General features: G+C 44.9%; 43 non-coding genes and 1 pseudogene across 43 annotated transcripts; 26 read left to right on the plus strand and 18 right to left on the minus strand.

The window, feature by feature from the left end:
• Window positions 1-4153: 4153 nt before the first annotated feature.
• On the plus strand, window positions 4154-4295 carry LOC138230211 (U4 spliceosomal RNA). Its single transcript, XR_011186246.1, has one exon. It is a non-coding gene; the product is annotated as a U4 spliceosomal RNA (small nuclear RNA).
• A 2957-nt stretch (window positions 4296-7252) lies between these two features.
• On the plus strand, window positions 7253-7325 carry trnar-ccu (transfer RNA arginine (anticodon CCU)). The gene has a single exon. It is a non-coding gene; the product is annotated as a tRNA-Arg (tRNA).
• Window positions 7326-12437: 5112 nt separating this feature from the next.
• On the plus strand, window positions 12438-12510 carry trnaq-uug (transfer RNA glutamine (anticodon UUG)). Its single transcript has one exon. It is a non-coding gene; the product is annotated as a tRNA-Gln (tRNA).
• Window positions 12511-24400: 11890 nt separating this feature from the next.
• On the plus strand, window positions 24401-24564 carry LOC138230108 (U1 spliceosomal RNA). The gene has a single exon (XR_011186153.1). It is a non-coding gene; the product is annotated as a U1 spliceosomal RNA (small nuclear RNA).
• Window positions 24565-25201: 637 nt separating this feature from the next.
• On the minus strand, window positions 25202-25320 carry LOC138230179 (5S ribosomal RNA). Its single transcript, XR_011186215.1, has one exon. It is a non-coding gene; the product is annotated as a 5S ribosomal RNA (ribosomal RNA).
• Window positions 25321-26593: 1273 nt separating this feature from the next.
• Window positions 26594-26735, plus strand: LOC138230203 (U4 spliceosomal RNA). The gene has a single exon (XR_011186238.1). It is a non-coding gene; the product is annotated as a U4 spliceosomal RNA (small nuclear RNA).
• A 5444-nt stretch (window positions 26736-32179) lies between these two features.
• trnag-gcc (transfer RNA glycine (anticodon GCC)) lies at window positions 32180-32250 on the minus strand. The gene has a single exon. It is a non-coding gene; the product is annotated as a tRNA-Gly (tRNA).
• A 3120-nt stretch (window positions 32251-35370) lies between these two features.
• On the minus strand, window positions 35371-35452 carry trnas-gcu (transfer RNA serine (anticodon GCU)). Its single transcript has one exon. It is a non-coding gene; the product is annotated as a tRNA-Ser (tRNA).
• A 1624-nt stretch (window positions 35453-37076) lies between these two features.
• trnar-acg (transfer RNA arginine (anticodon ACG)) lies at window positions 37077-37149 on the plus strand. Its single transcript has one exon. It is a non-coding gene; the product is annotated as a tRNA-Arg (tRNA).
• Window positions 37150-43404: 6255 nt separating this feature from the next.
• On the plus strand, window positions 43405-43477 carry trnar-ccu (transfer RNA arginine (anticodon CCU)). Its single transcript has one exon. It is a non-coding gene; the product is annotated as a tRNA-Arg (tRNA).
• Window positions 43478-48231: 4754 nt separating this feature from the next.
• trnar-ucg (transfer RNA arginine (anticodon UCG)) lies at window positions 48232-48304 on the plus strand. The gene has a single exon. It is a non-coding gene; the product is annotated as a tRNA-Arg (tRNA).
• Window positions 48305-49850: 1546 nt separating this feature from the next.
• On the minus strand, window positions 49851-49932 carry trnas-uga (transfer RNA serine (anticodon UGA)). Its single transcript has one exon. It is a non-coding gene; the product is annotated as a tRNA-Ser (tRNA).
• Window positions 49933-51467: 1535 nt separating this feature from the next.
• On the minus strand, window positions 51468-51541 carry trnan-guu (transfer RNA asparagine (anticodon GUU)). The gene has a single exon. It is a non-coding gene; the product is annotated as a tRNA-Asn (tRNA).
• Window positions 51542-52715: 1174 nt separating this feature from the next.
• On the plus strand, window positions 52716-52788 carry trnar-ucg (transfer RNA arginine (anticodon UCG)). The gene has a single exon. It is a non-coding gene; the product is annotated as a tRNA-Arg (tRNA).
• Window positions 52789-60882: 8094 nt separating this feature from the next.
• trnas-cga (transfer RNA serine (anticodon CGA)) lies at window positions 60883-60964 on the minus strand. Its single transcript has one exon. It is a non-coding gene; the product is annotated as a tRNA-Ser (tRNA).
• Window positions 60965-61939: 975 nt separating this feature from the next.
• On the minus strand, window positions 61940-62021 carry trnas-acu (transfer RNA serine (anticodon ACU)). Its single transcript has one exon. It is a non-coding gene; the product is annotated as a tRNA-Ser (tRNA).
• Window positions 62022-70860: 8839 nt separating this feature from the next.
• On the plus strand, window positions 70861-70977 carry LOC138230290 (U5 spliceosomal RNA). Its single transcript, XR_011186320.1, has one exon. It is a non-coding gene; the product is annotated as a U5 spliceosomal RNA (small nuclear RNA).
• Window positions 70978-71368: 391 nt separating this feature from the next.
• LOC138230247 (U5 spliceosomal RNA) lies at window positions 71369-71485 on the plus strand. Its single transcript, XR_011186276.1, has one exon. It is a non-coding gene; the product is annotated as a U5 spliceosomal RNA (small nuclear RNA).
• A 391-nt stretch (window positions 71486-71876) lies between these two features.
• On the plus strand, window positions 71877-71993 carry LOC138230318 (U5 spliceosomal RNA). Its single transcript, XR_011186348.1, has one exon. It is a non-coding gene; the product is annotated as a U5 spliceosomal RNA (small nuclear RNA).
• Window positions 71994-72384: 391 nt separating this feature from the next.
• LOC138230314 (U5 spliceosomal RNA) lies at window positions 72385-72499 on the plus strand. The gene has a single exon (XR_011186344.1). It is a non-coding gene; the product is annotated as a U5 spliceosomal RNA (small nuclear RNA).
• Window positions 72500-72892: 393 nt separating this feature from the next.
• On the plus strand, window positions 72893-73009 carry LOC138230329 (U5 spliceosomal RNA). The gene has a single exon (XR_011186359.1). It is a non-coding gene; the product is annotated as a U5 spliceosomal RNA (small nuclear RNA).
• A 390-nt stretch (window positions 73010-73399) lies between these two features.
• LOC138230281 (U5 spliceosomal RNA) lies at window positions 73400-73514 on the plus strand. The gene has a single exon (XR_011186311.1). It is a non-coding gene; the product is annotated as a U5 spliceosomal RNA (small nuclear RNA).
• Window positions 73515-74273: 759 nt separating this feature from the next.
• Window positions 74274-74415, minus strand: LOC138230226 (U4 spliceosomal RNA). The gene has a single exon (XR_011186261.1). It is a non-coding gene; the product is annotated as a U4 spliceosomal RNA (small nuclear RNA).
• Window positions 74416-74648: 233 nt separating this feature from the next.
• On the minus strand, window positions 74649-74762 carry LOC138230255 (U5 spliceosomal RNA). The gene has a single exon (XR_011186284.1). It is a non-coding gene; the product is annotated as a U5 spliceosomal RNA (small nuclear RNA).
• A 5239-nt stretch (window positions 74763-80001) lies between these two features.
• LOC138230167 (U1 spliceosomal RNA) lies at window positions 80002-80161 on the plus strand. Its single transcript, XR_011186206.1, has one exon. It is a non-coding gene; the product is annotated as a U1 spliceosomal RNA (small nuclear RNA).
• Window positions 80162-80798: 637 nt separating this feature from the next.
• LOC138230340 (5S ribosomal RNA) lies at window positions 80799-80917 on the minus strand. Its single transcript, XR_011186367.1, has one exon. It is a non-coding gene; the product is annotated as a 5S ribosomal RNA (ribosomal RNA).
• Window positions 80918-83059: 2142 nt separating this feature from the next.
• LOC138230164 (U1 spliceosomal RNA) lies at window positions 83060-83239 on the plus strand (annotated as a pseudogene).
• Window positions 83240-83875: 636 nt separating this feature from the next.
• LOC138230085 (5S ribosomal RNA) lies at window positions 83876-83994 on the minus strand. Its single transcript, XR_011186133.1, has one exon. It is a non-coding gene; the product is annotated as a 5S ribosomal RNA (ribosomal RNA).
• A 1306-nt stretch (window positions 83995-85300) lies between these two features.
• Window positions 85301-85442, plus strand: LOC138230186 (U4 spliceosomal RNA). Its single transcript, XR_011186222.1, has one exon. It is a non-coding gene; the product is annotated as a U4 spliceosomal RNA (small nuclear RNA).
• Window positions 85443-95117: 9675 nt separating this feature from the next.
• On the minus strand, window positions 95118-95259 carry LOC138230214 (U4 spliceosomal RNA). Its single transcript, XR_011186249.1, has one exon. It is a non-coding gene; the product is annotated as a U4 spliceosomal RNA (small nuclear RNA).
• A 7854-nt stretch (window positions 95260-103113) lies between these two features.
• On the plus strand, window positions 103114-103185 carry trnag-ucc (transfer RNA glycine (anticodon UCC)). Its single transcript has one exon. It is a non-coding gene; the product is annotated as a tRNA-Gly (tRNA).
• A 9198-nt stretch (window positions 103186-112383) lies between these two features.
• On the minus strand, window positions 112384-112465 carry trnas-gcu (transfer RNA serine (anticodon GCU)). Its single transcript has one exon. It is a non-coding gene; the product is annotated as a tRNA-Ser (tRNA).
• A 4067-nt stretch (window positions 112466-116532) lies between these two features.
• On the minus strand, window positions 116533-116604 carry trnad-guc (transfer RNA aspartic acid (anticodon GUC)). Its single transcript has one exon. It is a non-coding gene; the product is annotated as a tRNA-Asp (tRNA).
• A 1196-nt stretch (window positions 116605-117800) lies between these two features.
• On the plus strand, window positions 117801-117873 carry trnav-aac (transfer RNA valine (anticodon AAC)). Its single transcript has one exon. It is a non-coding gene; the product is annotated as a tRNA-Val (tRNA).
• A 574-nt stretch (window positions 117874-118447) lies between these two features.
• On the minus strand, window positions 118448-118519 carry trnah-gug (transfer RNA histidin (anticodon GUG)). The gene has a single exon. It is a non-coding gene; the product is annotated as a tRNA-His (tRNA).
• A 201-nt stretch (window positions 118520-118720) lies between these two features.
• On the plus strand, window positions 118721-118792 carry trnae-uuc (transfer RNA glutamic acid (anticodon UUC)). The gene has a single exon. It is a non-coding gene; the product is annotated as a tRNA-Glu (tRNA).
• A 442-nt stretch (window positions 118793-119234) lies between these two features.
• Window positions 119235-119307, plus strand: trnav-cac (transfer RNA valine (anticodon CAC)). The gene has a single exon. It is a non-coding gene; the product is annotated as a tRNA-Val (tRNA).
• A 1550-nt stretch (window positions 119308-120857) lies between these two features.
• Window positions 120858-120931, plus strand: trnat-agu (transfer RNA threonine (anticodon AGU)). Its single transcript has one exon. It is a non-coding gene; the product is annotated as a tRNA-Thr (tRNA).
• Window positions 120932-124125: 3194 nt separating this feature from the next.
• LOC138230201 (U4 spliceosomal RNA) lies at window positions 124126-124267 on the minus strand. Its single transcript, XR_011186236.1, has one exon. It is a non-coding gene; the product is annotated as a U4 spliceosomal RNA (small nuclear RNA).
• An 8591-nt stretch (window positions 124268-132858) lies between these two features.
• trnae-uuc (transfer RNA glutamic acid (anticodon UUC)) lies at window positions 132859-132930 on the minus strand. Its single transcript has one exon. It is a non-coding gene; the product is annotated as a tRNA-Glu (tRNA).
• A 201-nt stretch (window positions 132931-133131) lies between these two features.
• On the plus strand, window positions 133132-133203 carry trnah-gug (transfer RNA histidin (anticodon GUG)). The gene has a single exon. It is a non-coding gene; the product is annotated as a tRNA-His (tRNA).
• Window positions 133204-133777: 574 nt separating this feature from the next.
• trnav-aac (transfer RNA valine (anticodon AAC)) lies at window positions 133778-133850 on the minus strand. Its single transcript has one exon. It is a non-coding gene; the product is annotated as a tRNA-Val (tRNA).
• A 1196-nt stretch (window positions 133851-135046) lies between these two features.
• Window positions 135047-135118, plus strand: trnad-guc (transfer RNA aspartic acid (anticodon GUC)). The gene has a single exon. It is a non-coding gene; the product is annotated as a tRNA-Asp (tRNA).
• A 4068-nt stretch (window positions 135119-139186) lies between these two features.
• trnas-gcu (transfer RNA serine (anticodon GCU)) lies at window positions 139187-139268 on the plus strand. Its single transcript has one exon. It is a non-coding gene; the product is annotated as a tRNA-Ser (tRNA).
• The last annotated feature ends 1627 nt before the right edge of the window (window positions 139269-140895 follow it).

Here is a 140895-nt window from a genome sequence, read left to right on the forward strand (position 1 = left end):
CAGTGGGCATTGATTCGTCAAATATACGTATATTCACGGCGAAAATACGGCTATACGTATATATACGTCGCCTCGACGTATAATCAACGTCGAATTGCAACCGTAAAATCGACGACATTCATAAACGCATAAATAACGTCAAAAAAACATCTAACACAGTGCCTGAGGCTTTTTACTGTATGTATCGTGTGTGCCGCAACTAGGAGTATACGGCTCTCTGCACAGTGTACGAAGTAAATTATTTTCGCAGTAATTAATTTACACGTGTATAATAAATATAGTAAATATAATAAATTAATTACTGCGAAAATAATTTTCTTCGTAAATCCTGCAATCCAGATGATTGGGGCATTGGTGCATGGCTACAGTCTGTGCTAGGAACATGGAGAGGGTCTCTGGTTCAATACATATTTGTGGGTCTGGTATTATTCGTTATGATCATATCGTTAATATCCTGTTTGAAAAACATGTGGACTAAAGCTGCTGCTTCTGTGCTAATTGTACGCCCTGAAGGGATCATGAAGGTCAAAAAATGATTTCATGGGAAAGGTTCTCTTATCTAGTGGCAGAACCTGATGGGTAGAACAATATAGTTTTAAGGGGGGTTACCCTTGGGAGTGATTCCCCTAGATGCAAATGATTATTGTGGTTTATTTGTTCATAATAAGATGTTTTGCAGGAACGGAACAAAGAGAAATTTTACAACTTCAGCTAGAATTGTTCTGCAAAACGTCACAGCTGAGGCAGGGGAACAATGTGTAGATTTTTCTAAGAGTTATTACCCAGTTGTTGACCAATCTGTTGACCAATGTTGACCAAAAAAGCCTAGGATTATGCTGGGCTCCAGCCCACAGGGATTTACCTGTGCTGTAAGAACTAATGAGTGAATAAGGAGACTGGATTCTGGTGAAAGACTTCAGGAAAAAGAAATGGTGTTCACTCAGGTGGAGGGGGCTGTACCAGGTGCTGCTGACCACTGCCACTGCTGTGAAGGTCACAGAAATGGTGCCCTGGATTCATGCTTCCCACTGTAAAAAGGTCACAAACGAACTGAGCAAAGCGCAGGAGTGATGTCTCCACAAGGACAGATGGGGATAACCTGCTTGGGACTGATGTGCACAGCCTTTTTCCTTTTTATGTAGAAGCCTGTCACCACCCCAAAAGAGGAAGAATCTAAACACGAAGCCTCTTTGTATACAAACTGGCTGAATGAAACTGATAATGAGGGGGATATGAGTAATTTGTGGTATAAATTTATAAATCATACTGTAAAGTTAAAGAAATTTAATGCATCTTGTTATATATGTGCTTTAATGCCTCATTCTACAGCCTCACCCATGCGACCTTTTATGACATGTACTCTTTTATTAATATCACGTTAGAAGGCTTAGACGCTATCAAACAAGAATTAAGGGGAGTTAGATTAATGGCACTTCAGAACAGGTTCGTGCTGGACCTTCAAAATGCAGCATCTGGAGGAGTCTATGCTTTAGTAGGAGACTCCTGTTGTACATATATTCCAGCTAATGTCTATGATTACGGAAATCTTACGCTCGCTATTCAGCATTTGAAAGAACTAAAAGACAAGGTGAATAAAGAGAGAGGCATAAAAGATACACCGGCTTTTCTCTCCTGGTTAGAATCACTGTTTGGGCCAGGGGGAATGTTTTTCTTTTAAGTTACTAACACCGATTATAGGGGCTGTGATACTTGTCTTCCTGTTTTTATGTTGCTGTATGACATGTATTATTCCAATGCTTCGAAATATGGAAATATGGAAACATGGTACCTAGGGGGATAAACTGTTCATCTTTCCAGTCTGGAGAATTGGCAGCTGTCTGACGTGAGTAAGTGATCCTTAAAAAAATAATAGTTCCATGACAGTGTGCATCACCAGAAAATCAATTTCAATGCATTAAAACTCTTGTTATCCTTCTGATCATTGAAGTGTCATTGCCCCAGCACTGTATACTCTTACTTTTGACGCCTGTCTGAAGTTGGATCCATTTCTAAGAATGGTGACTCACATATCCTCATGCTCAACTTTGGCTCAACCACACAAACTATGAAGTTAATCATCTGCTTTTGCTCCAAGATTTATGTTACTAGGCTCTCTCCTGGGGATCCTCGTGGATCCATGACAGAATTCAGGGAATTCAGATTTCTGATACCTCAGCTCAGATTCTGACTGGGCAGACTGTCATTGCCTGGTGTGAATGTGTGCATATCTGTTTTTGTGCATGTTCTGTGGCCTGTTGTACAGTACATCACAAATGAAAGGGAAATGGAAAACTAAAATAAGACTCAAGTGTTTTATCTTTCATTAACAGTGTTTCATTAGTATCTGTGCTAGATCCTGTCATCCACTGCTTACCATGACAGGCTCTAGCACAGGATAGCAGCTAATACATTTAACAATCTCACTGCACAATGTTGTATATTCAAGGGCTGATCTTCTGTACTTTTTCTTTCACTTTTCATTTCCTAGAAACTCAGTCCTGCCAGGAATAATCTGAGAACAAAATCAATCTGAGTGAAAATCTAAACAGAGGAAGATTGTTTTACAGAGTCAACAAGGTCTAATTCAAGGTCATCAGCACTAACAACATTCTCTCTGGAGACAGGCGATAAGAAAATTGAAAGTGTGGGCCTCATGCTGGGCCGGGAAATGCGAACACCGGTGGACCTGGTCTTCGGCCTGTCGCCCGGAGACGGGTTGGCACCACCGGCTGGACCGGACTACGAGTGGGACCTGCGGCAGCGGATGCAGCGGGTGCACAGCTTTGCACGGACCCACCTGACACAGGCGGGGGTCCGGCAGAAGCGGCACTACGACCTGCGCTGCAGGGGGCCTGCCTTCCAGCCCGGGGACTCGGTTTGGGTGTACAACCCGCGCCGCCGCAAAGGCCTCAGCCCTAAGCTGGCACCGTCGTGGGAGGGGCCCGCTGAGGTACTCGGGGTGGTGGGCGAGGTCTGCTACCGTGTCCGGTTGCGAACACGGGGGAGAGTGGTGGTCCTGCACCGAGACCGCCTGGCCCCCTACCGGGCCCGGGAGGAGGAGCCGTGTGGGGAGGCTCCAGAGGAGCAGCCGGGGCCGGAGCCGGCCGATAGTGGGGCGTCCGTGGATCGCCAGCCGTCACCGCGGCGCTGCGGCCGCTCACGCAGGGTTCCGCAGCAGTTGGCCGAATACAAGTACAGCCTGAGGGGGGGTGTTCGACGTCGGCGAGACGCCAGACGCTTCAGGTGGGGGCAGTGTAACGCCCTCGCCTGGTGGTGAGGAGGAAGCGCCCCCAGGCGCTCGTAGTACCGCTGGGCATGCTGGGAGTGGTACCCGGGGAGAGTCTGAGGGTCAGCACGATGACCAGCGGCTGACCCTACCTGTGTAAATAATGTCCTAGTGATTCTAGTGCCCTGTGTAGTCCTGTAAAAGTGTAGTGTGTTGTTAGGTAATTACCACCCTAACTATGTGTACGTGTTCCGTCAGTCTCCTCATGTGTGTGTAGATCCTGTGTTTGGTTTAGTGTGGTTGTAAATGAATAAAGCTAATGCTTGTTTGTTAATCGCATCTCCACTCGTTCTGTAAAGAACCTGTAAACGCTACAATATTGTTAGTTGCTGTAGCTAGACGTTCAAATGAGTTTCATGAACAGATGGACTGTTTCCTCCAGCGTTATAGTATTGCAGTGAGACAGCACGATGCCTGCAAGACTATGTCACGCTAAACGCCACAGATTGTGTTTGTCCGTTCGTGTCAGTCGTCCTGCAGCCACGGGAAGTGGGACACAAACATGCTGCAATGCTTTCAAGACGTTAGGATTTGTTTGTGCAACATCCGAGAAGAGTACTTGTGGCTTGAATGTGAACTGTACGTGCCCGCCCCCTTTCCTCTGTAGTGCATGAGTTCCTCCCGGCATGCCCTTCGTCATTGTTCTCTCATCTTGTATTTAAAGGGTTGTATTTCTGCTGCTGAAAATAAGCAATGGTTTTCTCACAACGCCCTTTGTTCCCGACGGAGCCCTTGTCTGTCATGAAATTCTTCAAAACCTCAAGCTAGAAGAAGAAGACGACAAATATGAAGCGTTACAGCAATGACATGCCATGAGACGATCGATAACGATTTCCATAGGATCCCCGCGGTTGCCTGGCAACCGTCAGCTTTGCGCAGTGGCAGTATCGTAGCCTGTGAGGTTTAGTCGAGGCGCGATTATTGCTGGTTGAAAACTTTTCCCAATACCCCGCTTCCACCGGTTTGCAATACAATCGGCGAAAGCAATTTTTGACAGTCTCGTCAGAGACTGAGCAAGGTGTTTAAAGACAGATTTTGTCATGGTGACATCATGGTAGAAAGAAACGAGCTTGTTACGTCTCCACAGAAACGCTCTTTAGCTCTTTCAGCGTTATGCAGAGAACAGCGTTTGTCGAGATCACTTTTGAGTCAGCGCGAAACGCCGTGTGCTGTCAGTTTGATTTCATATTGCTCGTAGCGGCGCCCGGCTTTTGTCTGTCAAACGTTAGGTTGCGCTTCTTCATGCTGCATCGTCGGCATGAGTGGAGCATTTTAAACGTCTGTACTTACTGCGCCCCATAAGAAATCGTTTGTCCCCGTTCAAAAGAGATTGTGCGATGTCCTGCAGCGTTCGCAAAGCAAACCTTTGACAGTTTGAAAAGAGGAATTTATTCTGCTTCCTGTGCGTGCAGTAGTTACAAAGTTGAACGCCTTTACACGATCTGCTGCAGTTTTCAGTGGGCGGGCTTTGTCAAACGGCTTGGAAAAACGCACTGTTTCGGCTCGGGAAACATCCCAGTGGGCATTGATTCGTCGAATATACGTATATTTACGGCGATAATACGGCTATACGTATATATACGTCGCCTCGACGTATAATCAACGTCGAATTGCAACCGTAAAATCGACGACATGAATAAACGCATATATAACGTCGAAAACACATCTAACACAGTGCCTGAGGCTTTTTACTGTATGTATCGTGTGTGCCGCAACTAGGAGTATACGGCACTCTGCACAGTGTACGAAGTAAATTATTTTCGCAGTAATTAATTTATTATATTTACTATATTTATTATACACGTGTAAATTAATTACTGCGAAAATAATTTACTTCGTACACTGTGCAGAATCAGCGGTTTTACAGTATATATCGCCTTTAAAGGTGGCTTCTCAAAATGCTTTATGGGATAAAAACAACCAGAACAGCAGCAACAACAATATTGTATTTCGTTGCACTTTGAAAACCAAGTAATAACTTAACTATACAGTACGTGCAAACGTTTCGTATGTTGCTGTCGTGAATGCCTGCGTACCCATAAGTATCTTATTTGCCTTGAGTCTGTCTACAGTATATCTGTCCCACTACCCCCCTCTCTCCCTCAATTCAATTCAATTCAAGGTGTTTTATTTGCATGACAGATGGGTACAAGCAGTTTTGGGTATGTATATTGTAACGCTTACTGCCGACAGGCACTGTGTAAGACCCGGCGTACCAGAGCGGCGTACCAGAGCAGCGCACCGAGGAAGCGTTTGCATTTATAACTTAGTTTTTAAAATTAGTCAAGCAATATGAACTCCCGGAGTGCTGGCTGTGACGAATTAAACCGGTCTCACAGGTATTCAAAGTAGGAAGTACAGTGTTAAGTGGTAGCTGGGCTACTCCCTCAATAGAATCGCTTTAAGGAAAAGCATTTTCAGAGAGCAATCACGCTGTGTTTATGTAGAAAAAGCGATTAGGTTTATGAGCAATCTAATTACCTATTCGCTTAAAACGCTATATAAAATAAAGTTTATTTAGAGATGAATGATCAGTGTCGCAGTTTAAATAATGGGAGTCAGGAAACTAACACACAGCGCCACCGGATTTAATAACGCAATAAAAACGCTATAAAATAATGTGACTAGGCACAGAAAAAGTTTACAGCACAGTACAATAATAAATGCTGACCATGACTTTAGAAGCATAAATTACCTTACACTCAATTTAAACACAAGCTGTCTTTCTGTATGAACCTCTAAGCTGGTTCATACAGAAAATGTAGAAATGCATTAGCCTGATTATGATTAAAAAACACATAATTAAACACGCGTTTGCGATTTAAATCACAACACGATTTAATCAATTTAAATGTTTATATTGTAACGCATACTGTCCAGCCTCCATTTCTCTATAAAAATTTACTCTGTTGCACACACACACTAGAAGCAGGAACCGCTGTCAGAAGGGAAGATATGTTCAAAATATCGCAAATATCGATCATGTTGCGATATTTTGAAATATAAATGTCAATTGATTGTCCATAATATCGCTTACCTATTTTTTCGAAGAAATGTTTGTTAAAAGAAAAGTCCAACACCAGCTGGATTCAAACACACAACCTGCCAGTTGGTAGTCACGCACCTAGACCAGTCAGCTACAAGACAGCTCGCATGAACAGGCAGGCGAAACAGCCCTACACAGCCCTGTCGCAGTACACGGATATAATCATACCGTTATTAAATTCTTTAGATACGCAATTCCATATTATATTCCCTTTTAATCAAATTCTAAAAGTATGCTTGTTGACTCCGGTATCACGTTAGTTAAAGACTTCGAAGCTTACAATGTTTAGGGAGAAATGGAATACTGGTGTGTATTTTTTTCTTTAAAGTACCAAGACCAGCTATATACTGTATGTTTATGTTCCAAAATTAATATCGTTTATGGCCTTCACACGCGTTACAGTATGCTCCTATTCTTTTTATGCTCAGCTACTAAGATTTTCCTTCAGTGGTAAAATTCAATATCTACAACGGGCACAGTAAAGACGTTTACAGTAAGTCTTTCTACGACAGACCAACGGACCACGAGTGCCCCTGTCGGTCAACCAATCATGCACCGCGGTACCCCGTGTCATCTTACCTGCGGTACGTGTCTGTACCGCTCACTTTGAATGGCTGCATCTGTAGCTGATCACTGTCAGTCAGGGAGCTCAGAGGTGAAAAGCCTGTTTGAGAGACAATTCGCTGTCGATCAGTTCAATATGTTCCGTACCAGCTCGGCACACCTGAGATCATCTTGGTAGCTGTGTAGCTCAGATGAGTGAGAGCGTGCGTGTGTGTATCACCGTGATTGGATGCCGGTCCTTCTCAGGTCACAGTAAACCTTCTGCTGCCTAACTTCCCTAATTTTGGGGATCCCTTTGAAAAAGCAAAGGAAAACTAAACTGGCTCTTCATCAGCGTGATCGACCCCACCCAGTGTGCCCCAGTGGCCTAATGGCTAAGACACTGGCCTCCTAAGCCAGGGATTGTGGGTTCGAGTCCCATCTGGGGTGCTCCTGTCCCATTTTGAGTGTACAAATGTCCTTGTGATTTGCAAAGCTACAACCCCACCTTACTCAGTGAGCGTCTCTGCTTTTCTCTCACATACAGTTGGGAGAAAAAAATGTGTAAACAGCCCTTCGGAATGATGTGGATTTCTGCATGAATGGCTCCTAACATGTGATCTTATCTTTATCTAAGTCATAATAATTAATAAAGAGAGTCTGATTTAACAAACAACACACGCCCAACATTTGACATTGCTGTTTCTTTATTGACCAAATGGTTTAAACAATCAAGGTCATTGATGGAAAAAGTACGTGAACCCTTATATTAAGGAGCTAGTGGAACCTCCTTTATGACAAAAACCTCAACCCCCACTTTCTGTAGCGGCTGTTCAGACCTGAGCAGCGGTTAGGAGGTATTTTGGCCTATTCCTCTATGCAAAACTGTTTCAGTTCATGTATATTTTTGGGATGTCTTGCGCTGAACGGCCTGCTTCAGATCATGCCACAGCACTTCAATGGGATTGGGGTCAGGACTCTTACTTGGCCATCCCAAAATACGGAATTTCTTCTGTTTCAGCCACTCTGTTGTTGATGTACTCCTTTGTTTTTGTCATGCTGCATGACCCAGCGTCTTTCGAGTTTTAGATCACAGGCAGACACCCTGACATTCTGCTGTAGAATTTCCTGATACATCTTGGAATTCATCGGTCCCTCGATGATTGCAACCCGTACAGCCTCTGCCATGCTTCCCAGGTGGGATGAGGTTTTGGAGTTGGTATGCAGTGTTTTGTTATCTCCAAACATAACGCTGTGCACATTTACCAACAAGTTCAACTTTTGTCACGTCTGTCCACAGAACATTGTTCCAGGAGTTGCTGTGGAACATCCATGTGGTCTTTAGCAAACTTGAGAGGGGCAGTGGTGGTTTTTTTTGGGGGGAGAGCAGTGGTTTCCTCCATGGTGACCTCGCATGATCACCACTCCTGTTCAGATTTCTTCTTATGGTGGACTCATGGACACAGACGTAAGACAAAGTCAACCACCTGTTCGCTAGATCCCATCCCCACTCAGCTAGTCAAAGATTCCCTCGAAGGACTGGCAGGACCTATAATTAGTATGATGAATGCATCGCTTGCGTCAGGCGTTGTACCTGATCAATTTAAGGTAGCGGTTGTTAGACCGCTCCTTAAGAAGTCAAATTTGGATCCACAAGTTCTTAACAACTACAGGCCTTTCTCAAAGGTCCCATTTCAATCTAAAAGTCTTGAGAGAATAGTTGGTGCCCAACGTCAATCGTATCTGGATTCAAATAATATACTTGAGAAATTTCAGTCTGGTTTCTGAAACTGCATTAACAAGAGTCGTAAATGATATTCTCTTAGCTACTGATGCGGGGAATGCAACAGTGCTTGTGCTTCTAGATCTTAGAGCTGCCTTTGACACGGTTGACCTCTCTGTTTTGTTACACAGGCTTGAGTTTGAGGTTGGCTTATCTGGAACCGTCCTTCAGTGGTTTACTTCACATTTTACTCATCGTTTTCATTATGTTCAAATATCTAATAATTGTACTGCTTCATCAATGTCACCAGTTCAATTTGGGGTACCAGAGGGATCAGTGCTGGGACCAATATTGCTCTCTCTCTCTACATGCTGCTGCTAGGTAGGATAATCCGAAAAAATAATATGAACTTTCATTCATATGCTGATGACACTCAAATAAACATTTTGTTTACACCAAACGACAACTCTTCTATTATCACTTTAGATAAATGCATTAATGAAGGAAATACTTGGATGTGTGAAAACTTTTTGTTACTCAACTCTGAGAAAACTGAGGATCTGTTGATCGGAGGCAACAATACTGATAGGACTACTATAACTTCAGCACTTAACTCAGTGGATTTAAACATTTGTCTCAAAGAGACAGCACATTACCGAGGCGGCATATTAGACACAAGGCTCTTAACAACTTGCATTGTTAAGAACCTTGGGAAGCCCTTGTTGTGAAAGGCGCTATATAGAAATACATTGATTTGAACTGAATTGACAATGTAAAATGTTGTGTGTGTTGTTTGTTAAACAAGACTGTCTTTATTTATAAAAAAATAAAAGGAATTTGCTAGGAATGCAAACGTTAGGTTGCGCTTCTTCATGCTGCATCGTCGGCATGAGTGGAGCTTTTTAAACGTCTGTACTTACTGCGCCCCATAAGAAATCGTTTGTCCCCGTTCAAAAGCGATTGTGCGATGTCCTGCAGTGTTCGCAAAGCAAACCTTTGACAGTTTGAAAAGAGGAATTTATTCTGCTTCCTGTGCGTGCGTGCAGTAGTTACAAAGCTGAACGTCTTTACACGATCTGCTGCAGTTTTCAGTGGGCGGGCTTTGTCAGATGGCTTGGAAAAATGCACTGTGTTTCGGCTCGGGAAACATCATGAGAAGTGTCCTGCATGTTTTCTGTGTATAGCTGTCTTTTAACGCATACAGAATTCATTCGAAATCATTGGCTTCTCCAATTAACAAGGGTCCCTTAAAGGATGAGTCAAAGTAACGTCTAATCGGATTAGTTTCCTTAGAGCTTGTTCAGAGTTTGCTCAAGAGTTTACCTTTCACAGATGCGCAAAGAAGAATGTTCTGGGTGCACGCTTCAAGGTGCCTTACAGCTGTAGGGAGTGATTCGAGACGATTCGTGGCGTGTGCTCGTTCCCATATACCGTACGCCCCGGGGTGCAGTGCTAGGATGATGTACATTACCGCTTGGGCACGTAACGGCGTTATATGCAAGTGCGGGACGTGAGGGTTTTCGTTTGTTCATTTTGTTTTGCTCTGCTTTGCTTTGTTTCGTGGTCAAGAGGCGTAAGGTAAGTCGTAATCCAGGGAGAACACTGGTGGCAAACAGTCCGAGGTGAGAGGCGAGGTCCAAAGTCGAAAAGGGAGAAGGGGAGTCCAATATCCAGAATAAACGAGGTAATGGAAAAAACGCCAGGTAGAGCTCTCAAGGAGTAGACTCAATACCAGCGAGAAGCAGGTAAAGATGGTAAAAATAGCACTGCGTACCGCACGGTGGAGTGTGTGCAGGTGGGTTAACTCATGCGGCGGCGTTTGTTAATAATCACCCGCTGCTGGTGCTGTTTAGATTGCTTAAGAGTTGGTTTTAACTGCCTGGCGGTCATGACAAGCTCCTCTTTAAGCTGTGGTTTAGCTTTGCATTCATGTGTTTCTAGAGCAGTTATTTATGGGGGTGGGTGGGTCTTTCACAGAGGCTCAGGACAAATCCCCTGCATGAAAGTCTACTGTGTGCGTTCAAACAGTCACAGGTCAAGAGCCAGGCAGGAGGACAATGGACAGAAGAAGCAACGAACTAAAAATAAAAAATGAATATGAAAAAGCCACCATCTTTTTCTTTTTGACATTTTCCGACTTTCATGCAAGCCAGGACAAAGTTGCTCGTAGCTACTTGTGGATTCAAATACTCTATCGAGTGCTTTGATGAGTTTTTGCAATTTGATTGTCGTCCTCTCAGCCTGTTTCTGTTTTTTTTTTCAATCTAGTGATGGAAAGTAAGAGGGAAATGATGGAGCAATCAATAACCGCTCCGGAAAAATGGAAGAAAGAAATGGCCCGTCACTAAGGACATTTGTGAAGCAGAGGAGTGACATCACCACAAAGGCGACTTATTCTGCTGATCGTTTTGGTGAATAATGATTGAGGCGTGTTAAGAGAAAGGTAGCTGCGTCAGCATGCTTAGGCTGCAAAGGATAAAGCAAAGGTTTACTCCATGCTGAAAAGAGAAGAAAAGAAGCACAACGTTTCGGCTGTGGAGCCTTCTGCACCATCTTCTTTAGCGATGGTGATGATGTTTACATTGGAAAAACTGAGACACACATACTGGAGGGGCTTGAACCACCAACTTTTCAGCTCCACAGAGTCTGACAGTCTTTTGTGCGCCCTACATTTGCAGGTTTATGGTCAAAGAAAACAATCACTTGCGCTTCTTGCAGCCGGCAATCTTTTTCCACTGACAACCAAGAAATGGATTTCATCTTTCACAAGCTGTATGGATTTCTTCAAAAACAAGTTATTCCAGAAAGGAAATGAATTCTTGCATTAAACTGAACCAAGCTGTACATGTTTGTCTGAAATGATACATTCGGCACAACAAGACACGGAGAGAGGCACCGCTGGTATTCAGACCCAGGATCGCCTGCTTACTAGGCGGGCACTTTAAGCCACTAGGGAACAGCGCCAGCGGAGCACCGCGCTTTTACAGACACTTGGACACATCTGCGTTCGGTGTGCACTTAACCTGCTCTCTGAGCCCGTTGCCTCCGTCCCATTTAATAGCAGAACTGACGCCAAGAGAAATGATGAGAAATGGCATTTATCGGGCACTTTTCATGTCCAAGGAGCTCAATGCCCTTGACACCTCCCCAAGGCGACAGAGCTGTGCATTCTTTGGCGACACCATTTTTTCTTTTGTTTAATTTCTATACTTATTGATAGAATAAAAACGATATGTCATGTACTGTAAGGGAAATGTCTCTTTTCATGGGGAAAGCTAGCACCAGCAAATGTTGTGTTTAGAAGAAGTGATTTAACATGACACGTGACCTAATTTACCGGAGCAAAAGCTCACCCAGCAAGCCCTGCTTTACTTCTATGGGAGAGAAGTACTGTAGAGTCTGCAAGATGTTCAGCTGGGTAGCTACGTCAGCATGCCTCGGCTGCAAAGGAACAAGTAATAGGTTTATTGCATGCTGAAAAGAGAAGAACGGAACCCCGCGTTTCGACTGTGAGGTCTTCTCACACCTGAAGAAGCCTCACACCTGTAAAAGGCTCCATGGTTTTCTTTCTTCTCTTTTCAACATGGAATACACCTATTGTCTGCAAGATGTGACAATTTCATGGTGTTTTGGAAGAAAACCTTTTTTCTTTGAATTCAAAATCAATCGGAATTTCAGCACGACACATCAACACTTTTTCTGTTTTAAGGAGATGATATTTTAAACCTGATAAAAATAGTAGGAAACACAAGTTTCTTGCTGTGAAAATTTAGATGGGGAAGTGTACTACTAGTAGCAGTGTAGAGCTCTCTGTGGTGGAGTGCAAGCGCATGTTCTATGGGCCAGTGGCGTAATGGATAACGCGTCTGACTTTGCATCAGAAGATTGTAGGTTCGAGTCCTGCCTGGCTCGTGAGGCTTTTAAACCTCTCAGGTTCCTCGGTAACAGGTTGCCGTCATGTATATGAACTATAGAAAAGCATTTGCCACAACCCGTAAATTAGCACGCAAGTGCGGGCTAGTTAACACAGAACTGTATGGAGATCATCTCCAGCTCCGAGCTCAATTGCAATGAAAAAACATGCAGAACAGAACTGGAGAGCAGCTGAATTTGTGCTCAGTAGGGTGGGGAGGACTCAGCACTGCTATTGTTCTAATTGGCATGAACTGCAGGGGATCTGAATCAGAACATGTCAGTTAGTTCGATCATTGCGTCAATATGTAGGCCACGTTAATATAGAATTATTACTTTGTCTGTCTCGTCTTTGTATATAGCTGAATGTCCCTGACAATTTCATGTTAGTTTTTAAGAACGACATTGGTGCTAATATATACATATATAGCATATAAGGAACACGTAAAAGTTTAGTCCATGCTGAAAAGATAAGAAAACCGCCACAACGTTTCATCTGGGAATAAATCTTTACTTGTTGTTTTGCAGCCTACCCATTCTGACCTAACTCCTCCCTTGAAATTCCCTAACAGATAAGGGTACGTAACGGCTCATGCGATGCTCAGTTGCAATTTGTCCCAAAACAAACAAGAACAGCAGCTGAGGGTTTGAGTTCGAACATGCACTGTATTAAAGCAGCTTTTATTTCCATTGATAAATGGTAGATATTCCTACAGAGATTCTCCAGGTGAGTAAGCGATTCCTGTTTCTGTTTCTATTTCTGTTTCATATATATATACAGTATATATATATATGTTACATGTGTCTCTGCAATAGTATAAATGTGTTATACACTATCAGGGGCTGCTTTTTTGTGCACCTCATCTACAACAAGGGTTTTTTTTTCATTTATGTTTGTGGACCTTCACCATTTGAGGAAGTGAGTTAGATAAGAAAGTTACAGGTATGGTGAGCAATGACTGACAAAGGCACGTACTGCGTATTCCTTACAGAAGTGTAAGCAATTTGTTCTAAAAAACACCGGCTAAAGTCCAACATCGTTAACAATCTTATTACTTAAACAGAATTAACATCAATAAACTGTAAGGTGCTGGTACATGCGAGTAGATTTGATCTTCTATTAAACAAAAATGCAATTACAGCTCTAAAAAGGTGAACCTAGACTTCTGTAACAGATCTGTTCAGGTCATCGCTGTTCCTCTGACCTTGTGAGTCTTTGGAATTTTAAAAGTGTATTTTGCTTGCCTTTCATGTGGTCTGTGTACAAGTCACTGTGGCGTATGCGGTCCTACACAGCCTTGCTATAGACGTGACGAGCCTCCGCTATGTTGCAATGGAGAACAGGTTCAGTATGGAGCTGCCGAGAAAATTCAGCTGGAAAGCTCGTTGCAGAAAAGCATCGTTATCTGCGTCCAGCTGCAAAGCGTCACTCGTGGGTGCTGAAGAATCGATTTCCAAGGCAGTGGGTCTAGGCGATTTAGAGTGTTAAAGGTCCCAGCGAAAACAAAACAGCGCTGGTTCTTTTTCATGCACGCACGAGAGCAAATGCAAAGGACACCGTAGTCGGCAGGATTTGAATCTGCGCAGGGAGACCCAAACAGATTTCAAGTTTGTTGCCTTAACCACTCGGCCACGATTACAGTAAATACACCAGCTGTTGGCTTCTTGCTACAATCGAACAGGGAGTGCGAGGCGGCGGCGGCGGCGGCAACTTTTTTCAAGTTCGCTCTCCGTTTAAGAAACCTTTTACGCCATACGTGTAAGCAGACACACACCTCAGAGTACTTAAGGGTGGCTTCAAGTTGGAATGATAAAGTCTCCCCGTTCGGACATGAAAATAGAACTTTCTTAGACAGAAAGAAATCAACAACGGAGACATGTGGACGACGATTTCAGTCACTGCACTTTGAATAGCATTTTTACTCGAGTTACAGGAGATGCACGAATGGCCCTTGACCTACGCTCTTACGAATGCCTTGGAACATTCAAAGAGAACAGCCCTCAAGTCCTGCGGTTTATTATAATGCTGTTGCGTGTCGAGGCAGTATTTGACTCCGTCCTACCGTTGAGACACGGGGCGTACTGTAAATGAACTGCACCTGACAGCTTTAGAAAAACACCTGGGCTCAGTACGGTGCTGAGAGCTCAGCGTTGCTGTTGTTCTAATTAGCACGCACTGCATCGGCTATGACCCGAACTTTTCAATTATTCCGATCAGTAAGTCAACACGTAGTCCACATGAAAGGTAGAAATATTCTCTTGTCTGTCTCTTGTTTTTATAGAACTGAATGTCCCTGACAATGTACTGTTAGTTTTAATTGAAGAACGGCATCTGTGTTCAAATATACCAGACAAGTTTACGTAACTGCTCATGCAACACTCAGTTGTAATTAGTCAAGAAATAAAGTCGAACAACAGCTGCGAGTTTGATTCTGAACGTATGAGATTGCAGCGCCTTTTACTTCCATTGACAAATGATAGATATTCGAAGAGAGATCCTTCAGACCAGCAAGCAAACCCACGGCTATTTCGGTTTTCTACCTAGGCAACGTTGGTGTCTGCAATAGCATACATGAAAGCGTGATGCAATTTCTGTGGCTACATTTGTTGCACGTCATGCACAGTAAGAGTGTTTCTAACACCAAATACAAAGTCAACAATTAGCGATCACGCCTTCTCCTCAGTTAACCCACTGAAACCCTTGCTGTTAACAGTTCTTTACTGCGTGCTTTACCAGCACCTACATATCGTGTCGGTTCTTTCAGCTTTATTCATTAGGTTTTCAAAGGCATAAGCAGAGCACCAGAGGTGCGAAGGCAAAGTGTGTGGTTATCTGAAGAATTGATGTCCATGGCAGCGGGTCCAAGCGATTTCGCGTTGTTATAGTACCAGGAAAGGAGAAGCGGCACTTCGCCTCTGCCGCGCAGGCACAAGGCGACATGCGGCAGACGCCGGAGTCGGCAGGTTTCGAACCTGCGCGGGGAGTCCCCAACGCATTTCGAGCCCATCGCCTTAACCACTCGACCACGGCAAAAGCGAGCCCGCCGCCACCGCATTCCTCCTATAATCAAACACGGACTGCGAGGTGGCTGCGGATACCTTTTTAAAGTTGCTCTCCGTTTAAAAAAAAATACCTTTCACAAGATACGTGCCGGCAGACAGACACGCCTCAGAGGGTTTAAGGCTGGCTTCACGTTCAAATGATAAAGTCCCCCCGTCCGGATGTCAAAATGCAACTTTGGCAGACAGAACAAACATCAACAAACCACAAATGTGGACAAGGATTTTACAAGCTGCACCACACTGCACTTTCAAAAGCATTTACGTTCGTGTTAGACGCAGGACTTGCCTTTGATTTGCGCGCTTACGAACGCCATGGAAAACGAAACAAAACTAAAGCCCTCAGCTCCTGCACTTGATTATAATGCCGTTACGTGTCGAAGCAGGAATTTACGTCATCCTACCACTGCAACACGGGGAATAGAGGGAAATGAGCACACGCTACGAATCATCTCAATCACTCCCTAGAGTCGTAAGGCGCATTGAAGGGTGCACCCCCATCATTAATCGTTGCGCCTCTGTGAAAGGAAAGCTCTTGGGCAGTCTTTGAAACAGCTCGGATGAAACACTTGATTGCTTCCATGTGCATCTGGAGCCCACCCGGTGGGCAAAGACGTATAATATACGTCTATTAAACGCATACCTTATACGTCTAAATGTGGTCTACAATTCGTCTAGAATGAAATTCTAATATACGTCTAAAGTTATACGTCAATTATACGTCTATGTTTAGACGTTCATTATACATAAATGGTTGGAGTTCTATTATACGGATAAATTTAGAGGACTATTATACATATATGGTTGGAGTTCCGGACAACTTTAGAGGTCTATTATACGGATAACTTTAGAGGACTATTATACGTATATGGTTAGAGGTCTATTATACGTATAACTTTAGAGGTCTATTATACGTATATGGTTAGAGGTCTGTTATACGTATATGGTTAGAGGTCTATTATACGGATAACTTTAGAGGTCTATTATACGTATATGGTTAGAGGTCTATTATACGCATAACTTTAGAGGTCTATTATACGTATATGGGAAGAGGTCTATTATACATCAAAGATAGATTTTATAGGTGTAGAAACAAGTAAACCAAGCCAATGATTAGATTTAGAAATGTATTCTGAAAATACACATTCACACCTGAAACATATGTATTTCAAATTATACATTGTATACAATCAATCAACAATCAACATATGGGCAATAATCATAAAAAACACAACTAGTCTTAAACTTCAGCTACAAATTCTGGTAACATGGCAATATACAGTATAGTAATGACAAACACAAAACTAATTACATTAACACACTAACTCAAAACCACATTTTGATTCAAATATACATTTTAAAATGTACAACTTCTATATATCCAAGAAAAAAAAATATTACAATGGAAGTTAAGATGATTTTTTTCCACTATTTGCAAACCCTGTCTAATTGTCCTAACAGTTAGAACCAAAAACCTATTATTTTCAGTGTCCAGATCTCCTGGCCCCCTGCCTTGCATATGCATTCTTCAAGTAACACATTGCATGCTCCTTTATTTCTTTTTCTGTTGATGTAGGGTGGGACTTCAGCACCGCAGCTAGGAGAAAATTATATAATATTACTTCCCAAATAAATGATGATTAATATCTTCTTTAGTATAATCTAAAAAGTGAACGGTTTACTAAGCTCAAAACTGAAATAAATGTATAAAATTTGGCTTGCATCATAGCAGTTGAGCAATAAAGTCTGTCCTAATTAAAGAGTACCCAAAGTTTGAAAGTACAACATAGAATAAGAATAGAGAAACGGCAAAACGATTTTGTGTCATCTTCCCCATTCACACTATTTTATGTGCCATTTTTTGCTTATTCACGTACTATTTTAATCAAAATAATATTAAGAAAGATCTGTATGTATTCAGATAGTATTATTATTGTTCATACTTACTCGTCAAAAGAGGATTGCTGAGATATTTGCGGATATACTTCTACGTTTGAAAAACGTGTCCAAAATGGTGACCAACGAATACTAGCAATGCATTGTGGTATATAACCGGAAAATATGCTGGGTTCGATATTTTCTCAACGTATGCGTTTATTAATGTTGTCGATATTATGGTTGAAATATAACATTGATAATACATCGCGGCTATGTGCCCCCTGCTATGAGCTGATGTGCAATTTTAACGCATGTAGTTAGTAAGGATCGGTCACTGTTGTATGGTATTATATATAATGACATTATGGAATAGGATGGGGACAGGCCTGGCATCACGGGGGGAGGGGGGAATGTTGCCCCTTCAGTTTTGGGCAAAAAGATTTACCTAACTTAATTTGCGCCCTAAAAAAATAGTTGTACTTTGTCAAAGGTCAGACAACACTAAATGACACGAACAGTCACTCAGTCTGTTTGATGGGCAGGAGGGCTATCCGTCCAGGAACTGCACAGATCAGTGTCGTTATTGAGTGTCAACATTACGATCCTGTTTGCTCAGGTGGGCTGATTCCTTGCAGTAGTTTATCATTATACTTAAAATCGTTATATAACTAGGACTAGTTATAGCACTCTGTGCTTTCTGTTGGTTTTACAACATTTTTTCTTAACGATTCAGAACGTCCATGTAGCTGCAAAAATGAACGCTTATGGTACTTTTCGCTCCAGGCAATACTCTCCAGTGAGAGTGACGAAAAATGTGAAACTGAACTTCATCGCAAATACCAGATTGCTAGTCGATATCTTCTATCATGAAGCACTAATCAATGGCATAGCTGCGAGATTTCATTTGGGTAGCTGCACCGTACAGCTCCGTTTCAACCGAAATATCACCCCCGCTCAGAATTTCAGACGCCCCCCTACAGATTTTTCCAGGAAATGGTATCAACTTTTCTCAAGAAAATAAAAATAGAAACTCTATAGGCACTCAAACATTTTACTGTTTTTTTCAAACTGGAACGGCTCCTTCGTACACGGTGCTGATCTTTTGGAAAGCAGGAGGCAAAACTGACACGTTTCCATACCGGGAGTCGAACCAGGGCCACGTGGGTGAAAACCAGGAATCCTAACCACTAGACCATATGGCAGCGAACAACCCTGCTGTTCCCGGCATCATGCAAGCAAACTACATAAATATGAGAAAACACGCAAGAGAGTTGTCACTCAGAGTGTCGAAGGGTCGATGTATACTGGGACTCAGTTGAAATGCAACGTCAGGACTTTTCCGAATTATGTCACACGAAGAGAGCACAGCCTTTTCCGCCCTGCCACGTGTGTATCGGTAACTCGCCGTGATCTTATAGTGGTCAGTACTTTGCGTTGTGGCCGCAACAACCCTGGTTCAAATCCAGGTCACGGCAGAATAGGGGCGTCTGCTTTTACTACTTGCATGAATGAAGGCAAAAAAAAGCCAATCGATGTGAACGAACGGCGCTTTACAGAGGAGTACTGCCTGACTGGATCGTTGATGAACGACAGAGGCCACTCCGACCTCTTCTCGGGTTTCTTCAATGACTTACTAAGGATCTTCTTCACATTCGCCCATGCAGGGGAAGCCAGTTACACCAAAGAAAACGCAGGAAAGTGCATTTCATGCAGAGACCAGGAGGGACCTGTTTACACCAAGAGTGGTTGGAGTATGGAACAATGCGCCCAGCCCTGTTGCTGGAGTCGATTCTTGATTAGATCTTGGGCTCACTAAGAGGCCCCCGCTGGGTACTAATCTTTCTGTTGTTCTCGCAGGTGTTGCGCTGCTTTTGAGCCGACAGAGCTCGTCTTGGTCTGTCGGGACAGCCCAATTGCAAATGATCGGCTCCAGGTACAGAAAAAACGTGCGTTTGGTACAAGAGTGCATGAAGGCACCGGAAATACATTGGGAACAAATGACTGGTGGTTCAAGACCTCTGTGAAGTGCAGGAGCGTGCAAGAAGAGGCTGTTTGCACCCAGTCTCGAACCTGGGACCTTTCGCATGTTAGGCAAACGTGATAACCACTACACTACGGAAACCTGTATGGTTTGTTGCTGGTGTATCGCTTGCGTTTCGGGCTGAGAAAGGGACGTGTCATTTTAGGCAGGGGGCGCTGGAGAGAGGAACAAAGGGAGCGATGAAACAAAATGCCGAAACCCGGGATCGAGCCAGGGACCTTTAGAACATACTCTCACGAATCGTTAGAATATGTGCGTTTGATCATCAATTGCGTAACAACCACATTCGTTCGACTTGAGCCATCAAGCTCATAGTTTTCAAATCTTGAAAGCTGTCATTGAGCACATCATAGTCTGCTGTACGCCCCGTAACTTGCGTACTTCAACAGAAAGAAGAGCAGACAGCTCCATAAATATGCGAGGCGCAGAGAGTGCAAGGCGAGCCGCACACGTTTCGGTGGCTGAGAGAGGGCAGTTTTTGCTTCTGCATTTCCCAAGTAAGGACGCATGACAACAAGCGATCGCGGTGCTCATTTACGACATAGTGGTGATGAGTTTTCAGTACGTGTTCTTTTGAAACATGGAAATGTTTCAAAAGAAAAACAAATGGAAAGCAAAACAAAGCGATGGAAAGCAAAACAAAGCAAAGCAGAGCAAAACAAAACGAACAAATGAAAACCCTCACGTCCCGCACTTGCATAAAACGCCGTTACGTGCCCAAGCGGTATTATACGTCATCCTAGCACTGCACCCCGGGGCGTACGGTATATGGGAACGAGCACACGCCACGAATCGTCTCGAATCACTCCCTACAGCTGTAAGGCGCCTTGAAGCGTGCACCCCCAACATTCTTCTTTGCGCATCTGTGAAAGGTAAACTCTTGAGCAAACTCTGAACCAGCTCTAAGGAAACAAATCCGATTAGATGTTACTTTGACTCATCTTTTTACGCTCAGTGCTGGATTGCTCAAACTCCAGCTAGGGTTAGGGTTAGCATTCCCACGCTACTTAGACACTTTGTTTATGCTCAGTGCTGGATTTTGGGAACTTCAGGACGAGTGGGAATTTTCTCCTATCTGTCAATTCTGTTTTGTTTTGGAGACTCTTGGCTGCCTATGTTGTTCAGTGCAGCGTGAAGGAAACATTTTCCAAAACTGTGTCAGCTCAAAAGTTGTAAGAAAACCTCTCCAGCTGCTTTAACTCTCTTCATTTTTGTCATTTAATGTGACACTCGATGTATAACTGGAGCCTCACATATGCAAATGGTGAGGCTCCAGTTCGACACCCAGTTCGACACCACTTTACAGTATATGACAAAAGCATGGCAGACTGTGCCGGACCGGCAGATAATTTCCGCTTATTTTTACCATATTAAACATTGGAAATCCTCCCACTTGCATTTGTGACACTTGATTTTGGCTCCACCTAAGACACTCTTAAATCTTCAAACACTTTTCTCTTCTCCTGCAACACTCTTGTCTGTCGGCACTATGTGGCAGCGTTGCATGACAACCCATCTCACCACGGAAAGGAACCTAACAGCTTTGGTAAGAGAGGAGAAAAGGACCTTGGCGTTATTAGCGCCACGCTCTAACCAACTGAGCTAACCGGCCTCACGACAGTGCTCCTCTCTGTGCTGCAAAAAATCGAACTCAGGGAATTTCTTTTGCCCTCCTTTGAATAGAAAGCCGTGTATATCAGTGTACGGGCTTTCTCGTGCAGTTTCATGGTTCTTGTAACCCAAATCCTACACTGTTCTGAAGTGCCCCCCCATTTCACAGCATTTTTCAGCTGATTTAAAATGTACCTAAAGGAGAAGCATTATTGAAGACCATCAATTACCAAGAGCTTTTGTCAAAGGTTTTGGTGGTCATTTTTAATGACCACAGAGCGCTGTGACCTCGGTTTTACATCTCATCCAAGAGACAGCGCCCTTTTACAACAGCATCTCCGTCACTATACTGGGGCATTGGGACCCGCACAGACCTCAGGGTGAGCGCCCTCCGCCGGCACCATTAACACCGCTTCCAGCTGGAAGCTTTGTTTTTCCCTGTAGCTCACCCTCATCCGGGTACTGACCTGGCTCACACCTGCTTAGCTTCAGTGAGTTTTCAGTTGTGAGTTGCAAGGGGATGCAAGTGATGGAGCCGCTCGCTGCAGAAGCCACTGCATTGGCCGGGAATCAAACCCGAGCCTCCCGCGTGGCAGGCGAGAATTCTACCACTGAACCACCAATGCTTGTTGCCTGGGTTTTCAAAAAATACGCTTTTTTGGTGCTCTGTGCAAAACGCGTCGACATCTGCTTCCAGTTGCAAAATGCCTTCCGCGGACGCTGAAGAATTTATTTATTTAGACACCGCTCAGAATCCCCTGTAAGATTCTCCCTCAATTCCGTTGTGCAGTGCTTTACCTCTTTCAAAAGGCTTCACTCACCACTATACCACCAACACACGCCCACAGGATCCCAGCAGGACACCACCAGAGAATGCTCACGATTTCGGAAGCTGTCTCCTTGACGTGCTGATTCCACACATCCTGAATAAATCATGATATTGTTAGTTGCTGTAGCTAGATGTTCAAATGAGTTTCATGGCCAGATGGACTGTTTCCTCCAGCGGTATAGTATTGCAGTGAGACAGCACGATGCCTGCAAGACTATGTCACGCTAAACGCCACAGATTGTGTTTGTGTTGGACAGTTGGACCCTACAGTTGGACCCTCGTCGACAACCTGAATAGCTTATTCAGAAGCAGTGCTGGACCGGGAACGAACCAGCTTCTTCCCAGGCACAAGAGTGACTTGTGAGGACTCGCGGTCACACTCTGTGCATAGAGACTTTCTACCAGCCAGCCGGACTGCTGGTAGATCCCCTCGGAGCAAGGACTGCCCTGCGCGCCGCAGTCAGATTCCTCCGCCCGTCCTACTCCGACCTGCACCTCGACTGGTAGGCCGGTAGCCAGAGGACGCCGGGACAACGCCCGTTGGACAACCGCTGGAACAGAGGCTGCAACAGAGCCTGTCAGCTGGTTTATCAGCTGATACTTACCTGGCAGAGGACATACCTTGATCAGCCTGTAGGTGGAGTATTTGGATTGTTTTCTTGTTTTGTGGAAGCAGTGTTTGTTTTGCAGTTTTTGAAATGGCAACCTTTGGATCCCGCAAGAATGCTGTACGTTTTGAGCTTTTGGATGACCTCTTCATGGATCGTATGCAGTTCAGCAGAAAAGTGTTACAGAAGGAGCTTGGCTTTGAACCTCGGCACTTGGATTTCATCTTCGCTCTCCCAGGTCAGAAAGCATTTGAGGTTGTATTTGCTACCTATCCTCTGTTTGAACAATGCGTGGATGTGTTTGAGGCAAAAAGAGGGAAAGTTCCTGCACTTGAGAAGATCAACTTGCAGCCTCTGACACAGAGAGAGAGGAAAACGGTGCATGTTGTTATGTTCTCTTGCTCTGACGTTCTTGCGGCGTCAGAGCAAGAGGCTCCTTCTCGCTGCCCTTCCGCTGTGTTGCAGGGCCCCGAGAGGGAACCCGGAGCGCGCACTTTGTGGGGGGCGGGGGACCGCGTTCGCGCTCTGCCCCCGGTCTCTTGCGCGAGTACTAAATCTCACGGACAGGGGGGCCTCGTCATTGATTGTTACAGGTGAGACGGGGATTAGGAGGAGACCCCGACTGATGGGTAAAGGGGAGCACTAACACCAGAGGGACACCCCCGGCGTCTCTATTTGAGAGACGCCCTGGGGTTTCCTAATGGCCAAGGAGGGTCGGGACCTCAGTTTGACGCCTCCCCCGAAGGACGGCGCCTGTTTGTGCAGCAGAGTGTCGCCATCAGGAGGCTGGGGCGTAAGAGAGCCACACAGCCCGCAGGGTGAGCGCTCCCTACTGGTCCCAGTCACACCTCTTGCAGGAGCAGCAGCAACCGGAGCTTTTCCGGGGGGGAATCTCCCATCCGGGTGCCGGCCAGGCTCACACCTGCTGGGCTGCCCCGGGGGTGAGCCCAGTCGAGAGTCGCAGGGCCAGATCTAGTCACCGGGGAGAAACGATACAAGTGAAGGATTGCTCGGCTCTCGGCACTTGAAAAGACCGACAAAGTCTCGTTCCCGCCGGAGCTGAATGTACCCGCATGTGTGGTGTCGTCTTCTTCCCCCGCCCCGCTGTGTTTGCTGTATTGTCTCTGAAGCCGGCCCCCCCGAGACGAGACGGGCTGTTCCTGTGCCCCAATTAACACTTTACAGGTGCCATTCCCCGGCATTGTGGCCATTGTCGGTGCTCACACGCGATAAGATAAGGCGGAGGAGAGCGGGGCATGCCCAGCGGCAGACATTCAAGGAGGGGGCAGTGCGAGGTGAGGTGAGGTGCGACACGCCGGAGCCCCGACGCAGCTAATGCGGAGCACTTGTTGGACTGGCATCGAAAGGACGTGTGCGCACGGAGCGAGCCTTCCCTGCGGCGGAGCGCGGGAACTTTCTCCCCCCCTCCCGCTGCAGGAGTTGTGTGCACTGCAGCGGTGCCGAGAGAAAAGCACAGAAGGCAGCAGGCTCTGGAGAGCAGGTAAGAGACAGCCTTGTGGGCAGGCGAGCAGGCCCGTTTTTTGGAAATTGCTGAAAAGGTTTGTTCGGTGTGTGGCAGGCGCACGTCGCGAGCTTGCGTGGCGATCTGCTGGTCTGGAGTTATGCAAATGAGGCCGAATTGCATCCCGGGACATGCTGCGAATGCGCAACGGCGACTGCAGATGTGTAGGAAACGGCGCGCTCGTTTTCTCGTTTTGCCCACACTTTTGAGTGTTAGTGTGGCGTGTGAGTGTGTGAAAGAGTGGGCCCAGCAGGAGGCGGTGGCGTGCGGGGCGAGGAGGTGGCCTAGGCTGCGCGATTTGTGCTGTGGGTGCGGGCCGCTTGCAGGGGCCTGTTTAACTCATACTTACCTGGCAGGGGAGATACCTTGATCAAGAAGGAGGTTCACCCAGGGCGAGGCTCGGCCATTGCACTCCGGCTGTGCTGACCCCTGCGAATTCCCCAAATGTGGGAATCTCGACTGCATAATTTCTGGTAGTGGGGGACTGCGTTCGCGCTCTCCCCTGATGTGCTTGGTCCAAAATCAGATACGGGAGGGTTAGGACACCACGAGCTGCGTGGCTGCGGAAGGATCGCGGTTCGACAGGAGTGGACGCCGCTGCTGGTTCTCACTGGCTTTTAGTTAGGGGTCCGGAGAAGCATCTCAAGCTAGTTCCACTACTCCTTCCGGACGTTCATTCCCTTTTCAAAGTCAGTCGTTTTGCTGTAGTCTGCGTTCTTTAGGCTGATTATCGAGGTTAGCCTTTATTTGGTCATGGGGGGCCTCGGTACTGTATGCTGAGTCTAAAGACAGTTTCACCCGTTTTCTGATTGCTCGGTTCTGTACCAGTGCAGACATGTCAAACAGTGAATGGCTGTACCTCTATTGTATCCGTGCTCAATGAATGAAATCGGTAACAAATGAATATATGTCTAGTTATACGAAAAACGAGTGGTTTATCGACTCATCTTCATTTGCAGATTTAGAGGCAGCTTCGATATTCGTTTTACAGACGGTTTTTTTTTTTTTGAATATGGGTCACACACATGCCACAGCAACAAAACATCTCTAGAGATGAGGCTATAGATCACCTTTCCATCCTGCAGGTTTTCCTCCCAAAGCCTACAGCACCAACGGTGACCCCTGCTGGCCGGGAGAGCAAAAGCTTACAGCACCTGGTATTCCCAGGCAGTCTCCCATCCAAGTACTAACCAGGCCCAACCCTGCTTAGCTTCCGAGATCAGACGAGATCGGGCGTGTTCAGGGTGGTATGGCCGCAAGCAAAAGCCCCAGCCCCTGACTCGCTACTTGAAGCTGTGTGTGGCGGGGGCTCCGTGCCCCCCGAGCGGGACTGAAGGATCGTTCGTGTGCAACTCTTTGGAAAGGAGCTGCTTTCCAAATCGCATTGCGTGCCTGGATGTTGGCGAATGCGCTCCCTTGTGTTGGCTCGTCCCGCACTGGAGGAGGACAAACAATCTGCACGGAGGAGCACCAGGCAAGTCTTCAGTGCACAGCACTCTGGAAACATTTCGGGGCTGTCGCGTGTTTATTTCAGCACATAAAGCGCACCGGTCCAACACGTCGGCCGGGCGCGCGGCACCTCCGCCCTCTTGCTGCCCCTGCAGCTGCTTCACTTTTCCCTTTAGTTGCCATCGATTTTTTCGTAGTACAATACATATACGATTGAGGTATCTTAGAGTTCTCCTTCAAAGACCCAGCACTCTCTTTTCTTTTCCCAGTGTTACTCATATCGGACTTTTTAAACCTAAAAAAAAATCGTTTTTTTTTCTTTCAATTATAACTGAAGTTTTATACAACTAGTGTTAAGTCCTTATTTTTCTGTAGTCAAAAAAAGCAAAAATTAACATTCAGGTCATGAAAAACTCAAAAAAACTCCCCAACCACTAAACTTTACCTCCCACCTGAGCGCCATCTTGAACGCCCCTACCACCAGAGAATGCTCACGATTTCGGAAGCTGTCTCCGGGACGTGCTGATTCCACACATCCTGAATAAATCATGATATTGTTAGTTGCTGTAGCTAGACGTTCAAATGAGTTTCATGGCCAGATGGACTGTTTCCTCCAGCGGTATAGTATTGCAGTGAGACAGCACGATGCCTGCAAGACTATGTCACGCTAAACGCCACAGATTGTGTTTGTCCGTTCGTGTCAGTCGTCCCGCAGCCACGGGAAGTGGGACACAAACATGCTGCAATGCTTTCAAGACGTTAGGATTTGTTTGTGCAACATCCAAGACGAGTACTTGTGGCTTGAATGTGAACTGTACGTGCCCGCCCCCTTTCCTCTGTAGTGCATGAGTTCCTCCCGGCATGCCCTTCGTCATTGTTCTGTCATCTTGTATTTAAAGGGTTGTATTTCTGCTGCTGAAAATAAGCAACGGTTTTCTCACAACGCCCTTTGTTCCCAACGGAGCCCTTGTCTGTCATGAAATTCTTCAAAACCTCAAGCTAGAAGAAGAAGACGACAAATATGAAGCGTTATAGCAACGACATGCCATGAGACGATCGATAACGATTTCCATAGGATCCCCGTCAGCTTTGCGCGGTGGCAGTATCGTAGCCTGTGAGGTTTAGCCGAGGCGCGATTATTGCTAGTTGAAAACTTTTCCCAATACCCCGCTTCCGCCGGTTTGCAATACAATCGGCGAAAGCAATTTTTGACAGTCTCGTCAGAGACTGAGCAAGGTGTTTAAAGACAGATTTGGTCACGGTGATATCATGGTAGAAAGAAACGAGCTTGTTACGTGTCAACAGAAACGCTCTTTAGCTCTTTCAGCTTTATGCAGAGAACAGCGTCTGTCGAGATTACTTTTGTGTCAGCGCGAAACGCCGTGTGCTTGTCAGTATGATTTCATATTGCTCGTAGCGGCGCCTGGCTTTTGTCTGTCAAACGTTAGGTTGCGCTTCTTCATGCTGCATCGTCGGCATGAGTGGAGCATTTTAAACGTCTGTACTTACTGCGCCCCATAAGAAATCGTTTGTCCCCATTCAAAAGAGATTGTGCGATGTCCTGCAGCGTTCGCAAAGCAAACCTTTGACAGTTTGAAAAGAGGGATTTATTCTGCTTCCTGTGCGTGCAGTAGTTACAAAGTTGAACGTCTTTACACGATCTGCTGCAGTTTTCAGTGGGTGGGCTTTGTCAAATGGCTTGGAAAAACGCACTGTGTTTCTGCTCGGGAAACATCATGAGCAGTGTCCTGCATGTTTTCTGTGTATAGCTGTCTTTTAACGCATACAGAATTCATTCGAAATCATTGATTTCTCCAATTAACAAGGGTCTCTTTTTGAACCTGCCAGAAGCATTCTTTCAATGTAACAGATTTACTCCGGGGAAGGGCAGCATGACATTGAGAGTAGCTCAAGCTTTCAGCACCTTTATCTGACTGCATGTATGCAGACACTGCTCAGAATCCCCTGTAAGATTCTCCTTCAATTCCGTTTTGCAGTGCTTTAGCTCTTTCAAAAGGCTTCGCTTTGCTAGTCACAATCCAAGGCTCATGACAGCATTTGAAAACATTCGTAACTGCGTTGGCCGGGAATCGAACCTGGGTTAACTGCTTTGAAGGCAGCTATGCGCAACACTGGCTCGCTCCAGAATAAATCTCACGTCGCGGGCATATTTTTTTCCATTTTACCGTGAGTCGGGCTCAGCTGCACAGAGGAGAGAGCAGAGCAATGAGGTCACGGGGACAGGGGAGTCACACGCTGGCGGTTTGAATACGCGGAAGATCACTGAGGGATCCACAGTATATGGACTCTCCGTGCGCCATCAGTCCGCACTCCGGACTCTGAATCCTGCCATCCGAGTTAAGATCTCGGCGGAACCTGAGGCGCAGTTCCTTCTTAAAACGTAATCTGGTGAGCATTTCTAGAATCGTACTTGTATAGATGCAGCCTTTAATGTGTTGCTAGGTTAAAATTGATGACTTCTTGTATTTCAGTAGGCAACTGCCCTCTTGATTTCGGATTTAATTTCTTTATTACAGGGGCGCTTTTATGAAGACAGAGTCATGTTCAGGTACTTTGCTTGATGGAGGAAGCTCATTTCGGACTCTGTGATCTGCTCACCTGGAAAGGTCTGCTATACTACTAAAAGAGAGAAGTAGAGTCTGGAAGAAGGGACAATTTTATGATGCTTTGGAAGATAATGTTTTTTTTTTCTTATACTGAAAATGAAAGGTAGTTGTTTCTATATGGACTCAGTCTTTGGAATTTGTATATATATATTTCAGTGATCCCTCAGCCATTCCTTCTGTATTGTAATTCAATTTCTCTTTTAAAATTCCTTCCCCACTTCTAGGACCTGCAGTTGCTGAACTCCACAATGGCTTCTATTGGAAAGTCTGTGACTGAGACCAAGTGTTCACTTTTTTATGAAACCATTATTTATTTAGGAGCAATGAGCAATTCTTATATAAATGCAATAAAATCATTATGCTCAAACTATGAGAGAGAAAATTAAGGATAATTTAAGAAATCAGTCTTAGCTTGTTTCTATACACAGATGGTATTATTTATTTTCAAAGGAAACCCGCGAGGATTCCCCTGGTGTGCAAGATGTGCCTGAATACTCTTGATCAGCTTCCTGCTCACTTGAAGAGGGCGTGTATGAAGCACGCCACGGCAGAAAACATCAGGATGGCCTCTCAACAGGCGAGGGAGGACATGATGAATCACCTGAAGAACGGGGTCATCGTGGATTACCACAGAATAGAGATCGTGTCTGGTGAGGCAAACAGGATAGTGGTTGTAAGACTGCTAGAGTCCTTGGGCCTTTTTGTACATGGGAAGCCTGAAGACACATTGGCAAGGTGAGATATTTTTAATCTGTAAGGCTTCTGTAGTTTCTTTTTGAAATCATTGTTACAACATATTATGTAAAAGCATGTTGAAAAGAATCTACCTGCATTCCAGCGGCCCTGAGCAAGAGGCCGCTGTCCAGGAGGAAGAGATGCCAGAGGCTGCTCTAGAAACTGAAACAGAAGCGGATAAGGAAGGGGAAGATGTGAGCTCTGAAGAACTCTATCAGCAGTAAGACTTTTTATTTTTCAGATGTATCAATTTTTTACTAAAATTCTAATTTGTCTTATAGGTATAAAATGTTTAAACCGGTGTTTTATATCCTTACAGGCCCTGAGTAGTTAAAAAGTATCAGCAGGCCGGAAGAGAGTGGCCCAAGCTGGACTCTATAGAAAGCACTCCCTGGATGCTCCTCTCCTGATTGGATTCAAACAGTACCTTACCAAGGATCTGGGAGTGGCAAATTATTCTCAGGAGGTATTTATTTTTTAAAGGCATTTAAAATTAAGCAATGGTATCTTCATTGTAAATGTTTTTATTTCTTAGCTTAAAATTCACCCATGTGAAATGATGTCAGCCATAAACATCATGACTCTATATTTCCTACCTGAATCTATTCTACTTAAATTATTACATTATACACAATTTGAGTTCATTTTAAAAAGTAAAAGGTAATGAAAGGAATGCATTTTCATAAGAAAGATAATACCGATATGCATGTGATAATCTTCCTTATATCATGTAGTGCATCATTTGGACACTTTGTGGGCTTCAAATACAAAGAAAATCATGTTCTATGGTACAAGATAAATACAAAACTTAAGCTTTTATTTTAATTAGATTTCTTTATAAAGCATAAGCAATCATTTATTACATCGCTTCTTGAATTAAATCTTTTGACAAGAGGTAAGACTTCTGTTACATTTAAACCCATGTTTAGCTGTGTTTTTTAGATTTAACTGAACCAATTTCTGTGTGTGATAATGTCCTTGAATTCTGACAACATCACACTAAATTACATGATATAAAACAGCTAATGTTTCTAGAGATAAAGTTTCTGAGATGCTTCTAATTACTTTTTATTACCAGGGACAGTTTAATTCACCTTGTACAGTACTGTAAGACCAAGATGCTTTTTTTAAAAGTTATTTAACATTTTATAGAACTTTGTCTACTATGGCAACATGATGTGCTTGGTGAAACTTGGAAAAATACTGCTTGGCCACTTATCTTAAGATAAAGATAGGATAAAGGTTTATCTTTTGCACCTACCTGACCCCCAGGGAAGGCCAATGCTTTCTAAGTTGATGGTTCCCTACAGTAGACTGTACTTTAATTTCAAAGGTAATGTATATTGACCCAAATCAGTTTTGGAATCCAATCTACTGACGAGATGGAGCACATCCTTTTTTCAGGATTTTAGCATCATACGTTTGGTATATTTAGTCCCTAATGCTGAAAGAAATGATCATAGAACATTTGGACACTTTTAGGGCTTGAAATACAAAGCAAATCATGTTCTATGGTACAAGATAAATACAAAACTTAAGCTTTTATTTTAATTAGATTTGTTTATAAAGCATAAGCAATCATTTATTACATTAATATATGTAAAAATAACATTTTAGCATCATACGTTTAGTATATTTAGTCCCTAATGCTGAAAGAAATGATCATAGAACATGACATCTAACCTTACCTGCGGTGTTTTTAATCCCTATTGCTCAATGCACGGTGAAAGCATTCCATACATGTGTCTGACAATGAGGAATGGGCCCCTGAGACAGTCATTTGCCTGTTTCACAAATGATCGTATTTTACTAGAGATTCTGCTTGGGATTCAGATGTGCATTCGGACAGCAATCCCTTTCAAGAAATGATATGTTCTGGATGAGGTCAAAGGTGCTGGAACACTGTATCTAGGATGTGTTTGCAGAGACTGTGTGTCTCCTGCTTCAACGCAGTGATAAAGAGATGTGCTCCTTTAATTTATTGGTACATGCCCAGGGCAGTAAGCAGTCTGAGGATTTATTTCCAGATGGCATAGAGCAGTGAAGCAGTGAAGTAGTGCAAAACACTGGATCATTATATTATTAGAATCTATTCTACTTAAATTATTACATTATACTCAATTTGAGTTCATTTTAAAAAGTAAAAGGTAATGAAAGGAATGCATTTTCATAAGAAAGATAATACCGATATGCATGTGATAATCTTCCTTATATCATGTAGTGCGTCATTTGGACACTTTGTGGGCTTGAAATACAAAGAAAATCATGTTCTATGGTACAAGATAAATACAAAACTTAAGCTTTTATTTTAATTAGATTTGTTTCTAAAGCATAAGCAATCATTTATTACATTAATATATGTGAAAATAACATTTTAGCATCATATGTTTAGTATATTTAGTCCCTAATGCCGAAAGAAATGATCATTTGTTTAACATGCACGGGTCTGTCTCAAAGGATGCAGTACTCCTGAAGGGTCTCAAACCCTACATTTCGGATGCCTAGCTGTATCCCTCACATGTGGCACCTCAGAATGACTTCTAACCTTACCTGTGGTGTATTCAGTCCCTATTGCTCAATGCACGGTGTACATACTGCATACATGTGTCTTGAGAATGAGGAATGGGCCCCTGAGACAGTCATTTGCCTGTTTCACAAACAGGGACCTGGACCTAGACCTGGCCCGTACAGGGCTCAAACCCGCGACCTTGGCGTTATTAGCACCACGCTCTAACCAACTGAGCTAACCAGCCTCACGACAGTGCTCCTCTCTGTGCTGCAAAAAATCAAACTCAGGGAATTTCTTTTGTCCTCCTTTGAATAGAAAGCCGTGTAATCAGTGTACGGGCTTTCTCGTGCAGTTTCATGGTTCTTGTAACCCAAATCCTACACTGGCCTGAAGTGCCCCCCCATTTCACAGCATTTTTCAGCTGATTTAAAATGTACCTAAAGGAGAAGCATTATTGAAGACCATCAATTACCAAGAGCTTTTGTCAAAGGTTTTGGTGGTCATTTTGAATGACCACAGAGCGCTGTGACCTCGGTTTTACATCTCATCCAAAAGACAGCGCCCTTTTACAACACAGCATCTCCGTCACTATACTGGGGCATTGGGACCCGCACAGACCTCAGGGTGAGCGCCCCCCCGCCGGCACCATTAACACCGCTTCCAGCTGGAAGCTTTGTTTTTCCCTGTAGCTCATCCTCATCCAGGTACTGACCTGGCTCACACCTGCTTAGCTTCAGTGGGTTTTCAGTTGCGAGTTGCAAGGGGATGCAAGTGATGGAGCCGCTCGCTGCAAAAGCCACTGCATTGGCCGGGAATCGAACCCGAGCCTCCCGCGTGGCAGGCGAGAATTTTACCACTGAACCACCAATGCTCAGTGCCTGGGCCTTCAAAAAAGACGCTTTTTTGGTGCTCTGTGCAAAACGCGTCGACATCTGCTTCCAGCTGCAAAATGCCATTTGTGGACGCTGAAGAACTTATTTCTAAGGCAGTGGGTACAAGCGATTGGGCGTTTTAAAACCACCAGGAACAGCAAAGAGGCGCGCTTCTTTGCTTGTGCCGAAACACACCGACCGAAAGCGGACAACGTAGTCGGCGGGATTGGAACCTGTGCGGGGAGACCCCAATGGATTTCTAGTCCATTGCCTTAACCACTCAGCCACGACTACAGCAAGCCCCACTGCCGCTGCGTTCTTGCTACAATCTTACCTGGATCGCGAGGCGCCGGCGGAAGCCTATTTCAAAGTCGTTCTCCGTTTCAAAAAAACATTTCCAAAATACAAGCCTTGCAGACAGACACGCCTCAGAGGACTTCAGGGTGGCTTCATGTCGGAATGATAAAGTCTCCCCGTCCGGACATGAAAATGCCACTTTGTTACACACAAAAAAAGAATCAACAACAGAGAAATGCCCACAAGCATTTGAAAAGCCGCACCACGTCGCACTTGAAATAGCTCTTACATTAGTGGTAGACACAGGAATCGCCTTTTTATTTACGCTCTTACCAACGCGATGGAAAGCAAAACAAAGCAAAGCAGAGCAAAACAAAACGAACAAACGAAAACCCTCACGTCCTGCACTTGCATATAACGCCGTTACGTGCCCAAGCGGTATTGTACGTCATCCTAGCACTGCACCCCGGGTCGTACGGTATATGGGAACGAGCACACGCCACGAATCGTCTCGAATCACTCCCTACAGCTGTAAGGCGCCTTGAAGCGTGCACCCCCAACATTCTTCTTTGCGCATCTGTGAAAGGTAAACTCTTGAGCAAACTCTGAACCAGCTCTAAGGAAACTAATCCGATTAGACGTTACTTTGACTCATCTTCTTACGCTCAGTGCCGGATTGCTCAAACTCCAGCTAGGGTTAGGGTTAGCATTCCCACGCTACTTAGACACTTTGTTTACGCTCAGTGCTGGATTTTGGGAACTTCAGGACGAGTGGGAATTTTCTCCTATCTGTCCATTCTGTTTTGTTTTGGAGACTCTTGGCTGCCTATGTTGTTCAGTGCACCGTGAAGGAAACATTTTCCAAAACTGTGTCAGCTCAAAAGTTGTAAGAAAACCTCTCCAGGTGCTTTAACTCTCTTCATTTTTGTCAGTTAATGTGACACTCGATGTATAACTGGAGCCTCACATATGCAAATGGTGAGGCTCCAGTTCGACACCCAGTTCCACACCACTTTACAGTATATGACAAAAGCATGGCAGACTGTGCCGGACCAGCTGGTAACTTCCGCTTATTTTGACCATATTAAACATTGGAAATCTTCCCACTTGCATTTGTGACACTTGATTTTGGCTCCACCTAAGACACTCTTAAATCTTCAAACACGTTTCTCTTCTCCCGCAACACACTTGTCTGTCGGCACTATGTGGCAGCGTTGCATGACAACCCATCTCACCACGGAAAGGAACCTAACAGCTTTGGTAAGAGAGTAGAATTACCTGAAGAACTGCTTTCCATGGAAGCAGGACCAAGCGATGTAGCATTTTTATAGTACCAGGAAAGGAGAAGCGGCACTTCGCCTTTGCCGCACAGGCACAAGGTGACGTGCGGCAGACGCCGTAGTCAGCAGGATTCGAACCTGAGCGGGGAGTCCCCAATGGATTTCAAATCCATCGCCTTAACTACTCGGCCACGACTACAGCGAGCTCGCCGCCGCCGCATTCCTCCTATAATCTAACACGGAGTGCGAGGTGGCTGCGGAAACCTTTTTAAAGTCGCTCTCTGTTAAAAAAAAAACCTTTCACAAGATACATGCCGGCAGACAGACACGCCTCAGAGGGTTTAAGGCTGGCTTCACGTTCAAATGATAAAGTCTCCCCGTCCGGATGTCAAAATGCAACTTTGGCAGACAGAAAAAACATCAACAAACCACAAATGTGGACAAGGATTTTACAAGCTGCACCACACTGCACTTTCAAAAGCATTTACATTCGTGTTAGACGCAGGAATTGTCTTTGTTTTGCGCGCTTACGAACGCCATAGAAAACGAAACAAAACAAAAGCCCTCAGCTCCTGTACTTGATTATAACGCCGTTACGTGTCGAAGCAGGAATTTACGTCATCTTACCACTGCAACATGGGGAATAGAGGGAAATGAACACACGCTACGAATCGTCTCAATCACTCCCTAGAGTCGTAAGGCACATTGAAGGGTGCACCCCCATCATTAATCGTTGGGCCTCTGTAAAAGGAAAGCTGTTGAGCAGTCTTTGAAACAGCTCGGATGAAACACTTGATTGCTTCCATGTGCATCTGGAGCCCACTTCTTATTTTCACTTCACGCCGCCCAAAGCATTTCTAAAACAGGAGATTCGCGTTTGGGAATGCGCCCTGCCCTACAAATAAAACAGGTCTACGGGTCTGAAACCTGCTCCATGGAAAACAGTTCTGTTGCGCTTTTGATCAAAGGGAGATTCTCTGTTCTTACTTTTTGATTACATAACACCCAAAGGGGCTTCTTTGGAGCTGGATTCCAACCAGCATCCTAAAGTTTCTTGGCGGTATCCTTTACAGTCCTCTGTTCGGTCGACAAGGAACAGAAGGGGGCAGCTTTCCTCACACATACAGTGCAATGTACTGTAGTGTTCCCCTTCATTGAATTCGCAGTTCTGCATCAGACCTCTAACTCGTTTCCTTAGCTTGGATTTAAGCCACGAAGCAGGCTTCTACTGTATAAACGTCTAGAGGAATCACAAACTATTTGAGAGGCCATCATCCCAGGGGGAACTGACAAAGTCTATCCCTAAACACCTAGCGCAGTCTCTCGAGAGACTGTCAAAAATCGCTTTCTCCGTTTGTGCTGCAAGTAAGTGAAAACGCGGTCTCAACCCAGAGCCACTTGGCAGCAGCGGCACGTAAATACTGTTACTACCACTGCTCGATACCAACGTTAGCCTACTATACCATGTTCAGCCACCGCTAGAAAATGTAAGGCTCTAGTACTGGAGCAAACAAAAGGAGAGCCAACGTCAAACGTAGAGAGCGACGAGGATGGGATTCGAACCCATGTGTGCAGAGCACAATGGATTAGCAGTCCATCGCCTTAACCACTCGGCCACCTCGTCGATGAAACTGGGCTGTCCAGACATGGGTTGGCGCGCTCCAGATGATCTTTTTCTTTTTTTTCCCTCGTACTCAAGGGTCCTTTTCCTGTTCCACATGCGATTTCAACATTTTCCTTGGGAGATGTCAAGCCAGCAAGCCACTGCTGTGGTTCAGTGGCCATTGTGGAGTTCAGTGGCCCTGTTGTACACAGAAAGCACATTGAGCTCCTTGGACATGAAAAGTTCCAGATAAAAGCCATTTGTCATCCTTTCTCTTGGTGTCGATGTTGCTATTGTATGTAAAGGTGGCAACTTGCTCAGCGAGCAGGCGGAGCACACACCGAATGCAGATGTGTCTGAGTGGTGTGTCCAAGTGGCTGCAAAAGGACAACACTACCGGGGCGCCGTTGCTTAGTTGGTTAAAGCGCTTGTCTCTTAAACAGGAGATCCTGAGTCCGAATCCCAGTGGTGCCTTCTTTGTTCTGTCTTCTCGAACAGAACTGGTCCTTACAGACAACCGCCTACGGCTAGACTTAATGAAATGCAAGTATTCATTTCCTGTCTTTAACGCGACTTGTTTTTCTTAAAATGGATGGAACTTGCAAAACATGAAATACAAACATTGCTAATCAGCGCTAGCGGCTGGCAAAAAAAAAGAAGTCAGCAATGTTTTTTTTCTTTAACCTTAACCCTGCTAATGGAGAAGAGTTAAACGACCGAGTCTATGCAGCTTAAACGGTGCTCATGTCGGGTTCTTAGCTGAAAGGGTGGTAAATCACGCTCACCCCAGTCCTTAATCTTTTAAAAGGATACAATATTGAACCTAGTCGCCACATCACATACATCCTGTTCAACGATAAAAAAGTGACATCTATCCTCGATCCAGAGTAAATCCCACGATGAGGGCATATTTTTTTCCACTTTACCATGAGTCGGGCTCAGCTGCACAGAGGCGAGAGCAGAGCAATGAGGTCACAGGGACAGGGGAGTCACACGCTGGCGGTTTGAACACGCGGAAGATCACTGAGGGATCCACAGTATATGGACCCTCCGTGCGCCATCAGTCCACACTCCGGACTCTGAATCCTGCCATCCGAGTTAAGATCTCGGCGGAACCTGAGGCACAGTTCCTTCTTAAAACGTAATCTGGTGAGCATTTCTAGAATCGTACTTGTATAGATGCAGCCTTTAATGTGTTGCTGGGTTAAAATTGATGACTTCTTGAACTTCAGTAGGCAACTGCCCTCTTGATTTCGGATTTAATTTCTTTATTACAGGGGCGCTTTTATGAAGACAGAGTCATGTTCAGGTACTTTGCTTGATGGAGGAAGCATATTTCGGACTCTGTGATCTGCTCACCTGGAAAGGTCTGCTGTACTACTACAAGAGAGAAGTAGAGTCTGGAAGAATGGACAATTTTATGATGCTTTGGAAGATAATGTTTTTTTTTTCTTTGAAATCGAAATGAATCAGAATATCAGTGCAAAAGACAAACTCTTGGTTTGGTTTAAAGAGATATGGTTTTAAAACAGACAAAATGTAGAAAACAGGTGTTTCTCACTTTTGGAAAAGAATGGACCGGGGGTAATATTTTACTAGGTGCAGTGCTGATCTCACTGGGTTACAGTCCTGCAGTGTCACACCAGGGCCAGTGGCGCAATGGATAACGCGTCTGACTACGGATCAGGAGATTGCAGGTTCGACTCCTGCCTGGCTCGGGTCGTTTTTAAACGCATGGGGCTACTCCCTAAGTAGTCTGTGCTACTTACTGCATTGTAATCGTACCCAGTAAGAGATTTCCTTCATGTAAATGAACTGCACCTGAGAGCTTTAGAAAAACACCTGGGCTCAGTACGGTGCTGAGAGCTCAGCGTTGCTGTTCTAATTAGCACGCACTGCATCGGCTATGAGCCCGAACCTTTCAATTATTCCGATCAGTAAGTCAACACGTAGTCCACATGAACGGTAGAAATATTCTCTTGTCTGTCTCTTGTTTGTATAGAACTGAATGTCCCTGACAATGTACTGTTAGTTTTAATTGAAGAACGGCATTTGTGTTCAAATATACCAGACAAGTTTATGTAACTGCTCATGCGACACTCAGTTGTAATTAGTCAAGAAATAAAGTCGAACAATAGCTGCGGGTTTGATTCTGAACGTATGAGATTGCAGCGCCTTTTACTTCCATTGACAAATGATAGAGATTCGAAGAGAGATCCTTCAGACCAGCAAGCAAACCCACGGCTATTTCGGTTTTCTATCTAGGCAACGTTGGTGTCTGCAATAGCATACATGAAAGCGTGATGCAATTTCTGTGGCTACATTTGTTGCACATCATGCACAGTAAGAGTGTTTCTAACACCAAATAAAAAGTCAACAATTAGCGATCACGCCTTCTCCTCAGTTAACCCACTGAAACCCTTGCTGTTAACAGTTCTTTACTGCGTGCTTTACCAGCACCTACATATCGTGTCGGTTCTTTCAGCTTTATTCATTAGGTTTTCAAAGGCATAAGTAGAGCACCAGAGGTGCGAACGCAAAATGTGTAGTTATCTGAAGAATTGATTTCCATGGCAGCGGGTCCAAGCGATTTCGCGTTGTTATAGTACCAGGAAAGGAAAAGCGGCACTTCGCCTCTGCCGCGCAGGCACAAGGCGACGTGCGGCAGACGCCGGAGTCGGCAGGTTTCGAACCTACGCGGGGAAGCCCCAACGCATTTCGAGCCCATCGCCTTAACCACTCGAGCACGACAAATGCGAGCTCGCCGCCGCCGCATTCCTCCTATAATCAAACACGGACTGCGATTTGGCTGCGGAAACCTTTTTAAAGTTGCTCTCCGTTAAAAAAAATACCTTTCACAAGATTCGTGCCGGCAGACAGACACGCCTCAGAGGGTTTAAGGCTGGCTTCACGTTCAAATGATAAAGTCCCCCAGTCCGGATGTCAAAATGCAACTTTGGCAGACAGAAAAAACATCAACAAACCAAAAATGTGGACAAGGATTTTACAAGCTGCACCACACTGCACTTTCAAAAGCATTTACATTCGTGTTAGACGCAGGAATTGCCTTTGATTTGCGCGCTTACGAACGCCATGGAAAACGAAACAAAACTAAAGCCCTCAGCTCCTGCACTTGATTATAATGCCGTTACGTGTCGAAGCAGGAATTTACGTCATCCTACCACTGCAACACGGGGAATAGAGGGAAATGAGCACAAGCTACGAATTGTCTCTAATCAGTCCCTACAGTTGTAAGACGCCTGGAAGCGTGCACCCCCATCATTAATCTTTGCGCATCTGTGCAAGGTAAACTCTGGAGCAGTCTCTGAAACGGCTCAAAGGAAACACGTGATTGATTCCATATGCATCTGGGGTTCATTTCTTATTTACATTTAATTCAAGGGAAAGGCTTGGGTCAGTTTCAGACGGCCTCCAACAGCGAGATTCAAGCGCCCCACCTTCAGCCCAATCTGCGCCGCCAGAACGACAACGGCTCCTCTGGTCTTTGGGGTGCGGTTGTGACCCCGTAACCTAAAGTGTTGGTGGCAGACAAATGGAGACTAACAGGTGATGTCCTAGGACATGACTACATTGTGACACTCGGTGGGGATGGTGACCATTGCTTGGAAAAGAGTGCGAGGCCCCTTTAGAAAAACATTTTGTTAACAGGCATTCTGCCTCAGCCTAAACACCTATTGCTTGCAAAGCGCATGCTATTAGACAGGCACCTCTGCAAGACCTTAAGAGTCTCTTAAACTAGTGATAGTAAGGTGTTCCCAATGGGCGATGTTTGGCTTTCAAATCATCTCTCTGTGGAAGCGCCGAGATGCAGCTGTTTAAGGCTTAGAAGCAGCTGACTGTTTCACTACCTAGCTGATTACTGTCAGTCAGGGAGCTCAGAGGTGAAAAGCCTGTCTGAGAGACAATTCGCCGTCGATGAGTTCAATATGTTCCGTACCAGCTCGGCGCAACTGAGATCATCTTGGTAGCCGTGTAGCTCAGATGAGTGAGAGCGTGTGTGTGTGTACCACCGTGATTGGATGCCGGTCCTTCTCAGGTCACAGTAAACCTTCTGCTGCCTAACTTCCCTAATTTTGGGGATCCCTTTGAAAAAGCAAAGGAAAAAAAACTGGCTCTTCATCAGCATGATCGACCTCACCCAGTGTGGCGCAGTGGCCTAATGGCTAAGACACTGGCCTCCTAAGCCAGGGATTGTGGGTTTGAGTACCATCTGGGGTGCTCCTGTCCCATTTTGAGCGTACAAATGTCCTTTTGATTTGCAAAGCTACAACCCCACCTTACTCAGTGAGCGTCTCTTCTTTTCTCTCACATACAGTTGGGAGAAAAACTTTTGTAAACAGCCCTTCAGAATGATGTGGATTTCTGCATGAATGGCTCCTAACATGTGATCTTATCTTTATCTAAGTCATAATAATTAATAAAGAGAGTCTGATTTAACAAACAACACACGCCCAACATTTGACATTGCTGTTTCTTTATTGACCAAATGGTTTAAACAATCAAGGTCATTGATGGAAAAAGTACGTGAACCCTTATATTAAGGAGCTAGTGGAACCTCCTTTATGACAAAAACCTCAATCCCCACTTTCTGTAGCGGCTGGTCAGACCTGAGCAGCGGTTAGGAGGTATTTTGGCCTATTCCTCTATGCAAAACTGTTTCAGTTCATGTATATTTTTGGGATGTCTTGCGCTGAACGGCCTGCTTCAGATCACGCCACAGCACTTCAATGGGATTGGGGTCAGGACTCTTACTTGGCCATCCCAAAATACGGAATTTCTTCTGTTTCAGCCACTCTGTTGTTGATGTACTCCTTTGTTTTTGTCATGCTGCATGACCCAGCCTCTTTCGAGTTTTAGATCACAGGCAGACACCCTGACATTCTGCTGTAGAATTTCCTGATACATCTTGGAATTCATCGGTCCCTCGATGATTGCAAGCCGTACAACCTCCGCCATGTTTCCCAGGTGGGATGAGGTTTTGGAGTTGGTATGCAGTGTTTTGTTATCTCCAAACATAACGCTGTGCACATTTACCAACAAGTTCAACTTTTGTCATGTCTGTCCACAGAACATTGTTCCAGGAGTTGCTGTGGAACATCCATGTGGTCTTTAGCAAACTTGAGAGGGGCAGTGGTGGTTTTTTTTGGGGGGAGAGCAGTGGTTTCCTCCGTGGTGACCTCGCATGATCACCGCTCCTGTTCAGATTTCTTCTTATGGTGGACTCATGGACACAGACGTAAGACAAAGTCAACCACCTGTTCGCTAGATCCCATCCCCACTCAGCTAGTCAAAGATTCCCTCGAAGGACTGGCAGGACCTATAATTAGTATGATGAATGCATCGCTTGCGTCAGGCGTTGTACCTGATCAATTTAAGGTAGCGGTTGTTAGACCGCTCCTTAAGAAGTCAAATTTGGATCCACAAGTTCTTAACAACTACAGGCCTGTCTCAAAGGTCCCATTTCAATCTAAAAGTTTTGAGAGAATAGTTGTTGCCCAATGTCAATCGTATCTGGATTCAAATAATATACTTGAGAAATTTCAGTCTGCTTTCTGAAACTGTATTAACGAGAGTCGTAAATGATATTCTCTTAGCTACTGATGTGGGGAATGCAACAGTGCTTGTGCTTCTAGATCTTAGAGCTGCCTTTGACACGGTTGACCTCTCTGTTTTGTTACACAGGCTTGAGTTTGAGGTTGGCTTATCTGGAACCGTCCTTCAGTGGTTTACTTCACATTTTACTCATCGTTTTCATTATGTTCAAATATCTAATAATTGTACTGCTTCATCAACGTCACCAGTTCAATTTGGGGTACCAGACGGATCAGTGCCGGGGCCAATATTGCTCTCTCTCTCTACATGCTGCTGCTAGGTAGGATAATACGAAAAAATAATATGAACTTTCATTCATATGCTGATGACACTCAAATAAACATTTTGTTCACACCAAACGACAACTTTTCTATTATCACTTTAGTTAAATGCATTAATGAAGGAAAGACTTGGATGTGTGAAAACTTTTTGTTACTCAACTCTGAGAAAACTGAGGATCTGTTGATCGGAGGCAACAATACTGATAGGACTACTATAACTTCAGCACTTAACTCAGAGGATTTAAACATTTGCCTCAAAGAGACAGCACGTAACCTAAGTGGCATATTAGACACAAGGCTCTTAACAACTTGCATTGTTAAGTGCCTTGAGACAACCTTGTTGTGAAAGGTGCTATATAGAAATACATTGATTTGAACTGAATTGACAATGTAAAATGTTGTGTGTGTTGTTTGTTAAACAAGACTGTCTTTATTTATTATTATGCGTCAGATGAAGATCAGATCACATTTTAAGAGCCAATCATGTAGAAATCCAGATCATTCGCGTTTTAAAAGTTGCGGGAAAAGCAAAACAGGTGCTTTTCCTTTGTTGCGCAAACACACGACAACACCGTAGGCGGCAGGACTCGAAGCTTCGCAGGGAGACCCCCATGGCTTTCTAGTCCATCGCCCTAACCACTCGGCCGCCTCCGCCGCCACTGCCTTTTTGATGCAGTCTAACATAGAGTGCCGGGCAGCGGCGGAAACCTTTTTCAAAGTCGCTTTCCGTTTAACAACAACAAAAAAAACTTTCACAAAATGCATGCTAGCAGACAAATGCGCCTCAGAGGACTTAAGGCTGGCTTCAAGTTGGAATGATAAAGTCTCCCCGTCCGGTCAGGAAAAGGGAACTTTGTTAGACAGAAAGAAGGAAGTAACAATAACGGAGAATTGTGTGCAAGGATTTTAGAAGCTGCGCAGCCCTGCAGTTTCAATAGCCCTTTTATTCGTGTTAGATGCTGGAATTGCCTTTTTTTGACGCTCTTACGAATGCGATGTCAACGAAAACAGAACAAAGCACAAAAAACCCTCAAGTCCTGCAGTTGGATAGAATGCCGTTACGCGTCCAAGCCGTATTTGACTTCATCCTACCATTGCAACACGGGGCGTATATGGAAACGAACACACGCTACGAATTGTCTCTAATCAGTCCCTACAGTTGTAAGGCGCCTGGAAGCGTGCACCCCCATCATTAATCTTTGCGCATCTGTGCAAGGTAAACTCTGGAGCAGTCTTTGAAACGGCTCAAAGGAAACACGTGATTGATTCCATGTGCATCTGGGGTTCATTTATTTATTTACATTTAATTCAAGGGAAAGGCTTGGGTCAGTTTCAGACGGCCTCCAACAGCGAGATTCAAGCGCCCCACCTTCAGCCCAATCTGCGCCGCCAGAACGCCAACGGCTCCTCTGCTCTCCGGGGTGCGGTTGTGACCCCGTAACCTAAAGTGTTGGTGGCAGACAAATGGAGACTAACAGGTGACATCCTAGGACATGACTACGTTGTGACACTCGGTGGGGATGGTGACCATTGCTTGGAAAAGAGTGCGAGGCCCCTTTAGAAAAACATTTTGTTAACAGGCATTCTGCCTCAGCCTAAACACCTATAGCTTGCAAAGCGCATGCTATTAGACAGGCACCTCTGCAAGACCTTAAGAGTCTCTTAAACTAGTGATAGTAAGGTGTTCCCAATGGGCGATGTTCGGCTTTCAAATCATCTCTCCGTGGAAGCGCCGAGATGCAACTGTTTAAGGTTTAGAAGCAGCTGACTGTTTCACTACCTAGCTGATCACTGTTTGTCAGGGAGCTCAGAGGTGAAAAGCCTGTCTGAGAGACAATTCGCCGTCGATCAGTTCAATATGTTCCGTACCAGCTCGGCGCACCTGAGATCATCTTGGTAGCCGTGTAGCTCAGATGAGTGAGAGCGTGTGTGTGTGTACCACCGTGATTGGATGCCGGTCCTTCTCAGGTCACAGTAAACCTTCTGCTGCCTAACTTCCCTAATTTTGGGGATCCCTTTGAAAAAGCAAAGGAAAAAAAAAACTGGCTCTTCATCAGCGTGATCGACCCCACTCAGTGTGCCCCAGTGGCCTAATGGATAAGGCACTGGCTTCCTAAGCCAGGGATTGTGGGTTTGAGTCCCATCTGGGGTGCTCCTGTCCCTTTTTGAGTGTACAAATGTCCTTGTGATTTGTGAAGCTGCAACCCCACCTTACTCAGTGAGCGTCTCTGCTTTTCTCTCAGTTGGGAGAAAAACTTTTGTAAACAGCCCTTCGGAATGATGTGGATTTCTGCATGAATGGCTCCTAACATGTGATCTTATCTTTATCTAAGTCATAATAATTAATAAAGAGAGTCTGATTTCACAAACAACACACGCCCAACATTTGACATTGCTGTTTCTTTATTGACCAAATGGTTTAAACAATCAAGGTCATTGATGGAAAAAGTATGTGAACCCTTATATTAAGGAGCTAGTGGAACCTCCTTTATTGACAAAAACCTCAACATCCAACAAACCTCAGCATCCGCCATGCTTCCCAGGTGGGATGAGGTTTTGGAGTTGGTATGCAGAGTTTTGTTATCTCCAAACATAATGCTGTGCACATTTACCAACAAGTTCAACTTTTGTCACGTCTGTCCACAGAACATTGTTCCAGGAGTTGCTGTGGAACATCCATGTGGTCTTTAGCAAACTTGAGAGGGGCAGTGGTGTTTTTTTTGGGGGGGAGAGCAGTAGTTTCCTCCGTGGTGACCTCGCATGATCACCACTCCTGTTCAGATTTCTTCTTATGGTGGACTCATGAGCACAGACGTAAGACAAAGTCAACCACCTGTTCGCTAGATCCCATCCCCACTCAGCTAGTCAAAGATTCCCCTGAAGGACTGGCAGGACCTATAATTAGTATGATGAATGCATCGCTTGCGTCAGGCGTTGTACCTGATCAATTTAAGGTAGCGGTTGTTAGACCGCTCCTTAAGAAGTCAAATTTGGATCCACAAGTTCTTAACAACTACAGGCCTGTCTCAAAGGTCCCATTTCAATCTAAAAGTTTTGAGAGAATAGTTGTTGCCCAATGTCAATCGTATCTGGATTCAAATAATATACTTGAGAAATTTCAGTCTGCTTTCTGAAACTGCATTAACGAGAGTCGTAAATGATATTCTCTTAGCTACTGATGTGGGGAATGCAACAGTGCTTGTGCTTCTAGATCTTAGAGCTGCCTTTGACACGGTTGACCTCTCTGTTTTGTTACACAGGCTTGAGTTTGAGGTTGGCTTATCTGGAACCGTCCTTCAGTGGTTTACTTCACATTTTACTCATCGTTTTCATTATGTTCAAATATCTAATAATTGTACTGCTTCATCAACGTCACCAGTTCAATTTGGGGTACCAGACGGATCAGTGCCGGGGCCAATATTGCTCTCTCTCTACATGCTGCTGCTAGGTAGGATAATACGAAAAAATAATATGAACTTTCATTCATATGCTGATGACACTCAAATAAACATTTTGTTCACACCAAACGACAACTTTTCTATTATCACTTTAGTTAAATGCATTAATGAAGGAAAGACTTGGATGTGTGAAAACTTTTTGTTACTCAACTCTGAGAAAACTGAGGATCTGTTGATCGGAGGCAACAATACTGATAGGACTACTATAACTTCAGCACTTAACTCAGAGGATTTAAACATTTGCCTCAAAGAGACAGCACGTAACCTAAGTGGCATATTAGACACAAGGCTCTTAACAACTTGCATTGTTAAGTGCCTTGAGACAACCTTGTTGTGAAAGGTGCTATATAGAAATATATTGATTTGAACTGAATTGACAATGTAAAATGTTGTGTGTGTTGTTTGTTAAACAAGACTGTCTTTATTTATCAAAAAATAAAAGGAATTTGCTAGGAATGCAAACGTTAGGTTGCGCTTCTTCATGCTGCATCGTCGGCATGAGTGGAGCTTTTTAAACGTCTGTACTTACTGTGCCCCATAAGAAATCGTTTGTCCCCATTCAAAAGAGATTGTGCGATGTCCTGCAGTGTTCGCAAAGCAAACCTTTGACAGTTTGAAAAGAGGAATTTATTCTGCTTCCTGTGCGTGCAGTAGTTACAAAGTTGAACGTCTTTACACGATCTGCTGCAGTTTTCAGTGGGCGGGCTTTGTCAGAGGGCTTGGAAAAACGCACTGTGTTTCGGCTCGGGAAACATCATGAGAAGTGTCCTGCATGTTTTCTGTGTATAGCTGTCTTTTAACGCATACAGAATTCATTCGAAATCATTGATTTCTCCAATTAACAAGGTTCCCTTAAAGGATGAGTCAAAGTAACGTCTAATCGGATTAGTTTCCTTAGAGCTGGTTCAGAGTTTGCTCAAGAGTTTACCTTTCACAGATGCGCAAAGAAAAATGTTGGGGGTGCACGCTTCAAGGTGCCTTACAGCTGTAGGGAGTGATTCGAGACGATTTGTGGCGTGTGCTCGTTCCCATATACCGTACGCCCCGGGGTGCAGTGCTAAGATGAAGTACAATACCGCTTGGGCACGTAACGGCGTTACACGCAAGTGCGGGACGTGAGGCTTTTCGTTTGTTCATTTTGTTTTGCTCTGCTTTGCTTTGTTTCGTGGTCAAGAGGCGTAAGGTAAGTCGTAATCCAGGGAGAACACTGGTGGCAAACAGTCCGAGGTGAGAGGCGAGGTCCAAAGTCGAAAAGGCAGAAGGGGAGTCCAATATCCAGAATAAACGAGGTAATGGAAAAAACGCCAGGTAGAGCTCTCAAGGAGTAGACTCAATACCAGCGGGAAGCAAGTAAAGATGGTAAAAATAGCACTGCGTACCCCACGGTGGAGTGTGTGCAGGTGGGTTAACTCGTGCGGCGGCGTTTGTTAATAATCACCCTCTGCTGGTGCTGTTTAGATTGCTTAAGAGTTGGTCTTAACTGCCTGGCGGTCATGACAAGCTCCTCTTTAAGCTGTGGTTTAGTTTTGCATTCATGTGTTTCTAGAGCAGTTATTTATGGGGGTGGGTGGGTCCTTCACAGAGGCTCAGGACAAATCCCCTGCATGAAAGTCTACTGTGTGCGTTCAAACAGTCACAGGTCAAGAGCCAGGCAGGAGGACAATGGACAGATGAGCCAACGAACTAAAAATAAAAGAACAGATATGAAAAAGCCACCATCTTTTTCTTTTTGACATTTTCCGACTTTCATGCAAGCCAGGACAAAGTTGCTCGTAGCTACTTGTGGATTCAAATACTCTATCGAGTGCTTTGATGAGTTTTTGCAATTTGATTGTCGTCCTGTCAGCCTGTTTCTGTTTTTTTTTTTTCAATCTAGGGATGGAAAGTATGAGGGAAATGATGGAGCAATCAATAACCGCTCCGGAAAAATGGCAGAAAGAAATGGTCCGTCACTAAGGACATTTGTGAAGCAGAGGAGTGACATCACCACAAAGGCGACTTATTCTGCTGATCGTTTTGGTGAATAATGATTGAGGCGTGTTAAGAGAAAGGTAGCTGCGTCAGCATGCTTAGGCTGCAAAGGATAAAGCAAAGGTTTACTCCATGCTGAAAAGAGAAGAAAAGAAGCACAACGTTTCGGCTGTGGAGCCTTCTGCACCATCTTCTTTAGCGATGGTGATGATGTTTACATTGGAAAAACTGAGACACACATACTGGAGGGGCTTGAACCACCAACTTTTCAGCTCCACAGAGTCTGACAGTCTTTTGTGCGCCCTACATTTGCAGGTTTATGGTCAAAGAAAACAATCACTTGCGCTTCTTGCAGCCGGCAATCTTTTTCCACTGACAACCAAGAAATGGATTTCATCTTTCACAAGCTGTATGGATTTCTTCAAAAACAAGTTATTCCAGAAAGGAAATGAATTCTTGCATTAAACTGAACCAAGCTGTACATGTTTGTCTGAAATGAGACATTCGGCACAACAAGACACGGAGAGAGGCACCGCTGGTATTCAGACCCAGGATCGCCTGCTTACTAGGCGGGCACTTTAAGCCACTAGGGAACAGCGCCAGCGGAGCACCGCGCTTTTACAGACACTTGGACACATCTGCGTTCGGTGTGCACTTAACCTGCTCTCTGAGCCCGTTGCCTCCGTCCCATTTAATAGCAGAACTGACGCCAAGAGAAATGATGAGAAATGGCATTTATCGGGCACTTTTCATGTCCAAGGAGCTCAATGCCCTTGACACCTCCCCAAGGCGACAGAGCTGTGCATTCTTTGGCGACACCATTTTTTCTTTTGTTTAATTTCTATACTTATTGATAGAATAAAAACGATATGTCATGTACTGTAAGGGAAATGTCTCTTTTCATGGGGAAAGCTAGCACCAGCAAATGTTGTGTTTAGAAGAAGTGATTTAACATGACACGTGACCTAATTTACCGGAGCAAAAGCTCACCCAGCAAGCCCTGCTTTACTTCTACAGGAGAGAAGTACTGTAGAGTCTGCAAGATGTTCAGCTGGGTAGCTACGTCAGCATGCCTCGGCTGCAAAGGAACAAGTACTAGGTTTATTGCATGCTGAAAAGAGAAGAACGGAAACACAGCGTTTCGACTGTGAGGTCTTCTCACACCTGAAGAAGCCTCACACCTGTAAAAGGCTCCATGGTTTTCTTTCTTCTCTTTTCAACATGGAATACACCTATTGTCTGCAAGATGTGACAATTTCATGGTGTTTTGGAAGAAAACCTTTTTTCTTTGAATTCAAAATCAATCGGAATTTCAGCACGACACATCAACACTTTTTCTGTTTTAAGGAGATGATATTTTAAACCTGATAAAAATAGTAGGAAACACAAGTTTCTTGCTGTGAAAATTTAGATGGGGAAGTGTACTACTAGTAGCAGTGTAGAGCTCTCTGTGGTGGAGTGCAAGCGCATGTTCTATGGGCCAGTGGCGTAATGGATAACGCGTCTGATTTCGGATCAGAAGATTGTAGGTTCGAGTCCTGCCTGGCTCGTGAGGCTTTTAAACCTCTCAGGTTCCTCGGTAACAGGTTGCCGTCATGTATATGAACTATAGAAAAGCATTTGCCACAACCCGTAAATTAGCACGCAAGTGCGGGCTGGTGAACACAGAACTGTATGGAGATCATCTCCAGCTCCGAGCTCAATTGCAATGAAAAAACATGCAGAACAGAACTGGAGAGCAGCTGAATTTGTGCTCAGTAGGGTGGGGAGGACTCAGCATTGCTATTGTTCTAATTGGCATGAACTGCAGGGGATCTGAATCAGAACATGTCAGTCAGTTTGATCATTGCGTCAATATGTAGGCCACGTTAATACAGAATTATTACTTTGTCTGTCTCGTCTTTGTATATAGCTGAATGTCCCTGACAATTTCATGTTAGTTTTTAAGAACGACATTGGTGCTAATATATACATATATAGCATATAAGGATCACGTAAAAGTTTAGTCCATGCTGAAAAGATAAGAAAACCGCCACAACGTTTCATCTTGGAATAAATCTTTACTTGTTGTTTTGCAGCCTACCCATTCTGACCTAACTCCTCCCTTGAAATTCCCTAACAGATAAGGGTACGTAACGGCTCATGCGATGCTCAGTTGCAATTTGTCCCAAAACAAACAAGAACAGCAGCTGAGGGTTTGAGTTTGAACATGCACTGTATTAAAGCAGCTTTTATTTCCATTGATAAATGCTAGATATTCCTACAGAGATTCTCCAGGTGAGTAAGCGATTCCTGTTTCTGTTTCTATTTCTGTTTCATATATACAGTATATATATGTTACATGTGTCTCTGCAATAGTATAAATGTGTTATACACTATCAGGGGCTGCTTTTTTGTGCACCTCATCTACAACAAGGGTTTTTTTTTTCATTTATGTTTGTGGACCTTCACCATTTGAGGAAGTGAGTTAGATAATAAAGTTACAGGTATGGTGAGCAATGACTGACAAAGGCACGTACTGCGTATTCCTTACAGAAGTGTAAGCAATTTGTTCTAAAAAACACCGGCTAAAGTCCAACATCGTTAGCAATCTTATTACTTAAACAGAATTAACATCAATAAACTGTAAGGTGCTGGTACATGCGAGTAGATTTGATCTTCTATTAAACAAAAATGCAATTACAGCTCTAAAAAGGTCAACCTAGACTTCTGTAACAGATCTGTTCAGGTCATCGCTGTTTCTCTGACCTTGTGAGTCTTTGGAATTTTAAAAGTGTATTTTGCTTGCCTTTCATGTGGTCTGTGTACAAGTCACTGTGGCGTATGCGGTCCTACACAGCCTTGCTATAGACGTGACGAGCCTCCGCTATGTTGCAATGGAGAACAGGTTCAGTACGGAGCTGCCGAGAAAATTCAGCTGGAAAGCTCGTTGCAGAAAAGCATCGTTCTCTGTGTCCAGCGGCAAAGCGTCCATCGTGGGTGCTGAAGAATCGATTTCACAGGCTGTGGGTCCAGGCGATTTAGAGTGTTAAAGGTCCCAGCGAAAACGACGCTGGTCCTTTTACACGCACGCACACAACCAAATGCAAAGGACGCCGTAGTCGGCAGGATTTGAACCTGCGCGGGGAAACCCCAACGGATTTCAAGTCCGTCACCTTAACCACTCGGCCACGACTACAGCAAGCGCCGTGGCCACTGCCTTCTTGCTACAATCGAACAGGGAGTGCGAGGCGGCGGCGGCAGCGGAGGCAACTTTTTTCAAGTTCGCTCTCCGTTTAAGAAACCTTTTACGCCATACGTGCAAGCACACACACACACACCTCAGAGGACTTAAGGGTGGCTTCAAGTTGGAATGATAAAGTCTCCCCGTTCGGACATGAAAACAGAACGTTCTTAGACAGAAAGCAATCAACAACAGAGACATCTGGACGACGATTTTAGTCTCTGCACTTTGAATAGCATTTTTACTCCAGTTACAGGAGATGCACCAATGGCCCTTGACCTACGCTCTTACCAATGCCTTGAACATTCAAACAAAACAGCCCTCAAGTCCTGCGGTTTAATATAACGCTGTTACGTGTCGAGGCAGTATTTGACTCTGTCCTACCGTTGAGACACGGGGCGTATATGGAAATGAACACATGCTACGGATCGTCTCTAATCGGTCCCTACAGTTGGAAGGCTCCTTGAAGCGTGCACCCCCATCATTCATCTTTGCGCATCTGTGAAAGGTAGACTCTTGAGCAATGTTTGAGCCAGCTCTAAGGCAACTAGTGCTATTGGACAGACACCTCTGGAAGATCCTAAGAGTCTCTTAACACCACTTCCAGCAGCAAGCTTAATTGTTCGCTGGAGGTCTCCCACCCAGGTACTGACCAGGCAAAGAATCACCACTACATTGAATGAGGAAGTTAATCCTGAAATCCAATTACATATCTCAAGGTAAGACAAATCCATAAGAACATGTCTTAGTATTACTTTGTTTACATTAGTATGGCACTGAGTTGGAGCTCCTCTTTAAGCTGTGGTTTAGTTTTGCATTCATGTGTTTCTAGAGCAGTTATTTATGGGGGTGGGTGGGTCTTTCACAGAGGCTCAGGACAAATCCCCCGCCTGAAAGTCTAATGTGTGCGTTCAGACAGTCACAGGTCAAGAGCCAGGCAGGAGGACAATGGACAGAAGAGCCAACGAACTAAAAATAAAAGAACAGATATGAAAAAGCCACCATCTTTGTCTTTTTGACATTTTCCGACTTTCATGCAAGCCAGGACAAAGTTGCTCGTAGCTACTTGTGGATTCAAATACTCTATTGAGTGCTTTGATGAGTTTTTGCAATTTGATTGTTGTCCTGTCAGCCTGTTTCTGTTTTTTTTTTCAATCTAGGGATGGAAAGTATGAGGGAAATGATGGAGCAATCAATAACCGCTCCGGAAAAATGGCATAAAAAAATGGTCCGTCACTAAGGACATTTGTGAAGCAGAGGAGTGACATCACCACAAAGGCGACACATTCTGCTGATGGTTTTGGTGAATAATGATTGAGGCGCGTTAAGAGAAAGGTAGCTGTGTCAGCATGCGTAGGCTGCAAAGGATCAAGCAAAGGTTTACTCCATGCTGAAAAGAGAAGAAAAGAAGCACAACGTTTCGACTGTGGAGCCTTCTGCGCCATCATCTTTAGCGGTGATGATGTTTACATTGGAAAAACTGAGACACGCGTCCCTGGGTGGGCTTGAACCACCAACCTTTCGGTTAACAGCCGAACGCACTAACCGATTGCGCCACAGAGACTGACGGCCGCTTGTGCACCCTACATTTGCAGGTTTATGGTCAAAGAAAACAATCACTTGCGCTTCTTGCAGCCAGCAATCTTTTTCCACTGACAACCAAGAAATGGATTTCATCTTTCACAAGCTGTATGGATTTCTTCAAAAACAAGTTATTCCAGAAAGGAAATGAATTCTTGCATTAAACTGAACCAAGCTGTACATGTTTGTCTGAAATGAGACATTCGGCACAACAAGACACGGAGAGAGGCACCGCTGGTATTCAGACCCAGGATCGTTTGCTTACTAGGCAGGCACTTTAAGCCACTAGGGAACAGCGCCAGCAGAGCACCGCGCTTTTACAGACACTTGGACACATCTGCGTTCGGTGTGCACTTAACCTGCTCTCTGAGCCCGTTGCCTCCGTCCCATTTAATAGCAGAACTGACACCAAGAGAAATGATGAGAAATGGCATTTATCGGGCACTTTTCATGTCCAAGGAGCTCAATGCCCTTGACACCTCCCATTCTTTGGCGACACCATTTTTTCTTTTGTTTAATTTCTATACTTATTGATAGAATAAAAACGATATGTCATGTACTGTACGGGAAATGTCTCTTTTCATGGGAAAAGCTAGCACCAGCAAATGTTGTGTTTAGAAGAAGTGATTTAACATGACACGTGACCTAATTTACCGGAGCAAAAGCTCACCCAGCAAGCCCTGCTTTACTTCTATGGGAGAGAAGTACTGTAGAGTCTGCAAGATGTTCAGCTGGGTAGCTACGTCAGCATGCCTCGGCTGCAAAGGAACAAGTAATAGGTTTATTGCATGCTGAAAAGAGAAGAAAGGAAACACAACGTTTCGGCCGTGAGGTCTTCTCACACCTGAAGAAGCCTCACACCTGTAAAAGGCTCCATTGTTTTCTTTTTTCTCTTTTCAACATGGAATACACCTATTGTCTGCAAGATGTGACAATTTCACGGTGTTTTGGAAGAAAACGTTTTTTCTTTGAATTCAAAATCAATCGGAATTTCAGCACGACACATCAACACTTTTTCTGTTTTAAGGAGATGATATTTTAAACCTGATAAAAATAGTAGGAAACACAAGTTTCTTGCTGTGAAAATTTAGATGGGGAGGTGTACTACTAGTAGCAGTGTAGAGCTCTCTGTGGTGGAGTGCAAGCGCATGTTCTATGGGCCAGTGGCGTAATGGATAACGCGTCTGACTTCGGATCAGAAGATTGTAGGTTCGAGTCCTGCCTGGCTCGTGAGGCTTTTAAACCTCTCAGGTTCCTCGGTAACAGGTTGCCGTCATGTATATGAACTATAGAAAAGCATCTGCCACAACCCGTAAATTAGCACGCAAGTGCGGGCTGGTGAACACAGAACTGTATGGAGATCATCTCCAGCTCCGAGCTCAATTGCAATGAAAAAACATGCAGAACAGAACTGGAGAGCAGCTGATTTTGTGCTCAGTAGGGTGGGGAGGACTCAGCATTGCTATTGTTCTAATTGGCATGAACTGCAGGGGATCTGAATCAGAACATGTCAGTCAGTTTGATCATTGCGTCAATATGTAGGCCACGTTAATACAGAATTATTACTTTGTCTGTCTCGTCTTTGTATATAGCTGAATGTCCCTGACAATTTCATGTTAGTTTTTAAGAACGACATTGGTGCTAATATATACATATATAGCATATAAGGAACACGTAAAAGTTTAGTCCATGCTGAAAAGATAAGAAAACCGCCACAACGTTTCATCTTGGAATAAATCTTTACTTGTTGTTTTGCAGCCTACCCATTCTGACCTAACTCCTCCCTTGAAATTGCCAAACAGATAAGGGTACGTAACGGCTCATGCGATGCTCAGTTGCAATTTGTCCCAAAACAAACAAGAACAGCAGCTGAGGGTTTGAGTTTGAACATGCACTGTATTAAAGCAGCTTTTATTTCCATTGATAAATGCTATATATTCCTACAGAGATTCTCCAGGTGAGTAAGCGATTCCTGTTTCTGTTTCTATTTCTGTTTCATATATATATATACAGTATATATACAGTATTGTACTATTATTATATAATTCGTTACACTGTGGCTGTGTTGTGTGTGTTAAGCTGCTGTTGCACTGCAATTTCCCTCACGGGATCAATAAAGTATCTATCTATAAGAAGACATTACCAACAACGACCACAAGATGGAGATATTGTCTAGACATTACCAACAACGACCACAAGATGGAGATATTGTCCAAAGAGGCAAGAAGGGCAAATAAGGTAAAATCATTTTTTGTAAGAGATTGGTGTCAGAATGCACATCCGTATCCCAAACAGAATCTCTAGTAAAATATGATCATTTGTGAAACAGGCAAATGAGTGTCTGCTACAATATGATTGCTACAGATGCAGCCATTCAAAATGTGCGGGCGATACTGCATTATTTTCCGGTACGCTGTACGCAGTCTACCGCGAGTTATCGGTAAATACCGCGAGTTACCGGTAAATACCGCTAGCAAAATAATAGTATCCGGAATTTCCGCAAGGTGGAGCTAATAAAGCTCAACTTCTCATGTTTGAGCTGTAGCCATCAAAGTCTTTAATGAAGATATTACTAATAGTATTAATAATAAATGACCTTGGACAAGCTGTAAACTCAAAGTATTGCCCTGGTCCACATTATTTTTTTCACTGACCTTCTTTGTAAAAGTAACACCACAGCATTTCGCAATCACGCATTTTTTTCCAATAATGCAAAGTACAGTAATTTTTGAGAATCGATTCACCATGCCTTTCACATGCTCATAAAAGAGATTGATTTAGGAACATAAACATATTACCGTATGCAAACTGTACTGTATACAGTTTGTATATGTATATGTATATGTATATTTAATGTCTTAACTGTGCCCGTTTAAGTATTGAATATTTATATGGAATTTTACCACTGAAGGGAAATCTTAGTGCCTGAGCATAAAAAGAATAGGAGCGTAATGCAACGCGTGTGAAGGCCATAAACGATATTAATTTTGGAACATAAACATACAGTATATGGCTGGTCTCGGTACTTTAAAGAAAACATACACGAAACATGGTTTCATTATGACCAGAATCGGTCTTGAGATATTTTTAACTTGATTTACAGTATTTGAGAGGTATGTCTTGACACCGATACTACGTAAATACTCCTCACGTATATGTTTCTAGGTTTATATTATGCATTTCATACGGTCAAATTGCTTTTGAGCAACTGATAAGAAGCGCGAAACGGTATGCCCAGGGCGTTTTAGTTTTTGTTTTGTTTTAATGCAGTGCAGTGGATTGATTAGAGATATCAAGTACATACAAGTCATTTTTTAAATGTTGTAGTTCGTCTTGTAAAAATGTTACGAGTACATCATCTGTCAACAATTACACAGGTTCTGTTTCCATATTGCGGTTTTTGGTTACGTAATACTATTTTCTAATTTCACGTTGTGAATATATGATTTGGGCAAACAGAGCCGCAAAGAAGTACATTATGGGTTGTTGTTGTTTTTTTGCAGTTTTATCTAAAATAAGCGATGCTTAAACCTTTGTCTGATTCTTGTGAAACTATCCACACGACAGTTACCTAGGAGTTGACTTCAGTGATGTCACTGATGGGATGTTTCTAAAAATCCATCCTCTGTAAAACATCTTCTCTAGTTGTTCTGCATATGTATTCGCTAATGAAGCTGTGTGTCCTGAGCCTGGTTCTCTACATTTCTGTATGAACCAGCTTAGAGGGCTAAAGACAGCTTGTGTTTAAATTGAGTGTAAGGTAATTTATGCTTCTAAAGTCATGGTCAGCATTTATTATTGTACTGTGCTGTAAACTTCTTCTGTGCCTAATTACATTATTTTATAGTCGATAATGTTTCTGTAGTGCTTTTTCAGCCCTCAGCATGTGACTGCGCTGGTGGTGCTGTGGGTTAGGTTCCTGACTCCTATGTCACATGGTCTGTGGTTGAATCTCATGGAACTATGACTTTAATTTTTAACAAACATTTCTTTGAAAAAATGAAACATTTCCCTTGGTCAGAGATTAAATAAAACCTCACTCGCATCAAAACAAATTTATATTTCTAAATATCACAACATGATCGAATATACGTCTTTTTAATAACAATGAATAGTCACCTATGCGTTACAAAATAAACATTTATATTGATTTGAATCGAGTTTTGATTTAAATCGTAAACGCGTGTTTAAAGGCGATATACTGTATAAAAGCGCTGATTCTTATGGAATGTGTTTGGCCGGGGATTCAAAAAAATTATTTTTTTTAATCGCGTATCTAAGGAAAATTGCAGTATAACTTTGTTCATGCACAAACAGTGGCATGTTACATTATAATTTGGGTGTCTCCTCTTGCCAGAAAGCTCTAAATTGGATTTTGAGTGCGGTTTTTGACTTTTTCTAAATTGCAACCCATAAATAAAGCTGATACAGTTTAGACTTACTGTATTCTAAACTGTATTACAACATCACATTGGACAATGCAACGTAAATTGCAAAAATGCACTTGGAATCTGTCCAAGCCCTACTACGAAAATTATTAAAACTGCGACACTTATCATTCATCTTTAAATAAACTTTATTTTATATAGCGTTTTAAGCGAATAGGTAATTAGATTGCTCATAAACCTAATCGCTTTTTCTACATAAACACAGCGTGATTACTCTCTGAAAATGCTTTTTTCTTTATATTTAGGCTCAGATTTCAACTATAGATTGTATTATTATAAACTTTCTTGGAAAAATGTCTTTTATGTAAACCATGTTTGCTATTAATTCATTTAGGGCTAAAATACGTTCATTGTCTTCCAATCGAGTCGAGTTGACATTGGAAGCTTGCCACGCCCGGACTGTTACACCAACGCATTAGCATGTTGAAGCGATTTCATTGAGGAGGCCATCTACTAGTTAACACTGTACTTCCTACTTTGAAAACACCTGTGAAATTGGTTTAATTCGTCACAGCCAGCACTCCGGCAGAGAGGGGGGTTGTACTCGTTAATGTCTGATGACATACAAGTGGAAAGATTACAGATTTTAATCGTTTTTTTTCTGAACCAGGGAAAATCTGATCATGTTTCTCTATAACAATAATAAAAAACTTTATTTTAAATTATTTTACATATCCCGCTTGCACATCGCACGACTTTAATAAATCTATTCTTTATTAATACTAAATAAATAATACTAAAAATACTACAGCAAAGAGGTCACTTGATTTTTGGAATAATTCCAAATAGCACAATGATCCACTGGCATTCCTGAAGTCTGTTTAGTGCATAATCTTCCAAATACAATCACTAAGCAATTATAAGAATTATACCATCCTATTTCTTTGTGATGTCCTGTAAAAACTAAACCTATTTTTATAAGGCTTTTACTCAAAAGGTTTCCAAACACACAAAGCATTTGTGAAGTACTATAGTATTTCTAAAGGTTACTGGTACAACATCAATCATTAAAGCTTAACAATAAAGTTTAGATTGCTGACTATGGACTAACTACATTAACTAACTGCAATGCAACATTATACATTTTACAAGAATATCTGGTTGAATTCTTGCATTTGTAGCCAATTTAATGCGAGAGAAATAAGCCAATTTAATTATTTCACAAAAAATAATGTAATATAAAATGGATGTTTTTAACTTTATTGTAGTGTTTTAGAAACTAATATGTCTTCAAAAATGGTTGTTTTTCACTCCTAGGAATGAAAGCTGTTGTTATATGATGTTTATTTTCAAATTTGGAAAAATCAAAGGATTCTAGCTTTCTCCCCTTGCAGGCATCGGACACAGAGAACCTCATGGTTTTCCTAAAAATCATTTTTTATGTTCCCTGGTGTTCCAAACTTAGTTTTAATTTGTTATTATGTTAAAAACAGGGTAATAAATTTCTAATTGGACTATAAATAATGTCATATTGTCTGCTATAAAACTGATGTTTTCAACTCTATTGTAGAGATTCTAGAATCATCTAATAGAGAATTGAAATAAAAAAAGGGCATAAGAAAACATTACCAACAACGACCACAAGATGGAGATATTGTCTAGACATTACCAACAACGACCACAAGATGGAGATATTGTCCAAAAAGGCAAGAAGGGCAAAGCCGCGATAAGGTAAAATCATTTTTTGAAAGAGATTGCTGTCAGAATGCACAACTGAATCCCAAACAGAATCTCTAGTCAAATATGATCATTTGTGAAACAGGCAAATGAGTCTCTCAGGTGCCCATTGCTCATTTTCAGACACATTTATGCAATACTTTCACCATGCGTTGAGCAATAGGGATTAAAGATACCAGAGGTAAGGTTTAAAAGTGATTCTGAGGTGCAACACATCAGCAATACAGCTAGGCATCTGAAATGCGGGGTTTGAGAGCCCTTCAGGGAACACCGTACCCTAAAGGTACCAGAAGTCCAGTAGTATAAGCATTAAGTCACTGTCACCCCTGTTACAATGTGATTGCTACATATCTTCATTTCTTTGGTTTTTAAGGAGTAAGAGTGCAGGGGGTCTAAATCTGCGATCCAGTGTGTTGAAGTATTTCACAACATTACCTGTAGCCCGTATGGAAATAAATACTAATTCTGATTATTGCCCTGGGCATGTACCAATAAATCACTGAGCATATATATATATATCACTGTGTTGAAGCTAGAGACCTGTATGTAATATTATGGTGCTAAAATGTCATTTTCACATATATTAATGTAATAAATGATTGCTTATGCTTTATAAACAAATCTAATTAAAATAAATGATTAAGTTTTGTATTTATCTTGTACCATAGAACATGATTTTCTTTGTATTTCAAGCCCACAAAGTGTCCAAATGACGCACTACATGATATAAGGAAGATTATCACATGCATATCGGTATTATCTTTCTTATGAAAATGCATTCCTTTCATTACCTTTTACTTTTTAAAATGAACTCAAATTGTGTATAATGTAATAATTTAAGTAGAAGTGCTTCACTGCTCTATGCCGTCTGGAAATAAATCCTCAGACTACTTACTGCCCTGGGCATGTACCAATAAATTACAGGAGCACATCTATATATCACTGCGTTGAAGCAGGAGACACACAATCACTGCAAACACATCCTAAATACAGTGTTCTAGCACCTTTGACCTCATCCAGAACATATCATTTCTTGAAAGGGATTGCTGTCCGAATGCGCATCTGAATCCCAAACAGAATCTCTAGTAAAATACGATCATTTGTGAAACAGGCAAATGACTGTCTCAGGGGCCCATTCCTCATTCTCAAGACACATGTATGCAGTACGTACACCATGCATTGAGCAATAGGGATTAAAGACACCACAGCTAAGGTTAGAAGTCATTCTGACTATATTCTAAAATATTGGACTCATATTCTTATGATGGCAGACATGATGCTGCGTTTAAAACCGGGGTTAATGGACATTATATGACTGTCAATTCTGTTTTGTTTTGGAGACTCTTGGCTGCCTATATGGTACACTGCAGCGTGAAGGAATTATTTTCCAAAACTGTGTCAGCTCAAAAGTTGTAAGAGAACCTCTCCAGCTGCTTTAACTCTCTTCATTTTTGTCATTTAATTGTCTGTCGGCACTATGTGGCAGCGTTGCATGACAACCCCTCTCACCACGGAAAGGAACCTAACAGCTTTGGTAAGAGAGGAGAAAAGGACCTGGCCAGTAAGGGGCACGAACCCGTGACTTTGGCGTTATTAGCACCATGCTCTAACCGGCCTCACGACAGTGGTTCTCTCTGTGCTGCAAAAAATCGAACTCAGGGAATTTCTTTTGCCCTCCTTTGAATAGAAAGCCGTGTAATTCAGTGTACGGGCTTTCTCATGCAGTTTCATGGTTCTTGTAACCCAAATCCTACACTGGCCTGAAGTGCCCCCCATTTCACAGAATTTTTCAGCTGATTTAAAATGTACCTAAAGGAGAAGCATTATTGAAGACGATCAATTACCAAGAGCTTTTGTCAAAGGTTTTGGTGGTCATTTTTAATGACCACAGAGCGATGTGACCTCGGTTTTACATCTCATCCAAAAGACAGCGCCCTTTTACAACACAGTGTCTCCGTCACTATGCTGGGGCATTGGGACCTGCACAGACCTCAGGGTGAGCGCCCCCCCGCCGGCACCATTAACACCGCTTCCAGCTGGAAGCTTTGTTTTTCCCTGTAGCTCACCCTCATCCGGGTACTGACCTGGCTCACACCTGCTTAGCTTCAGTGGGTTTTCAGTTGCGAGTTGCAAGGGGATGCAAGTGATGGAGCAGCTAGCTGCAAAAGCCACTGCATTGGCCGGGAATCAAAGCCGAGCCTCCCGCGTGGCAGGCGAGAATTCTACCACTGAACCACCAATGCTCAGTGCCTGGGCCTTCAAAAAAGACGCTTTTTTGGTGCTCTGTGCAAAAAGCGTCGACATCTGCTTCCAGCTGTAAAATGCCATTCGCGGACGCTGAAGAACTTATTTGCAAGGGAGCGGGTACAAGCAATTTGGCATTTTAAAACCACCAGGAACACCGAACAGGCGCGCTTCTTTGCTTGCGCCGAAACACGACAGGAGGTGGACAACGTAGTCGGCAGGATTCGAACCTCTTTCTGTCTATTATATACTAAATGTTCTCTTGTCTGTCTCTTGTTTGTATAGAACTGAATGTCCCTGACAATGTACTGTTAGTTTTAATTGAAGAACGGCATTTGTGTTCAAATATATCAGACAAGTTTACGTAACTGCTCATGCGACACTCAGTTGTAATTAGTCAAGAAATAAAGTCGAACAACAGCTGCGGGTTTGATTCTGAACGTATCAGATTGCAGCACCTTTTACTTCCATTGACAAATGATAGAGATTCGAAGAGAGATCCTTCAGACCAGCAAGCAAACCCACGGCTATTTCGGTTTTCTATCTAGGCAACGTTGGTGTCTGCAATAGCATACATGAAAGCGTGATGCAATTTCTGTGGCTAAATTTGTTGCACGTCATGCACAGTAAGAGTGTTTCTAACACCAAATAAAAAGTCAACAATTAGCGATCACGCCTTCTCCTCAGTTAACCCACTGAAACCCTTGCTGTTAACAGTTCTTTAATGCATGCTTTACGAGCACCTACATATTGTGTCGGTTCTTTCAGTTTTATTCATTAGGTTTTCAAAGGCATAAGTAGAACACCAGAGGTGTGAACGCAAGATGTGTGGTTATCTGAAGAACTCATTTCCATGGCAGCGGGGCCAAGCTATTTAGTGTTTTTATAGTACCAGGGAAGGAGAAGCGGCACTTCACCTTTGCCGCGCAGGCACAAGGAGACGTGCGGCAGACGCCGTAGTCGGCAAGATTTGAACCTGCATGGGGAGTCCCCAACGGATTTCGAGTCCATCGCCTTAACCACTCGGCCACGACTACAGCGAGTTCACCATCGCCGCATTCCTCCTTTAATCTAACACGGAGTGCGACGTGGCTGCGGAAACCTTTTCAAAGTCGCTCTCCGTTAAAAAAAAATAATACCTTTGACAAAATACGTGCCGGCAGACAGACACGCCTCAGAGGGTTTAAGGCTGGCTTCACGTTCAAATGATAAAGTCTCACCGTCCGGATGTCAAAATGCAACTTTGGCAGACAGAAAAAAAACATCAACAAACCACAAATGTGGACAAGGATTTTACAAGCTGCACCACACTGCACTTTCAAAAGCATTTACATTCGTGTTAGACGCAGGAATTGTCCTTGTTTTGCGCGCTTACGAACGCCATACAAATAAAACAGGTCTACGGGTCTGAAACCTGCTCCACGGAAAACAGTTCTGTTGCGCTTTTGATCAAAGGGAGATTCTCTGTTCTTACTTTTTCATGACATAACACCCAAAGGGGCTTCTTTGGAGCTGGATTCCAACCAGCATCCTAAAGTTTCTTGGTCGTATCCTTTACAGTCCTCTGTTCGGTCGACATGGAACAGAAGGGGGCAGCTTTCCTCACACATACAGTGCAGTTCTGCATCAGACCTCTAACTCGTTTCCTTAGCTTGGATTTAAGCCACGAAGCAGGCTTCTACTGTATAAACGTCTAGAGGAATCACAAACTATTTGAGAGGCCATCATCCCAGGGGGAACTGACAAAGTCTATCCCTAAACACCTAGCGCAGTCTCTCGAGAGACTGTCAAAAATCACTTTCTCCGTTTGTGCTGCAAGTAAGTGAAAATGCGGTCTCAACCCAGAGCCACTTGGCAGCAGCGGCACGTAAATACTGTTACTGCCACTGCTCGATACCGACGTTAGCCTACTATACCATGTTCAGCCACCGCTAGAAAATGTACAGCTCTAGTACTGGAGCAAACAGAAGGAGGGCCAACATCTAACAGACACACGTGTCAGACATAGAGAGCGCCGAGGATGGGATTCGAACCCATGCGTGCAGAGCACAATGGATTAGTAGTCCATCGCCTTAACCACTCGGCCACCTCGTCAATGAAACTGGGCTGTCCAGACACGGGTTGGCACGCTCCAGATGATCTTTTTCTTTTTTTTCCCTCGTACTCGAGGGTCCTTTTCCTGTTCCACATGCGATTTCAACATTTTCCTTGGGAGATGTCAAGCCAGCAAGCCACTGCTGTGGTTCAGTGGCCAGTGTGGAGTTCAGTGGCCCTGTTGTACACAGAAAGCACATTGAGCTCCTTGGACATGAAAAGTTCCAGATAAAAGCCATTTGTCATCCTTTCTCTTGGTGTCGATGTTGCTATTGTATGTAAAGGTGGCAACTTGCTCAGCGAGCAGGCGGAGCACACACCGAATGCAGATGTGTCTGAGTGGTGTGTCCAAGTGGCTGCAAAAAAACAGTACTCCCAGGGCGCCGTGGTTTAGTTGGTTAAAGCGCCTGTCTAGTAAACAAGAAATCCTGGGTCCGAATCCCACCGGTGCCTTTTTTTGTGCTGTGTTCTCGAACAGAACTGGTCATTATGGACAACCGCATACGCCTAGACTTAATTAAATGCAAGTATTCATTTCCTGTCTTGAACGACTTGTTTTTCTTAAAATGGATGCAACTTGCAAAACATGAAATACAAACCTCGCTAATCAGCGCTCGCGGCTGGCAAAAAAAAAAGAAGTCAGCAATGTTTTTTTTCTTTAACCTTAACCCTGCTAATGGAGAAGAGTTAAACGACCGAGTCTATGCAGCTTAAACGGTGCTCACGTCGGGTTCTTAGCTGAAAGGGTGATAAATCCCGCTCACCCCAGTCCTTAATCTTTTAAAAGGATACAAAATTGAACCTAGTCGCCACATCACATACATCCTGTTCAACGATAAAAAGGTGACATCTATCCTCGATCCAGAGTAAATCCCACGTTGAGGGCATATTTTTTTCCACTTTACCATGAGTCGGGCTCGGCTGCACAGAGGCGAGAGCAGAGCAATGAGGTCACGGGGACAGGAGAGCCACACGCTGGCGGTTTAAACACGCGGAAGAAAACTGAGGGATCCACAGTATGTGGACCCTCCGTGCGCCATCAGTCCGCACTCCGGACTCTGAATCCTGCCATCCGAGTTAAGATCTCGGCGGAACCTGAGGCGCAGTTCTTTCTTAAAACGTAATCTGGTGAGCATTTCTAGAATCGTACTTGTATAGATGCAGCCTTTAATGTGTTGCTAGGTTAAAATTGATGACTTCTTGAACTTCAGTAGGCAACTGCCCTCTTGATTTTGGATTTAATTTCTTTATTACAGGGGCGCTTTTTTGAAGACCGAGTCATGTTCAGGTACTTTGCTTGATGGAGGAAGCATATTTCGGACTCTGTGATCTGCTCACCTGGAAAGGTCTGCTGTACTACTACAAGAGAGAAGTAGAGTCTGGAAGAATGGACAATTTTATGATGCTTTGGAAGATAATGTTTTTTTTTTTCTTTGAAATTGAAATGAATCAGAATATCAGTGCAAAAGACAAACTCTTGGTTTGGTTTAAAGAGATATGGTTTTAAAACAGACAAAATGTAGAAAACAGGTGTTTCTCACTTTTGGAAGAGAATGGACCGGGGGTAATATTTTACAAGTTATATAATAGTAAAATATTATATAATAGGGGTAATAGTCGCGAGGGGCTTCAGCTTTTTCGTGCTTAATATGGTGCGCTGTGGCCACGGCAGATATGGGATCTATAAAAGCCGAAAATTCTCCGATCATTGCCTGACACAGCTCCTCAAAGCTATTACAGACCTCAGGTCCTTGTCTAGACATCCACTCGTGGACCGCTCGGCTGGTAGTTTTCCTTACTAACATAGCCTTTTCCTGTTCGGACGCTTCGGGCATAAACTGCAAAGTATATCTCAGCTCATCAATGTAGGTCTCCACATTATTCCCTGACACTGTCGGGTCAAACCTTTCTACATCTTTGGCTAACTGCCTCAGGGAGTGGAGGTTAATTTTTACAGTTTCTCCGTGGGCAGGGAGACGGCCGTGATCAGGAGCAGGGGGTCTATGCCTGAATTGAATCGCCCTTGCGTCTCGCGCAGGACTCGGCGATCTCCCCCATGCCGATCCGACCACAGACCCTGGCCGGGAGAAACCTCCTGGGTGAGCGCTCCGGGCTGCTAGGTGGGCTGGCATGTAAGTGGGATCTAGCCTGTTTTGCTTCCAGTACGGCAGCATCTAACTCCTTTTGCCTTTCCTGGCTGAGCTCATTTAAACTCTCAATTTCTTCTTCTTTTTCTTTCAAGCTCGCTTCTAGGTCTCTCCTAGCTACCTCAGCCGCAGTTTCTCTAGCAGACAGGTCATCTAATTTACCTAAAACTTCCCTGAGTCTGTCTTCACTTTCCTCACTTTTCACTCTCTTTTCTCTGATTATATCCAACAACTCAACTCGCTCCGCCTTATATCTTTCTAGCTTTCCCTGAAGCGTTTGAAACTTTGTCAGCTCGGACAAAGACAGTTCCAGCTGTTTAGCTAGATTTAAGGCGAAACTAGATAGGACCTGAACTGCGTTCACAGACCCTCCTGTGTTAAGCTGGTTCGCTACCTTAGCTACTAAATCTACTTGCAGCTTCTCAATATCATCAAAGTTCAACTTTTCGATACCGCTCCAGTAACCAGGATTGTCGTCGCTAGAAATAGTACTTATAAGCGACTCCACTTCAGACATTTTAGCAGCCATTGTCATTACGTCAGAGAAACTTTAAGAGTATTACTTTTTTTCCTTTTACCAAAATACAGTATGGAATCTAAACACCCGAGCAGATGGATTTCCAATCAGCACACGTTACACTAAACGCTAGAAAACAGGGGGATTTCTTTACGCAGTTATCAGCACACCCGGTATTCGCGTATAAAAGCCACGGTGCTGTGCTGAACTTGAACTCACAGCAACATCAGTTATTCTGTGCGATTGAGTCTCATTTCATTCTAAACTCGCCCACCCAGGGACGCCATTAAATGTAGTGGTTTGATGGGTTTACTGAGACACTTATTAATTGTAGCAGTAATCACGAGGTTGTTCGTTGGGGCTTTTAGAAAATCAATCGCCAGAACAACTAACAACGCACACACACGGGTTCAATACACGAGATACATTTATTAATATAAATTGTGCACCAAACATATACTAGTCTGCCTGGATACGAGCGGCAGACCTTACTGTGAGGGTTATCAATATACAAGATATATAATCTCGAAGAGATGCAAACACAAAGAGATACACAACAGAGAATATATGTCAATATATATCGTTCGGTTACCAAATCGCTAATCAGTGTTATTACCCATTGTTACTCTAAACTCGGAAGTAAATACATTACTCATGAATTAAATTGATAACAACTTGTGTTGAGGTACAATTGAATTCTCGAGACGCAATGTAGAACATGGGGTTAACTTATCCACTGTGTATGGATTTGGAATTTCCCGGCACGAACACCAAACCAGCTGACAAGCTCTGTTGCAGCCTCTGTTCCAGCGGTTGTCCAATGGGCGTTGTGTCGGCGTCCTCTGGCTACCAGCCAACCAGTCAAGGTGCAGCTCGGAGTAGGACGGGCGGAGGAATCTGACTGCGGCGCGCAGGGCAGTCGTTGCTCCGAGGGGATCTACCAGCAGTCCGGCTGGCTAGTAGAAAGTCTCTATGCACAGAGTGTGACCGCGAGTCCTCACAAGTCACTCTTTTGCCTGGGAAGAAACTGGTTCGTTCCCGGTCCAGCGCTGCTTCTGAATAAGCTATTCAGGTTGTCGACGAGGGTCCAACTGTAGGCTGCCGTTGATCAAACGGAGCATTCACGTTAGTAGAATTCTGAGTACGTACGGGATGCTTGGCCTCGCGCTTAGAACAAAGTCCAAGTCCCTATGCAGACAACAGCAGTTGTCACGTGATTGTCTCTGAGGATGCGCGAAAATGGCCAAGGAGAGCCCCGATCTGAGCTTGCGCTCCCTTTTTGACCAAGACACAGATGTGTGCTGATTGGTTGAGAGTTTGGCGGGCATTGGAGACCCACGTGGTATTACCACGCCCTGCCAGTCCCTGATTGGTTGGTCAAGGTGAGATATAAGTCACTTACTCTTGACACTTAAGAATGCAGTCCAGATGTCCATTCAGCATTCCCTAGACAGATAGGCGCCAATGGATGACCATTGATCATGATAGCCAGGCTTAGCTAAGTGCATCCCTGTCTGGGAGCTGTTCCCTATCAAAAGAAAACAACTTAAATCAGTCTGCATGAATACTTTCTCTGTGGCTGCACCACAGAGATGGGGGGTGAGATGGGGCTTCATTTAGGACAGCATACCAACGCTTAATTCTGTCTTATTAACAAGCATTGCCGCTACACTTGTATCCCAACTTTTGCAACTCGCAACTGAAAACCCACTGAAGCTAAGCAGGTGTGAGCCAGGTCAGTACCAGGATGAGGGTGAGCTACAGGGAAAAACAAAGCTTCCAGCTGGAAGTGGTGTTAATGGGCGCTCACTCTGAGGTCTGTACGGGTCCCAATGTCCCAATATAGTGACGGAGAAGCTGTGTTGGAAAAAGGGCGCTGTCTTTTGGATGAGATGTAAAACCGAGGTCATAGTGCTCTGTGGTCATTAAAAATGACCACCAAAACCTTTGACAAAAGCTCTTGGTAATTGATGGTCTTCAATAATGCTTCTCCTTTAGGTACATTTTAAATCAGCTGAAAAATGCTGTGAAATGGGGGGGCACTTCAGGCCAGTGTAGGATTTGGGTTACAAGAACTATGAAACTGCACGAGAAAGCCCGTACACTGAATTACACGGCTTTCTATTCAAAGGACAAAAGAAATTCCCTGAGCTTGATTTTTTGCAGCACAGAGAGGACCACTGTTGTGAGGTCGGTTAGCTCAGTTGGTTAGATGGTGGTGCTAGTAACGCCAAGGTTGTGGGTTTGAGCCGCGTACGGGCCAGGTCCTTTTCTCCTCTCTTACCAAAGCTGTTAGGTTCCTTTCCGTGGTGAGATGGGTTGTCATGCAACGCTGCCACATAGCGCCGACAGACAAGAGTGTTGCGGGAGAAGAGAAATGTGTTTGAAGATTTAAGAGTGTCTTAGGTGCAGCCAAAATCAAGTGTCACAAATGCAAGTGGTTGGATTTCCATTGTTTAATATGGTAAAAATAAGCGGAAGTAATCTGCCGGTCCGGCACAGTCTGCCATGCTTTTGTCATTTACTGTAAAGTGGTATTGAACTGGGTGTCGAACTGGAGCCTCACCATTTGCATATGTGAGGCTCCAGTTATACATCGAGTGTCACATTAAATGACAAAAATGAAGAGAGTTAAAGCAGCTGGAGAGGTTTTCTTACAACTTTTGAGCTGACACAGTTTTGGAAAATGTTTCCTTCACGCTGCACTGTACAACATAGGCAGCCAAGAGTCTCCAAAACAAAACAGAATTGACAGATAGGAGAAAATTCCCACTCGTCCTGAAGTTCCCAAAATCAAGCACTGAGCGTAAACAAAGTGTCTAAGTAGCGTGGGAATGCTAACCCTAACCCTAGCGTAAAAAGATGAGTCAAAGTAACGTCTAATCGGATTAGTTTCCTTAGAGCTGGTTCAGAGTTTGCTGAAGAGTTTACCCAGTGGGCACTGATTCGTCGAATATACGTATATTCACGGCGAAAATACGGCTATACGTATATATACGTCGCCTCGACGTATAATCAAAGTCGAATTGCAACCGTAAAATCGACGACATTAATAAACGCATATATAACGTCGAAAACACATCTAACACAGTGCCTGAGGCTTTTTACTGTATGTATCGTGTGTGCCGCAACTAGGAGTATACGGCACTCTGCACAGTGTACGAAGTAAATTATTTTCGCAGTAATTAATTTACACGTGTATAATAAATATAGTAAATATAATAAATTAATTACTGCGAAAATTACTTCGTACACTGTGCAGAGTGCCGTATACTCCTAGGTAAGTTAGGTACATCTTTTTGCCCAAAACTGAAGGGGCGACATTCCTCCCTCCCCCCGTGATGCCAGGCCTGTCCCCATCCTATTCCATAATGTCATTATACTGTATATAATACCATACAACAGTGACCGATCCTTACTAACTGCATGCGTTAAAATTGCACATCAGCTCATAGCAGGGGGCACATAGCCGCGATGTATTATCAATGTTAAATTTCAACCATAATATCGACAACATTAATAAACGCATACGTTGAGAAAATATCGAACCCAGCATATTTTCCGGTTATATACCACAATGCATTGCTAGTATTCGTTGGTCACCATTTTGGACACGTTTTTCAAACGTAGAAGTATATCCGCAAATATCTCAGCAATCCTCTTTTGACGAGTAAGTATGAACAATAATAATACTATCTGAATACATACAGATCTTTCTTAATATTATTTTGATTAAAATAGTAAGTGAATAAGCAAAAAATGGCACATAAAAATAGTGGAGCTTTTTAAACGTCTGTACTTACTGCGCCCCATAAGAAATCGTTTGTCCCCATTCAAAAGAGGTTGTGCGATGTCCTGCAGCGTTCGCAAAGCAAACCTTTGACAGTTTGAAAAGAGGAATTTATTCTGCTTCCTGTGCGTGCAGTAGTTACAAAGTTGAACGTCTTTACACGATCTGCTGCAGTTTTCAGTGGGCGGGCGTTGTCAAATGGCTTGGAAAAACGCACTGTGTTTCGGCTCGGCAAACATTGTGAGCAGTGTCCTGCATGTTTTCTGTGTATAGCTGTCTTTTAACGCATACAGAATTCATTCGAAATGGGGAATGGTGTGAATGGGGAAGATGACACTAAATCGTTTTGCCGTTTCTCTATTCTTATTCTATGTTGTACTTTCAAACTTTGGGTACTCTTTAATTAGGACAGACTTTATTGCTCAACTTCTATGATGCAAGCCAAATTTTATACATTTATTTCAGCTTTGAGCTTAGTAAACCGTTCATTTTTTAGATTATACTAAAGAAGATATTAATCATCATTAATTTGGGAAGTAATATTATATAATTTTCTCCTAGCTGCGGTGCTGAAGTCCCGCCCTAAATCAGCAGAAAAAGAAATAAAGGAGCACGCAATGTGTTACTTGAAGAATGCATATGCAAGGCAGGGGGCCAGGAGATCTGGACACTGAAAATACTAGGTTTTTGGTTCTAACTGTTAGGACAATTACACAGGGTTTGCAAATAGTGGACAAAAATCGTCTTAACTTCCATTGTAATATTTTTTTTCTTGGAAATATAGAAGTTGTACATTTTAAAATGTATATTTGAATCAAAATGTGGTTTTGAGTTAGTGTGTTAATGTAATTAGTTTGTGTTTGCCGTTACTATACTGTATATTGCCATATTACCAGAATTTGTAGCTGAAGTTTAAGACTAGTTGTGTTTTTTATGATTATTGCCCATATGTTGATTGTTGATTGATTGTATACAATGTATAATTTGAAATACATATTTTTCAGGTGTGAATGTGTATTTTCACAATAAATTTCTAAACCAAATCATTGGGTTGATTTACTAGTTTCTACACCTGTAAAACCTAACTTTGATGTATAATAGACCTCTACCCATATACGTATAATAGACCTCTAAAGTTATCCGTATAATAGACCTCTAACCATATACATATAATAGACCTCTAAAGTTATCCGTATAATAGACCTCTACCCATATACGTATAATAGACCTCTAAAGTTATCCGTATAATAGACCTCCAACCATATACGTAGAATAGTCCTCTAAAGTTATCCGGAACTCCTACCATATATGTATAATAGTCCTCTAAATTTATCCGTATAATAGAACTCCAACCATTTACGTATAATGAACATCTAATCATAGACGTATAATTGACGTATAACAATAGACGTATATTAGAATTTCATTCTAGACGAATTGCAGACCACATTTAGACGTCTGAGGTATGCGTTTAATAGACGTATATTATACGTCTTTTGCCCACTGGGTTACGTCTCAACAGAAACGCTCTTTAGCTCTTTCAGTGTTATGCAGAGAACAGCGTCTGTCGAGATCACTTTTGAGTCAGCGCGAAACGCCGTGTGCTGTCAGTTTGATTTCATATTGCTCGTAGCGGCGCCCGGCTTTTGTCTGTCAAACGTTAGGTTGCGCTTCTTCATGCTGCATCGTCGGCATGAGTGGAGCTTTTTAAACGTCTGTACTTACTGCGCCCCATAAGAAATCGTTTGTCCCCGTTCAAAAGAGATTTTGCGATGTCCTGCAGCGTTCGCAAAGCAAACCTTTGACAGTTTGAAAAGAGGAATTTATTCTGCTTCCTGTGCGTGCAGTAGTTACAAAGTTGAACGTCTTTACACGATCTGCTGCAGTTTTCAGTGGGCGGGCTTTGTCAGATGGCTTGGAAAAACGCACTGTGTTTCGGCTCGGGAAACATCATGAGCAGTGTCCTGCATGTTTTCTGTGTATAGCTGTCTTTTGACGCATACAGAATTCATTCGAAATCATTGATTTCTCCAATTATCAAGGGTCCCTTAAAGGATGAGTCAAAGTAACGTCTAATCGGATTAGTTTCCTTAGAGCTGGTTCAGAGTTTGCTCAAGAGTTTACCTTTCACAGATGTGCAAAGAAGAATGTTGGGGGTGCACGCTTCAAGGTGCCTTACAGTGCGTTGTTTCCGACACAGTGTGGCCGGGTGTTTTCCGAGTTATCGCACGGATTGGGCACGCCCACAAGCCGAGAGCCGCAGGCGATGAGCCCGGGGCTGAACGGGCCCCACTGGCTAGTTTGTAAGGCCAGGTGCATTGCCAACCACGACCGGCAGCGCAGAGGCTTTGAAGGCGGTCTGGGCTCCTGCAGCTGTGCAGCCACGCACTCTGGTTTCTCTTCATCTCGTACAAATCTTTCGCCTTTTATTAAAGATTTCCGTGGAGAGGAGCATGAATAAGTTCCATGCAATTTTTGTGCTTCCCTGCCTTCGGGTGGGGCGCAGCCTGGCTGGTCAAAGAGAGAAAACAAAAACGTTCGCAATCACTCTTGTTATGGCAATTGTGGCCGTCTGCTCCGCGAGTCCTCGGTCTCCGGCTGTCTGATTGGCGCTCTTTTCTTTGGGGGGCGGGAAGTGTCCGGCCGCAGGGGATCTTGGGACCTCGCTTTGCATAGCGGCTTCCCAGAGTGCGTCGTTTCCGGCACAGTGTGGCTGGGTGTTTTCCGACTTATCGCACGGATTGGGCACGGCCGCAAGCTGAGAGCCGCAGGCGATGAGCCCGGAGCTGAACGGGCCCCACTGGCTCGTTTGTAAGGCCAGGTGTATTGCCAACCATGACCGGCAGCGCAGAGGCTTTGAAGGCGGCCTGGGCTCCTGCAGCTGTGCAGCCACGCACTCTGGTTTCTCTTCATCTCGTACAAATCTTTCGCCTTTTACTAAAGATTTCCGTGGAGAGGAGCATGAATGAGTTCCATGCAATTTTTGTGCTTCCCTGCCTTCGGGTGGGGCGCAGCCTGGCTGGTCAAAGAGAGAAAACAAAAACGCTCGCAATCGGTCTTGTTATGGCGATTGTGGCAGTCTGCTCCGCGAGTCCTCGGTCTCCGGCCGTCTGATTGGCGCTCTTTTCTTTGGGGGGTGGGAAGTGTCCGGCCGCAGGGGATCTTGGGACCTCGCTTTGCATAGCGGCTTCCCAGAGTGCGTCGTTTCCGGCACAGTGTGGCCGGGTGTTTTCCGAGTTATCGCACGGATTGGGCACGCTCGCAAGCCGTGAGCCGCAGGCGATGAGCCCGGAGCTGAACGGGCCCCACTGGCTCGTTTGTAAGGCCAGGTGCATTGCAAACCACGACCGGCAGCGCAGAGGCTTTGAAGGCGGACTGGGCTCCTGCAGCTGTGCAGCCACGCACTCTGGTTTCTCTTCATTTCGTACAAATCTTTCGCCTTTTACTAAAGATTCCCGCGGAGAGAGGCATGAATGAGTTCCATGCAATATTTGTGCTTCTCTGCTTTCGGGTGGGGCGCAGCTGGGCTGGTCAAAGAGAGAAAACAAAAACGCTCGCAATCGGTCTTGTTATGGCGATTGTGGCCGTCTGCTCCGCGAGTCCTCGGTCTCCGGCCGTCTGATTGGCGCTCTTTTCTTTGGGGGGCGGGAAGTGTCCGGCCGCAGGGGATCTTGGGACCTCGCTTTGCATAGCGGCTTCCCAGAGTGCGTCGTTTCCGGCACAGTGTGGCCGGGTGTTTTCCGAGTTATCGCACGGATTGGGCATGCTCGCAAGCCGTGAGCCGCAGGCGATGAGCCCGGAGCTGAACGGGCCCCACTGGCTCGTTTGTAAGGCCAGGTGTATTGCCAACCACGACCGGCAGGGCAGAGGCCTTGAAGGCGGCCTGGGCTCCTGCAGCTGTGCAGCCACGCACTCTGGTTTCTCTTCATCTCGTACAAATCTTTCGCCTTTTACTAAAAATTTCCATGGAGAGGAGCACGAATGAGTTCCCTGCAGTTTTTGTGCTTCCCTGCTTTCGGGTGGCGGGCAGCTGGGCTGGTCAAAGAGAGAAAACAAGCACGTTCGCAATCGCTCTTGTAATGGTGATTGTGGCCGTCTGCTCCGCGAGTCCTCGGTCTCCGGCCGTCTGATTGGCGCTCTTTTCTCTGGGGGGCGGGAAGTGTCCGGCCGCAGGGGATCTTGGGACCTCGCTTTTCATAGCGGCTTCCCAGAGTGCGTCGTTTCCGGCACAGTGTGGCTGGGTGTTTTCCGACTTATCGCACGGATTGGGCACGGCCGCAAGCTGAGAGCCGCAGGCGATGAGCCCGGAGCTGAACGGGCCCCACTGGCTAGTTTGTAAGGCCAGGTGCATTGCCAACCATGACCGGCAGCGCAGAGGCTTTGAAGGCGGCCTGGGCTCCTGCAGCTGTGCAGCCACGCACTCTGGTTTCTCTTCATCTCATGCGAATCTTTCGCCTTTTACTAAAGATTTCTGTGGAGAGGCGCATGAATGAGTTCCATGCAATTTTTGTGCTTCTCTGCCTTCGGGTGGGGCGCAGCTGGGTTGGTCAAAGAGAGAAAACAAGCACGTTCGCAATCGCTCTTGTAATGGTGATTGTGGCCGTCTGCTCCGCGAGTCCTTGGTCTCCGGCCGTCTGATTGGCGCTCTTTTCTTTGGTGGGCGGCAAGTGTCCGGCCGCAGGGGATCTTGGGACCTTGCCTGGATAGCGGCTTCCCAGAGTGCGTCGTTTCCGGCACAGTGTGGCCGGGTGTTTTCCGAGTTATCGCACGGATTGGGCACGCTCGCAAACCGTGAGCCGCAGGCGATGAGCCCGGAGCTGAACGGGCCCCACTGGCTCGTTTGTAAGGCCAGGTGTATTGCCAACCACGACCGGCAGGGCAGAGGCCTTGAAGGCGGCCTGGGCTCCTGCAGCTGTGCAGCCATGCACTCTGGTTTCTCTTCATCTCGTACAACTCTTTCGCCTTTTACTAAAGATTTCCGTGGAGAGGAGCACGAATGAGTTCCCTGCAATTTTTGTGATTTCCTGCTTTCGGGTCGCGGGCAGCTGGGCTGGTCAAAGAGAGAAAACAAGCACGTTCGCAATCGCTCTTGTAATGGTGATTGTGGCCGTCTGCTCCGCGAGTCCTCGATCTCCGGCCGTCTGATTGGCGCTCTTTTCTTTGGGGGGCGGGAAGTGTCCGGCCGCAGGGGATCTTGGGACCTCGCTTTGCATAGCGGCTTCCCAGAGTGCGTCGTTTCCGGCACAGTGTGGCCGGGTGTTTTCCAAGTTATCGCACGGATTGGGCACGCTCGCAAGCCGTGAGCCGCAGGCGATGAGCCCCGAGCTGAACGGGCCCCACTGGCTCGTTTGTAAGATCTGCGGCAGATCGTATAAAGACGTTCAACTTTGTAACTACTGCACGCACAGGAAGCAGAATAAATTCCTCTTTCAAACTGTCAAAGGTTTGCTTTGCGAACGCTGCAGGACATCGCACAATCTGTTTTGAACGGGGACAAACGATTTCTTATGAGGCGCAGTAAGTACAGACGTTTAAAAAGCTCCACTCATGCCGACGATGCAGCATGAAGAAGGGCAACCTAACGTTTGACAGACAAAAGCCGGGCGCCGCTACGAGCAATATGAAATCAAACTGACAGCACACGGCGTTTCGCGCTGACTCAAAAGTGATCTCGACAGACGCTGTTCTCTGCATAACGCTGAAAGAGCTAAAGAGTGTTTCTGTTGAGACGTAACAAGCTTGTTTCTTTCTACCATGATGTTACCATGACAAAATCTGTCTTTAAACACCTTGCTCAGTCTCTGACGAGACTGTCAAGAATTGCTTTCGCCGATTGTATTGCAAACCGGCGGAAGCGGGGTATTGGGAAAAGTTTTCAACTAGCAATAATCGCGCATCGGCTAAACCTCACAGGCTACGATACTGCCACTGCGCAAAGCTGACGGTTGCCAGGCAACCGCGTGGATCCTATGGAAATCGTTATCAATCGTCTCATGGCATGTCGTTGCTGTAACGCTTCATATTTGCGGCCGGACACTTCCCGCCCCCCAAAGAAAAGAGCACCAATCAGACAGGCGGAGACCGAGGACTCGCAGAGCAGACGGCCACAGTCGCAGTAATAAGAGTGATTGTGAGCGGTTTTGTTTTCTCTCTTTGACCAGCCCAGCTGCGCCCCACCTGAAGGCAGGAAAGCACAAAAATTGTATGGAACTCATTCATGCTCCTCTTCATGGAAATCTTTAGTAAAAGGCAAAAGATTTGTACGAGATGAAGAGAAACCAGAGTGCGTGGCTGGACAGCTGCAGGAGCCCAGGCTGCCTTCAAGGCCTCTGCCCTGCCGGTCGTGGTTGGCAATGCACCTGGCCTTACAAACGAGCCAGTGGGGCCCGTTCAGCTCCGGGCTCATCGCCTGCGGCTCTCGGCTTACCTGGCAGGGGAGATACCTTGATCAGCCTGTAGTTGGAGTAGTTGGATTGTTTTCTTGTTTTGTGGAAGCAGTGTTTGTTTTGCAGTTTGAGATGGCAACCTTTGGATCCCGCAAGAATGCTGTACGTTTTGAGCTTTTGGATGACCTCTTCATGGATCGTATGCAGTTCAGCAGAAAAGTGTTACAGAAGGAACTTGGCTTTGAACCTCGGCACTTGGATTTCATCTTTGCTCTCCCAGGTCAGAAAGCATTTGAGGTTGTATTTGGTACCTATCCTCTGTTTGAACAATGCGTGGATGTGTTTGAGGCAAAAAGAGGGAAAGTTCCTGCACTTGAGAAGATCAACTTGCAGCCTCTGACACAGAGAGAGAGGAAAACGGTGCATGTTGTTATGTTCTCGGAACTGGCAAAGACGGAGGACATTCACACCTGGCTTAAGCAGTACTGCACCGTCCACCATGGAACTGAGGTTAGAGATGTTGACGGTATAAAAACAGGAGCAAGGAAATTCGAGGTTCGCTTACTACCGGACAATGTAAATGGAGGCTTAAGGCACCTGCCCTCTACAATCCGGCTGGGCGCCTGCAATGGCTATGTTTTTTATGTGGGACAACCAAAGGTGTGTCGGTGCTGTGGGACACCTGGCATCTTCCTGCACTGTGAAATGCTGCAAGACCTGTGGCAAACAGGGACATTTAGCCTCTGACTGTTCAATGCTGCCAAAGTGCAATTTATGTGGCTCGGAAGGACACGTTTTTAAGAACTGCCCTCACGCCTACGCCAATAAACTCAAAATGAGAAAGGATGAGGCAGTGCTTGTTTCAGCCAAACCGGCCCGAAAAGCCAAAGCAAACAACAAGTCAAACAAAGAACCCTTGTTGGACAAAGAGTCTCAGCCTCCAGCCAGGATCAGTCCTGCTGTGGCTCCGGGGCCGGTGGAAGAGAAATCCACTACGCTCCCACAACCGCAGACTGCACCAGACAAGCACGAGGGTTTGAAAACCCCCGAGAACAGCGAGGACCCCTCCCCCACTCCTGCTCCTCAGAACGAGGGCCAGTGTGGGGCCCCCCGGTGGAGCGGGTCCAGCGACGATACCCAGGATTCAGCGGAGCTGCTTTTCTCAGACTCTGCAAGTGCTACAGATGCCCTCCTCTCCTCCATCCAGTCCATCACGGAGGATCTGCAACAGCTGGTGGGTGAGGGGGAAGAGGAGACTGGTGCATCGGCTGCACCCCTTTCCCCTCAGTGCTCCCAGGAGCTGGACTTGAGGAAAAGGAAAAATGACTCTGTTTTCTCCCCGAGCGAGGAGGAAGGAGAGAATGGCGATGGGGACAGCTGGAACCCCTCTACCCCCTTCCTTGAAATGGACTCCGTGAATGCTTTTACTGCTGCCACCCTGATGAAGGCTCATTCAGAGGATGGCTGGCAGGAAATTGGTAAGAAGAAAAAGAAAAAGAAGAAGGTAACAGGTGAGACCGAAGAGAAATGTGTTTTGTAAAGACTGGTTCCACTTTCTTATGTAATATGGCTCTAAACATAATTTCTCTTAACACCAGAGGTATCAATGACAGAGTTAAATGCCAGTTGTCTTTGATTACCTCCAGCAGAGAGAGGGAGATGTGTTGATGTTGCAGGAGTGTGCTTTAGCCTATCAAGAGAGGTATAAAAGCTTTGAAGATAGGTGGGATAAAGGGCCTTCTGTTTGGTCAGGGGACAATAACAACAGAGCCTCTGGCGTGGCCATTCTTTTCAAAGGATGGGCTTTCAAATTGAAAAGTATTCAGAGGGTCATAGATGGCAGGTTGCTGTGTGTGGATGTGGAATGGGGGACCGTTAACCTGCGGCTAATCAATGTGTATTGTCCTACTGACGTGGGAGGAAGGGTGGAGCTACTCAAGGCACTCTCTCCCCTATTGTTAAGTAGCACAGACGTGATAGTGGGAGGGGATTTTAATTGTATCTTAGAGCACACAGACAGGCAGTCTAGCTCTCCGATAAAATTGGATTCCAGCTCACTGGCCCTGCAAAACTTAGTTCAAGACTTTAAACTCTCAGACACATATAGATGTATATATCCCACAACAGCAGGATATACATGGTCAGGGAGGAATAGCAGCTCCAGAATTGACTATTGCTTTGTCTCAGAGAGAGTGAAAGTTGTTGGGGTCACTCTTCAGCCTGTCTTCTTCTCAGATCATCAGGCTTTAGGGTGTAGAGTGGAACTCCAGGGCGGGACTGTCTTTGGCCCAGGCCTCTGGAAACTCAACACAAAGCTGCTAGAGAACGAGGGGGTAGTATCCCGCTACAAGGAGAAACTATCACAGTGGCTGTCCTTGCAGTGTCTGTACGGGTCAGTAGGAGAGTGGTGGGAGGAGGTGAAGATGAGGACAAAGGCCTTTTTCATGGCTGAGGGAAGGAAGGCTGCTGCCAGACGGAGAGGAGTGCTAGCCAGGAAACAGAGGCAGCTGCAGCGTCTCTACACGATGCTGCACAGTGGCTTCGATGTGCTCGAGGATATCACCCTTTTAAAAAAGGACATCCGGAGCATAGCCGAAGAAAGTAGTCGAGGAGTGCTGTTAAGAAGCAGAGTGCAGTTCTTGGAAGAAAATGAGAAGTGTACTCGCCTCTTTTTCAGGAAAGTGGTAGGCTCCAAGTCTGTCATGGAAAGTGTTGTTGAGGAGGGACGAGAGAGAACAGAGCCGAGTGCTATCCTCTCCTGCAGCGAGGCCTTCTACTCAAGACTGTACAGCTCTACAGAGGTAAAGGATGAAGAAATTCATTTTTTTACCTCAAAGCTAGAAAACATTTTGAGTGAAGAAGATAGGGAAGTACTTGAGAGGGATTTGACAGTAGAAGAGCTGAGACAGGCTATGGAGAGCTTACAGAAGGGGAAAACTTCGGGTGCTGACGGGCTGCCTAAAGAATTTTATTGCACCTTTTGGGATCTGCTTCAGGATCCGCTACTGCTCCTATTCGAGGAAAGCTATAAGACAGAATTGCTGCCTGACTCCTTAAGAGAAGGCACTATCTCTCTCTTGTTTAAGAAAGGAGCAAAGAATGACATAAAGAACTGGAGACCCCTCAGCCTCTTAGGCGTGGACGCTAAGATCCTGCGCCTACAAAATGTAGTGGCCTCACTGGTAGGGAAAGAACGGACTTGTGGGATAGCAGGACGCCTGATGAGCTACAACCTGGCCTTGTTGAGGGATGTCTGTCTGTACTCAGAGGATCGCTCCCTCCCTCTGTGCATTTTAGGCGTAGACCTAGAAAAGGCCTTTGACCACCTAAACCGGCAGTACTTAACATCGGTACTTGAGCACATGAAGTTTGGCCCCATCATGAGAAAGTGGATTAACCTGCTGTACACAGGTAGCAACAGCAGAGTAATGGTTAATGGCAATAGATCACGCCCCTTTGAAGTCTGTTCAGGGGTGAGGCAGGGCTGCCCATTATCCCCCTTGTTATTCGTTTTGGCTATGGAGCCCTTAGCCTGTGCCTTGCGCCAGGATCAGGCCATTAATGGGATACCAGTGCCTGGAAGTGGGGGAGGAGAGGTAAAGACATCTCTATACATGGATGATGTCACCCTGCTCCTCTCTGACAATGCCTCAATTAGCAGAGCTCTGCAGTGCTGTGATCGTTTCTCTTTGGCTTCCTCCGCAAAAATTAACAAATCTAAGAGTGAGATTTTTTATCAGAACTGGAGGGAGCCAATAGAAGGACATGATCTCAGGCTGCAAGAGAAGAGAATTAAGGTCCTGGGGGTGTATTTTGGAGAAGAGATGGGAACAGTAAATTGGCAGAACAAATTGCCAATCTTAAACAAAAAACTGATGCAATGGAAGGACCGAGACCTCACCATGACAGGGAAGGTGCTGGTCATCAAAGCCGAGCTCTTGTCTGTCTTGAATTTTCTGGCTTCTACCTTCCCAATCCCACACCGTGTTGCGGCAGTGCTGAGGAGATTGATGTTTCAATTTCTATGGGGTGGGAAGCAGGAAAGACTCAGAAGGGAAATAATGTACAGGCCGCTACCCTCAGGGGGGAAGTCTGTCCCAGATATTGCTACGAAGCTGCTGTGCATTTTCCTGGCCTCTGTGCTGAGAGGCTTTGCAACAGCACCTGCAGCGCGTACCTGGACTTATTTTTCCAGGCTCTGGGTAGGTAGGGAGGTGTTCAGAGTGTGGGGTGTCAGACCCAAGCTGGACGTCCCACTCTCTGACACATGCCCTGCAATTTATGGGACAGTTAAAAGTTTTCTAAGATCTCACCCAATTGGCCATATTCCCCTCCGAGATGTCAGCGTCCAAAAACTGGAAGATTTCGTTGCACCCCAGAATAATAGGCAGACCCCTGTGGGCATTTTAACATCAGCCCAAACAAGGAAGGTGTGGAAACACACATCCTCTAAGTTTCTGTGCAACATTCACAGAGATTTAGCCTGGAGTGTCGTCCACCAGTGCTTACCGGTACGAACTTTCTTGTACCGTAGGGGCCTCACCCCCAGCCCTCGTTGCGTTAGGGTGGGCTGCGGCGAGGAGGAGACTGTGACCCATCTCCTGTGGTCCTGTTTTTTTGCTAAGGCCTTCTGGGCACAGTTTGAAGATTGGTTGCAGGCTCTCTCGCCCCAATTTACCCTGACCGCTGCTTTCGTCATATACGGCATCTCTCCTGTCAAACTTCCTCCTGACGTGTTTGACAGGATCTGGGCCGTGGTGAACAGTGGGAAAGACGCCCTGTGGAGAGTGAGGAACATGGGGCTGTTCAAAGGCATCGAGGTCCCAGTCAAGGCAGCAGGTAGCCTGGCCCTGTTCATCACCCGAGAGAACTATTACCTCAGAGATCTGTGGAGAGAAGGGAGGGAGGAAGCAGAAAATCTGTGGGAAATAGAGAGCATAGGTCAATATCTCAAGAGACTGTGAAAAACATTATCATGTTTAAGTAAAGAATGTGATTTGCACCAGAAAAAAATAAATTGTTACTATGTAACTGTTACCGTGTCAAAATGTAATGAGATGTGATCATATATAATGTTTTAAGTATGTATATTAATGTAAAGCTTTCTGATTTGTGATGTCCTGTATTTTATTGTGAAAAGAAAATAAAGTTCTTAAAAATCGAAAAATCGAAATCGGTTCACCCAGGGCGAGGCTCGGCCATTGCACTCCGGCTGTGCTGACCACTGCGAATTCCCCAAATGAGGGAATCTCGACTGCATAATTTCTGGTAGTGGGGGACTGCGTTCGCGCTCTCCCCTGATGTGCTTGGTCCAAAATCAGATACGGGAGGGTTAGGACACCACGAGCTGCGTGGCTGCGGAAGGATCCCGGTTCGACAGGAGTGGACGCCGCTGCTGGTTCTCGCTGGCTTTTAGTTAGGGGTCCGGAGAAGCATCTCAAGCTAGTTCCACTACTCCTTCCGGACGTTCATTCCCTTTTCAAAGTCAGTCGTTTTGCTGTAGTCTGCGTTCTTTAGGCTGATTATCGAGGTTAGCCTTTATTTGGTCATGGGGGGCCTCGGTACTGTATGCTGAGTCTAAAGACAGTTTCACCCGTTTTCTGATTGCTCGGTTCTGTACCAGTGCAGACATGTCAAACAGTGAATGGCTGTACCTCTATTGTATCCGTGGTCAATGAATGAAATCGGTAACAAATGAATATATGTCTAGTTATACGAAAAACGAGTGGTTTATCGACTCATCTTCATTTGCAGATTTAGAGGCAGCTTCGATATTCGTTTTACAGACGGGTTTTTTTTCTTTGAATATGGGTCACACACATGCCACAGCAACAAAACATCTTTAGAGATGAGGCTATAGATCACCTTTCCATCCTGCAGGTTTTCCTCCCAAAGCCTACGGCACCAACGACGACCCCTGCTGGCCGGGAGAGCAAAGGCTTACAGCACCTGGTATTCCCAGGCGGTCTCCCATCCAAGTACTAACCAGGCCCAACCCTGCTTAGCTTCTGAGATCAGACGAGATCGGGCGTGTTCAGGGTGGTGTGGCCGTAAGCGAAAGCCCTGGCGCCTGACTCGCTACTTGAAGCTGTGTGTGGCGGGGGTTCTGTGCCCCCCGAGCGGGACTGAAGGATCGTTCGTGTGCAACTCTTTGGAAAGGAGCTGCTTTCCAAATCGCATTGCGTGCCTGGATGTTGGCGAATGCGCTCCCTTGTGTTGGCTCATCCCGCACTGGAGGAGGACAAACAATCTGCACGGAGGAGCACCAGGCAAGTCTTCACCAGACAAAAACCTCCAGTGTACAGCACTCTGGAAACATTTCGGGGCTTTCACGTGTTTATTTCAGCACGTAAAGCGCACCGGTCCAACACGTCGGCCGGGCGCGCGGCGCCTCCGCCCTCTTGTGGCCTTGCGGCGTCAGAGCAAGAGGCTCCTTCTCGCTGCCCTTCCGCTGTGTTGCAGGGCCCCGAGAGGGAACCCGGAGCGTGCACTTTGTGGGGGGCGGGGGACCGCGTTCGCGCTCTGCCCCCGGTCTCTTGCGCGAGTACTAAATCTCACGGACAGGGGGGCCTCGTCATTGATTGTTACAGGTGAGACGGGGATTAGGAGGAGACCCCGACTGATGGGTAAAGGGGAGCACTAACACCAGAGGGACACCCCCGGCGTCTCTTTTTGAGAGACGCCCTGGGGTTTCCTAATGGCCAAGGAGGGTCGGGACCTCGGTTTGACGCCTCCCCCGAAGGACGGCGCCTGTTTGTGCAGCAGAGTGTCGCCTTCAGGAGGCTGGGGCGTAAGAGAGCCACACAGCCCGCAGGGTGAGCGCTCCCTACTGGTCCCAGTCACACCTCTTGCAGGAGCAGCAGCAACCGGAGCTTTTCCGGGGTGGAATCTCCCATCCGGGTGCCGGCCAGGCTCACACCTGCTGGGCTGCCCCGGGGGTGAGCCCAGTCGAGAGTCGCAGGGCCGGATCTAGTCACCGGGGAGAAACGATACAAGTGAAGGATTGCTCGGCTCTCGGCACTTGAAAAGACCGAGAAATGTCTCGTTCTCGCCGGAGCTGAATGTACCCGCATGTGTGGTGTCGTCTTCTTCCCCCGCCCCGCTGTGTTTGCTGTATTGTCTCTGAAGCCGGCCCCCCCGAGACGAGACGGGCTGTTCCTGTGCCCCAATTAACACTTTACAGGTGCCATTCCCCGGCATTGTGGCCATTGTCGGTGCTCACACGCGATAAGATAAGGCGGAGGAGAGCGGGGCATGCCCAGCGGCAGACATTCAAGGAGGGGGCAGTGCGAGGTGAGGTGAGGTGCGACACGCCGGAGCCCCGACGCAGCTAATGCGGAGCACTTGTTGGACTGGCATCGAAAGGACGTGTGCGCACGGAGCGAGCCTTCCCTGCGGCGGAGCGCGGGAACTTTCTCCCCCCCTCCCGCTGCAGGAGTTGTGTGCACTGCAGCGGTGCCGAGAGAAAAGCACAGAAGGCAGCAGGCTCTGGAGAGCAGGTAAGAGACGGAGCCTTGTGGGCAGGCGAGCAGGCCCGTTTTTTGGAAATTGCTGAAAAGGTTTGTTCGGTGTGTGGCAGGCGCACGTCGCGAGCTTGCGTGGCGATCTGCCGGTCTGGAGTTATGCAAATGAGGCCGAATTGCATCCCGGGACATGCTGCGAATGCGCAACGGCGACTGCAGATGTGTAGGAAACGGCGCGCTCGTTTTCTCGTTTTGCCCACACTTTTGAGTGTTAGTGTGGCGTGTGAGTGTGTGAAAGAGTGGGCCCAGCAGGAGGCGGTGGCGTGCGGGGCGAGGAGGTGGCCTAGGCTGCGCGATTTGTGCTGTGGGTGCGGGCCGCTTGCAGGGGCCTGTTGAACTCATACTTACCTGGCAGGGGAGATACCTTGATCAAGAAGGAGGTTCACCCAGGGCGGCATCCCAGTCAAGGCAGCAGGTAGCCTGGCCCTGTTCATCACCCGAGAGAACTATTACCTCAGAGATCTGTGGAGAGAAGGGAGGGAGGAAGCAGAAAATCTGTGGGAAATAGAGAGCATAGGTCAACATCTCAAGAAACTGTGAAAAACATTATCATGTTTAAATAAAGAATGTGATTTGCACCAGAAAAAAAGAAAATTGTTGCTATGTAACTGTTACCGTGTCAAAATGTAATGAGATGTGATCATATATACTGTTTTAAGTATGTATATTAATGTAAAGCTTTCCTGTATTTTTTTGTGAAAAGAAAATAAAGTTCTTAAAAATCGAAATCGGTTCACCCAGGGCGAGGCTCGGCCATTGCACTCCGGCTGTGATGACCCCTGCGAATTCCCCAAATGTGGGAATCTCGACTGCATAATTTCTGGTAGTGGGGGACTGCGTTCGCGCTCTCCCCTGATGTGCTTGGTCCAAAATCAGATACGGGAGCGTTAGGACACCACGAGCTGCGTGGCTGCGGAAGGATCCCGGTTCGACAGGAGTGGACGCCGCTGCTGGTTCTCGCTGGCTTTTAGTTAGGGGTCCGGAGAAGCATCTCAAGCTAGTTCCACTACTCCTTCCGGACGTTCATTCCCTTTTCAAAGTCGGTCGTTTTGCTGTAGTCTGCGTTCTTTAGGCTGATTATCGAGGTTAGCCTTTATTTGGTCATGGGGGGCCTCGGTACTGTATGCTGAGTCTAAAGACAGTTTCACCCGTTTTCTGATTGCTCGGTTCTGTACCAGTGCAGACATGTCAAACAGTGAATGGCTGTACCTCTATTGTATCCGTGCTCAATGAATGAAATCGGTAACAAATGAATAAATGTCTAGTTATAAGAAAAACGAGTGGTTTATCGACTCATCTTCATTTGCAGATTTAGAGGCAGCTTCGATATTCGTTTTACAGACGGGTTTTTTTTTTTGAATATGGGTCACACACATGCCACAGCAACAAAACATCTCTAGAGATGAGGCTATAGATCACCTTTCCATCCTGCAGGTTTTCCTCCCAAAGCCTACGGCACCAACGGCGACCCCTGCTGGCCGGGAGAGCAAAAGCTTACAGCACCTGGTATTCCCAGGCAGTCTCCCATCCAAGTACTAACCAGGCCCGACGCTGCTTAGCTTCCGAGATCAGACAAGATCAGGCGTGTTCAGGGTGGTGTGGCCGTAAGCAAAAGCCCCGCCGCCTGACTCGCTACTTGAAGCTATGTGTGGCGGGGGTTCCGTGCCCCCTGAGCGGGACTGAAGGATCGTTCGTGTGCAACTCTTTGGAAAGGAGCTGCTTTCCAAATCGCATTGCGTGCCTGGATGTTGGCGAATGCGCTCCCTTGTGTTGGCTCGTCCCGCACTGGAGGAGGACAAACAATCTGCACGGAGGAGCACCAGGCAAGTCTTCACCAGACAAAAACCTCCAGTGCACAGCACTCTGGAAACATTTCGGGGCTTTCGCGTGTTTATTTCAGCACGTAAAGCGCACCGGTCCAACACGTCGGCCGGGCGCGCGGCGCCTCCGCCCTGTTGCTGCCCCTGCAGCTGCTTCACTTTTCCCTTTAGTTGCCATCGATTTTTTTGTAGTGCTATACATATACGATTGAGGTATCTTAGAGTTCTCCTTCGAAGACCCAGCACTCTCTTTTCTTTTCCCAGTGTTACTCATATCAGACTTTTTAAACCTAAAAAAAAATCGTTTTTTCTTTCAATTATAACTGAAGTTTAAACAACTAGTGTTAAGTCCTTATTTTTCTGTAGTCAAAAAAAGCAAAAATTAACATTCAGGTCATGAAAAACTCAAAAAAACTCCCCAACCACTAAACTTTACCTCCCACCTGAGCGCCATCTTGAACGCCCCTACCACCAGAGAATGCTCACGATTTCGGAAGCTGTCTCCGGGACGTGCTGATTCCACACATCCTGAATAAATCATGATATTGTTAGTTGCTGTAGCTAGACGTTCAAATGAGTTTCATGGCCAGATGGACTGTTTCCTCCAGCGGTATAGTATTGCAGTGAGACAGCACGATGCCTGCAAGACTATGTCACGCTAAACGCCACAGATTGTGTTTGTCCGTTCGTGTCAGTCGTCCCGCAGCCACGGGAAGTGGGACACAAACATGCTGCAATGCTTTCAAGACGTTAGGATTTGTTTGTGCAACATCCAAGAAGAGTACTTGTGGCTTGAATGTGAACTGTACGTGCCCGCCCCCTTTCCTCTGTAGTGCATGAGTTCCTCCCGGCATGCCCTTCGTCATTGTTCTGTCATCTTGTATTTAAAGGGTTGTATTTCTGCTGCTGAAAATAAGCAACGGTTTTCTCACAACGCCCTTTGTTCCCAACGGAGCCCTTGTCTGTCATGAAATTCTTCAAAACCTCAAGCTAGAAGAAGAAGAAGACGACAAATATGAAGCGTTATAGCAACGACATGCCATGAGACGATCGATAACGATTTCCATAGGATCCCCGCGGTTGCCTGGCAACCGTCAGCTTTGCGCAGTGGCAGTATCGTAGCCTGTGAGGTTTAGCCGAGGCGCGATTATTGCTAGTTGAAAACTTTTCCCAATACCCCGCTTCCGCCGGTTTGCAATACAATCGGCGAAAGCAATTTTTGACAGTCTCGTCAGAGACTGAGCAAGGTGTTTAAAGACAGATTTGGTCACGGTGATATCATGGTAGAAAGAAACGAGCTTGTTACGTGTCAACAGAAACGCTCTTTAGCTCTTTCAGCTTTATGCAGAGAACAGCGTCTGTCGAGATTACTTTTGTGTCAGCGCGAAACGCCGTGTGCTGTCAGTATGATTTCATATTGCTCATAGCGGCGCCTGGCTTTTGTCTGTCAAACGTTAGGTTGCGCTTCTTCATGCTGCATCGTCGGCATGAGTGGAGCATTTTAAACGTCTGTACTTACTGCGCCCCATAAGAAATCGTTTGTCCCCATTCAAAAGAGATTGTGCGATGTCCTGCAGCGTTCGCAAAGCAAACCTTTGACAGTTTGAAAAGAGGAATTTATTCTGCTTCCTGTGCGTGCAGTAGTTACAAAGTTGAACGTCTTTACATGATCTGCTGCAGTTTTCAGTGGGTGGGCTTTGTCAAATGGCTTGGAAAAACGCACTGTGTTTCGGCTCGGGAAACATCATGAGCAGTGTCCTGCATGTTTTCTGTGTATAGCTGTCTTTTAACGCATACAGAATTCATTCGAAATCATTGATTTCTCCAATTAACAAGGGTCCCTTTTTGAACCTGCCAGAAGCATTCTTTCAATGTAACAGATTTACTCCGGGGAAGGGCAGCATGACATTGAGAGTAGCTCAAGCTTTCAGCACCTTTATCTGACTGCATGTATGCAGACACTGCTCAGAATCCCCTGTAAGATTCTCCTTCAATTCCGTTTTGCAGTGCTTTAGCTCTTTCAAAAGGCTTCGCTTTGCTAGTCACAATCCAAGGCTCATGACAGCATTTGAAAACATTCGCAACTGCGTTGGCCGGGAATCGAACCTGGGTTAACTGCTTTGAAGGCAGCTATGCGCAACACTGGCTCGCTCCAGAATAAATCTCACGTCGAGGGCATATTTTTTTCCATTTTACCGTGAGTCGGGCTCAGCTGCACAGAGGAGAGAGCAGAGCAATGAGGTTACGGGGACAGGGGAGTCACACGCTGGCGGTTTGAATACGCGGAAGATCACTGAGGGATCCACAGTATATGGACCCTCCGTGCGCCATCAGTCCGCACTCCGGACTCTGAATCCTGCCATCCGAGTTAAGATCTCGGCGGAACCTGAGGCGCAGTTCCTTCTTAAAACGTAATCTGGTGAGCATTTCTAGAATCGTACTTGTATAGATGCAGCCTTTAATGTGTTGCTAGGTTAAAATTGATGACTTCTTGTATTTCAGTAGGCAACTGTCCTCTTGATTTCGGATTTAATTTCTTTATTACAGGGGCGCTTTTATGAAGACAGAGTCATGTTCAGGTACTTTGCTTGATGGAGGAAGCTCATTTCGGACTCTGTGATCTGCTCACCTGGAAAGGTCTGCTATACTACTACAAGAGAGAAGTAGAGTCTGGAAGAAGGGACAATTTTATGATGCTTTGGAAGATAATGTTTTTTTTTCTTATACTGAAAATGAAAGGTAGTTGTTTCTATATGGACTCAGTCTTTGGAATTTGTATATTTATATATTTCAGTGAACCCTCAGCCATTCCTTCTGTATTGTAATTCAATTTCTCTTTTAAAATTCTTTCCCCACTTCTAGGACCTGCAGTTGCTGAACTCCACAATGGCTTCTATTGGAAAGTCTGTGACTGAGACCAAGTAAGTGTTCACTTTTTTATGAAACCATTATTTATTTAGGAGCAATGAGCAATTCTTATATAAATGCAATAAAATCATTATGCTCAAACTATGAGAGAGAAAATTAAGGATAATTTAAGAAATCAGTCTTGTTTCTATACACAGATGGTATTATTTATTTTCAAAGGAAACCCGCGCGGATTCCCCTGGTGTGCAAGATGTACCTGAATACTCTTGATCAGCTTCCTGCTCACTTGAAGAGGGCGTGTATGAAGCACGCCACGGCAGAAAAGATCAGGATGGCCTCTCAACAGGCGAGGGAGGACATGATGAATCACCTGAAGAACGGGGTCATCGTGGATTACCACAGAATAGAGATCGTGTCTGGTGAGGCAAACAGGATAGTGGTTGTAAGACTGCTAGAGTCCTTGGGCCTTTTTGTACATGGGAAGCCTGAAGACACATTGGCAAGGTGAGATATTTTTAATCTGTAAGGCTTCTGTAGTTTCTTTTTGAAATCATTGTTACAACATATTATGTAAAAGCATGTTGAAAAGAATCTACCTGCATTCCAGCGGCCCTGAGCAAGAGGCCGCTGTCCAGGAGGAAGAGATGCCAGAGGCTGCTCTAGAAACTGAAACAGAAGCGGATAAGGAAGGGGAAGATGTGAGCTCTGAAGAACTCTATCAGCAGTAAGACTTTTTTATTTTTCAGATGTATCTATTTTTTACTAAAATTCTAATTTGTCTTATAGGTATAAAATGTTTAAACCGGTGTTTTATATCCTTACAGGCCCTGAGTAGTTAAAAAGTATCAGCAGGCCGGAAGAGAGTGGCCCAAGCTGGACTCTATAGAAAGCACTCCCTGGATGCTCCTCTCCTGATTGGATTCAAACAGTACCTTACCAAGGATCTGGGAGTGGCAAATTATTCTCAGGAGGTATTTATTTTTTAAAGGCATTTAAAATTAAGCAATGGTATCTTCATTGTAAATGTTTTTATTTCTTAGCTTAAAATTCACCCATGTGAAATGATGTCAGCCATAAACATCATGACTCTATATTTCCTACCTGAATCTATTCTACTTAAATTATTACATTATACACAATTTGAGTTCATTTTAAAAAGTAAAAGGTAATGAAAGGAATGCATTTTCATAAGAAAGATAATACCGATATGCATGTGATAATCTTCCTTATATCATGTAGTGCATCATTTGGACACTTTGTGGGCTTCAAATACAAAGAAAATCATGTTCTATGGTACAAGATAAATACAAAACTTAAGCTTCTTTATAAAGCATAAGCAATCATTTATTACATCGCTTCTTGAATTAAATCTTTTGACAAGAGGTGAGACTTCTGTTACATTTAAACCCATGTTTAGCTGTGTTTTTTAGATTTAACTGAACCAATTTCTGTGTGTGATAATGTCCTTGAATTCTGACAACATCACACTAAATTACATGATATAAAACAGCTAATGTTTCTAGAGATAAAGTTTCTGAGATGCTTCTAATTACTTTTTATTACCAGGGACAGTTTAATTCACCTTGTACAGTACTGTAAGACCAAGATACTTTTTTTAAAAGTTATTTAACATTTTATAGAACTTTGTCTACTATGGCAACATGATGTGCTTGGTGAAACTTGGAAAAATACTGCTTGGCCACTTATCTTAAGATAAAGATAGGATAAAGGTTTATCTTTTGCACCTACCTGACCCCCAGGGAAGGCCAATGCTTTCTAAGTTGATGGTTCCCTACAGTAGACTGTACTTTAATTTCAAAGGTAATGTATATTGACCCAAATCAGTTTTGGAATCCAATCTACTGACGAGATGGAGCACATCCTTTTTTCAGGATTTTAGCATCATACATTTGGTATATTTAGTCCCTAATGATGAAAGAAATGATCATAGAACATTTGGACACTTTGTGGGCTTGAAATACAAAGCAAATCATGTTCTATGGTACAAGATAAATACAAAACTTAAGCTTTTATTTTAATTAGATTTGTTTATAAAGCATAAGCAATCATTTATTACATTAATATATGTGAAAATAACATTTTAGCATCATACGTTTAGTATATTTAGTCCCTAATGCTGAAAGAAATGATCATAGAACATGACATCTAACCTTACCTGCGGTGTTTTTAATCCCTATTGCTCAATGCACGGTGAAAGCATTCCATACATGTGTCTGACAATGAGGAATGGGCCCCTGAGACAGTCATTTGCCTGTTTCACAAATGATCGTATTTTACTAGAGATTCTGTTTGGGATGCAGATGTGCATTCGGACAGCAATCCCTTTCAAGAAATGATACGTTCTGGATGAGGTCAAAGGTGCTGGAACACTGTATCTAGGATGTGTTTGCAGAGACTGTGTGTCTCCTGCTTCAACGCAGTGATAAACAGATGTGCTCCTTTAATTTATTGGTACATGCCCAGGGCAGTAAGCAGTCTGAGGATTTATTTCCAGATGGCATAGAGCAGTGAAGCAGTGAAGTAGTGCAAAACACTGGATCATTATATTATTAGAATCTATTCTACTTAAATTATTACATTATACTCAATTTGAGTTCATTTTAAAAAGTAAAAGGTAATGAAAGGAATGCATTTTCATAAGAAAGATAATACCGATATGCATGTGATAATCTTCCTTATATCATGTAGTGCGTCATTTGGACACTTTGTGGGCTTGAAATACAAAGAAAATCATGTTCTATGGTACAAGATAAATACAAAACTTAAGCTTTTATTTGAATTAGATTTGTTTATAAAGCATAAGCAATCATTTATTACATTAATATATGTGAAAATAACATTTTAGCATCATATGTTTAGTATATTTAGTCCCTAATGCCGAAAGAAATGATCATTTGTTTAACAGGGTCTGTCTCAAAGGATGCAGTACTCCTGAAGGGTCTCAAACCCTACATTTCGGATGCCTAGCTGTATCCCTCACATGTGGCACCTCAGAATGACTTCTAACCTTACCTGTGGTGTATTCAGTCCCTATTGCTCAATGCACGGTGTACATACTGCATACATGTGTCTTGAGAATGAGGAATGGGCCCCTGAGACAGTCATTTGCCTGTTTCACAAACAGGGACCTGGACCTAGACCTGGCCCGTACAGGGCTCAAACCCGCGACCTTGGCGTTATTAGCACCACGCTCTAACCAACTGAGCTAACCGGCCTCACGACAGTGCTCCTCTCTGTGCTGCAAAAAATCAAACTCAGGGAATTTCTTTTGTCCTCCTTTGAATAGAAAGCCGTGTAATTCAGTGTACGGGCTTTCTCGTGCAGTTTCATGGTTCTTGTAACCCAAATCCTACACTGGCCTGAAGTGCCCCCCCATTTCACAGCATTTTTCAGCTGATTTAAAATGTACCTAAAGGAGAAGCATTATTGAAGACCATCAATTACCAAGAGCTTTTGTCAAAGGTTTTGGTGGTCATTTTGAATGACCACAGAGCGCTGTGACCTCGGTTTTACATCTCATCCAAAAGACAGCGCCCTTTTACAACACAGCATCTCCGTCACTATACTGGGGCATTGGGACCCGCACAGACCTCAGGGTGAGCGCCCCCCCGCCGGCACCATTAACACCGCTTCCAGCTGGAAGCTTTGTTTTTCCCTGTAGCTCATCCTCATCCAGGTACTGACCTGGCTCACACCTGCTTAGCTTCAGTGGGTTTTCAGTTGCGAGTTGCAAGGGGATGCAAGTGATGGAGCCGCTCGCTGCAAAAGCCACTGCATTGGCCGTGAATCGAACCCGAGCCTCCCGCATGGCAGGCGAGAATTCTACCACTGAACCACCAATGCTCAGTGCCTGGGCCTTCAAAAAAGACGCTTTTTTGGTGCTCTGTGCAAAACGCGTCGACATATGCTTCCAGCTGCAAAATGCCATTTGCGGACGCTGAAGAACTTATTTCCAAGGCAGCGGGTACAAGCGATTGGGCGTTTTAAAACCACCAGGAACAGCAAAGAGGCGCGCTTCTTTGCTTGTGCCGAAACACACCGACTGAAGGCGGACAACGTAGTCGGCAGGATTGGAACCTGTGCGGGGAGACCCCAATGGATTTCTAGTCCATCGCCTTAACCACTCAGCCACGACTACAGCAAGCCCCACCGCCGCTGCGTTCTTGCTACAATCTTACCTGGATCGCGAGGCGCCGGCGGAAGCCTATTTCAAAGTCGTTCTCCGTTTCAAAAAAACATTTCCAAAATACAAGCCTTGCAGACAGACACGCCTCAGAGGACTTAAGGGTGGCTTCATGTCGGAATGATAAAGTCTCCCCGTCCGGACATGAAAATGCCACTTTGTTACACACAAAAAAAGAATCAACAACAGAGAAATGCCCACAAGCATTTGAAAAGCCGCACCACGTCGCACTTGAAATAGCTCTTACATTAGTGGTAGATGCAGGAATCGCCTTTTTATTTACGCTCTTACCAACGCGATGGAAAGCAAAACAAAGCAAAGCAGAGCAAAACAAAACAAACAAACGAAAACCCTCACGTCCTGCACTTGCATATAACGCCGTTACGTGCCCAAGCGGTATTGTACGTCATCCTAGCACTGCATCCCGGGTCGTACGATATATGGGAACGAGCACACGCCATGAATCGTCTCGAATCACTCCCTACAGCTGTAAGGCGCCTTGAAGCGTGCACCCCCAACATTCTTCTTTGCGCATCTGTGAAAGGTAAACTCTTGAGCAAACTCTGAACCAGCTCTAAGGAAACTAATCCGATTAGACGTTACTTTGACTCATCCTTTAAGGGACCCTTGTTAATTGGAGAAATCAATGATTTCGAATGAATGCTGTATGCGTTAAAAGACAGCTATACACAGAAAACATGCAGGACACTGCTCATGATGTTTCCCTAGCCGAAACACAGTGCGTTTTTCCAAGCCATTTGACAAAGCCCGCCCACTGAAAACTGCAGCAGATCGTGTAAAGGCGTTCAACTTTGTAACTACTGCACGCACAGGAAGCAGAATAAATTCCTCTTTTCAAACTGTCAAAGGTTTGCTGCAGGACATCGCACAATCTCTTTTGAACGGGGACAAACGATTTCTTATGGGGCGCAGTAAGTACAGACGTTTATAAAGCTCCACTCATGCCGACGATGCAGCATGAAGAAGCGCAACCTAACGTTTGACAGACAAAAGCCGGGCGCCGCTACGAGCAATATGAAATCAAACTGACAGCACACGGCGTTTCGCGCTGACTCAAAAGTGATCTCGACAGACGATGTTCTCTGCATAACGCTGAAAGAGCTAAAGAGCGTTTCTGTTGAGACGTAACCCATTGGGCAAAAGACGTATAATATACGTCTATTAAACGCATATCTTAGACGTCTAAATGTGGTCTACAATTCGTCTAGAATGAAATTCTAATATACGTCTAAAGTTAAACGTCAATTATACGTCTATATTTAGACGTTCATTATACATAAATGGTTGGAGTTCTATTATACGGATAAATTTAGAGGACTATTATACATATATGGTTGGAGTTCCGGATAACTTTAGAGGTCTATTATACGTATATGGTTAGAGGTCTATTATACGGATAACATTAGAGGTCTATTATACGTATATGGGTAGAGGTCTATTATACATCAAAGATAGATTTTATAGGTGTAGAAACAAGTAAAACAAGCCAATGATTAGGTTTAGAAATGTATTCTGAAAATACACATTCACACCTGAAACATATGTATTTCAAATTATACATTGTATACAATCAATCAACAATCAACATATGGGCAATAATCATAAAAACACAACTAGTCTTAAACTTCAGCTACAAATTCTGGTAACATGGCAATATACAGTATAGTAATGACAAACACAAAACTAATTACATTAACACACTAACTCAAAACCACATTTTGATTCAAATATACATTTTAAAATGTACAACTTCTATATTTCCAAGAAAAAAATATTACATAAAATATAAAATATTACAATGGAAGTTAAGACGATTTTTGTCCACTATTTGCAAACCCTGTCTAATTGTCCTAACAGTTAGAACCAAAAACCTATTATTTTCAGAGTCCAGATCTCCTGGCCCCCTGCCTTGCATATGCATTCTTCAAGTAACACATTGCGTGCTCCTTTATTTCTTTTTCTGTTGATGTAGGGTGGGACTTCAGCACCGCAGCTAGGAGAAAATTATATAATATTACTTCCCAAATAAATGATGATTAATATCTTCTTTAGTATAATCTAAAAAATGAACGGTTTACTAAGCTCAAAGCTGAAATAAATGTATAAAATTTGGCTTGCATCATAGCAGTTGAGCAATAAAGTCTGTCCTAATTAAAGAGTACCCAAAGTTTGAAAGTACAACATAGAATAAGAATAAGAGAAACGGCAAAACGATTTTGTGTCATCTTCCCCATTCACACTATTTTATGTGCCATTTTTTTGCTTATTCACATACTATTTTAATCAAAATAATATTAAGAAAGATCTGTATGTATTCAGATAGTATTATTATTGTTCATACTTACTCGTCAAAAGAGGATTGCTGAGATATTTTCGGATATACTTTTACGTTTGAAAAACGTGTCCAAAATGGTGACCAACGAATACTAGCAATGCATTGTGGTATATAAGCGGAAAATATGCTGGGTTCGATATTTTCTCAACGTATGCGTTTATTAATGTTGTCGATATTATGGTTGAAATTTAACATTGATAATACATCGCTGCTATGAGCTGATGTGCAATTTTAACGCATGCAATAAGTAAGGATCGGTCACTGTTGTATGGTATTATATATAATGACATTATGGAATAGGATGGGGACAGGCCTGGCATCACGGGGGGAGGGGGGAATGTCGCCCCTTCAGTTTTGGGCAAAAAGTTTTACCTAACTTAATTTGCACCCTAAAAAAATAGTTGTACTTTGTCAATGGTCAGACAACACTAAATGACACGAACAGTCACTCAGTCTGTTTGATAGGCAGGAGGGCTATCCGTCCAGGAACTGCACATATTATTGAGTGTCAACATTACGATCCTGTTTGCTCAGGTGGACCGATTCCTTGCAGTAGTTTATCATTATACTTAAAATCGTTTTATAACTAGGACTAGTTATAGCAGTCTGTGCTTTCTGTTGGTTTTACAACATTTTTTTCTTAACGATTCAGAACGTCCATGTAGCTGCAAAAATGAACGCTTATGGTACTTTTCGCTCCAGGCAATACAAACCTTGAGAGTGACGAAAAATGTGAAACTAAACTTCATCGCAAATACCAGATTGCTAGTCATTATCTTCTATCATGAAGCACTAATCAATGGCATAGCTGCGAGATTTCATTTGGGTAGCTGCACCGTACAGCTCCGTTTCAACTGAAATATCACTCCCCCCTCAGAATTTCAGACGCCCCCCTACAGATTTTTCCTCGGGCACCGCGCACTGATGGGGGACTTTTGTCAAGAAAATAAAAATAGAAACTCTATAGGCACTCAAACATTTTACTGTTTTTTTTCAGGCAGGTGGCAAGACCCCCTCAGCAAAACCCTTGTATGCCAAGCTGTGGGCATTGATTGTGTGCCGCAACTAGGAGTATACGGCACTCTGCACAGTGTACGAAGTAAATTATTTTCGCAGTAATTAATTTATTATATTTACTATATTTATTATACACGTGTAAATTAATTGCTGCGAAAATAATTTACTTCGTACACTGTGCAGAGTGCCGTATACTCCTAGTTGCGGCACACACGATACATACAGTAAAAAGCCTCAGGCACTGTGTTAGATGTGTTTTCGACGTTATATATGCGTTTGTTAATGTCGTCAATTTTACGGTTGCAATTCGACGTTGATTATACTTCGAGGCGACGTATATATACGTATAGCCGTAATTTCACCGTAAATATACGTATATTCGACGAATCAATGCCCACTGGGAACAAGCTCGCTTCTTTCTACCATGATGTCACCATGACCAAATCTGTCTTTAAACACCTTGCTCAGTCTCTAACGAGACTGTCAAAAATTGCTTTTGCCGATTGTATTGCAAACCGGCGGAAGCGGGGTATTGGGAAAAGTTTTCAACTAGCAATAATCCCGCCTCGGCTAAACCTCACAGGCTACGATACTGCCACTGCGCAAAGCTGACGGTTGCCAGGCAACCGCGGGGATCCTATGGAAATCGTTATCAATCGTCTCATGGCATGTCGTTGCTGTAACGCTTCATATTTGTCGTCTTCTTCTAGCTTGAGGTTTTGAAGAATTTCATGACAGACAAGGGCTCCGTTGGGAACAAAGAAACCCGTTGATTCTTTTCAGCAGCAGAAATACAACCCTTTAAATACAAGATGACAGAACAATGACGAAGGGCATGCCGGGAGGAACTCATGCACTACAGAGGAAAGGGGGCGGGCACGTACAGTTCACATTCAAGCCACAAGTACTCTTCTCGGATGTTGCACAAACAAATCCTAACGTCTTGAAAGCATTGCGGCATGTTTGTGTCCCACTTCCCGTGGCTGCAGGATGACTGACATGAACGGACAAACACAATCTGTGGCGTTTAGCGTGACATAGTCTTGCAGGCATCGTGCTGTCTCACTGCAATACTATACCGCTGGAGGAAACAGTCCATCTGGCCATGAAACTCATTTGAACGTCTAGCTACAGCAACTAACAATATCATGATTTATTCAGGATGTGTGGAATCAGCACGTCCCGGAGACAGCTTCCGAAATCGTGAGCATTCTCTGGTGGTAGGGGCGTTCAAGATGGCGCTCAGGTGGGAGGTAAAGTTTAGTGGTTGAGGATTTTTTTTGAGTTTTTCATGACCTGAATGTTAATTTTTGCTTTTTTTGACTACAGAAAAATAAGGACTTAACACTACTTGTTTAAACTTCAGTTATAATTGAAAGAAAAAAAAACGTTTTTTTTTAGGTTTAAGAATTTCGATATGAGTAACACTGGGAAAACAAAAGAGAGTGCTGGGTCTTCGAAGGAGAAGTCTAAGAAACCTCAATCGTATATGTATAGCACTACAAGAAAATTGATGGCAACTAAAGGGAAAAGTGAAGCAGCTGGAGGGGACGTGGAAAGAGTGCTGGAGATGCGCTCGTACGCGAGCGTTCGCAGCCCAAGTGAGACTCAGCTGCCAGAGGAAGAGCCGGAGTCCCTGCCCAGCACACCTGTGAAAACCCCGGCAGCCAAGAGAGGAAGGGGCGACCTGACGCTGGAGGAGCTCCAGACCAACATCTTCAACATGATGGCACAGAGCATGGGTGAGCTGAAGGAAATGATTTGATCTAATACAGTCGCAATCGAAAGTCTTAAAAAGTCCATGGACTGTGTGTTTAAAGAGGTTGAAGACTTAAAGAGTGAAGTAAAAGTTCTTAAACAAGTAAATACCAAACAAGAAAAGCATATTAAAGAACTTGAATTGAAAGTGAACGATGTAGATAGATACCGTCGATGATGGAATTTAAAATTATTTGGAGTTAAAGAGGAACGTGATAAGGACCTTGTTGCAACAGTGAAGGGTATCTGTAAAAGGACCCTGCCGGACCAGGAGGACGTAATATCGGCCATTGACTTTGTTCACAGGCTCGGGAGAGCGAACATGTCTGGGCAAGTGCGCCCCAGATCGATTATAATACAGTTCACCAAGAGGACGGCGAGGGACATGCTGTGGCGAGCGGCGAGGGAGAATGAGTATTTGAATGGGAACAAACTGAGGTTTGCAGAGGACCTGTCTGCCGCGGACAGGAGTACCAGGAACCAGCTGTGGCCCCAGGTTGAAGCTGCCAGAAGAGAGGGGAGGAGAGCCTACTTTGTGGGAGCGAGGGCCTTTGTGGATGGGAAGGAGATTTGCTCCCAGTGACTGCTCAGTTAATGATTATGTTTGGTTATATTTGTTATACCAGTATATACTAGTGTTTCTTTAGTGTTAGTTTGGAATGGTGTAGTTAAGTGTTAAGGACTGTTATAGTTCTGGTTGTTGTAACAGAAGAAATAAGGTTCTTGATCCCGAGATGAAGTAAAACAGATGAGTTTATTGCATGCAAGGAACAATAAAGCCGAAGTCTTGTTTCCCGCAAGAAACAACAAAACCGAAGTATTGTTCCACGTACTGTTACAAACTTTTGGGTTATATAGTGTTTTCTTCTCCGTTTCTGACGTCACTCGGTCTGATGGTAAAGAGGGGGGTTCATGGTATTTGGCCAGTTTACGATGTTCTGGGCAAATGGTCAGTTTAACATTACACCCAGGGGGGTTCCTAGCTTGCATCTGCAATCCTTATCAGTTAACCCCCTTTCCTGCCATAAACCCCAGCTTGTGACTTAGAAGTCTAAACCCCCTACAGAAAGGATTAAATTCAAACCCCCGTCTTCACATCTTTCTTCATTCCCCCCTTATAAAATATGGCATACGTCAGTGTAGCCTATTTTTATAAATACAATGTCAGGGCAGATCTTTCCTTTCTTGGCGAACAGGTATGTATTGCCATGTCATTGTACGTTCCACGGTTATAGCAAGATGTGATACATTTTTTTGTGAATGTGATGATTACAATTATACATATAAACAATACTACTCCTACGGATAAACACTATAAAAAGGTTCCACCCCAGGCCCCAAACACAGACTTTACCCATACTGAAATTTCTGTCCCTCATTGTAAATGTGTTGGGCCAGATCTGAGATGTGCTCAGAATTTTCAGGAATATATGTGCAGCATTCAGTGCCAATTACTGCACAAGTTCCTCCTTGGGCCGCCAGTACATAATCTAAAGCTAGTCGGTTCTGCATGGCCACTGTTCTGAGGGCTACCATTTCATCATTAACAGCCTTCAGACTAGATGAGGTAGAATTTGCTAATTCTTCTAAAGTCGAGGCCATTTGAATTAACTCTCGACTCAGAAAGTTCATGCCGGCTTGTGGAAATATTATACCTAAATAATATTCCCAATCAGCCAATTTTCTTTGTGGTCTGTGGTTAGGTCCGAAGGGGCTGTGGATTTGAACACAGATATGAGGAACCACATATCCTAAATAACATGAGCCAGACCACTGGGCTGGCAACCATGGGTAGGCTCGTTTTCCACAAATGAAATATGTTCCGTTTGGCGCTCCCCATGCCTCTGAAAATAAGAAACTTATACCGAATTGTGGGGTGTGCCGATCCCATCCTGGAATTTGGAAGGTAGAGGTGGATATATTTGCAGCGATGGTAAGGTTGCAACGACTCCATCCAACCAAGTGCAGACCATTAGTGTGCTGAAAACATATGTTTCCCTCACGTTCCTTATTTAGAGTCAGGTATGGTGGTGTATGGCTTCTGTTATATTTAGGAGCGTAAGAGCCTGTGAAACTCGTGGGCTCTAAGCCTCGCTCCTGTAGATATTGTAATGTTGTGCAGGTTAAAGTCGTGTTATGGCAACCCCCATAGTTTGTCATATTAAAATTTCCTAAATTATCCCTCCAAATGATCATGCCTATGACTTCCTCGCGACGCCAAGGAATGGTTCCCATAGGAAGTCCTCCCTGTACATATTTGGGTAATGCGGCACACACCCAGCAGGCACTTTGGTTGGTTTTCTTAGCTAGGATAGGAGAGGCCTAAAAAGGAATTAATTCCATGTTCTCCTTTGTGGGAGAGATGATCATTAATTCCTGCGGAACATAGTCCTACAGCAACAATTATTGTTATAAACAGAAATGATTTCATTCTGAGTCTGTAAATGGGGATGAGGCTCGTCGGCAGTGTGGCGCGTGGATCCAGCGATCTTTTCCTTCCACTCGAACCGCAGACTCGGTTGTCAACAGGATCTGGTAGGGTCCGTCCCACCTGGGCTGGAGAACCTGTGAAGGAAATTTCCTGATCCACACCCACTCTCCTGGGATGAGGTCGTGCCCTCCTTCAGGTGGTGGTCCCCACGCCTCCAGGACCTGCTCGCGGGCTCCTTGTGTGGCCTCTGTCAGCAACTTGCAATAATACAAAGGAATGGTTGATCCATCTGAGGAAACCCCAGTCTCAGCACCTGTAAGAGAACTTGATTCAAATTATTAAAGGCGGCTTTTGCTGCGGGAACCAAGGCAATCTTGTCCTTGTACTGCACTCCCCCCTTAAGCAGATCTGTTAAGAGTTGTGCTCACCCTGTAAAAAACATTGCACCCAGGCCCTGTTAAAATTTCACAATGCTAGACACAAAAGGGCCTTATCATAACTGCTTCTATTAGACACTCTAAAGCTGAAGCAACTCAGACTTGTGGGTTTCCTCGTCAGGGGAAGCACTCAGAATACCATCAACATACTGAGTGATCACAGCCAGTTGAAGCCACGTGATACCCTGTTCTGCATAGTCATTCTTTGTAATGCATAATATTCCAACCCAATAGATCTGGAATAAAACCACCCATTAAAATCTGGTACTCGGCAAGTAAAACTTGCTGTCCCAATACTCCTGTGGCCTCCTGCCATCTTCCCATATACATTGCTCTATAGTACACTGTTGAACAGAGGAGTGAAACAAGCAGGACAGTAGTGCTCCAGTATCCCCTAACAGAGAAACCAACACTCCATTAACAGTACATTTTTATCCACTGGACTGGGACAGACTTAGGGAGGCTACAAGGGATTTACAGGATCTAATCGTTAGGTAAACAGATTTTCTCACAAGACGTTATTCTCCCCAGTCTCGATTCTAAACCTACACCGTTTCAGCATGTCTGGTTTCGAGACATTCGAATAAAACCAAATTGTTTCCATTATTGCAACTAATTGTATAAATTACAATTTATAATAATTTATAATAATACAAAAACTGTTTAACTACTTTTACGTCCACCTGCACTGTACTTATACGTTTCAGACGCTCTTATATTTTCCAATCTCCTTAAGTTGATTTTCGTCAAGTCTCTTTAGTTACGTCTCTAGCCAGTCCCGCTGGCTAAACACACTCACACCGTCATTTAGTATACCAAAACTCACAGTTACACACATACATGCCGGCACACAAATTCATAAAACACACATACACATCGAGAATATATTTTTCTCTTCGTAATACAATGTGCTGTATTCTTGTTTTACTTCTACATGAATCCTTTTAATTCCTGAAGCGCACTCCAGGTTCGCTGCATTTCTAATTTCGGGTGCGGTACTTTAGCCCACCGGTCAATATCTTACGGTTTTGGATTTGATCGTATGGGGGAAATCAGGGAAGGTAGGTGCGATTGCAGACCCCCTCGACGGGGTGCGAGACAGTGTTAGAGTGGCACTGTCATCAACGGCGCCAGCCCCTGCTACATCAAGTCCTTTCCCACTTCGAGTGAGAGTACAGATCTGCGGGCGCCCTCCCTCTAACAGGGGAGACCCTGATCCGTCTTTATCACACTCATACCAAGTGTTATCCCAATCAGACCCCCCTTCTCCATATGGCCACTGAGGGAATTGATCCCAATTATTTTCGTTTCCTGCCTGTTTGTTCCCCTGTGGGAGAGCAGGATATAACTTAGTCGCTGGCTGCAGCACATTAACCAGTGCAGCGTGACCAGGAGTTAATTCCTTCTTTAGTTTCTCATTCTCCTGTACTGCCTCTTTTAGCTTTTTTTCTATACTCTTTCGTAGCGATTAAAATATCTTTTCTTCCGGGTTTTTGTTTTCCCCGTAAACACACTTTTAAGTCACATCCCAATTTCTTTTTTTTTTTTCTCATGTATCTGCCACCACTGGTGCCGGCCGTGCACCAGGGTGGGAGCTACATGCTTGTGCTTTTGCCAATCAATACTCATATATGCTTTCTTTACAGGCGTCTTCGCCCCCAAATTCCCTCTGACAAACTCAGCTTTTTCCATATTTTTCTCCTTCTTTTCCGTCAACTTACACTTTTCCGATATTTAAACGGACCCTTCCACCACTTTCTCAAACCATCAGTTAGCGCACATGTTCGGTCTCTTTAAGATTTACTTTTGTCGTGTGTGAGGTAACAGCTCATTCAGTAGGGGGATGTTTTCACTTGGAAAAACCTGTGCATTACTGCACTCATTCAGCCAAGGGCGTCTGTTACCTCCAGATCTAAATGCCTCTCCGAGACTTTAGAGAGGACTTACACCGCACTGTTCACAGGTAAGAAACGAGACCTCGAAAACCCCCTTTCTTGATCAGTAATTCACCATCCCCAGAACGCCAGCATCGCTGCTTTTGCCCCGGGGTGGACTTACGCACTGAGCTCAATCAGGGCGATTCTCGGGTCTCAACGTCCTTTAAATCCTGCTACTTAATGCTTTGCTCTTTATTATGAGGTGTGTTTATGTTAGTGTCGTGCGTGTGTATATGTATTTCACAAACAAGGAAAACACCAAAAACATACATACATATATCTCTTCTACTCCTGTTTCCTTTAAAACAAAAAAAAAAACCACGCCACGCCAGAAACCACGCCACTCCAATCTGTGCACGATCAAGGCGTAGCTAATCTCAGGACCCCGGGCGTAATTAAAGCCCACACCAATCCTGGATTATACGTGCATTTAATGCACCACTCAGCTCCAGAACCCCGGGCGCAATTAAGGCCCACACCGATCCCGAGCCACAGAACTCCGGGTGCAATTAAGACCCAAACCAGTTCTGACCTTCAGAACTCCGGGTGCAATTAAGACCCACACCAGTCCTGAACTACGTGCATTTAATGCACCACTTGCTCTAGAACCCCGGGCGCAATTAAGGCCCACACCGATTCTGAGCCTCAGAACTCCGGGTGCAATTAAGACCCAAACCAGTTCTGACCTTCAGAACTCCGGGTGCAATTAAGACCCACACCAGTCCTGAACTTCACGGTAAGGGTCCAAAACCCGTTAAAAACTCCACGCGCAATTAAGGCATACACCAGCTTCGAACGCCTGTACACAATACCGCGGAACCCCTGCCAGACCAAATTCTGGGCTTACAGCAACCAACCCATTACATACACCGGTGCCTTCCCCGGGCCAGAGGAATTCAGAAACTCACGTTTACTCCGTCATCTCGGGCGATTCTCGCAGGGAGCAGAGATTTCCCAATCGGTCAGAGAGAGTCGGGACTTTTAAATAAAAGAGGAGTCCTTACCTCTTAGTTATGTGCGCGCTGACCGTCTCTCCTGCCGATGGGAAGTTCTGCGCCTTCTGGAGCATCCGCCGACTACGCCAAATTTGTTGTAACAGAAGAAATAAGGTTCTTGATCCCGAGATGAAGTAAAACAGATGAGTTTATTGCATGCAAGGAACAATAAAGCCGAAGTCTTGTTTCCCGCAAGAAACAACAAAACCGAAGTATTGTTCCACGTACTGTTACAAACTTTTGGGTTATATAGTGTTTTCTTCTCCGTTTCTGACGTCACTCGGTCTGATGGTAAAGAGGGGGGTTCATGGTATTTGGCCAGTTTACGATGTTCTGGGCAAATGGTCAGTTTAACATTACACCCAGGGGGGTTCCTAGCTTGCATCTGCAATCCTTATCAGTTAACCCCCTTTCCTGCCATAAACCCCAGCTTGTGACTTAGAAGTCTAAACCCCCTACAGAAAGGATTAAATTCAAACCCCCGTCTTCACATCTTTCTTCATGGTTCTTTGAAAAACTCAATAGTTTAGACAGTCTTAGAGTTAGTTATTTGCTTTTGTGTATGTCTTTTTCATGAATGCCAGAGGTACTCGAAATGTTGTTAAAAGAAAAACTGTGTGCTGAGTTTTATTTTTTACAGGAAACGCATGCATGTTGAAACTAAAGTTTATAAATAATTGAGAAATATTAAAGCAAGGAAAATATGATACGTGTAAAATATACAATTTGATCACATAATTACTTAATTACCTCTGGTAGTTAAATGCTTTTTTCTGCTGCGTTTTTTTTCTCTTGTACATGACTCTGATCCTCTTGTTGTATTTGTATTTGTAAATTCTATGTTTAATAAAAAAAAAATTAAAAAAAGCATTCTCTGGTGGTGTCCTGCAGGCTTCCTGTGAGTGTACGTTAGTGGTATAGTGGTGAGCATAGCTGCCTTCCAAGCAGTTGACCCGGGTTCGATTCCCGGCCAACGCAGTGGCGAATGTTTTCAAATGCTGTCATGAGCCTTGGATTGTGACTAGCAAAGCAAAGCCTCTTGAAAGAGCTAAAGCACTGAAAAACGGAATTGAGGGAGAATCTTACAGGGGATTCTGAGCGGTGTCTGCATACACGCAGTCCGATACGGGTGCTGAAAGCTTGAGCTACTCTCAATGTCGTGCTGGCTTTCCCCGGAGTAAATCTGTTACATTGAAAGAATGCTTCTCGCAGGTTCAAAAAGGGACCCTTGTTAATTGGAGAAATCAATGATTTCGAATGAATTCTGTATGCGTTAAAAGACAGCTATACACAGAAAACATGCAGGACACTGCTCATGATGTTTCCCGAGCCGAAACACAGTGCGTTTTTTCAAGCCATCTGACAAAGCCCGCCCACTGAAAACTGCAGCAGATCGTGTAAAGACGTTCAACTTTGTAACTACTGCACGCACAGGAAGCAGAATAAATTCCTCTTTTCAAACTGTCAAAGGTTTGCTTTACGAACGCCGCAGGACATCGCACAATCTCTTTTGAACAGGGACAAACGATTTCTTATGGGGCGCAGTAAGTACTGTTACTGTCACTGCTCGATACCGACGTTGGCCTACTATACCATGTTCAGCCACTGCTAGAAAATGTACGGCTCTAGCACCGGAGCAAACAACAGGAGGGCCGATGTCGAACAGGCACACGTGTCAGACATGGAGAGCGATGAGAATGGGATTCGAACCCATGCCTGCAGAGCACAATGGATTAGCAGTCCATCACCTTAACCACTCAGCCACCTTGTCGACGAAACTGGGCTGTCCGGACATGGGTTGGCGCGCTCCAGATGATCTTTTTCTTTTTTTCCCCACATACTCGAGGGTCATTTTCCTGTTCCACATGTGATTTCAACATTTTCCTTGGGAGATGTCAAGCCAGCAAGCCACTGCTGTGGTTCAGTGGCCAGTGTGGAGTTCAGTGGCCCTGTTTACACAGAAAGCACATTGAGCTCCTTGGACATGAAAAGTTCCAGATAAAAGCCATTTGTCATCCTTTCTCTTGGTGTCGATGTTGCTATTGTATGTAAAGGTGGCAACTTGCTCAGCGAGCAGGCGGAGCACACACCGAATGCAGATGTGTCTGAGTGGTGTGTCCAAGTGGCTGCAAAAGGACAACACTCCTGGGGCCCCGTGGCTTAGTTGGTTAAAGCGCCTGTCTAGTAAACAGGAGATCCCCGCCTACGGCTAGACTTAATTAAATGCAAGTATTCATTTCCTGTCTTTAACGCGACTTGTTTTTCTTAAAATGGATGCAACTTGCAAAACATGAAACACAAGCCTTGCTAATCAGCGCTAGCAGCTGGCAAAAAAAAGGAGTCAGCTATTTTTTTTTCTTTAACCTTAACCCTGCTAACGGAGAAGAGTTAAACGACCGAGTCTATGCAGCTTAAACGGTGCGCAAGTCGGGTTCTTAGCTGAAAGGGTGGTAAATCACGCTCACCCCAGTCCTTAATCTTTTAAAGAGGATACAAAATTGAACCTAGTCGCCACATCACATACATCCTGTTAAATGATAAAAAGGTAACATCTATCCTCGCTCCAGAGTAAATCTCACGTTGAGGGCATCTTTTTTTTCACTTTACCGTGAGTCGGGCTCGGCTGCACAGAGGAGAGAGCAGAGCAATGAGGTCACAGGGACAGGGGAGTCACACGCTGGCGGTTTGAATACGCGGAAGATCACTGAGGGATCCACAGTATGTGGACCCTCCGTTCGCCATCAGTCCACACTCCGGACTCTGAATCCTGCCATCCGATTTAAGATCTCGGCGGAACCTGTGGCGCAGTTCCTTCTTAAAACGTAATCTGGTGAGCATTTCTAGAATCGCACTTGTATAGATGCAGCCTTTAATGTGTTGCTAGGTTAAAATTGATGACTTCTTGTATTTCAGTAGGCAACTGCCCTCTTGATTTTGGATTTAATTTCTTTATTACAGGGGCGCTTTTATGAAGACAGAGTCATGTTCAGGTACTTTGCTTGATGGAGGAAGCTCATTTCGGACTCTGTGATCTGCTCACCTGGAAAGGTCTGCTGTACTACTACAAGAGAGAAGTAGGGTCTGGAAGAAGGGACAATTTTATGATGCTTTGGAAGATAGTTTTTTTTTTCTTATACTGAAAATGAAAAGTAGTTGTTTCTATATGGACTCAGTCTTTGGAATTTGTATATTTATACATTTCAGTGAACCCTCAGCCATTCCTTCTGTATTGTAATTCAATTTCTCTTTTAAAATTCCTTCCCCACTTCTTGGACCTGCAGTTGCTGAACTCCACAATGGCTTCTATTGGAAAGTCTGTGACTGAGACCATTATTTATTTAGGAGCAATGAGCAATTCTTATATAAATGCAATAAAATCATTATGCTCAAACTATGAGAGAGAATTTTAAGGATAATTTAAGAAATCAGTCTTAGCTTGTTTCTATACACAGATGGTATTATTTATTTTCAAAGGAAACCCGCGAGGATTCCCCTGGTGTGCAAGATGTGCCTGAATACTTTTGATCAGCTTCCTGCTCACTTCAAGAGGGCGTGTATGAAGCACGCCACGGCAGAAGAGATCAGGTGGCCTCTCAACAGGCGAGGGAGGACATGATGAATCACCTGAAGAACGGGGTCATCATGGATTACCACAGAATAGAGATCAAAGGACACTTTGTGGGCTTGAAATACAAAGAAAATCATGTTCTATGGGACAAGATAAATACAAAACTTAAGCTTTTATTTTAATTAGATTTATTTATAAAGCATAAGCAATCATTTATTACATTAATATATGTGAAAATAACATTTTAGCATCATACGTTTAGTATATTTAGTCCCTAATGCTGAAAGAAATGATCATAGAACATGACATCTAACCTTACCTGCTGTGTTTTTAATCCCTATTGCTCAATGCACGGTGAAAGCATTGCATACATATGTCTGACAATGAGGAATGGGCCCCTGAGACAGTCATTTGCCTGTTTCACAAATGATCGTATTTTACTAGAGATTCTGTTTGGGATTCAGATGTGCATTCGGACAGCAATCCCTTTCAAGAAATGATACGTTCTGGATGAGGTCAAAGGTGCTGGAACACTGTATCTAGGATGTGTTTGCAGAGACTGTGTGTCTCCTGCTTCAACGCAGTGAGAAATAGATGTGCTCCTGTAATTCATTGGTACATGCCCAGGGCAGTAAGCAGTCTGAGGATTTATTTCCTGACGGCATAGAGCAGTGAAGCAGTGAAGTAGTGCAACACACTGGATCATTATATTATTAGAATCTATTCTACTTAAATTATTACATTATACACAATTTGAGTTCATTTTAAAAAGTAAAAGGTAATGAAAGGAATGCATTTTCGTAAGAAAGATAATACCGATATGCATGTGATAATCTTCCTTATATCATGTAGTGCGTCATTTGGACACTTTGTGGGATTGAAATACAAAGAAAATCATGTTCTATGGTACAAGATAAATACAAAACTTAAGCTTTTATTTTAATTAGATTTGTTTATAAAGCATAAGCAATCATTTATTATATTAATATATGTGTGTAGCGGCGAGGCTTATTAATAAGGCAGAATTAAGTGTTCTGAGCCTTCCCAAATGAGGCCCCATTTCTCTGTTCATCTCTGTGGTGCAGCCACAGAGAGACTATTCATGCAGGGTGATTTAAGGTCCTAGGACAGCTCCCAAAGGGGGATGCACTTAGCTAAGCCTGGCTATCATGATCAATGGTCATCCATTGGCGCCTATCTGTCTAGGGAGTGCCAGTTGGACATCTGGACTGCATTACTAAGTGTCAGGACTAAGTGACTCATATCTCACCTTGATCAATCAATCAGGGACTGGTAGGGCCGAGTAACCCACGTGGGACTCTGATGCCCATGGAACTTTCAGCCAATCAATGAGCTGAAGTTCCTCCAGGTAAAAACAGGCAACACAGAGAGCCTGTGAGATTCAGTAAGATTCAGAAGGGAGGATTCAGAGGATTCTGTGGACAATTCTAAAGGGAATTCAAAGGAGAATTCCAGGGCAGGGCGGCCCAGGAGCAGAAGGCTCCCAAGGGCAGGACATTCTCGCAGCGCGCCTCCTGACCATCCTGAGATTCAGCCCGGACAACCACGGAACGGCCAGTGTGTCCGAGTGCCAGAACTTTCCTTTGTTCTAAGAGTCTAGAGCGGAGGTTGCCAGAGAATAACCAGAGGATCCACCCGAGGTTAGCACCAGCAGCAGGCCTCGTGAACAGGTCGGAACTGTGGACAGCTGAATCACTATTCAGAACTAGCTCTTCATCAGAAACGAACCGGTCCTCTTCCTGACTTGCTGGGACCCACAGTCATCTTTTCTCCTGTGCACAAACTTTGCTAGTTAAAGCCCACAGTGAGCATCAGCAGCGCAGCGTCGCAAGCCGCACAGCACAGCCTGGCACGGAGCCAGAGAGCGCGGATTGGACAGCAACAGCCTGCAACTGTTTCTTTGTGCCCGCAGGAAGATCTGAATCCCCAAAGATTGGATGAGTATTCAACTTCAATGCATTACAGCTCGAGAATTCAATTGTTATCCCAACCAGTTGATATCAATTTAATTCCTAAGAGTTATGTACTTGTTTGAGTATCTAATGTAGAAGTTATAACCAAGTTCATTAACGAAACGGTCTTAATGAATGATATACTGAACGTATGTCCTCTTGATATGTGTAACACTTCGTAACTGACTGAATATATATCTTTTGTATTCTGATAACCCTCTCGATAAGATCTGTTAGGTTTACATGCATATTTTATGTATTAATAAATGTATCCTCGTGTATTAGTACCTGTGTGTGCGCGTTGTTTGAGTTATGTCACATGGTTGGATTCTAAAGCCATCAAAAGAATCAACTTTGTGATTTACTGCTACAATTAATAATTGTCTCAGTAAATGCCCAAACCCTACAGAACTGGTGCCTTCAGAGAGCCACTACATTTAATTTTGCTATGGCAACATTACATATTTGGCGTCCCTGAGCCGGTTTTCTTACATGTGAAAATAACATTTTAGCATCATATTATTACATACAGGTCTCTAGCTTCAACACAGTGATATATATATACTCAGTGATTTATTGGTACATGCCCAGGTCAATAATCAGAATGAGGATTTATTTCCAGACGGGCTACAGGTAGTGTTGTGAAATACTTCAACACACTGGATCGCAGATTTAGACCCCCTGCACTCTTACTCCTTAAAAACCAAAGAAATGAAGATATGTAGCAATCACATTGCAACAGGGCTGACAGTGACTTAATGCTTATACTAGTGGACTTCTGGTACCTTTAGGGTACGGTGTTCCCTGAAGGGCTCTCAAACCCCGCATTTCAGATGCCTAGCTGTTTTGCTGATGTGTTGCACCTCAGAATCACTTTTAAACCTTACCTCTGGTATCTTTAATCCCTATTGCTCAACGCATGGTGAAAGTATTGCATAAATGTGTCTGAAAATGAGCAATGGGCACCTGAGAGACTCATTTGCCTGTTTCACAAATGATCATATTTGACTAGAGATTCTGTTTGGGATTCAGTTGTGCATTCTGACAGCAATCGCTTTCAAAAAACGATACATTCTGGATGAGGTCAAGGTGCAGGAACACTGTATTTAGGATGTGTTTGCACTTATTCTGTCTCTAGCTTCAACACAGCGATATATGTATATGCTCACTGATTTTTCGGTACATGCCCAGGGCAATAATCATTATGAGGATTTATTTCCTGATGTGCTAGGGGTAGTGTTGTGAAATACTTCAACACACTGGATCGCAGGTTTAAACCGCCTGCACTCTTACTCCTTAAAAACCAACAAATGCAGATATGTAGCAATCATATTGTAGCTGACACTCATTTGCCTGTTTCACAAATGATCATATTTTACTAGAGATTCTGTTTGGGATCCGGATGTGCATTCTGACAGCATCTCCTTATCGCGGCTTTGCCCTTCTTGCCTCTTTGGACAATATCTCCATCTTGTGGTCGTTATTGGTAATGTCTAGACAACATCTCCATCTTGTGGTCGTTGTTGGTAATGTCTTCTTATGCCCTTATTTATTTTAATTCTCTATTAGTTGATTCTAGAATCTCTACAATGGAGATGAAAACATCAGTTTTATAGCAGACAATATGACATTATTTATAGTCCAATTAGAAACTTATTACCCTGTTTTTAACATAATAACAAATTAAAATTGATTAAAACTAAGTTTGGAACACCAGGGAACATAACAAATGATTTTTAGGAAAACCATGAGGTTCTCTGTGTCCAATGCCTGCAAGGGGAGAAAGCTAGAATCCTTTGATTTTTTCAAAATTTGAAAATAAACATCATATAACAACAGCTTTCATTCCTAGGAGTGAAAAATAACCATTTTTGAAGACATAGTAGTTTCTAAAACACTACAATAAAGTTAAAAACATCAGTTTTATATTACATTATTTTTAGTGAAATTAGTCATTTATTGCACTATTTTTAATAAAATCTCTAATTAAAAGTGATTAAAATTAAGTTTGGAACAACAAGGAACACAAAAAAAAAAGATTTTTAGGAAAACCACGAGGTCCTCTGTGCCCGATGCCTGCAAGGGGAGAAAGCTAGAATCCTAAAAAAAGGTAATCAATTCGGATTAGTTTCCTTAGAGCTGGTTCAGAGTTTGCTCAAGAGTTTACCTTTCACAGATGCGCAAAGAAGAATGTTGGGGGTGCACGCTTCAAGGCGCCTTACAGCTGTAGGGAGTGATTTGAGACGATTCGTGGCGTGTGCTCATTCCCATATACCGTACGCCCCGGGGTGCAGTGCTAGGATGACGTACAATACCGCTTGGGCACGTAACGGCGTTATATGCAAGTGCGGGACGTGAGGGTTTTGCGTTTGTTCGTTTTGTTTTGCTCTGCTTTGCTTTGTTTTGCTTTCCATCGCGTTGGTAAGAGCATAAATAAAAAGGCGATTCCTGTGTCGACCACTAATGTAAGAGCTATTTCAAGTGCGCCGTGGTGCGGCTTTTCAAATGCTTAACAGGATGATTTTGCATGCACGCGTGCTTTCATGCAGTCGTGTGTGCAACCATGTCTGCTTACGTGCAAACGGGCGTGGTTTCATGTATGCAAAAAACTTTCCTGGGCTCTTCTGAAGCACATAAAATTATTTGGAGATATACATTTGTCTTATTTTCCTCTTAGGCTCTAGAATTGATAACTTTTTTTTCATTTTTGGCATTTTTCATCATTTTCCAGAAAGTGGTTGCAAGCCCGATATCATGCGAAGAAACTTCAGGATTCCGGGATCAGTCAATGGATTTTCTTCAAAGTTGGATTTTTGCACTCTGTGGACCAAGAGATGTTGTTCTATAATGTTTTTTTTTTTCAAATTTAAAAATATCATTTTTTCATGGAGCTTTGAATGGGATGGATTCACCCTCCTTTAGCCAGGACAGAGCTCCAGGAGCCTGTGTAGGATTCTAGCTTTCTCCCCTTGCAGGCACCTGGCACAGAAGACATCATTTTTTTCCTTAAAATCTTTTTTTTTTGTGTTCCTTGTTGCTCCAAACTTAATTCTATTCACTTTTAATTAGAGATTATATTAAAAATAGTGCAATAAATGATTAATTTCACTAAAAATACTAAAAGTAATATAAAACGGATGTTTTTAACTTTATTGTAGTGTTTTAGAAACTAATGTCTTCAAAAATGGTTATTTTTCACTCCTAGGAATGAAAGCTGTTGTTATATGATGTTTATTTTCAAATTTTGAAAAAGCAAAGGATTCTAGCTTTCTCCCCTTGCAGGCATCGGACACAGAGAACCTCATGGTTTTCCTAAAAATCATTTTTTATGTTCCCTGGTGTTCCAAACTTAGTTTTAATCAATTTTAATTTGTTATGTTACAAACAGGGTAATAAAGTCTTAATTGGACTATAACTAATGTCATATTGTCTGCTACAAAACTGATATTTTCAGCTCTATTGTAGAGATTCTAGAATCAACTAATAAAGAATTGAAATAAAAAAAGGGCATAAGAAGACATTACCAACAACGACCACAAGATGGAGATATTGTCTAGACATTACCAACAACGACCACAAGATGGAGATATTTTCCAAAGAGGCAAGAGGGGCAAAGCTGCGATAAGGTAAAATCATTTTTTGAAAGAGATTGTTGTCAGAATGCACATCCGTATCCCAAACAGAATCTCTAGTAAAATATGATCATTTGTGAAACAGGCAAATGAGTGTCAGCTACAATATGATTGCTACATATCTGCATTTGTTGGTATTTGAGGAGTAAGAGTGCAGGTTTAAACCTGCGATCCAGTGTGTTGAAGAATTTCACAACACTACCTCTAGCACATATGGAAATAAATCCTCATAATGATTATTGCCCTGGGCATGTACCAAAAAATCAGTGAGCATATATATATATATATCACTGGGTTGAAGCTAGAAACACAGAATAACTGCAAACACATCCTAAATACAGTGTTCCAGCACCTTTGACCTCATCCAGAACGTATCATTTCTTGAAAGGGATTGCTGTCCGAATGCACATCTGAATCCCAAACAGAATCTCTAGTAAAATACGATCATTTGTGAAACAGGCAAATTACTGTCTCAGGGGCCCATTTCTCATTGTCAGACACATGTATGCAATGCTTTCACTGTGCATTGAGCAATAGGGATCAAAAACACCGCAGGTAAGGTTAGAAGTCATGTTCTATGATCATTTCTTTCAGCATTAGGGACTAAATATACTAAACGTATGATGCTAAAATGTTATTTTTACACATATTAATGTAATAAATGATTGCTTATGCTTTATAAACAAATCTAATTATAATAAAAGCTTAAGTTTTGTATTTATCTTGTACCATAGAACATGATTTTCTTTGTATTTCAAGCCCACAAAGTGTCCAAATGATGCACCTTTGACCTCATCCAGAACGTATCATTTCTTGAAAGGGATTGCTGTCCGAATGCACATCTGAATCCCAAACAGAATCTCTAGTAAAATACGATCATTTGTGAAACAGGCAAATGACTGTCTCAGGGGCCCATTTCTCATTGTCAGACACATGTATGCAATGCTTTCACTGTGCATTGAGCAATAGGGATCAAAAACAGAATGGAAACAGACATGGAAACCAACGAGGATGGGATTTGAACCCATGCGTGCAAAGCACAATGGATTAGCAATCCATCGCCTTAACCACTCGGCCACCTCATTAACAAAACTGGGCTGTCCCAACTGGGTTGGTGCGCTCCAGATGATCTTTTTCTTTTTTTTCCCTCGTACTCGAGGGTCATTTTCCTGTTCCACATGCGATTTCAACATTTTCCTTGGGAGATGTCAAGCCAGCAAGCCACTGCTGTGGTTCAGTGGCCAGCGTGGAGTTCAGTGGCCCTGTTGTACACAGAAAGCACATTGAGCTCCTTGGACATGAAAAGTTCCAGATAAAAGCCATTTGTCATCCTTTCTCTTGGTGTCGATGTTGCTATTGTATGTAAAGGTGGCAACTTGCTCAGCGAGCAGGCGGAGCACACACCGAATGCAGATGTGTCTGAGTGGTGTGTCCAAGTGGCTGCAAAAGGACAGCACTCCTGGGGCGCTGTGGCTTAGTTGGTTAAAGCGCCTGTCTAGTAAACAGGAGGCCCTGGGTCTGAATCCCAGTGGATAACCGCCTACGGCTAGACTTAATTAAATGCAAGTATTCATTTCCTGTCTTTAACACGACTTGTTTTTCTTAAAATGGATGCAACTTGCAAAACATGAAATACAAACCTTGCTAATCAGCGCTAGCAGCTGGCAAAAAAAAAAGAAGTCAGCAATGTTTTTTTTCTTTAACCTTAACCCTGCTAATGGAGAAGAGTTAAACGACCGAGTCTATGCAGCTTAAACGGTGTGCACGTCGGGTTCTTAGCTGAAAGGGTGGTAAATCACGCTCACCCCAGTCCTTAATCTTTTAAAGAGGATACAAAATTGAACCTAGTCGCCACATCACATACATCCTGTTCAATGATAAAAAGGTAACATCTATCCTCGCTCCAGAGTAAATCTCATTTGAGGGCATATTTTTTTTCACTTTACCGTGAATCGGGCTCGGCTGCACAGAGGAGAGAGCAGAGCAATGAGGTCAGGGGGACAGGGGAGTCACACGCTGGCTGTTTGAACACGCGGAAGATCACTGAGGGATCCACAGTATATGGACCCTCCGTGCGCAATCAGTCCGCACTCCGGACTCTGAATCCTGCCATCCGAGTTAAGATCTCGGCAGAACCTGAAGCGCAGTTCCTTCTTAAAACGTAATCTGGTGAGCATTTCTAGAATCGTACTTGTATAGATGCAGCCTTTAATGTGTTGCTAGGTTAAAATTGATGACTTCTTGTATTTCAGTAGGCAACTGCCCTCTTGATTTTGGATTTAATTTCTTTATTACAGGGGCGCTTTTATGAAGCCAAGGGACCAGGGAGCTGCCCCAGTACTGGGATGGCCAGTTCGAAATCATAGAAACTATTGTCAATTCCAGTCCCATGTCAGTGCGAGCAGGGATTTTGACATCTTGTTTTGCTATGTTCTGCACCAACAGGCAGGTGGCTCAGCCATTCCGTTCCAGTCTGGGGGTTCAACAGACTGCTAGGTTCAGTCTGATAAACTGAGCTGATGGTTGGAAGAAAACCATCTCAGCGTCCATTCTCTGTCCCTTCTTTAGGACAAGGCGTACCGGAAACCCTGCTGTTGATGCAGGAACGATCAGGTCCGATTCGTTTACTACCTGGCAGGCCTGAGGAATCGTCTGACCTGACCGAATGTTCTCGGGGTCACCGCTTAGAGAGTGGGCATCTGGGTCCACCCGTTTCCACAGCACACTGTTTACTGTGTCCAGCTGGGCGCCCAGTCGAACCAATAGGTCTGCACCAATGCAGACCGAATGGGTCAGCTGAGGTGCTACCTGGAAGTAGTGAGCAAACTTCCTTTTTCCGATGGAGATGGAAGCTACACAGCTTCCTTTGCTCCAAATGGACCTATGAGGTGGGGGTGCCCACCACAGAACCTGTGACTGCGTCACCAGGGTCACCTGACAGCTTCGCGACAGGTCCTCGAACAGACCTTCACTGATTATGGACTTCTCAGAGCTGAGGCTAAGAATTACATCATCAACCTGCACTTCTGCCACCTGGACCCCCTCCCACCACCATGGGGTGGTAGTCCTGGACCCCCTGAGGTACCAGGGTGCACAGAAAGGACTCCCATTCATTACCGGACAGGGAGATCCACTCTTCTTCAGGGATGAAAAGGGGGTGTGCTTTACCTGGCGGGTCAAGCAGCTGCTCGGAGCACTGCTCCTGTAGTTGGGAGACCGTGGGAGTGCTGGCCTGGGCAGGACTTCCCTGTAGTTTTGGAAAGCAAGAAGAGACATTTATTCTCGTCCAGAGGAACCAGGAGGAACCTCCAACTCAGCTATAGTGTTCAGTGGGCACTGTGTGATCACAGCATAACCACTGAATCCCTCTTTTTGCTGTGCAACAGGCTTAGGGTTTTTGACCTGAGCCCACAATTTTCCACGCTGGCAGTCCACCAGAGGCTCCAGCCTGTCAAGCAGGTCTTGGCCAATGAGTAGTGGCTCTGTTTTTAACCTAGAGATGTAAACAGGATGCACCACGTTCATTGGCCCGAACCTAAGTGCCACCCACACTCGGTGTGTGATCCTGGCATGATCCTGGGTATAGCTGGAAATATCTATCTTACACGGTTCTACCTTAAGTCTGATGCCTTTTCCTTTCGCTACTCGTTTGAGCTCGCTGAGTAGATCGGCTGACATCAAACTAATTTCAGCCCCAGTGTCAATCAGTGCTTCTCTATCTAAGACGTTTTCAAGAGAAACCTTGATATAAATACGCCTTGCTTTGCCTTTCTGGCTGAGATTCCCTAAGAATTGTAGGAAGCCTGCCTTTTCTTTGACTTCAGGGGCGGGGTCAGCGCCCAACTCAGAGTCACAGCCTTCTTCCAGACAGGAACCCTCCCACCCAATCAGATAGACTGAGGGAGGGGCTTGGGACGGATCCCCGCCTCCTCCAGTGAGAAGGGGCGTGGTCCCCCTAAGCTCATTCACACTTCTGGCATTCGCTGCGGAAGGTTTACCCTGTCCTGATCTCTCAGGCAGGGCTTGTTCAAGCCTGGCCAGGCGGGCTGCAGTCGACTCCCTTCGTCCAGTCTTATGATAGACTCTGCCTGAGCCCTTGCCTTCCCCGTAGCGCTCACGGCGGCTCTGACGCTTAGTGCGGTCCTGCCTGCCTATTTTGCGCCGGGGCTTAGCGGGGCTTACCTTCGGCAATAGGATTTATACTCTCCAAGATGATATTTGCACTTTCTGGAGAGGCGATTTTCTCCACTTCAGTAGCCCGATTTCGTCGATTGCGTGGAGAGGACTGTAGAATGTGGCGCCGTCTTTCCTGCTCCGTCCATGACAGGCGTGCTGGTCTCTGGAGAGAGAGCACGGTCCATCAGCGCACCCCAATAAAGGCACTGGAAGCAGCTGAATCGCATTGGTGAAGCTCAGCGCTGGGCCGCTGGGCACATCTGACCACAGTTTCCGTAGTGTAGTGGTTATCACGTTTGCCTCACACGCGAAAGATCCCCGGATCGAAACCGGGAGGAAACAGACCAGACTTCTTCTGTCGCCACGCACAAAAGGGGATTGGGGATTCGCCTAGTGCTGTGATCGAACAGACCCACTCACCTCTTAGTGTGGCGGGATCTGCACAGTGCATGTCGCAGCGCATCCTGCTTTCACTTCAATGCGCGTCCTGATGTACCCCGGTCTCCCGCGTGACAGGTGGGGACAGGTGACAGGTCCACGTGACAGGTCCTATACTAACGAGGAAGACATCGCTCTCTCCGACCCCCGGCATCGTGTCCCGACCCACCGTGCTGGAAGCCGACTCGTGCTGTGATTCCTTTACGGAGCAGAAATGACAACCGAGGAGCCGAGAGATCATTTCAGCATTTCGCGTCTGAACGGAAAACACAAACGACCAACTCGGAATGATTTGCCTTTGACGCTTATCAAAGCGTTCTTTGTGCATCGAACAGACCCACTCACCTCTTAGTGTGGCGGGATCTGCACAGTGCATGTCGCAGCGCTCCCTGCTTTCACTTCAATGTGCTTCCTGATGTCGAGTCGTGTGCCGTGCGGAGGCTCTGAAAGCGAGAGCAATGAAAAGGTGCACGACGCTGTGTTAGAAAACAGAGAAGTGAAAGGCAGTCCTTTCTCTAAGGAGGTAAAAGAAAAGCTACTCCCCGTCGGGGAATCGAACCCCGGTCTCCTGCGTGACAGGCGGGGATACTTGCCACTATACTAACGAGGAAGACATCACACGCTCCGACCCCCGGCATCGTGTCCCGACCCAGCGTGCTGGAAGGCGACGCGTGCTGTGATTCCTTTACGGAGCAGAAATGACAACCGAGGAGCCGAGAGATCATTTCAGCATTTCGCGTCTGAACGGAAAACACAAACGACCAACTCGGAATGACTTGCTTTGGACGCTTTTCAAAGCGTTCTTTGTGCACGACAACTGCGCCGCCTAGCAGATACAAATGGGTTGTACAACTTTGAAGTAGCAAATGGAAGAGGGCTAAGCCTCCTCTCTTTTAGCCCAGGTTCGATCTGTCTCCCAGAATCACCAGGGCGCACGCACACACACACACCCGTGCCGTTGAAGTACTCTGCTTCATTTCTAAGGGCAACTCAACATTCACTCCTACCCCGAGTGCAGAAAAGACAGCGTCTGCAGCAACAGCAGCTCAGGTCTCTGCACAGGAGCTAAGCTGCCCCCATCTCCTCTGCTCTGCGGCTCCTACGGAGTGGAGTCCTGCCTGGAGCCGTGTTTGCAGGCGGCGGCTCCCCGCACCCTGTCTGTGCGTCGTGTCCAAGAGCTCCTGGGAGGAAGAGAGAGCCCTCCGACTCGGGGGCTTTTCCACGGTCTGTGTGAGGAGGGGCGGGTGTGTCCAGCAGCTTATCGAGCGGAAGCCTGGGGCGGCGGAGAGCTGTGATCGTGCAGACCTTGAGGTGTCACCTCTTTGTCTGCTTTCCCGCCCTCCCTCCGCCCAAGCTCTGCTCCAAAGTAGCCCGGCAACCCCTCACACCTGCACGTGTCACAACCTAAGGTGTGGTCATGAGACACCCATGGGGTGTTGTTCTGTTCTTGCTAATTGTTTCCTGCCCGTCGCAGGCAGGAGTCCATGCGAGGAAGATGCGCTGGACAGAGCTCAGAGGGCGCACCTGGGTGGCTTTCCTTCTGAGTGACGTTCCTGCAACACTCTCCCGCTACTCTTGGTGCGCTCATGCCGCAACACAGGAAGGCTGGAGCAGGTGGCTGTGGGCTCTGTGCACCGCCGAAATAGCTCAGCTGGGAGAGCGTTAGACTGAAGATCTAAAGATCCCGGGTTTCGGTGTTTTGTTTCATCGCGCCCTTTGTTCCTCTCTCCAGCGCCCCCTGCCTAAAGTGACGCGTCCCTTTCTCAGTCCGAAACGCAAGCGAGACACCAGCAGCAGTCCCTGCAGGTTTCCGTGGTGTAGCGGCTATCACGTTCGCCTAACACGCGAAAGGTCCCCGGTTCGAGACCGGGCGGAAACAGCCTCGTTTTGCACGCTCCTGTACTTCACAGAGGTATTGAGCGACCGGTCATTTGTTCCCAATGTATTTCCGGTGCCTTCATGCACTCTTGTACCAAACGCACGTTCCTTCTGTATGCGGAGCCGATCATTTGCAATTGGGCTGTGCCGACAGATCAGGACGAGCTCTGTCGGCTCAATAGCAGCGCAGGACCTGCAAGAACAACAGAAAGATTAGCATCCAGCGGGGGCTTCTTAGTGAGCCCAAGATCTCATCAAGAATCGGCTCCAGCAACAGGGCTGGGCGCATTGTTCCATTCTCCGACCACTCTCGGTGTAAACAAGTCCCTCCTGGTCTCTGCTTGAATTGCACTTTCCTGCGTTTGCTTTGGTGTAACTGGCTTCCCCTGCATGGGCGAATGTGAAGAAGATCCTTAGTAAGTCATTGAAGAAACCCGAGAAGAGGTCGGAGTGGTCTCTGTCGTTCATCAACGATCCAGTCAGGCAGTACTCCTCTGTAAAGCGCCGTTCGTTCACATCAATTGGCTTTTTTTTGCCTTCATTCGTGCAAGTAGTAAAAGCAGACGCCCCTATTCTGCCGTGACCCGGATTCGAACCGGGGTTGTTGCGGCCACAACACAAAGTACTGACCACTATACGATCACGGCGAGTTACCGATACACACGTGGCAGGGCGGAAAAGGCTGTGCTCTCTTCGTGTGACATAATTCGGGAAAGTCCTGACGTTGCATTTCAACTGAGCCCCAGTATACATCGACCCTTCGACACTCTGAGTGACAGCTCTCTTGCGTGTTTTCTCATATTTATGTAGTTTGCTTGCATGATGCCCGGAACAGCAGGGTTGTGCACTCCCATATGGTCTAGCGGTTAGGATTCCTGGTTTTCACCCAGGCGGCCCGGGTTCGACTCCCGGGATGGGAACGTGTCAATCTTGCCTCCTGCTTTCCAAAAAATCAGCACTGTGTACGAAGGAGCCGCATTAAAACTACTCAACGTGCGAGAAGAGGGGGCGCTTGTTTCCAGCTGAAACTTCTCGCGTGTGAGACGAGCTGACCATCGCTGCAGGAGGTGGGAGGGTCACTCTGGTAGACAGGGCTGACCTTCGGCAACAGGATTTATACTCTCCAAGATGATATTTGCACTTTCTGGAGAGGCGATTTTCTCCACTTCAGTAGCCCGATTTCGTCGATTGCGTGGAGAGGGCTGTAGAATGTGGCGCCGTCTTTCCTGCTCCGTCCATGACAGGCGTGCTGGTCTCTGGAGAGAGAGCACGGTCCATCAGCGCACCCCAATAAAGGCACTGGAAGCAGCTGAATCGCATTGGCGAAGCTCAGCACTGGGCCGCTGGGCATGTCTTACCACTGTTTCCGTAGTGTAGTGGTTATCACGTTCGCCTCACACGCGAAAGGTCCCCGGTTCGAAACCGGGCGAAAACAGATTTCTTTTGTCGCCACGCACAAAAGGGGATTGGGGATTCGCCTAGCGCTGTGATCGAACAGACCCACTCACCTCTTAGTGTGGCGGGATCTGCACAGTGCATGTCGCAGCGCATCCTGCTTTCACTTCAATGCGCGTCCTGATGTACCCCTGTCTCCCGCGTGACAGGTGGGGACAGGTGACAGGTCCTATACTAACGAGGAAGACATCGCTCTCTCCGACCCCCCGGCATCGTGTCCCGACCCACCGTGCTGGAAGCCGACGCGTGCTGTGATTCCTTTACGGAGCAGAAATGACAACCGAGGAGCCGAGAGATCATTTCAGCATTTCGCGTCTGAACGGAAAACACAAACGACCAACTCAGAATGACTTGCCTTTGACGCTTTTCAAAGCGTTCTTTGTGCACGACGACTGCGCCGCCTAGCAGATACAAATGGGTTGTACAACTTTGAAGTAGCAAATGGAAGAGGGCTAAGCCCCCTCTCTTTTAGCCCAGGTTCGATCTGTCTCCCAGAATCACCAGGGCGCACACACACACACCCGTGCCGTTGAAGTGCTTTGCTTCATTTCTAAGGGCAACTCAACATTCACTCCTACCCCGAGTGCAGAAAAGACAGCGTCCGCAGCAACAACAGCTCAGGTCTCTGCACAGGAGCTAAGCTGCCCCCATCTCCTCTGCTCTGCGGCTCCTGCAGAGCGGAGTCCTGCCTGGAGCCGTGTTTGCAGGCGGCAGCTCCCCACGCTCTGTCTGTGCGTCGTGAAATTAATTAATAACGTTAATAAATTTATAAAGTTATAAATTAGAAATTAATAACGATATAATTATATTCATGTACCGCAACACAAGAATAGTACACGCTGTACATTGTCTGTCGATAATGTTTCTGTAGTGCTTTAGTGGGTTAGGTTCCTGACTTCCATGTCACACGGTCTATGATTGAATCCCATGGAACTATGACTTTATTTTTTAACAAACATTTCTTTGAAAAAATGAAACGTTTCCCTTGGTCAGAGATTAAATAAAACCTCACTTTTTTAGGTTTTACTGTGCAGAGTGAGGTTTTACCTCACTTTTTTTGAGCAGAAGGTTTACTGTGACCTGAGAAGGGCCGGCATCCAATCACGGTGGTAAATACACACAAGCTCTCACTCATCTGAGCTACATGGCTACCAAGATGATCTCGGGTGCGCCGAGCTGGTACGGAACATATTGAACTGATCGACGGCGAATTGTCTCTCAGACAGGCTTTTCACCTCTAAGCTCCCTGACTGACAGTGATCAGCTAGGTAGTGAAACAGTCAGCTGCTTCTAAGCCTTAAACAGCTGCATCTCGGCGCTTCCACGGAGAGATGATTTGAAAGCCGAACATCACCCATTGGGAACACCTTACTATCACTAGTTTAAGAGACTCTTAAGGTCTTGCAGAGGTGCCTGTCTAATAGCATGCGCTTTGCAAGCTATAGGTGTTTAGGCTGAGGCAGAATGCCTGTTAACAAAATGTTTTTCTAAAGGTGTGTCCAAGTGGCTGCAAAAGGACAACGCTCCTGGGGTGCTGTGGCTTAGTTGGTTAAAGCGCCTGTCTAGTAAACAGGAGATCCTGGGTTCGAATCCCAGCGGTGCCTTCTTTGTTCTGTCTTCTTGAACAGTACTGGTCATTATGGACAACCGCCTACAGCTAGACTTAATTAAATGCAAGTATTCATTTCCTGTCTTTAACGCGACTTGTTTTTCTTAAAATGGATGCAACTTGCAAAACATGAAATACAAACCTTGCTAATCAGCGCTAGCGGCTGGCAAAAAAAAAAGAAGTCAGCAATGTTTTTTTCTTTAACCTTAACCCTACTAATGGAGAAGAGTTAAACGACCGAGTCTATGCAGCTTAAACGGTGCGCACGTCGGGTTCTTAGCTGGTAAATCACGCTCACCCCAGTCCTTAATCTTTTAAAGAGGATACAAAATTGAACCTAGTCGCCACATCACATACATCCTGTTCAATGATAAAAAGGTAACATCTATCCTCGCTCCAGACTAAATCTCACGTTGAGGGCATATTTTTTTTCACTTTACCGTGAGTCGGGCTCGGCTGCACAGAGGAGAGAGCAGAGCAATGAGGTCACGGGGACAGGGGAGTCACACGCTGGCGGTTTGAATACGCGGAAGATCACTGAGGGATCCACAGTATATGGACCCTCCGTGCGCCATCAGTCCGCACTCCGGACTCTGAATCCTGCCATCCGAGTTAAGATCTCGGCGGAACCTGAGGCACAGTTCCTTCTTAAAACGTAATCTGGTGAGCATTTCTAGAATCGTACTTGTATAGATGCAGCCTTTAATGTGTTGCTAGGTTAAAATTGATGACTTCTTGTATTTCAGTAGGCAACTGCCCTCTTGATTTCGGATTTAATTTCTATATTACAGGGGCGCTTTTATGATGACAGAGTCATGTTCAGGTACTTTGCTTGATGGAGGAAGCTCATTTCGGACTCTGTGATCTGCTCACCTGGAAAGGTCTGCTGTACTACTACAAGAGAGAAGTAGAGTCTGGAAGAAGGGACAATTTTATGATGCTTTGGAAGGTAATGTTTTTTTTTTCTTTGAAATCGAAATGAATCAGAATAGCAGTGCAAAAGACAAACTCTTGGTTTGGTTTAAAGAGATATGGTTTTAAAACAGACAACATGGAGAAAACAGGTGTTTCTCACTTTTGGAAAAGAATGGACCGGGGGTAATATTTTACTAGTTGCAGGGCTGAGCTCACTGGGTTACAGTCCTGCAGTGTCACACCACGTCCAGTGGCGCAATGGATAACGCGTCTGATTACGAATCAGGAGATTGTAGGTTCGACTCCTACCTGGCTCAGGTCATTTTTAAACGCATCGGGCTGCTCCCTAAGTAGTCTGTGCTACTTACTGCATTGTAATTGCACCCAGTAAGAGATTTCCTTCATGTAAATGAACTGCACCTGACAGCTTTAGAAAAACACCTGGGCTCAGTACGGTGCTGAGAACTCAGCGTTGCTGTTCTAATTAGCACGCACTGCATCGGCTATGAACCCGAACTTTTCAATTATTCCGATCAGTAAGTCAACACGTAGTCCACATGAAAGGAAGAATAATCTCTTGTCTGTCTCTTGCTTTTATAGAACTGAATGTCCCTGACAATGTACTGTTAGTTTTAATTGAAGAACGGCATTTGTGTTCAAATATACCAGACAAGTTTACGTAACTGCTCGTGCGACACTCAGTTGTAATTAGTCAAGAAATAAAGTCGAACAACAGCTGCGGGTTTGATTCTGAACGTACAGATGCAGCCATTCAAAATGGGTGAGGTATTTCGCGGATGGATTTCTAGTCCATCGCTTTAACCACTCGGCCACGACTACAGCAAGCCCCACCGCCGTTGCGTTCTTGCTACATTCTTACCTGGATCGCGAGGCGCCGGCGGAAGCCTATTTCAAAGTCGTTCTCCGTTTCAAAAAAACATTTCCAAAATACAAGCCTTGCAGACAGACACGCCTCAGAGGACTTAAGGGTGGCTTCATGTCGGAATGATAAAGTCTCCCCGTCCGGACATGAAAATGCCACTTTGTTACACACACAAAAAGAATCAACAACAGAGAAATGCCCACAAGCATTTCAAAAGCCGCACCACGCCGCACTTGAAATAGCTCTTACATTAGAGGTAGACGCAGGAATCGCCTTTTTATTTACGCTCTTACCAACGCGATGGAAAGCAAAACAAAGCAAAGCAGAGCAAAACAAAACGAACAAACGAAAACCCTCACGTCCCGCACTTGCATATAACGCCGTTACGTGCCCAAGCGGTATTGTACATCATCCTAGCACTGCACCCCGGGGCGTACGGTATAAGGGAACGAGCACACGCCGCGAATCATCTCGAAACACTCCCTACAGCTGTAAGGCGCCTTGAAGCGTGCACCCCCAACATTCTTCTTTGTGCATCTGTGAAAGGTAAACTCTTGAGCAAACCCTGAACCAGCTCTAAGGAAACTAATCCGATTAGACGTTACTTTGACTCATCTTTTTACGCTCAGTGCTGGATTGCTCAAACTCTTACAGGGGATTCTGAGCGGTGTCTGCATACACGCAGTCTGATACGGGTGCTGAAAGCTTGAGCTACTCTCAATGTCATGCTGCCTTTCCCCGGAGTAAATCTGTTACATTGAAAGAATGCTTCTCGCAGGTTCAAAAAGGGACCCTTGTTAATTGGAGAAATCAATGATTTCGAATGAATTCTGTATGCGTTAAAAGACAGCTATACACAGAAAACATGCAGGACACTGCTCACGATGTTTCCCGAGCCGAAACACAGTGCGTTTTTCCAAGCCATTTGACAACGCCCGCCCACTGAAAACTGCAGCAGATCGTGTAAAGGCGTTCAACTTTGTAACTACTGCACGCACAGGAAGCAGAATAAATTCCTCTTTTCAAACTGTCAAAGGTTTGCTTTGCGAACGCTGCAGGACATCGCACAATCTCTTTTGAACGGGGACAAACGATTTCTTATGGGGCGCAGTAAGTACAGACGTTTAAAAAGCTCCACTCATGCCGACGATGCAGCATGAAGAAGCGCAACCTAACGTTTGACAGACAAAAGCCGGGCGCCGCTACGAGCAATATGAAATCAAACTGACAGCACACGGCGGTTCGCGCTGACTCAAAAGTGATCTCGACAGACGCTGTTCTCTGCATAACGCTGAAAGAGCTAAAGAGCGTTTCTGTTGAGACGTAACAAGCTCGTTTCTTTCTACCATGATGTCACCATGACCAAATCTGTCTTTAAACACCTTGCTCAGTCTCTGACGAGACTGTCAAAAATTGCTTTCGCCGATTGTATTGCAAACCGGCGGAAGCAGGGTATTGGGAAAAGTTTTCAACTAGCAATAATCGCGCCTCGGCTAAACCTCACAGGCTACGATACTGCCACTGCGCAAAGCTGACGGTTGCCAGGCAACCGCAGGGATCCTATGGAAATTGTTATCGATCGTCTCATGGCATGTCGTTGCTGTAACGCTTCATATTTGTCGTCTTCTTCTTCTAGCTTGAGGTTTTGAAGAATTTCATGACAGACAAGGGCTCCGTCGGGAACAAAGGCCGTTGTGAGAAAACAGTTGCTTATTTTCAGCACCAGAAATACAACCCTTTAAATACAAGATGACAGAACAATGACGAAGGGCATGCCGGGAGGAACTCATGCACTACAGTGGAAAGGGGGCGGGCACGTACAGTTCACATTCAAGCCACAAGTACTCTTCTCGGATGTTGCACAAACAAATCCTAACGTCTTGAAAGCATTGCAGCATGTTTGTGTCCCACTTCCCGTGACTGCAGGACGACTGACACGAACGGACAAACACAATCTGTGGCGTTTAGCGTGACATAGTCTTGCAGGCATCGTGCTGTCTCACTGCAATACTATACCGCTGGAGGAAACAGTCCATCTGGCCATGCAACTCATTTGAGCGTTGGTGGTATAGTGGTGAGCATAGCTGCCTTCCATGCAGTTGACCCAGGTTTGATTCCCAGCCAACGCAGTGGTGAATATTTTCAAATGCTGTCACAAGCCTTGGATTGTGACTAGCAAAGCGAAGCCTTCTGAAAGAGCTAAAGCACTGCAAAACGGAATTGAGGGAGAATCTTACAGGGGATTCTGAGCGGTGTCTGCATACACGCAGTCCGATACGGGTGCTGAAAGCTTGAGCTACTCTCAATGCTGCCTTTCCCTGGAGTAAATCTGTTACATTGAAACAGCCCCGGGAGTGCTGTCCTTTTGCAGCCACTTGGACACACCACTCAGACACATCTGCATTCGGTGTGTGCTCCGCCTGCTCGCTGAGCAAGTTGCCACCTTTACATACAATAGCAACATCGACACCAAGAGAAAGGATGACAAATGGCTTTTATCTGGAACTTTTCATGTGCAAGGAGCTCAATGTGCTTTCTGTGTACAACAGGGCCACTGAACTCCACACTGGCCACTGAACTACAGCAGTGGCTTGCTGGCTTGACATCTCCCAAGGAAAATGTTGAAATCGCATGTGGAACAGGAAAATGACCCTCGAGTACAAGGGAAAAAAAAGAAAAAGATCATCTGGAGTGTGCCAACCCAGTTGGGACAACCCAGTTTTGTTGACGAAGTGGCCGAGTGGTCAAGGCGATGGACTGCTAATCCATTGTGCTCTGCACGCATGGGTTTGAATCCCATCCTCGTCGGTTTCCATGTCTGACATGTGTGACGTTGGCCCTCCTGTTGTTTGCTCCAGATCTAGAGCTGTACATTTTCTAGCGGTGGCTGAACATGGTATAGTAGGCTAACGTCGGTATCGAGCAGTGACAGTAACAGTATTTACGTGCCGCTGCTGCCAAGTGGCTCTGGGTTGAGACCGCGTTTCCACTTACTTGCAACGCAAACGGAGAAAGCGATTTTTGACAGTCTCTTGAGAGACTGCGCTAGGTGCTTAGGGATAGACTTTGTAAGTTCCCCCTGGGATGGTGGCCTCTCAAATAGTTTGTGATTCCTCTAGACGTTTATACAGTAGAAGCCTGCTTCGTGGCTTAAATCCAAGCTAAGGAAACGAGTTAGATGTCTGATGCAGAACTGCGAATTCAATGAAGGGGAACACTACAGTACATTGCACTGTATGTGTGAGGAAAGCTGCCCCCTTCTGTCCCTTGTCGACCGAACAGAGTACTGTAAAGGATACCGCCAAGAAACTTTAGGATGCTGGTTGGAATCCAGCTCCAAAGAAGCCCCTTTGGGTGTTATGTCATCAAAAAGTAAGAACAGCGAATCTCCCTTTGATCAAAAGCGCAACAGAACTGTTTTCCGTGGAGCAGCTTTCAGACCCGCAGACCTGTTTTATTTGTAGGGCAGGGCGCATTCCCAAATGCGAATCTCCTGTTTTAGAAATGCTTTGGGCGGCGTGAAGTGAAAATAAGAAATGGGCTCCAGATGCACATGGAAGCAATCAAGTGTTTCATCCGAGCTGTTTCAAAGACTGCTCAAGAGCTTTCCTTTCACAGAGGCGCAACGATTAATGATGGGGGTGCACCCTTCAATGCGCCTTCCCAGTGGGCATTGATTCGTCGAATATACGTATATTTACAGCGAAAATACGGCTATACGTATATATACGTCGCCTCGACGTATAATCAACGTCGAATTGCAACCATAAAATCGACGACATGAATAAACGCATATATAACATCGAAAACACATCTAACACAGTGCCTGAGGCTTTTTACTGTATGTATCGTGTGTGCCGCAACTAGGAGTATACGGCACTCTGCACAGTGTTCGAAGTAAATTATTTTCGCAGTAATAAATTTATTATATTTACTATATTTATTATACACGTGTAAATTTATTACTGCGAAAATAATTTACTTCGAACACTGTGCAGAGATTCTAGACAAATTGCAGACAACATTTAGACGTCTAAGGTATGCGTTTAATAGACGAATATTATACGTCTTTTGCCCACTGTGCTGCCCTCTTGATTTCGGATTTAATTTCTTTATTACAGGGGCGCTTTTATGATGACAGAGTCATGTTCAGGTACTTTGCTTGATGGAGGAAGCTCATTTCGGACTCTGTGATCTGCTCACCTGGAAAGGTCTGCTGTACTACTACAAGAGAGAAGTAGAGTCTGGAGGAAGGGACAATTTTATGATGCTTTGGAAGATAGTTTTTTTTTTCTTTGAAATCGAAATGAATCAGAATATCAGTGCAAAAGACAGACTCTTGGTTTGGTTTAAAGAGATATGGTTTTAAAACAGACAAAATGTAGAAAACAAGTGTTTCTCACTTTTGGAAAAGAATGGACCGGGGGTAATATTTTACTAGTTGCAGTGCTGATCTTACTGGGTTACAGTCCTGCAGTATCACACTGGATAACGTGTCTGACTACGGATCAGGAGATTGTAAGTTCGACTCCTGCCTGGCTCGGGTTGTTTTTAAACGCATCGGGCTACTCCCTAAGTAGTCTGTGCTACTTACTGCATTGTAAGAGTACCCAGTAAGAGATTCCCTTCATGTAAAGGAACTGCACCTGAAAGCTTTAGAAAAACACCTGGGCTCAGTACGGTGCTGAGAGCTCAGCTTTGCTATTCTAATTAGCACGCACTGCATCGGCTATGAACCCGAACTTTTCAATTATTCCGATCAGTAAGTCAACACGTAGTCCACATGAACGGTAGAAATATTCTCTTGTCTGTCTCTTGTTTGTATAGAACTGAATGTCCCTGACAATGTACTGTTAGTTTTAATTGAAGAACGGCATTTGTGTTCAAATATACCAGACAAGTTTACGTAACTGCTCATGCGACACTGAGTTGTAATTAGTCAAGAAATAAAGTCGAACAACAGCTGCGGGTTTGATTCTGAACGTATGAGATTTCAGCGCCTTTTACTTCCATTGACAAATGACAGAGATTCGAAGAGAGATCCTTCAGACCAGCAAGCAAACCCACGGCTATTTCGGTTTTCTATCTAGGCAACGTTGGTGTCTGCAATAGCATACATGAAAGCGTGATGCAATTTCTGTGGCTACATTTGTTGCACGTCATGCACAGTAAGAGTGTTTCTAACACCAAATAAAAAGTCAACAATTAGCGATCACGCCTTCTCCTCAGTTAACCCACTGAAACCCTTGCTGTTAACAGTTCTTTACTGCGTGCTTTACGAGCACCTACATATTGTGTCGGTTCTTTCAGCTGTATTCATTAGGTTTTCAAAGGCATAAGTAGAGCACCAGAGGTGCGAACGCAAAATGTGTGGTTATCTGAAGAATGTATTTCCATGGCAGCAGGGCCAAGCGATTTAGCGTTCTTATAGTACCAGGAAAGGAGAAGCGGCACTTAGCCTCTGCCTCGCAGGCACAAGGTGACGTGCGGCAGACGCCGGAGTCGGCAGGTTTCGAACCTGCGCGGGGAAGCCCCAACGCATTTCGAGCCCATCGCCTTAACCACTCGAGCACGACAAAAGCGAGCCCGCCGCCGCCGCCGCATTCCTCCTATAATCAAACACGGACTGCGAGGTGGCTGCGGAAACCTTTTTAAAGTTGCTCTCCGTTAAAAAAAAAATACCTTTCACAAGATACGTGCCGGCAGACAGACACGCCTCAGAGGGTTTAAGGCTGGCTTCACGTTCAAATGATAAAGTCCCCCCGTCCGGATGTCAAAATGCAACGTTGTCAGACAGAACAAACATCAACAAACCACAAATGTGGACAAGGATTTTACAAGCTGCACCACACTGCACTTTCAAAAGCATTTACGTTCGTGTTAGACGCAGGACTTGCCTTTGATTTGCGCGCTTACGAACGCCATGGAAAACGAAACTAAACTAAAGCCCTCAGCTCCTGCACTTGATTATAATGCCGTTACGTGTCGAAGCAGTAATTTACGTCATCCTACCACTGCAACACGGGGAATAGAGAGAAATGAGCACACGCTACGAATCGTCTCAATCACTCCCTAGAGTCGTAAGGCGCATTGAAGGGTGCACCCCCATCATTAATCGTTGCGCCTCTGTGAAAGGAAAGCTCTTGGGCAGTCTTTGAAACAGCTCGGATGAAACACTTGATTTCTTCCATGTGCATCTGGAGCCCACCCAGTGGGCAAAAGACGTATAATATACGTCTATTAAACGCATACCTTAGACGTCTAAATGTGGTCTACAATTCGTCTAGAATGAAATTCTAATATACGTCTAAAGTTATACGTCAATTATACGTCTATGTTTAGACGTTCATTATACATAAATGGTTGGAGTTCTATTATACGGATAAATTTAGAGGACTATTATACATATATGGTTGGAGTTCCGGATAACTTTAGAGGTCTATTATACGTATATGGTTAGAGGTCTATTATACGCATAACTTTAGAGGTCTATTATACGTATATGGTTAGAGGTCTGTTATACGTATATGGTTAGAGGTCTATTATACGGATAACATTAGAGGTCTATTATACGTATATGGGTAGAGGTCTATTATACATCAAAGATAGGTTTTATAGGTGTAGAAACAAGTAAACCAAGCCAATGATTAGATTTAGAAATGTATTCTGAAAATACACATTCACACCTGAAACATGTATTTCAAATTATACATTGTATACAATCAATCAACAATCAACATATGGGCAATAATCATAAAAAACACAACTAGTCTTGAACTTCAGCTACAAATTCTGGTAACATGGCAATATACAGTATAGGTGAGTAGCACCTGAAGAAGGCTCCACGGCCGAAACGTTGTGTTCTCTTTCTTCTTTTTTTCAGCATGGAATAAACCTATTACTTGTTCCAATATACAGTATAGTAATGACAAACACAAAACTAATTACATTAACACACTAACTCAAAACCACATTTTGATTCAAATATACATTTTAAAATGTACAACTTCTATATTTCCAAGAAAAAAAAATATTACAATGGAAGTTAAGATGATTTTTGTCCACTATTTGCAAACCCTGTCTAATTGTCCTAACAGTTAGAACCAAAAACCTATTATTTTCAGTGTCCAGATCTCCTGGCCCCCTGCCTTGCATATGCATTCTTCAAGTAACACATTGCATGGTCCTTTATTTCTTTTTCTGTTGATGTAGGGTGGGACTTCAGCACCGCAGCTAGGAGAAAATTATATAATATTACTTCCCAAATAAATGATGATTAATATCTTCTTTAGTATAATCTAAAAAATGAACGGTTTACTAAGCTCAAAACTGAAATAAATGTATAAAATTTAGCTTGCATCATAGCAGTTGAGCAATAAAGTCTGTCCTAATTAAAGAGTACCCAAAGTTTGAAAGTACAACATAGAATAAGAATAGAGAAACGGCAAAACGATTTTGTGTCATCTTCCCCATTCACACTATTTTATGTGCCATTTTTTGCTTATTCACGTACTATTTTAATCAAAATAATATTAAGAAAGATCTGTATGTATTCAGATAGTATTATTATTGTTCATACTTACTCGTCAAAAGAGGATTGCTGAGATATTTGCGGATATACTTCTACATTTGAAAAACGTGTCCAAAATGGTGACCAACGAATACTAGCAATGCATTGTGGTATATAAGCGGAAAATATGCTGGGTTCGATATTTTCTCAACGTATGCGTTTATTAATGTTGTCGATATTATGGTTGAAATATAATATAATATAATATAATATAACATTGAAAATACATCGCGGCTATGTGCCCCCTGCTATGAGCTGATGTGCAATTTTAACGCATGTAGTTAGTAAGGATCGGTCACTGTTGTATGGTATTATATATAATGACATTATGGAATAGGATGGGGACAGGCCTGGCATCACGGGGGGAGGGGGGAATGTCGCCCCTTCAGTTTTGGGCAAAAAGATTTACCTAACTTAATTTGCGCCCTAAAAAAATAGTTGTACTTTGTCAATGGTCAGACAACACTAAATGACACGAACAGTCACTCAGTCTGTTTGATGGGCAGGAGGGCTATCCGTCCAGGAACTGCACATATCAGTGTCGTTATTGAGTGTCAACATTACGATCCTGTTTGCTCAGGTGGACCGATTCCTTGCAGTAGTTTATCATTATACTTAAAATCGTTATATAACTAGGACTAGTTATAGCAGTCTGTGCTTTCTGTTGGTTTTACAACATTTTTTCTTAACGATTCAGAACGTCCATGTAGCTGCAAAAATGAACGCTTATGGTACTTTTCGCTCCAGGCAATACTCTCCAGTGAGAGTGACGAAAAATGTGAAACTGAACTTCATCGCAAATACCAGATTGCTAGTCGATATCTTCTATCATGAAGCACTAATCAATGGCATAGCTGCGAGATTTCATTTGGGTAGCTGCACCGTACAGCTCCGTTTCAACCGAAATATCACCCCCGCTCAGAATTTCAGACGCCCCCCTACAGATTTTTCCCCGGGCACCGCGCACTGATGGGAGACGGGGTTTCCAGGAAATGGTATCAACTTTTCTCAAGAAAATAAAAATAGAAACTCTATAGGCACTCAAACATTTTACTGTTTTTTTTTCAGGCAGGTGGCAAGACCCCTCCGCAAAACCCTTGTATGCCAAGCTGTGGGCATTGATTCGTCGAATATACGTATATTCACGGCGAAAATAAGGTTATACGTATATATACGTCGCCTCGACGTATAATCAACGTCGAATTGCAACCGTAAAATCGACGACATTAATAAATGCATATATAACGTCGAAAACACATCTAACACTAGGAGTATACGGCACTCTGCACAGTGTACGAAGTAAATTATTTTCGCAGTAATTAATTTACACGTGTATAATAAATATAGTAAATATAATTAATTACTGCGAAAATAATTTACTTCGTACACTGTGCAGAGTGCTGTATACTCCTAGTGTTAGATGTGTTTTCGACGTTATATATGCGTTTATTAATGTTTATTTCACAGTGTCGTGCACCTTTTCATTGCTCTCGCTTTCAGAGCCTCCGCACGGCACACGACTCAACATCAGGAAGCACATTGAAGTGAAAGCAGGGAGCGCTGCGACATGCACTGTGCAGATCCCGCCACACTAAGAGGTGAGTGGGTCTGTTCGATGCACAAAGAACGCTTTGATAAGCGTCAAAGGCAAATCATTCCGAGTTGGTCGTTTGTGTTTTCCGTTCAGACGCGAAATGCTGAAATGATCTCTCGGCTCCTCGGTTGTCATTTCTGCTCCGTAAAGGAATCACAGCACGAGTCGGCTTCCAGCACGGTGGGTCGGGACACGATGCCGGGGGTCGGAGAGAGCGATGTCTTCCTCGTTAGTATAGGACCTGTCACGTGGACCTGTCACCTGTCCCCACCTGTCACGCGGGAGACCGGGGTACATCAGGACGCGCATTGAAGTGAAAGCAGGATGCGCTGCGACATGCACTGTGCAGATCCCGCCACACTAAGAGGTGAGTGGGTCTGTTCGATCACAGCACTAGGCGAATCCCCAATCCCCTTTTGTGCGTGGCGACAGAAGAAGTCTGGTCTGTTTCCTCCCGGTTTCGATCCGGGGATCTTTCGCGTGTGAGGCAAACGTGATAACCACTACACTACGGAAACTGTGGTCAGATGTGCCCAGCGGCCCAGCGCTGAGCTTCACCAATGCGATTCAGCTGCTTCCAGTGCCTTTATTGGGATGCGCTGATGGACCATGCTCTCTCTCCAGAGACCAGCACGCCTGTCATGGACGGAGCAGGAAAGACGGCACCACATTCTACAGCCCTCTCCACGCAATCGACGAAATCGGGCTACTGAAGTGGAGAAAATCGCCTCTCCAGAAAGTGCAAATATCATCTTGGAGAGTATAAATCCTATTGCCGAAGGTCAGCCCTGTCTACCAGAGTGACCCTCCCACCTCCTGCAGCGATGGTCAGCTCGTCTCACACGCGAGAAGTTTCGGCTGGAAACAAGCGCCCCCTCTTCTCGCACGTTGAGTAGTTTTAATGCGGCTCCTTCGTACACAGTGCTGATCTTTTGGAAAGCAGGAGGCAAGATTGACACGTTCCCATACCGGGAGTCGAACCCGGGCCGCCTGGGTGAAAACCAGGAACCCTAACCGCTAGACCATATGGGAGTGCACAACCCTGCTGTTCCGGGCATCATGCAAGCAAACTACATAAATATGAGAAAACACGCAAGAGAGCTGTCACTCAGAGTGTCGAAGGGTCGATGTATACTGGGGCTCAGTTGAAATGCAACGTCAGGACTTTCCCGAATTATGTCACACGAAGAGAGCACAGCCTTTTCCGCCCTGCCACGTGTGTATCGGTAACTCGCCGTGATCGTATAGTGGTCAGTACTTTGTGTTGTGGCCGCAACAACCTCGGTTCGAATCCGGGTCACGGCAGAATAGGGGCGTCTGCTTTTACTACTTGCACGAATGAAGGCAAAAAAAAGCCAATTGATGTGAACGAACGGCGCTTTACAGAGGAGTACTGCCTGACTGGATCGTTGATGAACGACAGAGACCACTCCGACCTCTTCTCGGGTTTCTTCAATGACTTACTAAGGATCTTCTTCACATTCGCCCATGCAGGGGAAGCCAGTTACACCAAAGCAAACGCAGGAAAGTGCAATTCAAGCAGAGACCAGGAGGGACTTGTTTACACCGAGAGTGGTCGGAGAATGGAACAATGCGCCCAGCCCTGTTGCTGGAGCCAATTCTTGATGAGATCTTGGGCTCACTAAGAAGCCCCCGCTGGATGCTAATCTTTCTGTTGTTCTTGCAGGTCCTGCGCTGCTATTGAGCCGACAGAGCTCGTCCTGATCTGTCGGCACAGCCCAATTGCAAATGATCGGCTCCGCATACAGAAGGAACGTGCGTTTGGTACAAGAGTGCATGAAGGCACTGGAAATACATTGGGAACAAATGACCGGTCGCTCAATACCTCTGTGAAGTACAGGAGCGTGCAAAACGAGGCTGTTTCCGCCCGGTCTCGAACCGGGGACCTTTCGCGTGTTAGGCGAACGTGATAGCCGCTACACCACGGAAACCTGCGGGGACTGCTGCTGGTGTCTCGCTTGCGTTTCGGGCTGAGAAAGGGACGCGTCACTTTAGGCAGGGGGCGCTGGAGAGAGGAACAAAGGGCGCGATGAAACAAAACACCGAAACCCGGGATCTTTAGATCTTCAGTCTAACGCTCTCCCAGCTGAGCTATTTCGGCGGTGCACAGAGCCCACAGCCACCTGCTCCAGCCTTCCTGTGTTGCGGCATGAGCGCACCAAGAGTAGCGGGAGAGTGTTGCAGGAACGTCACTCAGAAGGAAAGCCACCCAGGTGCGCCCTCTGAGCTCTGTCCAGCGCATCTTCCTCGCATGGACTCCTGCCTGCGACGGGCAGGAAACAATTAGCAAGAACAGAACAACACCCCATGGGTGTCTCATGACCACACCTTAGGTTGTGACACGTGCAGGTGTGAGGGGTTGCCGGGCTACTTTGGAGCAGAGCTTGGGCGGAGGGAGGGCGGGAAAGCAGACAAAGAGGTGACACCTCAAGGTCTGCACGATCACAGCTCTCCGCCGCCCCAGGCTTCCGCTCGATAAGCTGCTGGACACACCCGCCCCTCCTCACACAGACCGTGGAAAAGCCCCCGAGTCGGAGGGCTCTCTCTTCCTCCCAGGAGCTCTTGGACACGACGCACAGACAGGGTGCGGGGAGCCGCCGCCTGCAAACACGGCTCCAGGCAGGACTCCACTCCGTAGGAGCCGCAGAGCAGAGGAGATGGGGGCAGCTTAGCTCCTGTGCAGAGACCTGAGCTGCTGTTGCTGCAGACGCTGTCTTTTCTGCACTCGGGGTAGGAGTGAATGTTGAGTTGCCCTTAGAAATGAAGCAGAGTACTTCAACGGCACGGGTGTGTGTGTGTGCGTGCGCCCTGGTGATTCTGGGAGACAGATCGAACCTGGGCTAAAAGAGAGGAGGCTTAGCCCTCTTCCATTTGCTACTTCAAAGTTGTACAACCCATTTGTATCTGCTAGGCGGCGCAGTTGTCGTGCACAAAGAACGCTTTGAAAAGCGTCCAAAGCAAGTCATTCCGAGTTGGTCGTTTGTGTTTTCCGTTCAGACGCGAAATGCTGAAATGATCTCTCGGCTCCTCGGTTGTCATTTCTGCTCCGTAAAGGAATCACAGCACGCGTCGCCTTCCAGCACGCTGGGTCGGGACACGATGCCGGGGGTCGGAGCGTGTGATGTCTTCCTCGTTAGTATAGTGGCAAGTATCCCCGCCTGTCACGCGGGAGACCGGGGTTCGATTCCCCGACGGGGAGTAGCTTTTCTTTTACCTCCTTAGAGAAAGGACTGCCTTTCACTTCTCTGTTTTCTAACACAGCGTCGTGCACCTTTTCATTGCTCTCGCTTTCAGAGCCTCCGCACGGCACACGACTCGACATCAGGAAGCACATTGAAGTGAAAGCAGGGAGCGCTGCGACATGCACTGTGCAGATCCCGCCACACTAAGAGGTGAGTGGGTCTGTTCGATGCACAAAGAACGCTTTGATAAGCGTCAAAGGCAAATCATTCCGAGTTGGTCGTTTGTGTTTTCCGTTCAGACGCGAAATGCTGAAATGATCTCTCGGCTCCTCGGTTGTCATTTCTGCTCCGTAAAGGAATCACAGCACGAGTCGGCTTCCAGCACGGTGGGTCGGGACACGATGCCGGGGGTCGGAGAGAGCGATGTCTTCCTCGTTAGTATAGGACCTGTCACGTGGACCTGTCACCTGTCCCCACCTGTCACGCGGGAGACCGGGGTACATCAGGACGCGCATTGAAGTGAAAGCAGGATGCGCTGCGACATGCACTGTGCAGATCCCGCCACACTAAGAGGTGAGTGGGTCTGTTCGATCACAGCACTAGGCGAATCCCCAATCCCCTTTTGTGCGTGGCGACAGAAGAAGTCTGGTCTGTTTCCTCCCGGTTTCGATCCGGGGATCTTTCGCGTGTGAGGCAAACGTGATAACCACTACACTACGGAAACTGTGGTCAGATGTGCCCAGCGGCCCAGCGCTGAGCTTCACCAATGCGATTCAGCTGCTTCCAGTGCCTTTATTGGGGTGCGCTGATGGACCGTGCTCTCTCTCCAGAGACCAGCACGCCTGTCATGGACGGAGCAGGAAAGACGGCGCCACATTCTACAGCCCTCTCCACGCAATCGACGAAATCGGGCTACTGAAGTGGAGAAAATCGCCTCTCCAGAAAGTGCAAATATCATCTTGGAGAGTATAAATCCTATTGCCGAAGGTAAGCCCCGCTAAGCCCCGGCGCAAAATAGGCAGGCAGGACCGCACTAAGCGTCAGAGCCGCCGTGAGCGCTACGGGGAAGGCAAGGGCTCAGGCAGAGTCTATCATAAGACTGGACGAAGGGAGTCGACTGCAGCCCGCCTGGCCAGGCTTGAACAAGCCCTGCCTGAGAGATCAGGACAGGGTAAACCTTCCGCAGCGAATGCCAGAAGTGTGAATGAGCTTAGGGGGACCACGCCCCTTCTCACTGGAGGAGGCGGGGATCCGTCCCAAGCCCCTCCCTCAGTCTATCTGATTGGGTGGGAGGGTTCCTGTCTGGAAGAAGGCTGTGACTCTGAGTTGGGCGCTGACCCCGCCCCTGAAGTCAAAGAAAAGGCAGGCTTCCTACAATTCTTAGGGAATCTCAGCCAGAAAGGCAAAGCAAGGCGTATTTATATCAAGGTTTCTCTTGAAAACGTCTTAGATAGAGAAGCACTGATTGACACTGGGGCTGAAATTAGTTTGATGTCAGCCGATCTACTCAGCGAGCTCAAACGAGTAGCGAAAGGAAAAGGCATCAGACTTAAGGTAGAACCGTGTAAGATAGATATTTCCAGCTATACCCAGGATCATGCCAGGATCACACACCGAGTGTGGGTGGCACTTAGGTTCGGGCCAATGAACGTGGTGCATCCTGTTTACATCTCTAGGTTAAAAACAGAGCCACTACTCATTGGCCAAGACCTGCTTGACAGGCTGGAGCCTCTGGTGGACTGCCAGCGTGGAAAATTGTGGGCTCAGGTCAAAAACCCTAAGCCTGTTGCACAGCAAAAAGGGGGATTCAGTGGTTATGCTGTGATCACACAGTGCCCACTGAACACTATAGCTGAGTTGGAGGTTCCTCCTGGTTCCTCTGGACGAGAATAAATGTCTCTTCTTGCTTTCCAAAACTACAGGGAAGTCCTGCCCAGGCCAGCACTCCCACGGTCTCCCAACTACAGGAGCAGTGCTCCGAGCAGCTGCTTGACCCGCCAGGTAAAGCACACCCCCTTTTCATCCCTGAAGAAGAGTGGATCTCCCTGTCCGGTAATGAATGGGAGTCCTTTCTGTGCACCCTGGTACCTCAGGGGGTCCAGGACTACCACCCCATGGTGGTGGGAGGGGGTCCAGGTGGCAGAAGTGCAGGTTGATGATGTAATTCTTAGCCTCAGCTCTGAGAAGTCCATAATCAGTGAAGGTCTGTTCGAGGACCTGTCGCGAAGCTGTCAGGTGACCCTGGTGACGCAGTCACAGGTTCTGTGGTGGGCACCCCCACCTCATAGGTCCATTTGGAGCAAAGGAAGCTGTGTAGCTTCCATCTCCATCGGAAAAAGGAAGTTTGCTCACTACTTCCAGGTAGCACCTCAGCTGACCCATTCGGTCTGCATTGGTGCAGACCTATTGGTTCGACTGGGCGCCCAGCTGGACACAGTAAACAGTGTGCTGTGGAAACGGGTGGACCCAGATGCCCACTCTCTAAGCGGTGACCCCAAGAACATTCGGTCAGGTCAGACGATTCCTCAGGCCTGCCAGGTAGTAAACGAATCGGACCTGATCGTTCCTGCGTCAACAGCAGGGTTTCCGGTACGCCTTGTCCTAAAGAAGGGACAGAGAATGGACGCTGAGATGGTTTTCTTCCAACCATCAGCTCAGTTTATCAGACTGAACCTAGCAGTCTGTTGTACCCCCAGACTGGAACGGAATGGCTGAGCCACCTGCCTGTTGGTGCAGAACATAGCAAAACAAGATGTCAAAATCCCTGCTCGCACTGACATGGGACTGGAATTGACAATAGTTTCTATGATTTCGAACTGGCCATCCCAGTACTGGGGCAGCTCCCTGGTCCCTTGGCTTCATAAAAGCGCCCCTGTAATAAAGAAATTAAATCCAAAATCAAGAGGGCAGTTGCCTACTGAAATACAAGAAGTCATCAATTTTAACCTAGCAACACATTAAAGGCTGCATCTATACAAGTACGATTCTAGAAATGCTCACCAGATTACGTTTTAAGAAGGAACTGCGCTTCAGGTTCTGCCGAGATCTTAACTCGGATGGCAGGATTCAGAGTCCGGAGTGCGGACTGATTGCGCACGGAGGGTCCATATACTGTGGATCCCTCAGTGATCTTCCGCGTGTTCAAACAGCCAGCGTGTGACTCCCCTGTCCCCGTGACCTCATTGCTCTGCTCTCTCCTCTGTGCAGCCGAGCCCGATTCACGGTAAAGTGAAAAAAAATATGCCCTCAACGTGAGATTTACTCTGGAGCGAGGATAGATGTTACCTTTTTATCATTGAACAGGATGTATGTGATGTGGCGACTAGGTTCAATTTTGTATCCTCTTTAAAAGATTAAGGACTGGGGTGAGCGTGATTTACCACCCTTTCAGCTAAGAACCCGACGTGCACACCGTTTAAGCTGCATAGACTCGGTCGTTTAACTCTTCTCCATTAGCAGGGTTAAGGTTAAAGAAAAAAAACATTGCTGACTTCTTTTTTTTTTGCCAGCTGCTAGCGCTGATTAGCAAGGTTTGTATTTCATGTTTTGCAAGTTGCATCCATTTTAAGAAAAACAAGTCGTGTTAAAGACAGGAAATGAATACTTGCATTTAATTAAGTCTAGCCGTAGGCGGTTATCCACTGGGATTCAGACCCAGGGCCTCCTGTTTACTAGGCAGGCGCTTTAACCAACTAAGCCACAGCGCCCCGGGAGTGCTGTCCTTTTGCAGCCACTTGGACACACCACTCAGACACATCTGCATTCGGTGTGTGCTCCGACTGCTCGCTGAGCAAGTTGCCACCTTTACATACAATAGCAACATCGACACCAAGAGAAAGGATGACAAATGGCTTTTATCTGGAACTTTTCATGTCCAAGGAGCTCAATGTGCTTTCTGTGTACAACAGGGCCACTGAACTCCACGCTGGCCACTGAACCACAGCAGTGGCTTGCTGGCTTGACATCTCCCAAGGAAAATGTTGAAATCGCATGTGGAACAGGAAAATGACCCTCGAGTACGAGGGAAAAAAAAGAAAAAGATCATCTGGAGCGCACCAACCCAGTTGGGACAGCCCAGTTTTGTTAACGAGGTGGCCGAGTGGTTAAGGCGATGGATTGCTAATCCATTGTGCTTTGCACGCATGGGTTCAAATCCCATCCTCGTTGGTTTCCATGTCTGTTTCCATTCTGTTTTTGATCCCTATTGCTCAATGCACAGTGAAAGCATTGCATACATGTGTCTGACAATGAGAAATGGGCCCCTGAGACAGTCATTTGCCTGTTTCACAAATGATCGTATTTTACTAGAGATTCTGTTTGGGATTCAGATGTGCATTCGGACAGCAATCCCTTTCAAGAAATGATACGTTCTGGATGAGGTCAAAGGTGCTGGAACACTGTATTTAGGATGTGTTTGCAGTTATTCTGTGTTTCTAGCTTCAACCCAGTGATATATATATATATGCTCACTGATTTTTTGGTACATGCCCAGGGCAATAATCATTATGAGGATTTATTTCCATATGTGCTAGAGGTAGTGTTGTGAAATTCTTCAACACACTGGATCGCAGGTTTAAACCTGCACTCTTACTCCTCAAATACCAACAAATGCAGATATGTAGCAATCATATTGTAGCTGACACTCATTTGCCTGTTTCACAAATGATCATATTTTACTAGAGATTCTGTTTGGGATACGGATGTGCATTCTGACAACAATCTCTTTCAAAAAATGATTTTACCTTATCGCAGCTTTGCCCCTCTTGCCTCTTTGGAAAATATCTCCATCTTGTGGTCGTTGTTGGTAATGTCTAGACAATATCTCCATCTTGTGGTCGTTGTTGGTAATGTCTTCTTATGCCCTTTTTTTATTTCAATTCTTTATTAGTTGATTCTAGAATCTCTACAATAGAGCTGAAAATATCAGTTTTGTAGCAGACAATATGACATTAGTTATAGTCCAATTAAGACTTTATTACCCTGTTTGTAACATAACAAATTAAAATTGATTAAAACTAAGTTTGGAACACCAGGGAACATAAAAAATGATTTTTAGGAAAACCATGAGGTTCTCTGTGTCCGATGCCTGCAAGGGGAGAAAGCTAGAATCCTTTGCTTTTTCAAAATTTGAAAATAAACATCATATAACAACAGCTTTCATTCCTAGGAGTGAAAAATAACCATTTTTGAAGACATTAGTTTCTAAAACACTACAATAAAGTTAAAAACATCCGTTTTATATTACTTTTAGTATTTTTAGTGAAATTAGTCATTTATTGCACTATTTTTAATATAATCTCTAATTAAAAGTGAATAGAATTAAGTTTGGAGCAACAAGGAACACAAAAAAAAAAGATTTTAAGGAAAAAAATGATGTCTTCTGTGCCAGGTGCCTGCAAGGGGAGAAAGCTAGAATCCTACCCAGGCTCCTGGAGCTCTGTCCTGGCTAAAGGAGGGTGAATCCATCCCATTCAAATCTCCATGAAAAAATGATATTTTTAAATTTGAAAAAAAAAAAACATTATAGAACAACATCTCTTGGTCCACAGAGTGCAAAAATCCAACTTTGAAGAAAATCCATTGACTGATCCCGGAATCCTGAAGTTTCTTCGCATGATATCGGGCTTGCAACCACTTTCTGGAAAATGATGAAAAATGCCAAAAATGAAAAAAAAGTTATCAATTCTAGAGCCTAAGAGGAAAATAAGACAAATGTATATCTCCAAATAATTTTATGTGCTTCAGAAGAGCCCAGGAAAGTTTTTTGCATACATGAAACCACGCCCGTTTGCAC

This window comes from Lepisosteus oculatus, unplaced genomic scaffold, assembly GCF_040954835.1.
Source record: "Lepisosteus oculatus isolate fLepOcu1 unplaced genomic scaffold, fLepOcu1.hap2 HAP2_SCAFFOLD_48, whole genome shotgun sequence".
Classification (NCBI taxonomy): Eukaryota; Metazoa; Chordata; class Actinopteri; order Semionotiformes; family Lepisosteidae; genus Lepisosteus; species Lepisosteus oculatus.